This window comes from Astatotilapia calliptera, chromosome 7, assembly GCF_900246225.1.
Source record: "Astatotilapia calliptera chromosome 7, fAstCal1.2, whole genome shotgun sequence".
In the NCBI taxonomy this organism is placed as follows: domain Eukaryota; kingdom Metazoa; phylum Chordata; class Actinopteri; order Cichliformes; family Cichlidae; genus Astatotilapia; species Astatotilapia calliptera.
In genome coordinates, this window is record NC_039308.1 from 23,452,955 (window position 1) to 23,571,248 (window position 118,294).

At 40.1% G+C, this 118,294-nt stretch overlaps 8 protein-coding genes across 11 annotated transcripts; 3 read left to right on the top strand and 5 right to left on the bottom strand.

The window, feature by feature from the left end:
- The first annotated feature begins 2,176 nt into the window (after positions 1-2,176).
- On the top strand, positions 2,177-8,061 carry LOC113025785 (sterile alpha motif domain-containing protein 3-like). Of its 2 annotated transcripts, XM_026173943.1 has the most exons (8): positions 2,177-2,470; positions 4,800-4,995; positions 5,165-5,323; positions 5,482-5,569; positions 6,383-6,589; positions 6,854-7,025; positions 7,149-7,228; positions 7,333-8,061. In XM_026173943.1, exons 1-8 carry the CDS (start codon positions 2,191-2,193, stop codon positions 7,627-7,629), a joined length of 1,479 nt encoding a protein of 492 aa, XP_026029728.1. In that variant the 5' UTR covers positions 2,177-2,190; the 3' UTR covers positions 7,630-8,061. The 2 variants fall into 2 exon arrangements, with proteins under 2 accessions (XP_026029728.1, XP_026029730.1); XM_026173945.1 differs by lacking the exon at positions 2,177-2,470 and having other exon boundaries at positions 4,676-4,995.
- Positions 8,062-19,963: 11,902 nt separating this feature from the next.
- On the bottom strand, positions 19,964-30,055 carry anxa4 (annexin A4). The gene is made up of 13 exons (XM_026173946.1): positions 29,910-30,055; positions 28,820-28,869; positions 28,078-28,165; positions 27,286-27,380; positions 25,241-25,354; positions 24,690-24,780; positions 23,790-23,869; positions 22,954-23,010; positions 22,761-22,854; positions 22,466-22,561; positions 22,042-22,100; positions 20,404-20,526; positions 19,964-20,183 (listed from the first exon to the last, which is right to left on the bottom strand). The coding sequence occupies exons 2-13, from the start codon at positions 28,826-28,828 to the stop codon at positions 20,127-20,129; spliced, it is 963 nt and encodes a 320-aa protein (XP_026029731.1). The 5' UTR covers positions 28,829-28,869; positions 29,910-30,055; the 3' UTR covers positions 19,964-20,126.
- A 414-nt stretch (positions 30,056-30,469) lies between these two features.
- LOC113025787 (AP2-associated protein kinase 1-like) lies at positions 30,470-57,374 on the top strand. 2 transcript variants are annotated; one of them, XM_026173947.1, is made up of 20 exons: positions 30,470-31,518; positions 32,768-32,886; positions 34,096-34,204; positions 34,455-34,597; positions 35,694-35,815; positions 36,122-36,203; positions 37,455-37,587; positions 37,690-37,793; positions 38,099-38,181; positions 38,335-38,495; positions 38,986-39,107; positions 39,222-39,560; positions 39,831-39,976; positions 40,073-40,248; positions 40,331-40,420; positions 42,273-42,368; positions 49,164-49,271; positions 49,636-49,806; positions 50,942-51,049; positions 55,578-57,374. In XM_026173947.1, the coding sequence occupies exons 1-20, from the start codon at positions 31,356-31,358 to the stop codon at positions 56,255-56,257; spliced, it is 3,255 nt and encodes a 1,084-aa protein (XP_026029732.1). In that variant the 5' UTR covers positions 30,470-31,355; the 3' UTR covers positions 56,258-57,374. The 2 variants fall into 2 exon arrangements, with proteins under 2 accessions (XP_026029732.1, XP_026029733.1); XM_026173948.1 differs by lacking the exon at positions 55,578-57,374 and adding an exon at positions 51,370-54,541.
- Positions 57,375-59,989: 2,615 nt separating this feature from the next.
- antxr1b (ANTXR cell adhesion molecule 1b) lies at positions 59,990-85,496 on the bottom strand. Its single transcript, XM_026173950.1, has 18 exons — positions 85,354-85,496; positions 74,571-74,642; positions 74,402-74,473; positions 74,214-74,295; positions 74,062-74,095; positions 73,743-73,822; positions 71,678-71,746; positions 70,632-70,712; positions 70,489-70,549; positions 70,032-70,130; positions 67,783-67,852; positions 67,519-67,597; positions 67,161-67,256; positions 66,996-67,037; positions 66,807-66,899; positions 62,823-62,987; positions 62,015-62,095; positions 59,990-61,307 (listed from the first exon to the last, which is right to left on the bottom strand). The coding sequence occupies exons 1-18, from the start codon at positions 85,368-85,370 to the stop codon at positions 60,930-60,932; spliced, it is 1,671 nt and encodes a 556-aa protein (XP_026029735.1). The 5' UTR covers positions 85,371-85,496; the 3' UTR covers positions 59,990-60,929.
- Positions 78,556-81,311, bottom strand: LOC113025788 (uncharacterized). The gene is made up of 2 exons (XM_026173949.1): positions 78,781-81,311; positions 78,556-78,663 (listed from the first exon to the last, which is right to left on the bottom strand). Exon 1 carries the CDS (start codon positions 81,120-81,122, stop codon positions 79,155-79,157), a length of 1,968 nt encoding a protein of 655 aa, XP_026029734.1. The 5' UTR covers positions 81,123-81,311; the 3' UTR covers positions 78,556-78,663; positions 78,781-79,154.
- On the bottom strand, positions 81,400-85,366 carry LOC113025790 (uncharacterized). Its single transcript, XM_026173951.1, has 2 exons — positions 84,015-85,366; positions 81,400-83,935 (listed from the first exon to the last, which is right to left on the bottom strand). Exons 1-2 carry the CDS (start codon positions 85,017-85,019, stop codon positions 83,915-83,917), a joined length of 1,026 nt encoding a protein of 341 aa, XP_026029736.1. The 5' UTR covers positions 85,020-85,366; the 3' UTR covers positions 81,400-83,914.
- A 1,471-nt stretch (positions 85,497-86,967) lies between the features above and the next one.
- Positions 86,968-106,246, top strand: LOC113025792 (bone morphogenetic protein 1-like). Of its 2 annotated transcripts, none has more exons than XM_026173952.1 (20): positions 86,968-87,255; positions 91,201-91,302; positions 91,415-91,564; positions 91,889-92,006; positions 92,341-92,519; positions 92,632-92,737; positions 93,630-93,754; positions 95,482-95,597; positions 98,163-98,265; positions 98,345-98,461; positions 98,581-98,726; positions 99,113-99,308; positions 99,411-99,536; positions 101,680-101,843; positions 102,028-102,208; positions 103,800-103,925; positions 104,308-104,435; positions 104,512-104,725; positions 105,502-105,752; positions 105,843-106,246. In XM_026173952.1, the coding sequence occupies exons 1-20, from the start codon at positions 87,129-87,131 to the stop codon at positions 105,975-105,977; spliced, it is 2,910 nt and encodes a 969-aa protein (XP_026029737.1). In that variant the 5' UTR covers positions 86,968-87,128; the 3' UTR covers positions 105,978-106,246. The 2 variants fall into 2 exon arrangements, with proteins under 2 accessions (XP_026029737.1, XP_026029738.1); XM_026173953.1 differs by having other exon boundaries at positions 101,683-101,843.
- A 1,631-nt stretch (positions 106,247-107,877) lies between these two features.
- On the bottom strand, positions 107,878-112,117 carry trim69 (tripartite motif containing 69). The gene is made up of 6 exons (XM_026173954.1): positions 111,284-112,117; positions 110,553-110,648; positions 110,116-110,349; positions 109,408-109,430; positions 109,201-109,316; positions 107,878-109,073 (listed from the first exon to the last, which is right to left on the bottom strand). Exons 1-6 carry the CDS (start codon positions 111,917-111,919, stop codon positions 108,529-108,531), a joined length of 1,650 nt encoding a protein of 549 aa, XP_026029739.1. The 5' UTR covers positions 111,920-112,117; the 3' UTR covers positions 107,878-108,528.
- Positions 112,118-118,294: the final 6,177 nt, after the last annotated feature.

Consider the following 118,294-nt stretch of genomic DNA (forward strand, 5'->3'; position numbering starts at 1 on the left):
CCTAAACTTGGAAAAACACATTAAGACAATAACAAAATCAGCTTCCTATCACCTCAAGAATATTTCATGGATAAAAGATCTGATGTCTCAACAGGACCTGGAAAAACTAGTCCATGCATTCATCTTTAGTAGGCTTGATTACTGTAGCATCTTTACAAGTCTACCTAAAACATCAGTCAGACAACTACAGCTCATTCAGAACTCTGCTGCTCGAGTCCTCACTAAGACCAAAAAAGTTGACCACATCAGTCCAGCTCTGAGGTCTTTACACTGGCTGCCTGTCTGTCAGAGGATAGACTTTAAAGTTCTGATGCTGGTCTATAAAGCTCTGAATGGTTTAGGACCAAAACACATCAGTGACCTCCTGAACCTTCCAGATCCCTCAGGTCATCTGGATCCGTTTTTTTTTATCAGTTCCCAGAGTCAGAACCAGACATGGAGAAGCTGCATTCAGCTTTTATGCTCCTTATATCTGGAACAAACTTCCAGAAAGCCTCAGATCAGCTGAAACACTCAGTTTATTTAAATCCAGGCTGAAGACTCACCTATTCTCAGCTGCATTTGAATAAAGCACCAAATCCACACTTTTAAGCTTAAATTTCAAAACGTACATTTTAACTACTGATTTTATCTATTGTTCTGATTTTATCTGTTTTGATTTTATATACTGTTTTGTTTGTTTGTTAATTAGTTTGTTTGTTTGTTTGTTTTAATCAATTTTAAATCATGCTTTTTATTTGTTTTTGTTTCTAATGTCTCTGTAAAGCACTTTGAATCACCTTGTTGTTGAATTGTGCTATATAAATAAACTTGCCTTGCCTTGCCTTACCTTTGTGTATGAGGCAGAAATTTGCTCCAAATTTCAGAGGAAGCCACATATGAAAGCATGAATCTTTGTAAAAGACATAAACAAGGCTAGCAAGACACAGTGTCTTGTGCCATTTCTCATTAAAAAAAAGAAAAAGAAAATAAATACATAAACTGTATATCACACTGCATATACACATAATAATGATATTACTGGCATAGACAGAAAAAACAAAAATAAACTGAATTAGTTTGATCCCCAGATGCTAGAAGTCTATCTTTTCATGTCATTTTCGCAGATTTAGAGGTCTAGTACTGTAGGAAGGAATTTTTACCTGGTGTTGTAAGGACTCACAGGAAAGGGCGGGCCTGTGGCTGCAAAGTTCATAACATATGCAAATCATGTTTATTCTGTATAAGCAGAAGCATTTTTTTAAAGAAAAGATGAAAGTGCCCATTTAATGATGCAAAAATGTGTTGCTGTGATGTTGATGCAAATGAATCCCGTGCGAATCGATGAACCATCTGGTGTCAGGTCCCCCAACAAGGTTCCTTTATTATAAATAATATTAAAATATTTTCAAAAATGCTCAATATATCTCTCAGAGTGATTTCACAAAACAGATTACGATTAATTGTGTGACCTTTAGTGTTTTCCTGTAATCGTCTTGAACTTAACTTAGTAGAAGAGCTCTTGTCCCTTTAGCAGGAAGGAAATTACATATTTAGAGAGTGCAACTAATCGAATGTGCAGCTCATTAAATTTGAGTTCAAGTCTGCTGACAGATGTTTCCACAGGAACTTTGTTCAAACACTGTTATGGCTGATACATAAGCGGCAGTTAATTAAGGCTTCATTAGAGTATTGGATTTATCACTCATACACCTTTAAAAGTTGCACGTTTTGGGTTTCTTACACAGTCAGAAATAGTGGTACGGAAGGGGTACATTACTGTGCCCCAAGGTACAAAAATGACATTAATACAGTCTAAGGACAAATATTGGACCTCGGGGTAACTATCTGTACCTTTTTTAGCGTCTGAAAGGTACATACATGTTCCTTAATTGTGAAAAGTACTTATTTGTACCAATTCTTTCAAAAGATAAAGTACAGGTTGATTAAGCTCTTTTTGATTAGAGGTTTTTTGTTTTTTATTCTTTTTGACAGTAATTTATTTGCAACTGTATTGATATAAGCATATATTTTAGTGTTTTTATTTTTTATTATTTTCATTGCTGTTGTTGTTTTTGTATTCCCTGACCCCCCCCCCCCCTTATTTTTAAGCTGCTTTAAGAACAATGAATTTATTTGAAAGAAAAAAAAGTAAAAATGCATTTAAAATTTTTTTTAAGAGAGTGTTTTTTTTAAAGTATAACTATTTGGATGAATTGCAAAAAAGCACCCTTATTGAACTCGGAGTGCGAGTTGAGCCCATCCTCACAACATCAAACAAAAAGTAGAAGAAGAAACTCAACGAATAGCTGGTGGATTCTAGAATTTTCTGTAAATGCAGCAGGTGCCATTTTGTTTTATCAACGGAGGGAGATGGATTATGAACTTGCAAGTCCTGGTGTGCTCTGTTCACTTTCAACCCAGGAACTCTTAACAAAAATACAAGAGTGGGGCTTAGATGTCACCGAAGCTGAAGCTCAGCATTTCAGAGGTAAGTTTTATTTAAAGAAAAATGTAGCGTAATTACTAATTATTGGTTTAGCCTAGCTTAACGTATATTAGCAATTTAGCTAGTTTCGGCATTCTCTTAGCTCAAATTATGTCTTTTTACAAACGTTTTTACAAACGTTTCATGTGTAAAGTTGAGGTCACAGTTCTGAAAAATGAAAAATGTGTACACATAGTATTTGTATAAGTTTGAACTTATATATGTGGTTCGGCCACAGTCTATGGGTTCGGTAACCCCTGCGCAGCGGAATGGCGCGAAATTTGATTCCCTGGTAGCTGAATGCAGTTTACCGTTAGTGTATTAATGGTAGAGCTGGGCGATATGAGATTTTTTCATATCACGATATGTTTTTTTCATTTCAGGCGATAACGATATCTATCACGATATAAGCCAAATAACTATATTTGTAAGATTTAAATGTGCCGTTGCTCACAAGTAAAATGTGAAATAATCAGCAGCTTGTTTTTATTTAAATATTTATTTCCCATAATAAGTTCAACAGGGTAGATGTACTTAAGGAACATGAGACTTTTTCAGATAAATAAAGGCAAATATTGCAAACTACACAAAAGGCAGCCGCTAAAGCGTTTAAGTTTCAAAATAGAACAAACGAAACAGACTACTAAATTGTCAATTCCACTTAGAAACAAAATATTAATTCTAAAAATAAATCTTAGTTTGTTTTACAGAAGAACAGACAAAACTGACTAACTTTTGTCAATATCAAATAAACTGAGAACTAAAAGGAAATTCTCAATCTCTCCTTGTTGTATAGCTGAGCTTTTCAAACAGTTTTAACAGTTACTTTAGTCTAACAAAAGCCGAATGACGAATTAGCGCTTCCAGTCAGAGACTGAGGCTACGTCCACACGTACACGGGTATTTTTGAAAACGGAGATTTTCCGTTTTCGTTTTAAAAAATAATCCCGTCCACACATAAAGGCAGAAATAAAGGAAAACGCTGCTATGAACATGCCAAAGCAGCAGGTGGCGCTAGATTCCTAACCGTCCAGAAATATTGGCCAATCAGAAGTCTAGAAGCCTCGGTGGGAAAAAGTAAACAAAGCTGGGGCATAGAAGCAGAACCGAGTCGTATGTGTGGAGGGACAGTAACTGTGTGTATATGTAAGCATTTAAACACTGCAGAGAGTAGAATTAACAGTAACAGTATTGTAGAAATTCATTTCACCGAAACAATAACGTGGCGCACAGTGTGACGCATGCACCAGTTCATTGTATTTCCAGACTTGCTTTCGGCACAATTTACAGTGCACGCTACTCTGTTTTTTGTCAGACTTGAAATAGCCGAAATACCTTCACACTACGGAACTTCTATGGCTCTTCCGTTCGACAATCTCTTCGGCATTGGAACCATCATCTGTTTTCTCTTCGGTCACGCTCGGTTGATTTTTCTAGTCGGCACACTCATTTCCTCCATTACCCGCTGGCTGCTTCCCAAACAAACACACGTGCTTGGCACTTGTGCTGTACGTTACAAGTCACGCGACGTGACGCTGCGGCTGTGATTGGTTCGGCTCTGCGCTACTTAATTTGGATTGGCTGATCTTTTTTTTTTTTTTTTAAGAGGACAAGAGCGGCGAGGTCTATCGCGATAGCTTAATTTCTCTATCGAGTAAAAGTTATATCGCGATACATATCGTTATCGTTCTATCGCCCAGCTCTAATTAATGGTTTAATAAAATCACGTTTTTACATCCATTCCAAGGCCATCAACACACATGGGCGGCTGAATATAACGTCTAAAGGAAATATCTTAACACCGCACTTGTTTAAAATATAACAAGGGTGTCGCAGCTGGGGTTTGATAGTCGCGTTTTAAGCAATGTGGGAACTTTTTCAGCATGTAATCTGAGCTTGTAATACGGTCCTGCGGGTGTTATCGCTATAAGTAATCGGTCTGAAAGAACAGACGGCAGAAACTGTCGGAAATCTGGAGAAAGGAGTCACCTTAGTAGTGAATATTAACAAATTACAGCATTCTAGTCTTTTTTTTTCTTCCAAACTTGAAAGGGCACAAAAGCATGCTCAGACTCTGCTCTCCTGTGTCCAGTAGTCCCAAACAAACATCTAAATTTAAAAATGAAAACTTTGCATATCAAGAGGATTCACTCTAAAGATTTGCTTTATTTTATTTAATTTACTGATTTTTTTAAATGAATATTTCTTTGAACTGAAAGAAGTTGTACAAAAGGTTTTAATGTGTGTGATATACGGTTTTTACCCATGTAAAAATGTGGTGATAAATATTCTTACATGGAATTTAGAGTTTGTACTACCATTTATCTTGCAGACAATGAGGTTGATGGTGACACAGTTGACTGCGGTCTTACTGAGACTATGGTTGCATACCTTTTCCAAGGATCCTTCAAAAAGCAGGTTAAATTCAACCAATTTGTGTCAAGGATGAAGGAATCTTCAGTGACGCTGACTCTACAGACTGTCTCTCCAGAAGACTGGCAACCATCTACTTCGTCAACTTCAATAAGGTATTTTCTTATTTATAATGAAGTTAGTATGTCTGAAACATACATGTTGGCCGTTATGCACTTTTAGGATTTAGTTAATATGATCATTGTTTCTACCATATGTATTGTTACTGTAGTGTTTTATACTTCAATTCATGCAATAAAAACAAACGCTTAACTGTTTTCACAGCAATGAAAATACTTTGAGACTACCAGCCTCTTTTGAAATTCCAAGATTTCCCAAAAATCTCCAACTAAAACTGGACAACAAAGAACCGTGCCATAAAAATCCAAGGGACAGACACACAATAATCAGAGTTCTATATGAAGCTGTGGCACAGTATACTATGTAAGTTAATCAGGGTAATGTTAGCTTGTTGCTTTAGAAAAAGCTGAATCTGTCATATTGAAAATAAACGCTACATTACTAAGAAACAATAACTGACACTTGATAAAGTTTGTTTGTCAGCAGTTGCTCTAACACTTGTGTTTCTTCTGATATTACAGGTATCCCACAAATTCTGAATATGTGCAAGCTGTGAAGACGCTGGTAATGAAGTATCCTTTCCTCAAGGATCGTGAGGGAAATGGTTATGTAAGTTAAATTTAAAATTTGCATAAGGTTCCTTCAAGATTACAAAGTAAAAGTGAAGCTTTTTTCAATCTTGTTTTGTTAGTAAGACAATCTGTAGCCTCTCAGTAGGTTTGTATGAAGTATGTTTACTGATTCTTTGTTGGGTGTATTTTGTGTAGATTGTTTTTACAGTAACTTATGTTTCTGTTCAACAAGCACACATGGCATATGTCTTTGAGACGTAAATTCAAATCAGAGCGGGCACCACTAGTCGACAGTGAGGCAGTGAGGCGTTGTAAGGAGAAGTTTGGTTCTACGAGGAGAGGGCAGCCTAATAAATGTCAATGAACAAGTCAGAGAAATGTTTGTCAGGTTGGTGTGAGGGACATCTTGAGCTATAAAATGTTCTTGCCTCTGTTATTACATCTAAAACTAAGGATTAGGGATGCAACTGTACCCCTTTTTTTTCAAACCGAAACAATACCAATACTTGGATTAGAGCACTTGCTAATACAAAGTACCAATGCTAATACTTCTACCTCACAAAATATTATTAATTAGAAGGCGCTAAAAGAGGGTGAACTAGATTAAAAAAAAAAAAAAATTTTTTAAATATGACTCCAAAACTAAAATTTCAAGTTAACAATTAAGATTTTATGTGAAATTATTTCAGAGTTTCCATATTTTAAATATTGGTTCATGGTATCGGTTAACTTTAACCGATACGAGTTCTTTGTGATGCACAGATCGTGTCAGCTCTAATTGTATATTTAGTCTTATGTTGGGTTTCTAATCTGTTTTGACTTTCTCTTCTCACTCTTGCTTTCTTTCAAGGGACCATGCGTCCAAGGAGAGGATTTATTATCCATAGACGCCCACTTAAAGGTCTTACAGTGCCAATATCAGAAGATGCAACCAGATACCATGGTGGTTCATAACCGTGTGCAGCAAACGTTTGCTTGGCGGCAGAAAGAAATTGCAAATGGTATGCCTGTGGAGGATGTGTTGAAGAAGTACCCCTTCTTAGGGATGCCTACTGGTGTAAGTCAGAAAGCTGAATTGAACTTGGAAATAGCTGTCACATTTAACATGTTTATAGTAGTAAATTTTATTTGCCCTTGACCTTGTTTTCTTCATCTGTCCCTCTTTCCTTTTTTTGTATGTTCATGTAACTTCTTACAGTATTGTTGTTAAATTCTATAAAAAAAAAAATTATGCAGCACCATACATAATTAATATCAACTTTAGATTATTTCATTTTCATACACTGTTATTTTGTACTGAAAATGAATTTTTTACTTGTAGCTGTGCAACGAACTCGGGTGGATCCAACCAACAACGGGTAATGTAAGCCAGCGATTTCGTGAAGGGCTCTCATGTGTTGCAGCAAAGGTGATTGACCTTACACGAGGGAAAACCCCACTCTACCAGCTCTACCTTGATGCAAGAGAGGAGGCTCTCACTGATGACCTACCGGGTATTTGCTTTTTTTTTTTTTTTTTTTTAACTTCAAGGCTTCCATTTTATATAATTTTTATAGGTAACTGGAAATGCCAGATAAAATGCATGGGTGATCTTGTGTTTTGTTGTTTTTTGGCAGATCTTGACACAAGGGCTGCACTTTTATTCCTGCCATACGTCTTCAAGGAGAAACTGGATCTCTTTGTCATACTTGGAGAGGTGTGTGTATTAAAATATTTAGTCTATATAAAAGGAAAACAAATGTATCTTTTGTTAAGAGACTAATATATTGCTTTCCTCTACCTTCTTTTTTGACTTCAAAGGTTCATCCTAAAACCCCCTATCCAACTGTTCAGCTACTTCATGAAGACTGGAAACCAGTGTTCTCCAGAAGCGCTCCAAACATTGTGAAGTTGGATGGCAGTGAAGTGTGCAGAAGCTCGTGTATTTTTGAAGGAATCATCTCTTCTTTCTGCTTGTATTTTGTCTTCAACCTTGCTTATCCAAAACATCTGAAGAACACCCTGATTTTTCTCCAAAAGTACATTGTGAAAATAGATGAGGGTGAGGACCAGCCTCTGCCAATCACAGTCACCAGACAAATAAATCTTCTGTATTGACCACCATGCCTCAGCCATATCAGTGCTCCAAATGTGGCAGAAGAACCTTTAGTTTGACAAAGCTTATGCAGCACACAGGACTTATTCATTCCCATGATGCCAATTTTGATATAACCTGTGGACTCAGTGACTGCTGTTCTTCCTTCAAAAAATATGAATCTTTCAGACGACATGTGTATAGGAAACACAGAGAACAGGTGTTGTGTTAATATTGACACAATGTGGGTCTTTTGTGGAAAAATTCTCATTCCTCTGTTATATGACAACCATTTTCATTCATACAGTGTTAGAGTTGATAGTGAATGGACGTTGCTAAAACCTGGACAGGAAATTGATGTTGCAGCTTATGACACATACTCTGTTGATAACAGTTTGTATGTAACAGTTAAGCAATGTATTTAAGAAGGTAATAAATGTGACAAGTATTTTTGACTTTGTATCTTCAATTTTTCAAATCTTGAGAGGAAAAATATAGGAAATCTGTGTGTAGATACTGAACCTTTAGAAAGACATTTTTGTACTCCTTTTAAGGGTTCTTTTTTGTACTTTATACTAAGGGTACAATTTTGCCTTTTAAAGTACAGGTTTGACGTGTAAAAGGTACAAATTACAAGGGTACAATCAGTACCCACAGTTTAGGGTACAGAACGGTACCTTAGAGGGTACCACCCCAGTGACAAGCCATTGTACCCCTATAGGTACATTTCTGTACTTTAATTTCTGAGTGTAGTTTTGAAAAGTCTCTTTTGCTGGAGTCAGTCCAACCACATGATTACTTTTTTCTTCATTTGAAAAAAGCTCCAATGGAGCATTTAAGCCCTGACTTTCTTGGAAACAGCTGCAGAGCTGAATCCAAATTTTATTAAAGCAGCTATAATCAATATTTTTATATAGCAAGAGACCCACTCAGTGTTGTCAGTGACAAACCGACAGACCATCATTATCTGAGTCTGCTGCTCCCTCCTGCAACGAACTTTCACAATTCAGCTCATTGTTCAGATGTCTGGCCCACAACTTTACTGTAATGGTCTCCCACCAGCGATACAGTGCATCGTTTACAGCCTCTGCTTTTCTAAACACACAGAACATAAAGCACCTAAAGGGCAAGACATTTTCTCTCAGGAATTATAGACTGCAAGCAGTGTTCACACCATTTGGAAACACAAAAGGGACAAAACAATGCCAATGCATTTATTTTGACCTCAAGTGACTATAATGAGGTTGCAGTTTGTAATCCTACACCTACGTGGCCGAAATTAGTTGTTACAGGTTTATTAAGAAATTATAAACATTAATAAATTAGTATTGCTTGCGTGTTGTTAATGTTAACTTAGGTTTTAGCTGCAAGTTTTGTTGCTTAAATGTAGGAAAGTTGTGACCCACCGGCAGCCCATGGATGGGCTTTCCTTGCAGCTTCAGTCAAAGATTGAATGGCCCTCCAGCAGCTCCTGTAATGTTCAACTTTGCAAAATGAGCATCCTGCAAAGCTTCTGCATCCTCCTTCTCTTGGCTCACAGAAAGTCCTCCTGTCCCTGTTCCTACACTTTTCCTGCAGGTCTTGGTACCTTGTGCGTTTTCTTCTCAAGGTCTTGTTTGAAATACTCTTTCCAAGGCACCGTGAGTTCCATTGTGATCAAATGTTTTGAAACTTCAGAGGTAATTATCAAGTATGGTCTGACTGAAGTTTTAACAGTGAGCTCTGGGAACTGCTTTTCACGATATACTTCCAACTGCCAGTCCAAGGCTGTGTGAAATGGCCTATATTTGTTTGTTGGTTTCTCTGAGGCTTTGACAGTTGATATTGTCTTCTTTGAATCATGATGCTGTTTGCTGCTATTAATAGATAAGTCTAGCCACTGCCATAAGAACCTGGTCATGGCGCCACAGTGGCTGTCTGCCAACGTAGACATTGTCAAGCCCACCTGATGAAGTTCAAACTGAGCATCAAAATGGGGAAGGAAAAACAATTTAAGTGACTTTGAATGCTGTTGGTACCACACAGGTTTACGTTCAGTATTTCACAGCATTTCAGAAACTCTGGGAGAAGATACCTTGTTGATGCCAAATGTCAGATTAGAGTGACCAAATCAATTCAAGTCAGATTTATTTAATGATCCCCAAATTACAATAGCAGTCATCTCAAGGTTCTTTATATTGCAATTAGGGCTGAGCCATATTATAACGTTCACGGTAATACCGGTATAATGTTAGGCAACGATAGGAAAATGAAATATCGGGATGAGTAAAACGCGCATGCGCAGTGCCTTTGTTTTCGTACGCACATGGCCGATTGTTGAGTGAAACAGATGAACCAGAATTGGTTTGTAAAAATGGTGCAACTTCCGTGATGTGGAACTGCTTTGGTGTTTGTCCGTCAGATACACGACAAAGCACATTTTTTTGCAGAACATGCAAGCGGCCGTCGGACTAAGATGCCCTTAAATCTGGGAGTAATCTGGGTCCTAAACTCCGTAAGCTTCAGGTCAAACGAACACTGCAGCATCACTGAGACTTAAAAACTGTCTAAATTCTTTCATCTTTAATAAAACGATCAGCATTGCTGCTTTACCAGGTGTAACTATGAAGTTTAACTTCCAGGCATCCATGAAAATAAAATGTATTACATTTAACGGAGTTAGAAGTTAGCAGGAAGCTAGCGGAAGTTAGCTCGCTAGTTTTGCTAGTTACCCAAGCATGCTATTGCATGTTCTGACTGAGAGAGTTCTGAAAAAAATCAAACGTACAGCTCTGCTATCACTTCCAACATAAATGAAGACAGGAAACTAAACAGCAGTGACGTTTGTAGGGTTACTGAAGTTGGGCTAGCTGGTATATAATGATGTGCTACGTGATCGCTAGCGGCACAGCTATGTTAGCATAACATAAACAGTGAAGCTGGAGGACGAACACTAACACTTTTCCACTTATAAAAGTTAACGTGAAGGTTCTTCATGGTTAGAAACAAATGCAATCGCATGGCAGGATGCTGTAAACGGACCAAACTTCAGTCAGGAGAACAACTGAGATAATCCATCCACAATACGAGGTTAGTCATTACTATACTGCAACAACATGGGAATAGAGCAGCTGCCAGAGAATTCAACATTAATGAATCAATGGTACAGAAGTGGAGGAAGCAAGAAGAATGAGTTTAATAAAGTTTGATTTATCTGACTGCTTTGTTTCGCTTAATGTGCCTTATAATCCCGTGCATTTTATGGTCCGAAAAATGCGTACTGCACACTGCAGTTTAATGTTGCAAAGCACCTCTTTTTAACTTCAGTGGATATTATACATGGTTATGCTCAGGATATGTCAGCCCATTTCTACTGGAAATGCCTTTTGGTTAAACTTTCAGCAAGGAATTTGCATTTGCACTGTTACATTTTTATAAAGCTTTAATGTACATAAAAACCAGCTTCTTGTTTAAGTGAAAATAAATGATAGGTTGTCTTTTTGCGCTAGTAATGTTGTGGAGTTGTATTTTGTCTCGCATCAATTATATCGTCAGTTATATCGTTATCGCAAATTTTCAAATATATATCATGATAAATATTTTTGGCCATATCGCCCTGCTCTAATTGCAATGTAACACTCTACAATAATATGGACACTAACCCCAACAATCAGACAACCCCATATGACCAATCCCTTGGTGAAAGTGGGAAGGAAAACAGGAAGAATCTGGAAACTCACCAGCCACTCTATTAGGGACTCTTTAGCACTGTCAAACCCAGTGCTAAAGAGTCCCTAATAGAGTGGCTGGTGAGTTTCCAGATTGTTGGATTTTGAACATACCTGCATGTGTGATGAGGTTTATATAGAGACATTTAAAATGTGTGTTTTATTTTATTTTATACAAATGAAAAAGAAACAGCCCTTAAAGAATCATAATCTATATATTTTCTAAAGTATCTCTCTACAATGTGTGACTGCAAAATGAGAAAAAGAGACCTATAGAAACATTTTAAAAGGAATTTAAAATATAAGTACAAGGGGACATATGTACTTCAGAAGAACTGAGAACAAGTGTGAAACTCACAGGAGGAAAACTAAGGGCTTTGCTGACACCCAGCTCACGTCGGTTCTGATGTGAAGTGACTCATATGATTGCTGAGGTCATCATCATTGATCTTACAGAAGGTGAAGTATCACAGCACTCGTGACTTGTTATGTTCTCAGTTGATGGGGTCTCAAAACACCTTTATCTGACTCATAAGACGCACAGACTCTGTGTTCACTTCATCAGGATAAAAATCACTTCAAATGCTGCATCACACCCTGATGTAAACAACCCGCACAGTTTGTGAGGGACATGTGGAAGAATACTGGTGTAGTAAAGAAGAAAATATTAAATGAGAGGTTTATTTCTTTTATTTGAAGGATTTTATCACCACATTTTCTTTCTTTGCCTTCCATGGAATCTGCTCAATGTTAAAGGGGCGATGCACTTTTTTAAGACATGATCGTACTGTGGCTCTTGAAGGAGCTCTCATAGCTTCGACAAAATAACCATAATGATCTCTTCAGGGTAGCTCAGCTTCAGCTGGTGACTTAAAGCAACGGTGATCAATAATTTCATTCTGACAATGGAGCACATGCCTACTTGGATGAGAAAGGGTTCACTCAAAGTGATTTTTCATCCCTCTCATCAAACTTATGCCTTTTTGGCAATAGGAGGCAGCTGTTTGAGGTTTTAAAAAGGGGGGGAGAGAAAAGGGTTTAAAAAGCCGTTTCTTGCCCATCACCAAATGACAGATAAACGACAGCTGGTGAATGTAGAATAATCATAGCAGGGGCTTAAATCACAGCAGCAGCAGCTAGCTGCGGCACCACTGGCTCCCTCCAGAAGCCAGAGCATTACAGAGGCGAGTGCTGCTGTTTTGGAGTGACGCCTCAACCTAATGTAGCTGTTTGGCACCGCCAGGGGTTGATGCCACTTCTTACCATAGTTGTTGCTGCTTAATTTTGTAGACTATATCTAAATTATATTAATTTTTACCATCTGTGGCATGGAAAGCTTTTTGTATGGACCCTTAGACTGCTACAGTACTTCAGTCTTCTCTCTGCCCTTTCAAAATAGGCAGCATTATCTTTGAATTTTCTCTGAAACCATTAATTTTTATGAACATACTGATTAATAGGACTGTAAAATACCATACAGTACTGTATGATTTAGTTATTGTGCCTCCCAGCAACAGATGTGTTCAACTAATTAGCAAGTATAATAAATGTGAAATGCCTAATAAACATCTGGTTTTCAACTCAATTAATGCCAGAAAGTATCATACTAAGTGAAACATGTAAAGATCATAATTAATATACAACTTACTATCAAAACACAGTTTTTAGGGAGGCTAATGATGCAAAACCTACTCATGGCTGCAGTTCTAGGACTTGTATAATAAATAATGATGCAGAGTAAAACATTAATCTGTGCTTTAACTTGTCCAAATAAAGGACCACAAGTCGCTCTAAGTTTCAGCTGGTCCCGCAGAGACATGGGTGCTGTGTTGATGATATTTTAGTTCCTTCCAGGACCAGAGTTGAACATTATTGTTCTCATTGTTAGAGCAGTATTTGCAATTAGGCAACATTAAACCATTTTGAATTCTGGATAGACATGGGAACACAAAGTTAATGAAAATTAAAGTGAACACAGATTTATAACATTGAGAGAAGCTAAATTAAAGCCTTTAATTATGCTATAATTTAAAAAAAAAAAAAGAAAGAAAAGTTTTTTGGCGATGATTTTTAGCACTCATTAAAAAATCCCAACAAATGTTCCTGCTTCTGATTAAAAAGGCTCATATTAAAGATTTTGTGTCCAAATATGCAGAAGATAAGTAGCCAGTTGGTTATTAGGTACACGTGTTGAAGTCATCCCATCACATTTCAGCAGCTCAGTGCATTTAGGCATGTAGACGTCATCAAGACCACCTGCTAAAGTTCAAACTGAGCATCAGAATGGGAAAGGTGATAAGTTGTTTTTGTCAGATGGATTGCTGATGTACTGGGATTTCCACGCCACTGTTTGTATCATGGATGTAAAGATACATTTTTAAGACAGTTTGGGCCATAAATCAAAAATGCTGAATGTGAGAGACCTCCATATTTAGTCAGAATGTTAGCATGTAGTTGTACAAATATCAGATTATTGCCTGATACAAAATAGATCCAATATAGAGTTCAAGCCTATCCCCACTGTCATAGGATGAAAGGAGGGTTACATTATGGACAGGTCACCAGTCTATTGCAGTGCAAAATCAAACCCATGAGCCTGAAATCCAATTTAAGGCCAAGACCATAAGCAGCACGACAGAAAGTATAGAACAAAAGGATATGACATACGCAACAAAGCAGAGCAGGAATATGTCTGTGTAGGTTCTCAGTCATCCAGGTCATGGTAATCTAAGGAGCTTGGAAAGAAACTGGATGACTGGATTTAAGTTTCTTGAGGATGTTTCACCTCTCATCTGAGACGCTTCTTCAGTTCTAAGACCAATGGTGGAGAGTCAGGTGTATTTAAGTGGGAGTTAAGAGGGTTGTTGACCCACCATTGATCATGTGCCTTATCACATGAGCCAAGGTGTGAAAAAGGGTGTGGGTCATTAGTCATCAGTAAACAAACAAAAGACAGTGAAGCACAAAGGGCACAAGTACATGAACGTGACATTAACCCTCTCCAGGCAGACGTTGCAGATTTGCAACAGTTAAGAACTAACAACATGATTACCCCACATACATATTTTATGAGTTGTTTTTTTTTACTCAGAAGTACCACTGCAGGACTTGGTTGTGCATTAGCAACAAAAAACTTAATTTGGGCCTGAGTGTGTTAAGAGCGCAGACAGCGAGGCCCCAACGAGGCTGGAATAACAAAATGAATAGAAACCAGAAATCAATTTCACAAGAACAAAGACTCAGAATCACAAAAAATAAAACTAGCACTACAGTGGCAAGTAAATCAAAATACGAATGAGAACTGAACCAAAGAACTGAAGCGTAACATGACTGGAATAATAATGAAATCAAAGTAGGAATCCAAGACGTCAATCCAAATAATACCCTGGGAATTTTTTTAACAAGCAGATTGAATCTTTTATCTTTATCTTTATATATTTACTATTTAATTAACAGGGAACACACATAGTTGGTTTTTTTAAGTGGTGTTATACAGCACAAGTCTACAATCCAAGGATCCGAGGCTTAAAAGAAAAATAAGGAGAAAATTGTAGCTACTTGGCTGTCTGTGCGTTTGACTTTCTGGATAACACAGAGAGATCATTGTGACGGGTATCTGAAGCTTTCAGTAAAAACAACGAACAACAAAACACAAAAATCAGTGTAGGACAAAAGAACGTGTATGCAAATGTATAATGGCTTTCATGTGCCTTAGATTTGGTGCAGTCTCTAAAAAGATCTGTGTGGATTTGTCGGATTTTGAACAAATCTCCTTCATATTCTGGTTGTCTGGAAAAACCTAATATTTGATGTGTTAAATTCCAGTTCATTGCACCTGCAGCTACGTGTGCAAATAACACATTTGTTTTCAATGCATTCAACCACAACAACAGCTTAAGTCTTCCCCTGTGACTTTGCCAGAATTTAGTCCATATTAATGCTTGTGTGACTGTGTTTGTGACTGTGTGTGTGTGTGTGTGTGTGTGTGTGTGTGTGTGTGTGTGTGTGTGTGTGTGTGTGTGTGTGTGTGTGTGTGTGTGTGTGTGTGTGTGTATTATCAGAACTTTGGTGGTCCTCAGTCAGTCACGAGCAGAGCAGCTGTACATCAGTTTTCGTTTTATTCCCTGAAGGAAATGACCTTAATTAATTAAGATTTTCTGCATTGCCCATCTACTGCACTCACAGCCTTCACAATGGACCACCTAGAAAATGACTGTGCACTAAATTATCATCTGACTTATAAGAAGTAAATGTGAATAAATATTTTTAGCAATTTGCATTTTTTATGCACTCAGTATCGACAATCAGGCTGAAGATGATGTGAAATGTCCATTATTTTGCAAATGAGGATCAGATTTGATCCACAGACATGAACTTATTTACATAGAAAGAGAGAAAACGTCAAAGAAAACTTTCAACAAGACAGTTTGAACAGCGATTGAACAGTGAGTGAGTCAGTATCTGTTTTTAAAATCCCATGTGTCATCTCAGTTTTCTTTGCACAGAGAACCCCCACCCCCCACCTGCCTGCCACTTCCTGTCACTGATTTGTGTTATGCAAATTTCTTCCTAATCTCTCAGCGATTGAACACGGTGAGCATTTTGTTTGTTTGCTTGTGTAAATTGGGAGCTAAATTACGCTGCAAGCATTTGCATCTCGCCTGCTCCTCCGGCATTTGCTTTAATTTACACAACATGTTTGTGTATGCGAACACATTTGCGTAAAGTGTTTTTCCCTCATGAAGCAAGCAAATGTTTCAAGTAAAAGAGCACAAAGTTGGTCAGACTAAGTATATGTGCTCAGGATTTTCACCGAGGAATGGTAATATCCATCCATCCATCCATCTTCATCCGCTTTGTCCGGGGCCGGGTCGCGGGGGCAGCAGCCTAAGCAAAGAGGCCCAGACCTCCCTCTCCCCAGCCACCTCCTCCAGCTTATCCGGGGGAATACCAAGGCGTTCCCAGGCCAGCCGAGAGATATAATCTCTCCAGCGTGTCCTGGGTCTGCCCCGGGGCCTCCTCCCGGTGGGACATGCCTGGAACACCTCACCCAGGAGGCGCCCAGGGGGCATCCTTGTCAGATGCCCGAACTACCTCAGCTGGCTCCTTTCGATGGTAATAAATTACTTTAATCCCACTAGATGAGAATGAAGTAATGGATCAATACTGAGCAGGAAAGCAATGAATAATGATCATGTTATGGAGCAAATTTCAGATCACATAATACCCTCTATTTTTGCTTAATGAATTTCTGTGAAATTCATTAATGGGCCCATTTGCTCAGCTTTCATGTCACTGAAAATATTTAAATCTGTATTTCTTTAAAGGTAATTAAGGTGTCCCTTTGAAGTAAAGCAAAAATGAGGGATGAATATCTGTTTAGCTTTATAAATAATAAATAAAAACCTAAACAAATAGCTTCAGATTTCAGCTGTGAACCTTAACTTTGAAAGTCAAAAAAATTCAGCTGACCCCAGCTTCTGCTGGTAATCAGAATCAGAATCAGAATACTTTATTCATCCCGAGGGAAATTATAATACTATACATAATAATAAGGAGTTCTCAGATCCACTGATATCTGGGCTGGTGCTCAAACAGAAACACAGAACTGGCTTTGCACTGGCACACTGCTGGAAAGAGGTATTTAGTGTCATTTCTTTGTCCCAGCAGGTGGCCATGTGTGAAAATCTTGTAAAAAAAATGCAGCTGCACATCAGCACCAAGCAACATATAACATATTTCCTGCATAATTTTGCCCTGCCATTTTTGAAGTACAATTTTGTTAGAAGCAGAAGAAGGTGGGTAATGTGGCCTTCGGGAAACTAAGCCAAATTAAAAGTTAAACAGAAATAGATTATATATGTAAAAAATATATTAACAACACTCTCTCTATTGTATACACCCACCATTGGGCGGCTCAGGTGTTTGACCCTCACTCTGCAGCCCACTCTGCAGCCCACCTGTGGCTGATGTGAGTTTCTGCAGTCACTTCTGTTTTATCTTTGTACAACAATGATGCTGTAAGCACTTGGTGAGGGTCAGTACATTTTTGCTTGGCTATTTTGAAAGGCCATGAAAAAAATCATGGAAAGGATTTCCATGTTATTAAATTGCTTTATTTTAGCATTAGGCAATTCTGTTATTTCAACTTCACTTATTTGAGTTGGACCAACGTAATTAATGACTAATCAACTTGATTTAATTGAGTTAATCCAACCCACGCAAATTACGTTAGTATAACAAAGTATTTAATGCTAATATAAAGTCATTTATTATATTTTGTTTGGTAAAACATTATAACACGACTAGCAAATAAGGCGCAAGTACCCTGTACTTATGTGCATTTTGCAGGCCACAGATCAGGTTTTCTGGAATGCGAGCCATATTATAGAGTCACATGCAAGACCCTCAAAACAATGAAACAATTACACTGTAAGTACCCTGTACTTCTGTGCATTTTCCGAGCAACTAGTCAGGTTTTTTCAGGAAACAATGAAACAAGTACACTGCAAAAACCTGACTTGTTGCCTCAGTTAATCATCAGTTAATTGGATTGTGGGAGGAAGGCTGAGGACCCAGAGAGAACAACACAGAAAAGGCCCCAGGCAGTTAGTAGATTTGAAATCAGGACCTTCTTGCTGTGAGGTAACAGGGCTAACCACCGTGCCACTGAACTGTCATGCCACAGCAGGAATCAAGGAGAACATTATGCATATTTGTTTACTCATCCACTTCTTTCATTCAGCATGTTGTTGACTGCAGTGGCATGTTGGTAGTTTAAGCTCATGTACATGTAAGTCAAGTCCTCTTTAAACCAGTGCTGTCTTTTACTTCCTGCATGTGTACTGAATGAGGCTTGAATCACAAACAAAGCAAATCTAAAACTGAATGTAAAGAAAAAAAGAAAAAAAAAGTTGTGGTTTGTGATGCCAATTCACCTTAAGAAACACACATATACATTCATTTTCCCAGTCTTGCATAAGTTACTGTGAACTTGAAACACTTTTCTATATTTCCACCTTTTACGGTAACATGACAGCCACATTGGTCCTGAAGCCAAAGCACCATACCTTTTTACTTGTTGGCAAATCCATATTGTTGATAATGATCTTCTGTCTCAGCTTACCGCCCACTTATGTCAGCAGAGGGCTGAGTGCACAGTATGCATTACATACGGTTTGCTGGAGGTTTTCTTGCTTTGCTGCTATTTCTCTTGTGCTGTCTGGTACATCTGCAGTGCTGTGTTCATTCACCTTACACAGGACTATTTAAGGATAATTCTTAATGTGTTGAAGTAAATATAAAGAAATGACCTCCGTGTGTGACCTTGCTATCGGTGCATTCCTCGAGATATAAAATGTCGTCGCTTGTGTTTGCTGTATCGACTTATTGTCACCTTGTCTAGTTGTTTTTTGCTGTAGTAACATATGTCCTGTCGAGTCATTCTTTCTAAGAGGTCTTTTATAATGTTTACCTTGATTAGCTCATATATTACAGTACACAGTGAAATACCAAATCCTCTTTCTGTCTTGTGAATAGAATTTACCAAAGGTGCTTGTAAAAAGGATTAAACTGAACGCAATAAAACAAAATGATTTCTTTGAAAGCTTTTGCATCACAATATATATATAACAATGCGATAAGGCAGAAAATGACATTACAAATTTAAAATGTTTTAAAGAATTTACACACCTGTAATAAGACCGAGATCAATAAAGGGGCACAAACTCGATAACTGCACGATACCTATGCAGGGCTAAACAACACAGCAGCCTTTTGGGGCCTCTAAAACTTCAAGACAGCCTTGAAAACGCCTTGTTTATTCCTTCTTAAATGGTTTCAAGCTATAAAAACAGGCCAGATAAAATAGCAAGGAGCCCACTTATACGGTTGAACATGCCACCAGATTGTCCAGGGAGCAAACAAACATTACAGAAAATATGGATGTCAGGATGTCATGGATCTGGAGACCAGTGCATTCTCGTTTTGTACACTGATCACTCACTAGGACCGCCATAAAGCATACTCTGCTTTTTCATCCATTTTGCATTAGAAGTGACCAAAATGTAAGAAAATGAACGTCTTGCTTCACTGAAGAAGAACTGAAACTAGTGACTGAGACCATGAGGTCATAAATGAAGTAAGCAATGGGGCATTTTTCAGGCATTTTTCTTTTTGCAGCTGAGAATGGAAGTTTAAAGAGGCCTCTTCATTGGCTTGACTTTTATGGGCCCACAGCTCCTATTTGGAGTTGTTTTGGTTCCACCTAGTGTTCACCTTGACCACTGCACACTACAGCATTACCTGGGCCTATTGTTCAGACACTGAGCTGTAAGTTTATACTTTATGTGACATTCCCGATAACCTGATTAGAGCATGTACTGCCTCCCAAATCAAGATAGCATCTTGTTAAGTAATTGAATCAAATGATAAAGGGCTGACTTAGCAAATGAGGAACTGCTACCAATTAAACAAATGGACTTCATTGACTAGATGGTAATGAAAATGCTGCACTGTAAAAACAGCTAGATGCCAACAACATCCATCTTTGTGTTGCTTTTATGTGGAAAGCATATAAATTTCACCCTCTATAATGCAATTAATAAATCCTTAACACAGCATCAACAACAAGGAAAAGAAAAAACAGAAATCTCTGCACAGGTCACTGATCTTTGGTTTAATTGTTTTTAGAAAGCGTCAAATAAGGCACAGTGAAATGTAAAAAGCACAGATGAACAAACTGTAATAAAAAAAAAGCCAATATTGTAGATTCCAGAGTAAACGCATGGCTGAATGTTGGAGTGAGATTTTCTTTACTCGCCTCCACAGAGCTCGAGCAGGATTTTGCGGTAGTCACCAGATGTGTCTCCCTACGGGGGGGGGGGTAAAAAGGAAAAATTAGAACATATTTTTACAACTTCAAGGCTTCTGAACCCCCCCAAAATTATCTTAAATATTGTCTTGCAACATTTCAAAACAACATAAGGACATTACATAAAGTCAGAAGTGCATATATTACACCCCAGCTGATGTATTGCAAAGCTTTTGCTGACGAAAGGGCGTTACCGTCTCCTTTCTTCGGTGCCTCACCTTGATGAAGGAGTGTAGAGTTTTTCCATACATCTTCAGGAACTGTGCTTTAATGTCCAACATGTCAATCTCAGCCCTGGCTACCATTATCCGGATAAGGACACTGTCTGTAGTGCCCAGGCCCTGGAAAGAGAGAAACAAAAACTGTATTTGTACTGCACTGGACTCTGCCGCAGACTATAACAGCCTCGGACTGATTTCTTTTTGGCCTAATTCATAATATATTATGGCATACAGTGCTGTGCAACAATCTTGAGCCACTTTTATTTTTATATCTACCTACAAGAAGCCTGACTTCCTTGTACAAAGTAGTTTTGAGCAATCATTATTCAGGCTCTCTGAAGGTCTTTCAGATTTTTTCCTTTGGACAATGGTTGATTTTTCCACTCATTTCCACTTTCACAGGGATGTTTTTTGTTTGCTTGTTTGTTCAAACCATTTAACACTAAATTATGAATTATAGAAGCATAAAAAAAAAAATCTAAGGGAAGCTTAGCAAAGAACCAAGTTTAAATTGTTGTCTTTAGGCATTTTGTGACAGGCTACAGTAACAGCCTGTCACAAAAAATGTGTTTGTTCCAAAAAACACAATTTGCTCCTTTTCTTTTATTTGAACCTACAAAAACATAATAATAATAGTAATGTCAAAAATAACAACGTTTGACAGGCGTGAAATTGTATTTTTGTACCAACAAGGTGCTATTAGCTGAAACCTGGGCAAATCTCAGCATGCCGTGCAGCGTGTCCTTAAAAATTTGGAAGAAACTGTGAGAACAAAAGAAAAAGTGGCAGGCTTAAGAAACCATCTACATCAGATCAACAGTATCTGAAAGTCATGTCCTTAAGAAATTAAAAAAAAAAAAATCCAACAAAGACCTGATGCAAGGCTGGCTGCATCTCAGGAAGTAGAGGGTGTCGTCTACCAACTGAGTGGTCGGTGGTTTGATGCATGTCTGTATGGCTAAATATTTTTGGGAAAGATATTGAACTCCAAGTTTCCCCTGATGCATTCTTTAGAGTGTGTGAATGTTAGACAAGTGCTGTTTGAAGAAGGAAAAACATAGGTACATAGGTAAACAAAAGTGTTTTATATACCATAGTGGGCCATGTGCCACAGGACCTGAAAGATACATCCCGCCCTTCAGCTGATCAATCTATTGTCTGCCATACCCTCATCAGAAATGAGCTCAATAGCTGTCAAGAAGCCATTAATGGTGAGGTCCAACTTCAACATTAATGAAGCAGAGAACAGGAAAAAAGACAGCCAACATCCAGAGTTGAACTATACTTGCAGACTTTTTAAAGAAATTACAAGAAAAACTGTCTGAGAGAGTTCAGGCTGTGTTGAAGCATAAAGGTTGTCATACCAAATATTGAATTTGCAGGCTCATTATAATTGCACAAGCTCTGTTTTTGCCTTATATGCTGTATTTCCATGTATGTTTGAACACATTTGAATAAATCTCTGAATCCATTTCCCATTTTCCTAGCAAAATATACAGAAATGAGGGGTGACAGGAGGCTTTTGCATACAGTAGCACTTAATGGAAGTAATTCTTTATATTTGTGGTTGTTTTATGATAGAACTGGAAGTGGAAGAAAGAAAAGTAGCTATGTATTACTGCATGAAATATTTACCTTCATTGATTTGTATAATCGCTCAGCAAAAAAAGCCGGCTTGTTCCTGATGCATTTCACTGCAAAGTAGAAAACAAATCACTGCACATGAGATGCAAATCGTAGTGTATGATGCAGAAAAACAATTTATTCTACTTGGTTAATATATTAAAAAAAATATTGTGAACAGCAGCATTTATTTGATCTCTTGTGACTGAAGAGTAGGCCTTAAGTCGACCTGCAATTCCTCATTTTGTGCATTTTTAAATATTTAGTGTCAACTGATCAGTGTATTTTTGTGTTTCTGCAATAAACTTTATACAGACCACCTGGTAAATCAGCAGCAAATATTGTAAGCTTGCTTATTTATTTATTTTCTGTGCTAATTTGAACCCACGTGTATCTTAGACTTCATCTGAAGGATCACGTAACTGAAAAGACACACCTATAGCCAGAAAGACGTCTTCCAGGCAGCCAGACATCTCCCTCTTGATGCTCTCCTCAATGTCTCTCCCAGAAATCTTCTGATACTCCTGAAACACTGGAGTGGGACATAACGTGATTCATAAGGAAGTTGCCAATAGTGACCTGATGACTCACTAATTAAAAGATTATGTGATTTAACAAGTGATTTTGGTCATAAATTTGATATAATCATTAACTGAAATTCCTTTGGTGGCCAATTTAAGGAAGTAAGGCAATGCAAAGTATTTTCACATGACACCAAGCACTTATAGTACCTCGCAGCAGATGGTTTCGGTTCCTCACACAAAGCACTGTGAGGAATTTAACCTCATCTGTGCCCCATCGAGCCTCACCAGCCTCATAGATTTCCTATAATCACAGACATAAAATTGTTTATCAACCAGTCTCTACGCCTGTGTAACAGGCGAGTTAAATACACCACTTTTCCCTTATGACCTGAACCTTTACCTTGGCATCTTGAATAGCCTGGGCCTCGTCCACATTGGTGCTTTCATCCCGTCCAGCCTGCAAAACAGGAGATGCGTCAGCTCAAGAGAACGTGCGTACAAGATTAAGCAACAGAAAAAAGTAATATTAACTGGTTATTTTATTATGCAGAAGTGGCTCATTCTTCCTCTTCCCTGAAGAATAGATATTCGATAAAGGTCCAACTGACATTTTACAAGTACGGCTGAACCTGCTAGTAAATACCAGGAGGTTAATACTTCATACTTATAATCTACACAGCTTGACTTTGTTCCATTTGACAATGGTAGTATTTGCGATGCTGCATGCAAATATCACACTAAAGTCCAAAATGTTTGGGTTTCCTTACTTTTTTGATTGCTAAGATGCTAAAGGTTCTAAATTTTAAAACAAGCCGAATTTATTTTTCTGTTGTTTATTTTCTATGAATTTTAACTTAAAGCTGTCAAACAGTGTCCGTTCTTTGGATTAACACAGTTTAATAAAAATGCAAAATAGATAAATATTCACTTATGTCAGCTTTGTAAATGATCAGACGTCTGATTAAAGCTTTGTAAACAAACTGGAATAGAACAGCGGTTTGCTGGATGAGGATTTAGGGCACTTACATCAGAAAATGTTCAACAAATGACTTTTTTTTTGTTTTGTTTTTTTGTAACACGGTTTGGAGATACAGTGAAGTTCAGATAAGCATTAGAAATATTAGAAACTTCAGTTGGTCTGGACGGTATAATTGCTTGTCTACTTTTGCGTCTCTGGCCAGTGTTTCGCACACTGAATAACACTATAAAAAAGGTTGTGGGTCAAAGTTTGCTCACCGTGAGTAAAGAGACCAAAACCCTTTGAAACATTCCAGATGTATCCCCAGTTACAGCATCTTCCAGTTTCTTCTCATATTCTGCCATTAATAAAAAAAAAGACATAAAATCATGTGACATTGTACTCTTTTAGTTTTTATTTTAAAATTACACTTACCACTAAACATGCAGTTCACTAAATGTACATTAGGCTCTGTTGGTTGTTAGTACTCGTAGGAAAGATGCTGTTAAGTTGCTACTTGCTCAACTAGTTCAGTCAGTCATTAAATGTGTCAAACTACCGTCAGCACTAATAACAGCTTCTCATGTAAATATTAGCCATACAGTAGATCAAGACTGAGCACTCTGGAGGATTCTTGTCGATAGCTTATACCGCAGGAGGCGTGTTAGACATAAGTAATATAGTAGATTCTCAGATTTCTACATTATGAACAACAGCTCGTGGGAAGAATAATATTTACTGCAGGCTTAAAAGGGAGCCATAATCCAGATTTCTATGAGATTCAAACAAAACAAAACTAAAAAAACAGATTCGGAAGCCAAATATTGACATTCACGTTCAGTTAATATTCATTCTTTTTAATCTAAAATTTCCAACTGTTATGCTCTATAGAAAAACACAACAAAGCAGACAAATCACTCAAGGCAAGGTTACTGAAAACCACTTTATAAATACTTTCCAGCTACTCTCATTTCACCCACAGAGGAACAATTCAGCAACAATAAACCGCCACACAGAGAGCAGCAGTGGCTTTTATGAATAATTTACAGCATCCAGTGTTTTCTAATAAAGGAGGTCATTGCAACTCCTAACAAAACACAGAGTTTTGTTGGTGCTACATAATATCATATATCATTGGTACCAGCTGGTAGGGAGACCTGACGAGGTGACACTGTTACCTTTCTTGTAGACGTCGTTGATGACTTTTACTTCCTCGTTTGACCTTGAGGCGAGGATATCGATGAGACAAGCCTCTTCGGTTCCAGCCCCCTGTAATAAATCAGTATTCCGTAAGCTGCACATTGGGAATTAAAGGAAAAGGCTGGCGGTATTCAATATATTTGTTATTGTCAGATAATACCACTTCCTGAGGTTGCCAGTCCCAAGCAAATTTCTTCAATATTTTCCCCAAATCACTTCACACTGTTATAAACAGTGCAACTGTTTAAGTATACATGTATATAAGTTGAGCTACGGATTAATACATATTTGTAAAACAGCAGAGGGCTGATACTGTGTGCAGGATTAGCTCAAAATAAACTACAGTATGTAAATAACAGCAACCGAGGTGTGTCATTCAAAGACTGTGAACATAAATGATAATTTGTGTGACATAAAAATAACAGACTTGGCATACACAGATAATACATGTTGACCTTGGGGACAATAGGAAAATATACAGGCGCATTACTAAAAGACTAGCAGCTCTATCAAAAACCTCTTCAATCACCTTCATTGCATTTCTCAGCTCGTAGGCATCGTATACAGGCGCCAGCATCAGCAGACCCAGGACAACACTCCTGAAGTTCCCACTCAGCTCTGAGGACAGATCATCAGCCAGGTCCTGAAGGGGGATGGAAACAGATGAATGTTCTTATTGTTTTAAAGTTAGTCCTGCATTTATTACTTCTAGCCTGGACTACTGTAATTCAGTATTGTCATGATGTCCTAAAAACCCTCTGAAAAGCCTTCAAATGATTGAAAATGCTGCAGCAAGAATACTGACAGTCTACAAAGAGAGCACATTTCTCCCATATTGGCTCCTTGTCATTGGCTCCCTGTTAAATCCAGAATCAACTTTAAAATCCTTCTCCTCACATACAATGTGTTGAATAATTAGAGTCTAGCTTATGTACTGTATCATCCCGATAGAGCACTTCACTCTCAGGATATTTAAAGTAAACCGGGAGGCAGAGCTTTAAGCTTTCAGGTCTTGCTTCTGTGGAACCAGCTTCCAGTTTGGATGCAGGTCTCTACAGCGTCTCTACTTTTAAGATTAGGTTAAAAACCTCCTTTTTGATAAAGCATGTAGTTATGTTGGAACAGGTGAATCTAATCCTTCCTTAGTTATCCTGCAATAGGACTAGGCTGCTGGACAGCTTTACACACCTCTTTTCACTCTCTGTTTAATCATTAGGTATTATTAATCTCTTGCCCTCCACAGTGTGTTTTTGTCTTTTTGTCCCTCCCCTCACCCCAAACCGGTCATGGCAGATGGCTGCCCCTCCCTAAACCTGGTTCTGCCCGAGGTTTCTTCCTGTTAAAAGGGAGTTTTCCCTTCCCACTGTTGCCAAGTGGTTGCTCATAGGGGGTCGCCTAATTGCTCAGGTTTTCTCCATATTATTATAGGGGCTTTGACTATGGAAGTAGAATATAAATCACCTTGAGATGACTGTTGTTGTGATTTGTCGTGATATAAAAAAACTCAAGTTGAATATTTGGGGTGGCTGTAGCTCGGGTGGCAGAGCAGGTCAGCCACTAATCAGAAGGTCGGTGGTTCGATCCCAGGCTGCATCCTGGCTGCATGCCAAATATCCTTGGGCAAGATACTAAGCCTATGTTTGCCTACTGGTGGTGGTCAGAGGGCCCGGTGGCGCCTGTATCTGGCAGCCTCACCTCTGTCAGCGCAGAGGGCAGGGCAGCTGTGGCTACAATGTAGCTTGCTATCGCCAGTGTGTGAATGTGTAAATGTAGTGTATGGACTAGAAAAGCGCTATACAAATGCAGGCCATTTAAGTGAATTTATTAGGCTGTGTCAGTGTAACAAACACAGACTCTCTACAACATTCACTTGAGTGAAATGGATTTATGTTGACCATGACTTCACTCATTCCAACAGCATTTGGGTCTCCGCTAGAGGGTGTGGTTCTTGGAAAGAGTTTTGGTGAAAAGAGGAGCTTGTTCCACTCAGCCCCACCCCCTCCCCGTGTGGGTGTCCGCGTGTGCAACATGACTCACTTTTCCTGACTGCAACAACTCTGCTCACTCTGCTGTTCCCATAGCTCCCCTCAGTGAACTTTCAGTTGCTTTTAATGACTTTGTACCAGATGTGCAGTGTGTACAGTGTGCAGGGAGATAAATATTATCTTAATATGTCAATACAATAAAGATCTCAAGCTTCCCGTTTTGTTAATATATTGAGCCCCATAATCAGGAAACAACCGAAGTGACAGTGGGTAACACACCTATGTGGGTTCAGTCTGTGTTTTTTATTGACTCAGACCTTCCTCTTCTAGAAAACTCACAAGCCCCTCTCCGTATTAGCCTTTATTTGCAAGTGTTATTCATTTCTGCTTTGCAGTTAAAGGTTAACTTGCACCTTATCACTTTACCCCACCTAAAATAAGGACAGTGAGAGTACACAGCGGAGTAAGAGGCAACACATCTGCTGTTATTGCCAACAGCATTCATCAAACTCATTTATATATTATTACTGTATTTAAGATGCAAAGGCACATCTTCAGTTATGAATGGACTACTTTTGCTGCATCTCACCTTCCCCACTGTTTGTTTGTAGGCAATTTTGATGCGCTGCCTCTGGGCAATAGTACGGTGGGCCAGGATCTCAGTGATAGCTGCCTCATTAGTGCCTGAAAGAAATTTCATAGACTCAGGTTATGTAATCTTAAATGCTGTCAATCTTGAAATAAAAGGACCATATTTATTTCTTTTGCTGGAAATGCATTTAAAAGCATAGGTTTGGTCATTTTATGTAGGCCGTAGAGTCGGGCGACACTGCTGCAGGCCTGGAGATTATCCTAACACAAGGTTGTTTGTTCCCATGGCCATAGAAACCATCTGTTTCCAATGGAGCTCAAACAAGAGTCAGGAGAAGATTATTAGAGTATCAAACCCGAACAGCTTGAACATTCCTCTCCATGAATTTGCTGAATTTGTTAACACTACCAAATGCTGAATGTTAGAGGGGATCTACATAGCACCTACACAGTATCTCCCTGCTTGGCTTTAAAACAGCATAATCCATGACAAAGCTAGTCTACTACTACAACCTGCATGATAAGCAGGTCCTTATCAGGAGTGAAAATGTTGCAAAACACAAAGGTTAAAGATTAGTCACTGTCAGAGTAAAAGATTACCAATCAAATGGACTATAAAGGAAACACTATGATACCCCATGACTGCGTGAGCACTGCGCAATGTTGAAATTCGTTTTCAAACTTTCCTTCAGAAGAAGGGCGAGACCAAGGAGAATTTATTTTCTCCATAGAGGGCTAAGGATATCTTTAGCTGATGGTCAGTGGGTGACAATGGTGTTGGATCACTCACCAGCTCCTTTCATGGATTCTCTAAGCTTCTGGGCATCTGCATCGGGATTAAAATTAGCAGCTTCAGTCACGGTTCCACGGTTTCCGATCTGATTACAAATGACAAAAATACAATTATTAATCTATTAAACAGAAATTAAATAAGTAAACACAAAGCTTAAAGTACAACTCAATCATTTTTCCCATTCATGCCATTTTTAAATAATCTCACTATGTACACGTGAAGGGTTTGACATCAATTTGTTTGAACTAGTTTAACACATCTGTGTAAGAGCCAATTTTAAAGCCAGTATCCATTTCTCAGAAGCTTATCTGCCTATCGCAAATTTTATCTTTTTCAATAAGTAGAAAAATAAAGATATGCAGATGAGCATTTGTAAACATTTTACAGAATTAATTAAAAATATGTGTAATAAAGTATGTCTGATTATTGATCATTTATGCTAAAGTCAAAGGCATATGTGCTACAATGCATAATTATTCTTCTATTCATGAGTGTTAGATTATTTTACAGTTTTAAAAAGCAGGATTGAATTGTAAGGGCTCTATAATCTTGTTTAGGGGACTTGCATTGAACATAAAAACAAAAAAATTAAGCAAAACAAAACTATTTAATAAACTACCTTTATCACGGGTTGCTGAACCTTTAACTTGTCTTTAATTTGAATGCTGTGTCGAAAGTGCAGTGACTCCCTACCGGTGATGCAAATTCACACATGAACGTGCAGCTGAGAGAGACTTACTGCTGCCATTGTAGGAAGAGTGTAGATTTTCAAACTGGAAGTCCTGAAAGCTACAAAAGAACAGATTTAAAAAATGCACAATGAGTACTTTATTACGTTGCAGGGGCAGGAAGATGTTACAGGTTTGAATGTGGCCTTCGTTAACCTTTGATCAATATTGTATACAGGTCATCATCTCACAGAGGGTTTCCACCACACGACGTTTCGTCACAGGTTCTCATGTGTCCTACATCTGTGGTGGTTTCCCGGGAGCTTATCTCATTAAACGTGTTTGTTTGGATACACCTGTAATTACTTCACTGAGAGGAAACCTAGTACACTCCCACCTGGTTTTATCCCTGTGGAGATCAACTTACCCTGTTCACTTCCATCCACTTATGATCCGGCACATTAAATGTTTTTACCATAAATTATACATAACATGACTAATCTCCCAGTATTTGTCTGTGGAGATATTTGATATTCAAACACGGGAGCCTAAACTCTGCACTTAGGGTTAGGGCCACACCTTAGCGGTGTGTAATGTAAATATGAGGCATGCGATTCTTGCTGTTGCCAAAGCGCAATAGTGCAACCTAATGTAGAAATCCTCATTTGCGTGAACAAACCAATGCCTTGCTTTTCAGGGTAAACTCTTGCACTTGATCGTGCATGGAGGGGAAAAGTTCTAACAACTGCTGGATTATAGTTTTCCTGTTAGTAAACCTGTTTGGGCTGCTCACGCTCATTCTGATTCTCCGAAAGCGAGCAAGCGAATTGTCAGTGAATTCACATACAAGGATAAACTAAAAGCTGAAGCTCAAAAACGAAATCGACTCATAGTGCCAAAGACATTCTTGAAACTGAAACTTATTGATCGATGCCTTATAGATCTATGGTTCAGACGTGGTTAGATACGAAATATAAAGAGTACATCGCGTCGATTAAAAAGTCAGGAAACAGAAGACTTTACAGTTAACTTGTCTTAAACTCAGTGGGCACACCCTACAGACAGATAGACAGAGGAGCTCCCGCCTAATCTCCACGCTGACAAAGTCACACCGCAAAACAGCGTAAATAAATGACTGACCGGTGCTAAAGTATAGCTTACCTGTCCCGGAGACAAAACTACTGAGCCTGAAGTCAGACACGAAGGTAGATCGTCACAGTACAGCGAACTCTACAGCTTATAACTACCAGCTGTTTTTCTTGCGCCTCCCACGGACGTCAGTTTTTTGCAGGGTCGTTCGCGTTTTGAGGTGCGTTCGCGGAATGTCGGCCAAGGCATTGCTTTGTTCCACTGCAGAAAAAAAAAATTACCTTATAACTCAGAGTCAAAATTTTGAGATATGCAGGTACATTTTATGTCTTGTAAAATCTATTGTAAATTATAAATATATTCTAATGTTTTTTTTTATTTTCAATCACTTTATTCCATGAAATTGAACATACACAACGTAAATTGTAACATAAAATGACATTATTTTTGTCTCCATTGTTTTTTAATTAAACCTATAAAATCGAAAGTAAAACATAAATGCAGAATATGTCTTTATATAATTGAATTTTATTTTATCATTTGGATGCACGCGTGCGAGCGACGTGACGTAATCGCGTCACATGATCACATAAGCTAGGGGGAGGCTGCAGCTGCTCTCTGAACTACAATACCCATAATTCCGTCCGCTCGTCAACAGCAACAGCTAGGATGTTGCGATAACGGTGGAAGCCAAAGATTGCTGTGGTTGCAGAGATTATACCGCTGGGCTGAAACCTCTGTCTACTGTTTTGGTAGATGTCAGAGTCTGTGATTACATATTCGCAGCTATAACTGCGACAGGCGGAGTCTTCAGTCTACTGTCGATTCGACGCTTGTTTGTGTTGATGAGAGGCTTCATCGCGCTAATGCGTTAGCCAACTAAAATCATAGTTTTTATTTATTTATTTATTGTAAATGGAAGCAATTAAATAGCGACACGGTCAGCTAGCTATGTGGCAACAAACGGTCGCTCCACTTGGCTGAGGATGGAAATATTTTTGCTGGCAACGCTGTCAGACAAGTTACACGTCGGTTACATCGCACCCGAAGACATTATCTTCAGAGGATAACCTGGATAACCTTAACGTACACGAAATGTCATAGCGCGTAAGTAGCTAGCATTGAGCTAGCCTAAAAATGGCTGGACGAGATGGAGATGGACCGAATGTTATCGCCGTCAGCAGCAGCCGACCGTGAACAGCTGGATTGATAGCTAAAGAAATACTTTCTCCGGAGATGCTTTAGCCTCCTGGGTGGTGTAATTCACTTACATAACAGTTAGTCGCAACGGCTCTAGCTATCACCAACTGTCTTGATCTGGCAAGCAAATGGGAAATTTTCCACCAGAAACCTGAGTTCTCACAATATTATATATCATAAAGGCATCACTACAGGCTCCACATAGACTCGTTAGGGTTACAGTCTGAGCTGCTTTATTATCTATATCACTGCAATAATTGTGCATACAAGGACCTACAGCTCATCTGAAGCCGCAAATACCCCTGTCATTTTGACACTATGAGGAAGTTCTTTGATTCCCGTCGGGAGTTAGTCAGCTCCGGGCCTGGTTCTGGAGGAGGAGGGAGCAGCTCGGGGTCCAGCCACGCAGGCGGCAATTTCATTGGACGAGCCTTTACTGTCGGGCGACACCAAGTCACTGTTGAAGAGATAATTGCTGAAGGTAAGAAAGAGTTGCAAAGACCAGATGATGCCATTTGTTTGTTTGTTTTTGCCCGTTCTCTTGTCTCCTGATATATGATATGTGTCCTGCATGCCCAGTGCATGGGTCGCATAACAGAGATGCAACCTTGTATCATTCCCACAGGGATAATGGAGCTGTGAATCTATGTATTTCAGGTACATAAATGCTAAACATAGGCAAGCTACTTCATCCAAACTGTACTCTGACTAACACACATGCATACAATTTTCTTTTAGCTCTTGTGAATCAGATGAGTGATTCAAGCAGGTGGAGATGTACCTGATGTCAGGCATATGTGTGATTTCTTTGAAATGAAAGGTTTACTGTCAAAGAGATTCTGTATTCAAGGTTTTTGTAAGAACAGCCATTGGCAGGAAAACGTGGAACATCAGGATAATATAATGGGTGCTGTATAAGAAGCCTGAAACCTGACCACTAAAAAGTAGTTTTAACAGTTATGTTAAACCAATACATTTAGTCTGAGTGTGCATTTCTAATGTCCAGTAGCAAGTGAATAGGCTTGTGTGAACATTAGCTGTGTATATTCTGTTGTAATGCTTGCATTAATCTATTCTTAAAGTCTCTTGTCTAACTTAGACACCCCTTTATTCTACCAGGAGCTCTCTGAACCAAAGACTGCACAGTATCTATGCTTTTAATCAGTTCTGTTAGGCTGCCAGCTACACGGCGAGTGCCCAGTCTGCATATAATACAAGAAAACAGTGCAGGACAGCTCATCGCGATGTCAGCTTTTACTGTAGTCACATAGACGCTCCAGACGTGGCTCTAAACCCTCAAACTAGACTGATGCTCTTGCAGATGTATAGTACCATACTGCCATTACACATGATGAGCGAAGGATGCAATGTAAGCTGTGATGTCTGCCTGAAATTGATGACTCCACAGCTAAACTCTGCACAGCAAATTTGTGGTCTGAGCTATACCAGATGGTTAGGCCTCAATGTAGGCCTCTACGTAAACCCCGCAGCAATGACATGACTAATAGATATTATGCTATAAGGCGGTGCCATTTGGTGCTGATTGTGCTTTTTGATGTGAGAATATACATGGATAGAAAGCTCGACAGTTGCTGAAGAATTGAGGCTTAAAAATGAGCACGTCTGCTAAATGTTCAAAATCATGGTATCCTGATAAGGTTCATAAGATTGATGTTTTGATTTTATTTTGAATGCACATTTTAAATGTGTCGTTTCTCTGCATCATGCAGGTGGCTTTGCAATCGTGTTCCTCGTGAAGACAAACCAAGGGGTTCGTTGTGCTCTGAAGAGGATGTACGTCAACAACGAACACGATCTCCAGGTCTGCAAGCGTGAGATTCAAATAATGGTGAGTGACTGAGACTAAACATTTCTCCACAGACTTTCCCTTTAAGCTGTCATGGTTTGGCATGCTGGGTAAAATCACGTAAGGCAAGCACAAAAAAGTCCTTCAGAAGAAATCCACAGATGCCTCATTCTGTCCAGAATAAGTAAGAGCAATGCACACCCTGCAGCAGGCTTGTTTGGATTGTTCTACCACATTTGCCATCCTAGTACTTAGTGTGCTGTTTTTCATTTGCCTTTCATGGTTTGATATAAATAACCAGATTAATGGGCTGTTTATTCCTTAATGAATTGTTATTTTCTAAGCATTTATTATTGGTAAGGTATATTAAAAAAAGGATGGGTGATTGACACATCTCTGATCACATGAAATAACATTGATCTGCATATATCTGCTATAAATATGTTATACATAAAGATGTTTACATTACTCTAAAGTAAAGATTTCTAGGGAATATATATATTTAGTATATAAACAGATATTAATGCCATGGTAGCCTACCACAAAATATGAATAGTCTATTATGGGTCTTGGAAAGTTTGACAGCATTTTTGATGGCTATCCTGTATTTGTCTTTGATGTTAGAGTCTGTATAGTTTTCCGTTCAAGGCAGCACTCCAGAAAGAACCAAGGAAGAAATATATGGCAACAGGTGTTCAAATTATTAAAACATGGCAGATTGTATAATTAAACAAACACTTCATAGAATTATTTTCATCGTTGGCTTTATTTTGCTTCTGAAGCCAACTGACCTGTCTTCCCCATGTGATGTTTGTGTAATGCATGTATGGTCGGAAGGGTAAGACGGCGCTGGCACGGCTGGCAGCCTTAATCCAATTTCCTTCGGGATGATTAAAGTATGATCGATCAATCAATTAATCAATTAACTGACTCCAGTATTCGCTGTGAAGATGGGGCTTCCCCAGCATTCAGGGATTTCGTCACATCTCAGTCTTTCTCGCTTTGTGTCTCGCACACTCTCATTGAGACACACAAACACACTCATACACAAGCAGATGGTGCTTCACCTGGGCTGTACTACTTGACTTTTTTTTTTATTACATAATAGAGTTTAGATTTCAGCTCTCCATTGACACTGCCCCTGCAGATGAACGTCTCATACTACATCTCAAAACGCTGACCTTATCGAATGAATGGGTTACTTTCTTTTATAGAAAGAAATGGAAACATTTTGTGTTTGTGTTCTTGCAGAAAGATCTAGTTGGTCACAAGAATATTGTTGGTTATCTGGACTCCAGTATCACAGCTATGGGATCGAGGGACGTATGGGAGGTGCTTATACTAATGGATTACTGCAAGGGTGAGTGCTGAAAGCGAAGTGAAACCTCATGCCTTGATTATTGAAAGAATTTAAATTTCTGTTGGCCTTTCAATTTCAGGATGGATTTGTTAAAGTGCAGTTGTGCTATTAAATGAATCAAAACACGATTACACGATAAGTCTGAAAAAAATTGTGATAGAACATGCAGAAGTTAAGGTAAAATCAAATACTTCTTTAGTTAATTTCCTCTGTTTTTCAATGTGCTGCCTAATTGGATGGTATTTTGCAGGAGGTCAGGTGGTCAATTTGATGAATCAGAGGCTGCAGACTGGTTTCACTGAAGCTGAGGTGCTGCAGATCTTCTGTGACACCTGTGACGCTGTTTCTCGTTTGCACCAACGCAAGACACCTATCATCCACAGAGACCTTAAGGTGACACATTTTGCCACTGACACTCACTCTAAAACTGCAGCAGTTATCTTTTTCTCTGGTTTGTTTGATATTTTTTTTCCACAAATTAACAACTTCCAGTCTCAACTGGAGTCAGGATAACTGCTACTGGCTTTTGCATAAAGTTTTATGCAGTTTTTTTAACCTTTAAGTTTTTGAACCTTTAAAGCTCAGGGTTGAGTGCACAGAAGCAAAGTCAGTTTAGGCTCTGTCCCAGCTTTTTGAAGTCATATGTGAACAGCCAGTAATTCACTGCTATGTACCCTCTGCTTTAAGAAAGAACAGTTGGCCAACACCTACTGTCAAGATACTCCCATCCTGGCACCGTCCTTATATAAACCACACTAGTGCAGGCAGATTATTTTGTGGAGTGTGCGACATGTCAGAGGAAAATGTGGAAAATGTTCCCTGACTCAAAAGAATTTGGCATTAATGTGAGAAAATGGCCTAGAACAAAGTATAAAAGATTTCAAAGTGGCTGTTTGTTTTAATACAAATATTGATTGATTCAATCATTGGTACACAAGAGAACATGCACAAATATATAGAGCTATTAATATTTTACTCCGTTTTTAAGCACTATGCTGTGAGTTGATTGATAAAGAGAAGAAAAAGGTAGTTTTAAAAATACTTCAAATAACTTCCACTCAGTCAGCAGCTGTCTCATTAGTCTCTGGTTACTGTCACTCAGTAATTATATAGAATTATATGGACTTCAGTGTATTACAGATTTGCTTTTGATTTATTTTTTTTGTTGTTGTTGTTGTTGTTTTTTAGTGATAAAACCTCAAAAATAATGTGTGACAGAGTCTTTAGAGCATATCGAGAGGAACGTGCAAGTTTTGAATGTGGCTACAATCTGAAAGTCATAATGTGAAGGTGTAGATTATAGATGCAGTGCACCTTTATTATTATTTCAATCTCAGATCTTGCAAGAAACAAAGGCCGTTATTTGACTTGGCAGTGTGGCTCATCGCTTACTGCCAAAATTATTCCTTTCACGATAAAAACCCTGTATTGTCCTCAAAGCAAGCAGCCCTGCACGTCACTGTGTGAGTTACGTCTTGTATGTCTGCAGGTGGAGAACATCCTCCTGCACGATAAGGGTCATTATGTGCTGTGCGACTTTGGTAGCGCCACTGACAAGTTCCAGAGCCCTCAGACTGAAGGAGTGGCTGCTGTGGAGGAAGAGATCAAAAAGTTTGTGCCTCTTTTCATCCTCAACTTTCATTCATTTGCACATTTTCTAGGTAATGTGGCACAGAAACTGACTGCATTTTTAAATTCCTAAGCAGCTTCATTGTTTTGTTTTTTTCTTTATTTTATTATGTTTTTGAACTTTCTCAATATTTCACCGTTGTGTGGAATTGAAAGGTTCTGTTTTTAGGTTTAATTTGTGATATCTGAAAGCAAAACTCATTTGTTTGCATTTATAAGCACATTGTGCTAAGCAAGTTATCTTTTTTCAATACCTCACTAAAAATCTGTAGCTGTCCCTTATTGCAGGTATACCACCTTATCATATCGTGCTCCAGAAATGGTGAACCTCTACAACAATAAGATCATCACCACGAAGGCAGACATCTGGGTGAGTGAAGATTGCAGACTGCTGTGATATTCATGATGCATGGTAGTCGTGATGAGTTAATACATGCAGCATATACTGGTACCTGGTATAAATCTCAACTTAAATGTAATGTTTGGCTTAAACTACAATATTGTGCAAAACTCTTGAGCCAACCTCTCATTTATTTCTATTTTGCTTCCAAGGAGCCAGACTTTTTTCTTTGTGTGTGAATCATTTAATCGTTTTTTTACTAGCAGCCTGTCACAGAAAACACGTTTGTTTGCAAAACTACCGAAAATAACGCAGTTTCACAGGCATAAAAGAGTAGTTTATGATTCCTGCAGGTCTAAAAAAACTAACTAGAGAAGAGGAACAGTATCTGAAAGACGTGTTCTTAAGAAATAGGGAAAAAAGTTTTAGTTGAAATTATTTACAAAAAGTATGGAAGAGGTCAAGAGAGAGGTACAACAGTGAATGTCTACAGCCATCCGTAAAGCACAGTGGAGAATGTGTTTGGGGTTGAATTTCTGCCAGTGGTGATGGAGATCTTGTCAAAATTGATGGAATTGTAAAATGCAGAAAAATACCATCATATTTTCAATACCATCTGAGTTTAGTCCAATTTCAACTGCTTAAGTTTCTCAGCATGACAGTGATTCCAACCTCACTGCCAACGTAGTAAAAGCATATCTGGTTAAAAACACAATGCAACACTATCAGTCATGGATTGGCCTCCCCAGATCACAGACCTCAACATAATTGAAGCAATGTGAGATCTATCTGACAGAGAACAAAAAAAAGGCAGCCAGCATCCAAAGAAGAGCTTTGAATGTCCTTCAAGAAGCCTGGAGGACTGTTCCTGAAGATTACTTAAAGAACTTGACTTCAGACTGTGTAAAGCTGGTCATACCAAATATGACCACCTTTGGTTTGAGGCTTGTGTTTTTTCCTTATATACTATATTTCTGTGTATGTTTGCAGTTTCAATAAAGCATCGCACATATTTCTCATTTTCCTAGCAAAATTTTAAAGAAATAAAGGGGTGCTCAAGACCTTTGCACAGTACTGCAAGTTTGACATTATAGCCAAAGATTAAACACGTCTTAAAAACAAAAATATAAAATCTCTAGGTTTGTGAAATAGCTATGATGTTAATACACAAATTTATAGTGCTATCTCAACTGGTGTTTGGATGGGAAATACTTTCTTATCACCATATTTGATGAATTATCCTCCTCTCTTCTCGGGCATGCATGTGGTTGTCTTCTCCAGGCACTGGGCTGTTTGCTGTACAAGCTGTGCTTCTTCACTTTGCCCTTTGGTGAAAGCCAGGTGGCCATCTGTGATGGCAGTTTCACTATTCCAGATAATTCCCGTTACTCTTATGATCTTCACTGCCTCATTCGTTAGTACCGCTTACATTTCAGAAGCATAAATTTCATATCTACTAACAGACTGGTGTCTACCTTGTTGAGACTTTCATTTTTATGTACACGGTATGTTTCAGGGTACACGCTGGAGCCAGATCCAGACAAGAGACCAGATATCTACCAGGTGTCCTATTTTGCTTTCAAACTAGCTCAGCGGACGTGCCCTGTTCAAAATGTGAAGGTCAGTGCCTCTTGGCACCAGAAGTAGTCAAAATATTTGGATTTGCTTGACTTTGTCTCATCGAGACTCTGCTATGGGTTCTCTGCCTGACCTACATATGGATACAGGCCAGTTGTCACGCTGTGGGAGGAAGATAAGCTTGGATTCTTTATTTTCATAGAGTGTAAAATACTTGTTAGTCCTGATGATATTTTAGTTAAAAAAAACTTTTTTGTGTGTGAAACATTGATTTTCTCATTGCAGATCTCTTTGTAAAATCTGTGCAGACTTCATTGTAAAGCCTTTCCTTTTTTTTCATAAACAAGAATTCTCCGATTCCTTCCAAACTTCCTGAGCCAGTCAAAGCTAGCGAGGCTGCGGCAGCAAAGAAGAGCCAGGCTAAGCCCAGGCAAGCATGACCTGCTTTCACTGTGTTACCATTAAAGCTGTAGTAATGTAGAAGTAATTAGGTATCATCTGTATTCTGATACTCATTAAATAATTATGTTAACACTGTTTGCCATGATTAACAAGAAGGCCAACATCCTCCCTTTGTTGCCAGACTGACAGATCCAATTCCCACCACTGAAACCTCCATCACCCCTCGCCAGAGGCCCAAAGCAGTCCACACCCAGCCTGCTGCTGGCATCTTACCCATCCAGCCTGCTGCTCTGACCCCTCGCAAGCGGGCTAATCTCCCTGTTGGTGCAGCACAGCCTGTGGGTACGTACAGCACTCTGTCCTTATTTTCCTGTCTGTCACAGGAAAAGAAAACCAGTCTTTTGAATAAGGATGAGAATAAATACAGGGATGTCTCTAATCCTTTGTGTGCACGTTGAATACCTCAATTCTCAACAAGAACAGCTCAAATAAACAGGTGAAGACTCATGCAAATTAAAGTTATCTAACCAAAACCCCAAAGTGATTATGAAATGAATTTCTCTGCTTTCACTTATAACAATGCTTCAGGTACTGTAGGTTCTTTTTTGTGTGATGAATCACTTTGATGTGTTTGCGTTTAATAGACTGTTTAATTCACTTTAATGCATTTTGATGAGCGTTATATCGTTTTTTTGTTGTTGTTGTTTTTAAATTCAAATAAACTTGTTTGTGTTGCTTCACATTAGGTCTTTTGAGCATCTGTGCAAGTATTCAGATCAAATTGTCTCCACTGACTGTAGAGTAATGCGCTCTTTTGTGTTTTTGTCTGCAGGAGTCAGTTTAGATCTCTCTCAGCCAGCTGCAGCTCTTCAGTCACAGAAGGCTCAGGCTTCAGCTCTGCCTCTCATTCAGTCACAAAATAATTCAAATCAGACTGCAGCTCTACAGAAGCAGGTTCACTGACCATTGTGTCTTCTTTAACAAAACAGATTATAAGTTGCTTTTATTTGCAGATCTACTGTTTTTGAGTGACAGTTCCTTTCAAATGTTAAAATCTTTGCATGTTAGGCTGTGCAGCCAGCTCCAGCTGCAGAGACAGCAGCACCAGCAGCAGTGGCATCACCGGTGACCAAAGCTGACATCCAACCACAAGCACAGCCAACAGTACAGCAACAGACTACACCCACCTCTGTTGTGAGCTCAGCCTCCCAACAAGGAGCACAGACCCCATCCAGCCCAGCCCCGCCTCAGCGCCCAGCTCGTCGTAAGCAGGCCAGCCTGGCTCAACAGCCAGAGGCGCAGCCTTCCCCCAGCAAGCCTGCAGTATCTCAGCAGCAGATAACTCAACCGTCAGCTACCCAGGCTCAGCCTGGCGCTACTGAGAGCAGCCAAAAACCAGCTGAGACAGTAAGTGGCTTGCTGGCAAACATCTAGCTTCAAACAATGCCTAAATACCAGCACTGCAGAGCTGTCAACGTCATCCTTTTCCCCTTAATCTACGTGTGGCATGTCCTGATCTAAAGTGTTTCTCTGTCTCATCAACCAGAGTCAGTTCAAAATGTGAACAAATGTGTTGTTTTTTTATATTCTTCCTCCTGTGAACACAATTAGCTGTCTTTCTAAATTAAATAGTTGTTGATTTTTGATATTTTGGCTTCCTTTGCCTCTTTTGATCAGACCCCACCTGCTACTCCAAAGACAACTGAAGAACTAAACCACCAACGCACACCGAGTGACGCCACAGCTCCTGCTGTTTCTGCAATTCCAGAGAGCGACTCCTCACAGCAGCCACAGGGAGCTAATGAAGAAGCGGCTCTCAATCAGTAAGTGTCACATTTTCTTCAATAATATTCAACTACAGCTTCTCCTATTTGGTTTATTTATGAGGTTTTGCTGCTGTTGTTGATGTTTACTTTCAGATCACTTCCGTCTCAGCCAAATCTTAGTGATGCAGTACAGGACCAAAGTAAAAATGTTCCTGCTTCTGGTGCCACCACAAACACCCCTACACAGCCAGCGTGGAACCCCTTTGATGATGACAACTTCTCCAATCTCACTGCTGAGGAGTTTACAAGTGATGCCAAAAAGGCTAATGGTAACATCTGCATGCTAATGTTCATGTGCAGTATTTTTAAAATAGGATAAACAGTGAATGACAGAGACTCTCCTTTTATCAGACCTAACCCCAGATACTGAAACAACTGCTTCAGAAGAGTTGATACCAGGCCTTCAGGCCTCAGCTGTTGATACCACCCCACAGGAAACTGGTATGTGAGTTTTTACACATAGGATAGGATAATTCACATAGTTTTTCTTCTGTGTGGTCTAAGTCAACGGTCCCCAACCTTTTTTGCGCCACTGACTGGTTTATGTCCGACAATATTTTCATGGACTGGTCTTTAAGGTGTCGCGGATAGATACAACAAAATAAAACCAATGCCGGTACCAAAAAAAAAGATTTATTCATAACACACGGGAAAAGACCCAGGGAAACCAAGTTAACGATAAAAACAATAAAAAAAAATTAACGCCTGAAAACCATGAATTTCATACCCGAGCCTCAACTCTCGCAGCCGGTACTGGTCCATGACCCGGGGGGTTGGGGACCGCTGGTCTAAGTGATCCTTGATTGATTACATTTACTATTATAATCGAAACTGTGATTATAAAAATGCAAAAAATATAAGCATGTAATAAACTAATGAAACAAGTAGATACAAAATATGAAGGTGATCTTGTCAAACTAAAATGATCTCATTGTACTTTAATGCTATCCTTAATAAATATAACAGTATCAGGAAGTTTAGGAACAAGAGACTCTACAATAATACAGAGAAAACCCCATATAAGCCTTAACTTAGAGACAGTGGGAAGGAAAAACTTCCTTTTAACAGGAAGAAACCTCCAGCAGAGCCAGCCTCAGGGAGAGGCAGCCATCTACTGCCACTCAGTAAGGGGTGAGGGGAGGGAGACAGGACAAAAGACACACTGTGGAGAAGAGCTAGTGTGAATAAATGAATCTTGATAATTAATCTTATGATTGTCATCATATCATCTAACACTAGCATGAGTTTATTAAGACCGCTGTAGATGATATTTACTGTTATCTATACTATGTTTTTTTCCCTCCTTTTGTTCCACATGAAGCTCTGCACTATAAAATCTGGAGGAGAAACTTTAAAAGTAAACCTCTTAATGCGCCTAATCCTATAATCTGATAGCTTTAATGAGCTTTGGAAAACAACAGGGCTGCACTGTAGTGTGTGTTAAACTGTTAACTAAGCTATGCTGGCTCTCTTTTAACTTGGCTCAATCACTGTAGTTAACTATCCTGCAAACCTGACCAGCTCCAGTGCAGAGTTTTGGTTTTAAAATCAGCTGTGCTCATTTTATTTCAACGTCTTCACTAAATCGTCCCTGGTGATATTCTTTTTTTTCTTTTATATAGATTTCCAGCTGATAGAATATGTTGTATATAAATACCTTGGCCGTTACAGTTACACGAACTGTGTAACTGTCACTTCGCTACGGGAAAGCGTTCAGCTGATGATGTGGAAAATGTATAAGTGTTGTTGTATTTTGTCTGAAAGTCTGTTGCAAACTATGTTTGAAAATAAACATCACAGATTAGATAACTGATTAGTCAGGTGGTATTTATGAAAGAGAAATAGCTGTGAATTAATATCACCAACAACTGTCATGATTTCCACATGTCCTTCATTATGGGATAAACAACAAAATAACAGAATCAAAACGATGTAAAGACGACTCATTCATCGATGAGATGTTCAGACCTGACCTGAAACAAATATTTATTTTATTATGAAATAGTTTTCTAAAGCACCGCTGATCATCTAAAGGACACTTTTACTTCATGAGACAAGTCAATTGTTTTTTAATTGTGAAACGAATAAACAGGTATTGCACTTAGTGAGGTTAGGTAAGTTCATTAGCCTCAGTTTTAAAGCATGGTTGTTGGATCTGCTTTTGAATCAAATTTGCACTGGAGCATAATCAGGCTGTTTTCCTTTTGTATTTTTAGTGTAATTTTCCAACCTTATGTCATGGATTATAAATCTTTCCTTTATGACACCTCTCTACACCTCCTCTGCTTTCTAGTTGAAAGACCAACATCCATTCTTGATGTGGAATCAGGAGCCTCGCTGCTGGCTGTCCCTGATCCTTTCCATACCCTTGAGCTGTCAGATGCACCAGGTAAATGCCTGTCTTTGTGGATTAGTGTACTGCTTGCATATGTGTGAACTGTTATTTCTAAATTTCCTGATTTGTTTTAAGTAGCGAGCCCATTCTTCGCCACACATGCCGATGCCTTTTGCAATATTAAAGAAAATCAGATCAGCATCAGGCTTACCTGGTAGCGTACGTTCCAGCAATAGTTCTTGCTAGGCATGATGTTCTCAGGTTGTGTGTCCATCTATGCCCTTCTCCTGAACCCAGTAACAGGAAATGGTTTTTAATTTTTGCACAACAAAACACTTTAGCATTATATTATCCAAATATATTGTTTAAAATTATTAGACCACCACCACAGGAAAGGTTTATGCCCCAGCTGCCCTAAATTAGCAGTATTGGTAATTACCAAATCATCTTTTATGTTTCTGTAATAGTTACACCAGTATATATACAAGCTCACTAATATATGCCTAAATGTATTTATTGATGTTAGTATGAATTTACAAATTTATTGTTTTACACAAAAAGAGAAAAAAATAGTCCATTATTATTTTTTGATTAAGATGCCAAATTACAGTTATTTACTTAGGGCAGCGATTTCTAGCCTGCCTGCTTAGCCCTGTACTGGACTCCGACTGTTGTTAGCCCAACCTACTGCTTTTGAATGTAAGGACAGGGTAAGAAGGTTGCAGAACAGAGCTATACCCCCAGACAGAAATTACAAACTGGAACTGAATGGAATCCTTGAAAGTTTTAAGTTCGAGCAGGCTACTTGGTGAAGGTATGCAAGCTTCTTTTATCAGTAAATTCTTCAGTTTAGACAACATTGAACTCCGGTGTTATGGCCCGTCTAGGCGCGGCCAGACCACAACATAAAGGGTGATCCATCCCCGTCCAACCCCAAGCAGCACGTCACACACTTACTATTTTGTGACAGTGATTTATTTACAATAGGTGCGGTTAAACAAAGGAAGGGAGCATATCATAGCTTCAGGGTGAACCCAAGGCCAAAACAACAAACAAAAGTAGCCTATCTCAGGAATAAACGAAACTTACCTACTCAAAGGAACTAAACAAAACGACAATCACTTTCCTCCCTACCTAACAAAAACGGGAGAAAACTGATCAACCAAAAAGGCGGTCCACCCCTACATGCTCTTACATTACATAATACGTCGATACAGTGACCGGTCTGCCGGCTGGGTTGGGCCGAGGATGAATGACTGGGCAGTCCCTGGCGGGCTCTTCTTATCCGCTGTCTCCCAGTCCTCAGCCAATCGGTGGGAGCCATCCACCCTGGATGCACCAATCCCGGAGGAGCACCTGGACACTCAAATCCACACACAATTACGGTCACAGTCGTAACACCCCCTTACCCAAGAATTAACATTAACCCCAAAATGTTTAATTCAAGGAGACAGTGCTCTAGACAGGGTGTCAGCCAATACGTTATCCTTCCCTTTCTTGTAACTGATCTCCAAGTTAAAATCTTGCAATAACAAGGACCAGCGCATAAGTCTTTGATTGGAGTTGCGCATTTGGGAAAGGAACACCAGTGGGTTGTGATCGGTAAACACCTGCACAGGCAGCACACTTGACCCAGCATAGACCTCAAAATGCTGTAACGCAAGGAGTAAGGCAAGGGCCTCTTTTTCAATGGTGCTATAATGGGTCTGGTGTCTGTTAAACTTTCTTGAAAAGTAGCAGACGGGATGATCTACGCCGTGATCATCTTCCTGTAACAGAACAGCGCCTGCGCCACACGAGCTGGCGTCAACGTCTAGTTTAAAAGGGCGCTCAAAATTCGGCGCAGCTAGCACTGGTGCACTGCACAACAATGCTTTGGCAGATTCGAATGCCACCTGACATGCTGGAGACCAAATAAAAGGTTTTAAGGGGCTAACAAGATCAGTTAGGGGACTAACCACATCAGAAAAATTTCTGCAAAACCCTCGATAAAAACCGGCCATTCCTAAAAAACGACGCAGTGCTCTTTTTGTCTGCGGGACAGGAAAATCAACAATGGCCTGTACTTTCGCAGCAACAGGGCGCACTTGCCCCTGTCCGACCTGTTTCCCTAAATAAGTAATTGTGGCTTTACCAAACTCACACTTAGAGAGGTTTAGTGTGAGAGAAGATTCACAAAAACGTCTGAACACCTCAGAGAGCGTTTCCAGATGTTCTGACCATGTTGGAGAATAAATGACAATGTCATCCAAGTATGCCTCACAGTTTCTCACTCCAAACAATACCTTCTGCATTAGACGTTGAAATGTTGCGGGTGCGTTTCGCAACCCAAAGGGCATTACCGTGTATTGGAGGAAATGATCTGGAGTTACAAACGCGGAGACTTCAGAAGCTCTGGGGGTTAACGGGACTTGCCAATATCCTTTTAACAGGTCTAATTTAGTGACGTATGTAGCTGAGCCGACACGATCAATGCAGTCCTCCATTCTGGGGAGAGGGAAAGAATCCGGTTTTGTGACAGCATTAACCTTTCTGAAATCGGTACAGAAACGTGGGGTGTCATCTGGTTTAGGCACCAAAATACAGGGTGAACTCCACGCACTGTTACTGGGCTCAGCTAACCCATGTTTAACCAGGTATTCGACTTCCTGTTGCATTAAATTCCGCTTGGTTGGATTTACTCGATAAGCATGTTGCTTTATTGGCTTATCAACTTCCACAACGATATCATGAAAGAGCACAGACGTCTGCCGCGGATGGTCAGAGAAAAGCAGCAAATTAGCTTCAATCAGATCAAGGATATCTTTGCGGGCGGAATCTGACAGATGCGACAGGAAAGAGTCTAAGTTTTCTAACGCTTCTGAGTTTCGCAAACGGGCCAACGGCATACAACTGCTCTTGTCAGTCAAGTCATCATCTTGCAAAACATACAATGGGGGTGCCGAACACACAGAGACAGGCGTTATGGGTGTGGTTTTGTCAGCTGCCACGTCCTCTCTAGAAACATAGCGTTTAAGCATGTTAACGTGGCAAACCCTCAGTTTTCTCTTTCGATCAGGGGTTTTTACTGCATAGCTAGTGTCACTTATCCTTTTGTCCACCTCATAGGGACCAGAAAACCGCGCATGGAGGCTAGACCCAACTAAAGGAAGCAACACTAGAACCTTTTCACCAGGAGCGAAATGTCGGACCACTGTCTTTTTGTCATACCGGGCTTTCATGTTGCCTTGTGTTTGCTCCAAATTGTCACGGGCCAACTGACATGCCCGGAAAAGACGCTCTCTAAAACTGCAAACATAATCTAACACGTTATGCTCGGCTCGCTGCGACTCAGATAACCACTTTTCTTTAAGCAGTCGCAGGGGACCGCGTACAGTGTGTCCAAAAACCAGGTCAGCCGGACTAAATCCAAGGGATTCCTGGGTGGTTTCTCTAACAGCAAAAAGCAAAAGCGGAAGTCCCTCATCCCAGTCTTTACCTGATTCAAGGCAGTATTTGCGCAACATGGTCTTTAGGGTTTGATGAAATCGTTCCAGTGCACCTTGACTCTCTGGGTGATAAGGGCTGGACGTTTGATGTTTAACTTTTAACTCCTTTAAAACCTGGGCAAACACTTTTGACATAAAGTTTGTTCCCTGATCAGTTTGAACAACCCTGGGTAACCCAAAAGTCGAAAAGAACTTCGTGAGGGCTTTCACAACGTTCTTTGCCTTTAAGGTACGTAATGGAATTGCCTCCGGAAAACGAGTGGCAGCGCACATTACCGTTAACATGTACTGGTGGCCTGATTTTGTTCTTGGCAACGGGCCCACACAGTCCAATAGAACTCTCTCAAACGGCTCACCCAGCGCTGGAATCGGGTGAAGAGGCGCTGGCGGAATCGGTTTATTTGGCTTTCCCACCACTTGGCATGTATGACACGAACGACAATATTTCACCACATCTGATTTTAAACCAGGCCAAAAGAAGTTACGTAATACACGATGATACGTCTTTTTGACCCCAAGATGTCCAGCTAAGCAGGCATCATGCGCGAGACTGAGAATCTGGGGTCTATATTCCTTTGGCACCAAAACCTGGTTTACCCGATGCAAATCAGTTGAATCAGGAGACCAAGATCGCAACAGTACACCATTCTCAATGAAATATTTTACGGGAGCTTTAGATCCCTCTCTGTCCACAACAGAGGAAAAACAAGGCACCAGTGAAGGATCACCCTGCTGTGCTTTGATCAACAGCTCTCTGGTAATATTCAAGCTCTGATTAATGTCCTCAGGTATCATTTCAGGGACGTCACATGTGGAGAGTTTCACAGAATCAATGGGTGACACGAAAGAGTCGTCTTCATCAAGCGTAGCCATAAACGACCCCGACAAATCCACAATCTCACCCATTTTACGAGCCTGAGCACGAGTAATTGCACACGCAGGAAACACCTCTGAAGCAGTGGAGCTTGAGTCAGCAGCAAGGGCAGGAATATCAACAACTTCTGGCGGGGGAAAAACATGCCCACCAGCTAGATCATTACCAAGAATGAAGGAAACTCCTTCGATTGGTAATCGCTGGCGCACGGCGACTTTAACGTAGCCCGACACTAACGGCGAGTGCAGGTGCACCATATGCAGAGGGGCTTTGGTGACGCTCATTTTTATTCCCCATACTAGTATGTCGGAACCACAGGATGTTTTTTCAGACAAAGGCAGCACAGACTCTAGTAGAAACGAGTGGTACGCACCCGTATCTCTAAGAATCGTGACTGGCACTTTATCATGTTCTTCACCTGTCAACGAAACAAAGCCACATGACACAAATGGTAGAAACTGCGGATCAACGTCAGTTTTCGGGTTTTGTTCAGCCTCCACGTGCACTTTTGGCGAGCAAGCGGTTTTAATCAAACCCACGCCTGCGGGAAATTTAGTGCCCCTCGCTTCTTTTCTTTTTAATACTGGACACGCAGCAATCAGATGCCCTGAATCGTGACAATAAAAACATTCCCGACCGTTTGATTTAGCACTAAACTGTGGTACGTTTTTACGCACTGCACTTGGTGACCATTTTCGTTCAGATAAATTTTCCTGAAACGAATTCTGTGCACGGAACACACTTTTGTGTGTTAAAACAAACTCGTCAGCCAGGAGAGCCGCGTTAGTGAGAGACGACACCTTTTGTTCGTTTAAATAAGTCACGATGCGTTCCGGCAGACACTTTTTAAACTCCTCCAGCAAAATAAGAGTTTTCAACTCTTCCACGGTTTTAACTTTACATGAACAACACCATTTCTCAAACAACACATTCTTTTCTCGCGCAAACTCAACAAAAGTCTGGTTAGCAGCTTTATTAAGAATCCTAAATTTCTGGCGATATGCTTCAGGGACAAGTTCATACGCCTGCAGCACAGTTTTCTTAAGAGTTTCATAGTCTAAACTCTGCTCCATAGACAGGCTTGAACACACCTCTTGGGCTTTCCCCACAAGCTTACATTGGAGTAGGAGGGACCAAAACTCTTTCGGCCACTTCAAAGCAGCAGCTATGCGCTCAAATGCACTAAAATAGGAGTCCACCTCAGACTCGCGAAACGGGGGAACCAACTTGATGTGTTTACTTATGTCAAAACCAGCAGAAGAAGCACTTGTGCTTGATAACGTTGGGGAAACACCCGCTGAGCCCTTTTCAAGCTCAAGAGCCCTGATACGGAGATGCATAGCCTGCACTTCCAGCTGCCTGTTGCGGGTCTCCACCTCCTTTATGCGGAGCGTGAGGCGCAGATCCTCAGTGGACGTACCTTCACCGGATTCAAAAATCCGATCAGCCTCCGTGCCAGCAGCAGACGCATCAACTGCGTCAGCAGCCGCTTCAAATGCAGTGTCATCTGTGCCTGTCACTGGCTTGTTTTCCGCATCAACTCCCCGTGGTAGAAGCACACCTTTTTCCACTAGCTTTTCAGCCAGGGCATCCTTCAACTCTGCCTTGCGAGCACTGTAAGACACTACCACATCGTAAGAGTTAGCCACAATGAGCAGGTCCGCTTTCTTACACTCGTCAATTTTTTCCCATGAAGGTGCTCTCACAAAACCGTCCAGCGAAAACTCCATACTCACACACACACACCCCCACACAAAAAACAAAACCGCCAACCAGAAAAAAACACGCCAACCCCACAAACCAACAAGCGAGAAAAGAAACGGAACGAGCCCCCAATTATGTTATGGCCCGTCTAGGCGCGGCCAGACCACAACATAAAGGGTGATCCATCCCCGTCCAACCCCAAGCAGCACGTCACACACTTACTATTTTGTGACAGTGATTTATTTACAATAGGTGCGGTTAAACAAAGGAAGGGAGCATATCATAGCTTCAGGGTGAACCCAAGGCCAAAACAACAAACAAAAGTAGCCTATCTCAGGAATAAACGAAACTTACCTACTCAAAGGAACTAAACAAAACGACAATCACTTTCCTCCCTACCTAACAAAAACAGGAGAAAACTGATCAACCAAAAAGGCGGTCCACCCCTACATGCTCTTACATTACATAATACGTCGATACAGTGACCGGTCTGCCGGCTGGGTTGGGCCGAGGATGAATGACTGGGCAGTCCCTGGCAGGCTCTTCTTATCCGCCGTCTCCCAGTCCTCAGCCAATCGGTGTGAGCCATCCACCCTGGATGCACCAATCCCGGAGGAGCACCTGGATACTCAAATCCACACACAATTACGGTCACAGTCGTAACACCGGGCAATGTTTTGAGCTTTGTGTGAATGCCTGTGACTTAACATCTTTACATTTTTGACACAGTTGTGCTTAAATATGTCTCATTTGTCTCCCTCTTATCTTTCCACTGGGTTTTAGAGAAACTGATTGAAGGACTCAAATCTCCAGACACATCTTCACTCATGCTTCCTGACCTCCTGTCATTATCCGATCCTTTTGGTGGGAATGTGGAAGAGTCTGCAAAAGGTGTGTGTGTGTGTGTGTGTGTGTGTGTGTGTGTGTGTGTGTATTCAAGTTTCTGTGTTTAAAAATGCATCAAATACATGGAAAGGTTTAAAAAAAAAAAAAGCAATTAAGGCGTTTCAGATATTATAGTGTAACGCTATTTATAGTTTTCCTTTCCATTATTTAAAAAACCCTATAAATAAGAAGAGAGAAGTTTATTTATATTTACCTTTGTGTATAACTTCACACTTGGCTCTTTTAATGTTTGAAAGTAGTAGAAGAAACCTCACTGACAGGCTGTGCATTCATCTGTTTACTTGTTGTCAGTGAAAATTCAACCATAAGAAGACCTCTTCCTTTGTCCACCTGTCCTGACTTGTCTCAGATCCTCTCACGGCAGACGACTCTCTCCTGGGCTGCTCTCTGATCTCTGGTCCATCTGCCCCCCTGGCAGCAAGCAGTGCAACTTCCTCTGTGTCTTCTGCTCCCACTTCTGCTGCCTCTGCTTTGGATGATTTCAGCCTGTTGTCTGGAGACTCCACACAGCCTAAAGCAGGTAAGGAACTCTGCCAGGGCTGAACTGAAAGCAGCATTACCTATGACCTGCCTACCGTGATCTTTGACAGAAACTTTCCTGTATTGTGGGTAGCGGTGTTTTCCTTAGAGACATAGCACCAACGATGTTCTTTACCATCTCAGTCATGCAGCAGACTGAGCTCTGCTGTCGAACACTAGCTGGGGAGCAGAAACCGACATCTGTTGTCAGCTACAGTTTTGAAGACTGAAGACAATATCAGCACCTAACCAGTGAAAGTGAGATGTGCAGTTGTAGTTCAGTGCTGCAGCCTCTTCAGTTAATTATCCTGCAAGCTTTGGAATTACCACAAAGGTGCATGTTTGGTCTTATTTTTGTTGGCTAATTAAGAATGACACTTTAGCAGAAAAGCTAATGTGGATGTTGCAGCAGGCTGTTGTCTGGCTCCATGTAGCCTTCTGCTGTGCCTCTGTGTGGAAAAAGGGGAGGCATTGAAACCAAATGATCAAAGAAATCCTCACCAAGTGGAGTTGGTTTTCTGATTCACCATTCAGAAAAAAGACATTTTCACCACTGAGTGGCATCAGAAGCACGGCTTAACAAAACCATTTTCATTCAAAATGTTCTCGACTGGCCTCATGTGTTTTTTGTTTTGTTTAGTTTTTTTCCTGTTTGTGTGTCTTGTGTTTCACTTAATCTTTAAAAGTTAAAAATGAAGGCAAAGTAATTAATCTGTGGAAGTGTTCTCTATGTCACAAAGTGAGAGCTGTACAGCTGTGGTTTAGTTTTTCGCTTCTCGGCTGGTGAACAAAAGCCTTTGACTGTCGTTGACAGTGCCAGCTTCAAATCACAGCCTGACTGTGCACCAGCTGCATGAAAACAATAACTACAGGCCTCTCCTCATAGCATCTTATCAAACAGGCTTTGTGCAGCAGATACGTTTTTGGAGTAATGGCTGGGTTTTTTTGTCTTTTTTAGAACATTTTTATTGTAATGAGGAACAATAATGGCTCGTATTATCACTAATGTCTTAAATTATATGTGGAAGAAGCAGCTACACTATAAAGCCCTTATAAAATTGTTTTCCTTAGAGCTACCTCTAGTTTCACTTCAAAGGTTTTCTTTTTTGGGATTATTTGGCTTTTATTTTGTGCAGACTCGTCTCTCCTGATCTCAGACTTTGAGTCCCAGCAACCCAGCGCAGAGGCTGGTACAGAGGATGAGTTTGACCCTATTCCCGTCACAGGCCGAAAGAATTCCCAAGGTATGTCTTTACACTCTCCTCTAGGAAGCACTGGATGGGAAAGATGGTTCCAGAAAAAAATGAATCGCAGTGATATTTACTGAGACGCAGACCAGCTAGCTGTATTATTCTACATGCTCAGTCAAAGTAATGTTTGAAAACCTGTAGAAGGAAATGGGTAAATTCAGCCCTCTCTTTCTCTTTTCTCTTTCTTGACCTCTCTCCCCCTTGCTTTGATTGCTTTATGTGACTCCCGCTCCTGCGCCCCTCCTCACCTCTGTTTGCTTGTATCCGTCTCGACCCCTTTGCCTCCCTCCCCTCCTTTTTTGTCTCTCGGCCAGTTTCAGGAGGCCACTCGCGCAGTAACAGTGGCGGCTCTGAATCCAGCCTTCCCAGCTTGGCCCGCTCCCTGCTGCTGGTGGACCAGCTCATCGACTTGTAGGCACTCTCCCCCCCCATAGAAGCTGTAACACTGGATTATAGACTGGCATAGCATAACAGCGATCAACACTGTTGTCATAGCTAGCTTCCTGCACCCCTTGGCTGTCATCAGCATTGTAGTTGCTGCAGTAGAAATCACCTTTCAGTGCTTTTTTCCATTCCTGTCCTTTCCACCATATCGATCCAATCATCTGGCCTATCTTGACTTCTCATCTCTCACCTTCACCGTCATGTTTTATCTCCTTGCATCATGTATTGTGCATTCTGGAAGAGTGGCCAATACGCAAACGTATCATCATCATACTTTCTAAAGATGAACCATTACACCATTTCTGTCAATCAGGATATAATACAGCTGTCCAGTTTGTCTGAAAAACACTGCATTATTCCTTATAGCAAACTATAGAAGATCATTGTTGTAATGTATAATAAGCATAGTTCTAAGTGGTTGTAGTTATAATCGTGCGCAAGTGAATTTGTCGTCGTTTGCCTTTTTAAATTCTCCTCCCCAGATTTATTTGCACATTTTAATGAAAAAAAACATGCAGAAAAAAAATTGAGTGACCATTTATTCAAATGAGGTTTATTCCTGTAAAAGCCAAACTTCTTTGAAACTTAGTCATGTAGCCTGATTTGCACAGTTGCAGAAACGTTACCTCTGTCAGAGCTGTAGGAAGGAATAGCTTAAAAATTTAAAGCTGCTATAGATTAGGCTGAGAAACATTAAACGGTGTTACAATCTGGAAACCAGACAGCCATAACCTCAGTGAAGTGCCATAAAATAATAATAATAATAATAATAATAAAAGAAGCAAACTGCTGGATTTCTGAAAGCAAAATGACAACGTCACCACAAAACTGAACTACTAGCAAAATACAGTATGTCCAACCACGCAGTGAGAGCCAGCACGCTTTCTTTTATGCTCTTATTTTGAGCTTCTTCGTATTTCTTTTTTTTTTTTACTTTCGTCCTCAAGGCAGGCAATAGATAGGGTTGGAATTAAAAATGATGAAACGGGGTCATTTATCTGTGTTAATAGCAGCGTGCCATATCGATAGTAATGCATGACAATAATTTGAAAAATCAGCAGTAATAGGATATAAAGTAGCAGTTATATATAGGCAGAGCATACATGACTATTCATATCATTTCTTGGCACTAACGCATCATTTCACAAATTATTTTCACATTAGCATATTCATTCCACATTGTGCAATTCCTTCTGCATTCCTTATGTTTGTTTACTCCTAATTTGTGTAAATAGATATCTGCAACTCCCTGCAGGCTCCTATCCAGACCGTATATTATATGAAGTCATTGTCATAAAGCTTTACTTGTGGAAAACATATTGCTTTACTTGTGAAATCTCTCTCTCCCTGTTAATACATGTTAATATTATAGCGTGTTAGAGAATGAATGTAAGAAATAAATATTAGTCTATAATACAAAATATATCTATGATTCTTAACACCATAATCATTCAATAATATTGAAGAATATATATAAATATCTCATTCCTCTTTGTGGAATTATGTGTTAAGGAAGTTTTTTTCTTTCTTTCTTGGTTCTATCTACTCAATAATTGTCAGTACATTGAAAATGTATAGATGATAACCCTAGTCTGTTCAGTCTGAAAGGCCAGACTGAATCCTATGTCTTATTCTATCTTCGTGAAATGAAAGTGAGCCTGTGTTCTGTTTGTTTACATGAACTGATGAAGGATTATATTTTTATTCAGAACAGTCTTCTTCAGAGCGGGAGTTGATGCGCTTCATTTGAAATTGTGCTTTTAAAGTCGTTTCTTTTTCTTTTCTTTTTTTCTTTTTGTTTTTGTTGCTTAGCCGGTTTTAGTGGTCACAGGATTCATATCAAAAAGCATGGCAGTGTTGTTGAATGTTACGTTCATGTGTGTTGGTATACAGTGTTATGACGTGTGTGTGTGCGTGGAGTCCAAATTGTTGGCTGTGTTTTTTCCAGTAGCCTGTTTGTGTTGATGTTTGCTGCAAATATGACGACGGTCACGTCTCCTCTGAAAGCACAGGCCCCGACCCTCCTCCCATTCTAAATTCTCTCAGGTAGTCAGAGCTACATTGCTCTCTCCGAGAGCTGGAAATGTACAGTATTGGCTTACTGCTCCCTGTCTCGTTGTCCTCTCGAGGTCTGCTCTCCGTATTGCAGTTATTGAATTACAGATGTGAAACGTGTGAGGGGCTCTGTGAAGTGTGGAGAGGTCTAGTCTGCCAGTCTTTCAGTGAACATACTGCACTCCTGCTGTAGCTGTGGTTCAATTATCAGACAGCATCGCTGTCATGAGTTAGAAAGGATCAGCTCTGTAGTCAGCAATATTGATGTGTCCGTAGGATCCGATGAAGATACTTGCTTCCGTGTACCTTTTACTCGTTAAAAAGTTATTTTGTAAAGGACACTCTAAATGTCCTGATATGTTTGTGCAAGATCTAATAAGAAGACCAGAAGTTTCATGCTAGCAGGTTTAATTACGTACACTATATCGGCTCCTGTGTTATTTCAGTTTATCTGTCTCTGCCCCCAAAATTGGAAGTGTTTTGAGTACATCAAATTTTTGGTCCTCATAAATCTGCAGGAAAAAAGAGGTGGAGGAAGCTGTTTTAAAAGCAGGCGTAATGACTGCAGGTCAGCTTGTGTTTTTGAGCATCCTCTTTACAATCCTTCCACTGAACAGCTCAGTCTTTTGCAGTCACTGTTTGAACCTATGCAACTCCCGAGCTTTCTCCCTGTAGCTGCCAGTGTGCCGTTGAAATCAGTGGGAAGACACAAAAAAAAAGCCAATCGAGACGATTCCTTGATGTGAAACAGAAGCCCCTCTTTTATTTTGTTCTTCTTTTTTTGGTCATTTGTTTGTTTTCTCCTCTCTTGTTTTTGCCAAAAGTGGCCACTGCCCATTACCTGATATTACTGAGTGTTTTGAGACGCCTCCTGTCATTAGGGCCCAATCCTGCGTCAGAGCTGTGATATTGTGTGCTCCTTCTATTTTTGTGAGATAACTAAAGAATTATAAAGGGATGGCAAATAAAGTACAAATGTGAATGTCAGCTTGTCGAGTATTGATTCTATGCTAATTGTGTAAGTGGTTTATAAAGACTACATTGTTTATTTATCCTGATATTTCTATTTTTGCTCAACTTTTTTTTGTTTGCTATAATGATATCTACCTGAAGTAAAGGCTTCGAATAGGATTTTGTATGTAAATAATCTATTAAATGTGATGTTATTATGTAGGAGGATAGGTTTAAAGCATTAATAAGAATCTCCCTGGGAAACACCTTACCTCTACTCAGGTAAGACGAAACAGCAGCTTCATGCTCGATTTAATTCTAATTTAATTTAATTTGTCTATTTTTTTGAATTTTTTTTTTCTTACGCCACGTTTTCTGTGTTGGTATTGAGGCAGTTTAATAGCTCCATTATTTGTTTTTTCAGTTAATATTTTTATATGCATGCTTTTAAAGGAAACTTTTTTTTTTTTTTTTTTAGTCTAACATCATCATGGAGGTTTTCAATTACATAATTATTAATGTAATCATCCATCTTTAATCAATAATGAATTTTAAAGGAGCAATTAAACAGCAACAGTTACTCCTTCATACACTGTATTACATAATTCCAGTTATTCGTGATACAGGTCTGACAGATCACGCTGGCATAGCTGAACATTTTTGTGCCCCAGCACATTTTCCTAACAAGTTTTTGACTTTTAACATGCATCAGATAACTCAGTGTACATTCATTTAATAAAAAAAACTTTGAATTAGAATTCATTTTATGAATGCCTGGCCACTGTGATTAGCACCAAAGCAGGTGAAAAGATATCCTTGAAGTTTAACTAAAGTTTGTGTTAAACTAATGATCAACCGTTTCCTTGATTTTTTTTTTTTTCTCAGTGTATGTTGCACCATTTTGACAATACTATGATTTTTGTCACAAGGAGCAGTTTACTTGATTCTTTTTAAATTAAGCATCAATTTCTTTTCAATATAAAAATAATAAGAAAAGAAATGTCACTGTGTTGAAAAGCTCTCGTGCATCATTCTCCCTAGGTGACCTTTCTCGTGTCTCTTCCTCATACAGACCTGCAGAGGGAGCCGAACAGCAATGAGCTGCGAGCCGCCTGGACAGCAGCTTCTGTGCAGCTCGCAGAGGAAAAACAAAAGCTGAGAGTCCAGCAGAGGACTGCATCATGTGTCTATGATAAACACATGTTGCTGACAGATGAATGGTACAGTCAACACCATACCAGACAAACTCCTCGCACCAGTCTTCATTTCACACTATTAGACCAAGAATCCCAATTCCAGCCTCCAGACAGCCAGTTTACCTCTGATGTCTTCCAGCTGGCCCCTTTTAAGACTCCAGCAAAAGAAACTAAGGTGGCGTCTCATAAACCTGTTGAGGTGTCTGATGTTTTCCTCCAGGCCCCGTTTGGAAAGAGGCAGGAAACCACCAAAGAAGTTCCTATCAACACTTGTGTATTTAAGTCTGGTGCACAGCAAATCCAAGCCAGCAAACCGCGTCATTCAGCTAGAACGCCATTTTCTCACGTTTTTCAGAGTAGACGAGCGGCTCCAGAGACGCCTTTGCTTCAGCAGCCGGTGGCCGTGCACCGGGTCGTCTCCAGGATCGGTCAGCAAGCCGCCGTAGGCTCAGTAGCTGTGGGGCCGTTACATTCCTGGACCATAGGGGGTAGAGCTCTCGATGACCCGTTTACCGCTGCACCATTTCAACCAAGATGTTCTCAGGAGAAACCCTGATTATATACATCTTTAAAAAAAACAAAAAAAACAATTAGGAGCTTTTTTTTTTTTTTTTTTTTGCAAGTAATGAAGAAGCCAACATATAGTTCAGTGGCAGTATTACTTAAATCTCTGGTGTAATTTTACTTTTGAGATTATTGTTGGCTATTTAAAATAACTGAAGTAATCCTTAAACCAGTTCATGTTAAAACTTGATGTTCTACCTCAGCCATGAGATCCGTCTTCAGTCTGAGAACCGCAGTGCATCACATCAGCACTTTACAAATAGTTTGAGCTTTGGCTAAAATGGTCATCGTTCATGGATCTGTCACTGACAAAAGTTAATTTAAGTTTTTTAAGGAAATCCCTCCATGTGTCACATTTTGAAAGGAAAGAAAATCATGAGCATTCTAGCATTATAGAAAACACAAACAACTTCGATCTAATACAGTAGGTGCTGTAATTGTGAGTAGTTGTGTTTATAATGTTGTTGCGGTTTCCTCCTTAGTTCACATTTAGAATACAGATTGTGCCTTTGTTTTCCAAAATGACTCAAAGCTGGTCGACAAACTGACTTAGTGTTCCCACTGACACCAAATCTTTTGCTATAAACCAAAGAAATTCTACAAAACTAAATGTTTCTTCATATTTGCTGCTTTCAAATGAACCGAGTTAAAGCATTGTAGATTTACTAAACCTGCAGCTGTACGTTATTCAGAATAAAGTTCCCAAAGAATGAATTGATTACTCACAAGCTACCCCTGTTGTTCCCAGTTAGTTCCCACTAACTGCTGTCATTATAGCACAGCCAATTTTACAAGCTCCTTATAATGATCTTTAAAGAAGTTATATATCATATCTGTTAGTTTAAATCATTGGCGTTTTATGTGTTTGTAGAAACTCTTAGAAAAACCAAGTTCATTTCCAATAAACTGCTACTTCAGTGAGTTTTTTTTTATGGTTTACAAGAATTTGTTTCCAGTTTTGCTTCACACTTTGGCAAAGATGTGGACTTTTTTATAAACCATACTGCCTTTGCTGGAAAAGTATTTTGTTCATGCGTAGTATTTTTTTTTAATCTATACTATCTGATTATTAATACTGGACTTTAGGAAATATCACCAGTGAAAATAAATGAATTATGAACACAATGGAGATCTTTTTATTCACTGCTTTGACAAACAATGGTCACATTTCTATTCTGAATGTGTTGTAAGAGACATAAGCTGAAACTATTAAGTTTTTTGTCTGACTCTGTTTGGATCGTCCAGATTTTGAAGATTAACCTCTAAAGATTTATATAGCTGAAGGGAAATAGATAAGCACGAGAGATTTATTATAAATTAGCTCAAGGCTGTGTGTAAGCTGCACCGTGGCTCATAAATCTGCATGACTGGGGGTGATTAAGCTGCCTGAAGACACTCACTGCCATTGTTTGTGCAGCCAAGGTAAACAGTAGCACTAGCAAACCTCAGCAAAAGCATAGTACTCCATTTATTTTGACTGTTTTTAAAGGTATGGGGGAGAAAGAGCTGCACAAACACTGCTGCTCCTTCTCGCATTGATGGCGTAGGTTAATAAAAGAAGACAAACACTCTCCCCTGTATAGCTGCAAACTGAATGAATCTTTTTCTTGCTTTCATGTGAATTCTTTGCCAGCATTAGGATACATAAACACCTTCTTCCACATCTCCAGGTCATAATGGTTATATTTTGCTTTCACTTCGGCAGTTTGCTGCCTTTAATCCCACTGCTGCCTCTGCTTCTGGAAGTTTTCTTTGACACGCCTCCATGAGCTCACCGCTCACAGGACTGCAAGTCCGCCTGCGCGTGTCTGCGAAAGCATTTCCTACTGGTGAAAAAAACTGAACAAAAACACATGGAAAAGTTACAAAGTTAGGATTTATTTTAGGAGATCTGAGTTTAATGAAAATCAGCTGACCGGCTGCTCTGGATTGTTACATAATGCATTTTCCCCTGTCTTTTGTTATAGAGAGCCACATCTCACCCGAAAAGCATATCGCTGAAAATGTGTTGTAATATGGTTTAACCTATCGCAACGATATACATGAACTTGCCATTTTATTAGGCACACTGAATAAACGGCTTGTTAGCACAAAAGTCAGCCAATCACGTGGCAGCAGCCCAACGCATTTAGGCACGTAGACATGATTAAGATGATCTGCTGATGTTCAAAGTGAGCAGAGCAGAGTGATGTAAGTGACTTTGAACGTGGCATGGTTGTTGGTTCCAGACAGGCTGGTCTGAGTATTTCAGAAAGTGCTGATCTGCTGGGATTTTCCCACACAACCATCTCTAGGGTTTACAGAGAACAGTCCAAAAAAGACTAAATATCTAGCAGTTCCCCGCCACTATAACTCAAATAATCACTTTAGAATCAAGGTATGCAGAAGAGCACCTCTGAACACACTGCGTGCCACTCCTGTCAACTAAGAACAGGAAACTGAGGCTATACAGTTCACACTAACCACAAAAATTCACCAAAATTGGACAGCAAAATGTTGCCACCCTGACGAGTCTTCATTTCTTCTGCAACATTCATATGGTAGGGTTAGAGGTTTATGTAAATAACATGAACGCGTGCATCAATGCATCCGTGCATCCTGCCTGTATCATTAATTCAAGCTGGTGGTGGTGATGTGATGGTGTTGGTAATATTTTCTTGGACCACGTTGGGCACCGTAGTAAAAATCAGGCATATTTAAAAAACACCACAGCCTTTTTGAGTAATGCTGCTGACTCCATCCCTTTATGATCACAGTATATCCATCTTCTGATGGCTTCTTCCAATAGGGTGGATGTGCAGTCAACAAGCCGTGTGATGCTATCGTGTCAGTATGGACCAAAATCATGAGGAGTGTTTCCAGCAGCTTGTGAATCTATGCCAGAAAGAATTAATGGGGGTCCAACCCAGTACTAGCAAGCTGTACCCTAATAAAGTGGTTGTGATTATATGTTCTGGTTTTGTAGTTTATTATAAATCCTTTCAGTAACTTATATATGCATGTATGTATATGTCCACATTTCAGCTGTAGGTGTTTTCCCACTGAAGCACAGCAGTAAAGTCCATCTGCCTCTTTTACTTCCCCATTCCCACTGACTTCCATACATGGAAAAATTGGGCATTTTCTTTTTTTTTCTTTCTTTATTTCTTTTTTCTTTTTTTTTTACAAGGATTAAGAATCACTTCAGGCAGCTCACTTCCTCCGCTTCAAAGCTCATGGAGCCACTCAGAAAAGAAACCTTATTTTGATCTTTTCCACTTTTTCAGTCTTGCAGTCCTGAGCAAATGAGTATAGTTTTGTCCTCTGAAGTGACAGTAGATAAAAGATAATTGATATTTTTAATTCATTTTTGTTTTTTATTCGAGTGTCCCTAATAAAATTGCATGTAATATACAGGTAGTTTTGAAGGCACATATTTCAGGTGTGGATTTGGGGATCTCGCTGAGTCATAACAAGCGATTCATAAGATGACTTTCTTTTAATATATATATGCTATGATACTAGTAGCTGTCTTCTCTCCACTGTGACAAGCCAAAATCTGTTTAGGCTTAACAAGTGCACACATTTATCGGGTTACGTGGTGATACTGAACATTACACACATCTACTACACACTTGAGAGGAGTTTATTCATTCAAAATGAACGGAAACATTTGCAGAGGTGCCTGTAGTGTACAAATTTCTGATAAAAATCTCTGACACGGGGCAAAAGAAGGAAAGGAAAGTTATCTTTAAAATGATTTATTGCACATCATAGTGGTGTGAACAAATCAGACGTAACATAAATCTGAGTCTGCCGTTCTGCCAGCTGAATCAGTCGCACAGTGACTTTCCAGAGGTCACATTTGTGACAGAACTTAAACAGCGTCACACGCTGCCAAACTCAGTGTCTGAATACTCGAACATCTCCGGTCTGCGAAAGAATTTATTTCCACACTGATGAGGCGAGTGGACCAGTTTCTCTGCAGCAAACAATGTTTGTGTCAGCAATGTGTAAATCTTAACTGTGGTAAATATGCTTATTTGTTTTCTTGCCAAAAGCTAGGTGAGGATATCAAAGCCACTCTCGTGCCTGTACGATGAATGTGAAGCTAGGGTGCAGTTAGCTTAGCTTAGCATAAACACTTGTAGCAAAACAGCTTGCCCAGCTCTGCTTACTTTAAAAAAAATTAACCCAAAAAACCTCAAAAATACTCATAGTATTAAAAACAATCAACTTCCATTAAATACAATGTGTGTACATGTATGTTTTTGTGATTCAAAGAACATTCATTCACAAAATATTGCTTCCTGGACCAACTCTCATGTATAAAACACATGATACCTTTGATGAAGCACTGGGTTTTCTGCTGTTCAAACTCGTGACAGTTTAAAGACAAAGGTTACAATTTTCATTGGTAATTTGAAATGTTTGACCAAATTATCTGATTTGAAGAGCAAAACTTCTTTAAAAAAAAGAAATGAATGCTAACTCCATTAGCCAAAGCTGTGCTCATTTACACCAAAAAATTTCACTTTTTAAACTTAAAAAAACAAAGTCACAGTTCATATCATGGCAGGTGTGGGCCACGAGTGGGTGATCACCAGGTGAAAAGACACAGTGAAAAGCCCTTTTTTAGGTTCCCGTTTGGAGCTGGGATCCTCCAGTATTTCAGTTTTTAGTTATCAGTGGTTGTCATGATTGGGGCGTGGAGGGGGCCGCGATGGAGGTGGTGCTCTACACGGAGGTGGACCCTGAGGTGGAGGCGGCAGAGAGCCGGTAGGAGACGGAGGAGCAGAGAGAGAGCTGTTGCTGGTTGAGGGCAGGGCTCTGTTTGGAGGTGGCGTGTACATGGGCGAGCTGGAGGAGGATGGCGGAGGAGTGGATGGCAGAGGAGGAAGGGTTGAAGTTGGAGAGGGGGGCAAGTGGGAGAGCTCGTTGCCCTCCGACAGACGGCGCTGGTAGCTGTGGGGCAAAGTGTAGACAGGTGTGGCGGGGTGTTTGTAGATGGGGTAGCGAGGAGCAGGATAGGATTTACTCCGGGTGAAGTTTATGCACCTGCCCTGTAATTAGAGCACAGGAAGTGTTCACGGCTCAATACAGAAGTTTGCTTTTGTTAAGTACTTCAACTGTACAGTGAGAGACATGAAGAAAAAGGGCAATTAAGACAAGAAAAGTCCAACATCTCCTGTGGCACAGCAGTTAGCAGGTTTGGAGAGATACAGCTCTCAGATGGAAAGAGAAAATTCCACCATTACTTTGTGCTGTGGAAGAAAACAGCATTCCTGACAGGCCAGCCGTGCTGATGCTGGGAGTTTAGGAAGGCAGGCAACATCTACTCTTAATGATTTCTGCAGATGATGAAAGCAATGCTCCAGACAATGCTGCAGTTGTTTTCACTTTTGTCTACTCGCTGTGCCACTTGAGGGTTTCCTTGAAGTAAATACTCCTGGGATTTGAAGCGGCTTTGACTTAAAAATGTTTAGTTTATTGGATAAGTGAAGTTAATGTCATGCAGATAAGATTCAAGGTTATTTTCCATCCACTCCACTTTTCTTTTTTTCCTTGTTTGATCCTGAACTTCAAACATTCCTATTTTCCAAAGATAATAAATTCAGACTCTTAAATGTCTTCCTGCCACAAGCTGAAATAGCTGGTTCGCAATCCTTTTATTATTTCAACGTGTGCTCATCTTACAAGCGTGAAATATCCAGTTGTGTTACCTTGCAGAGGAGGTTAAAATGTTACCTTTTATTTTCTCATGCCTCACCTTGTCTCCGGGATAAGGTCGCATTACAGACACTCTGTCGTAGCCTTTTCTCAGAAATACACACAGAGCATCCAGTTTGCCCTAAAGGAGGACGAATAAAAAAAACAAAACAGCATAAATAAATAAAAATACCAACAATCCCTTATCCACAGTTAATTGCCAGCCTGGCTCTGGAGCACTTTTGCTCCAGATGTATCTCAGGAGGCTTTAATATGACAAAGAGACAGATAAACAAAGAATGTATTTTGTTTGAAATAACACCCGCGCAACAAATTCCATATTCAGGGGTTAGCTCAGTGCATGTCTGGTTCCTATTACCATCCATCCAGCTGACTAATATGTGAGGAAACCAATTGTATTAACTGTTTCCTGGTCATACATAAAGTCTTTTTTTCTGTGTTGGAAGACATATGTAAGGAAGGGTCCTACATGTCAAAGAAGAGCATCTGGAAACACTATTATCTATATATTACATATGTGATCCATGCCTTAGAATACATTTTATGGCAGTAATACATTTCTGTGTCATGGCCATGAGATTTAAAACTCTAGGAAAAGCCAGCAAGTAGAGCTGAGATGAAATTTTTTTTCAAAACAGGAAAGCTACAGTAATACTTTGGATTTATTTAACCCTTATTTAACCAGAAAGTGTAACTCTTGATATTAAGAATCTCTGTCGGGAGAGTGTATTAGACCAAAATAGCACGTTTTATTTATGGCAAGCAAGTCTACTGTAGAACACAGTGCACAGAAGGGCCATGAACAAACTGCCAAACAGATGGACATGAAAAGTGAAATACTGGAGCACCTTGATGGGCGAGTACCACTTGTGGGGTTGGGAAGATTTGTGTGAGTTGTAGTAATGCCGCAGTGGAGCAGGATCGTACTCCTGCGCGGGCATCACAACGCGAGCGTTTTTAGCCTTTTCCAGTTTGGCTCCTTCTTCAGTCGATCCTTTATCTCCCCATCGAACCTGAAAAGAAAGAAAAGCTTTGTGTTTCAGACAGCCACGTTAGTATGGAGCCTCCAGTGGTCTCCAACGGTGGTAAAAAAGCTCCACAACTCAGACAGAGAATGGATGAAGGGGTGATAGAAGATAAATAAGGATTTTGTCATGCAAAGCTTCTCTAGTAGAGTCCAAGAGGAAAAATATGAAGCCAGAAAAAAGTGAAAAGTTGGACCAAAGTTGTGATTCTGGAGAACTGACAAGATCTGAGCCAATAAAATCACATCCAGTGGGTTCTAGTTTTACCACTGCCTCTGCACGTGTGTCAGGGTGCCTGAATGTGACTGCTGTAAATGAGGTTTGTGTTTGACACAATGTGCCGCATTTCCTTTTACTCAAAGAAACAAAAAAATCTCTTTCCTTGTACGTTAACATGTTTTGAAGCATTCCTGTGTGGGTTTTAATTAAAGCCAGTCCACTGAAGTCCACAAGATCTCAAAACACACACACACAAAAGTAGCTCCTTTGGCTCTGACTTGAATTGTTTCAATTTGCGTTTTACATTTAGGTTTTATTTCTAAACCTTCAAGAGGATATAGAGCATTAAGTCTCAAACCATATTCACTAAGAAATCTTAAGATTCAACAAGAGCCCGACTGGGTTTTTCTCTAACGCAAATATCTCGATTCTCAGAGTCACCAATAAAGCTAAAAAAGGAACCCGGCACAGTAAGAGTGAAAGCATTTCTGTCAAAGCAGCCTTGAAAGTTCATTACTCAAATTCACTCCCTTTCAGCTGCACCAGACAAGCCACCAAGGCTTTAACTTGGCAGAAAAGGCACATAAATGAAGCTGTGCATACTTTCCGTAGCTGGTTTTGGAAGTGTTCACAGCAAAGACTCTTCAGACTTCACAACCAGTCTGTTAAAAAAAAAACCCAAAACGTCACACTGACTGGGTGACAACTGTCTCCTTGACCTTATCCTCCCAAACCACGCACACATCTGGTCCTCTCTGGTCTGAAGATTCTGTTGCCTTCCTCCTCCTCCTCTCGCATTTCAGCGTACACTGGGAACAGCTTGCTTGCTCTTATCTCAACACCATGAACCAAACTGCTCCACTCTTTGGAGCACTTATGCCGACTTCGCAGTTTATTGTGCACAGGGCCTCATCTTAACTCTTTCTGTTTCTCAGAGCTAATTATGACAACAAAGTGACTCAGTGCCGTCCAGCACAGAGTCGCATACTCATCTCTTTCAAAGGCTGACTTGCTTCCTGTTTTCTTGTGTATGCTTGCTGTACTACTGTTTGATCTCATTCCCGTCTTTGAGCATTTACTTTCAGCTGAATGCCAGAGTGAAGCTTGCCACGTGTATATCAGTGAGGCTGAAACCAGTCAGCAGTAGAGGAGGGTGATATGACCAAAAATATTTATCACGATATACATTTGAAAATTTGCAATAACGATATAACTGACGATATAATTGAAAGTAGACAAAATACTTTACAACTCCCCAACGTGCAAAAAACAAACAAACATCAATGTATTTTCACTTAAACAAGCAGCTGTTTTTTGTGTGCATTAAAGTTATATAAAAATTTTACAGTGCAAATGCAAATTCCTTGCTGACAGTTAAACCAAAAGGCATTTCCAGTGGAAATTGGCCGACATATCCTCAGCATAACCATGTATAATATCCACAAAACTTAAAAAGAGGTTATACACACACAATACGGTAACATTATGTTGAAGCACAGTATGTATCACTCCGTGAGGCTCCTGCCTACGATGCTCCGACAATCCATCAAGCGGTGCGGCTTCGTAGCTTAGCAAAGTCATACTAAAACATTTGACAAATTTTCGAGCGCCGTGTACGACATAAAATCGTTTCGAGGTCAGTAAACACAACCAGAATTCAAACATAAGGCACACAGGATTATAAGGGGCACTGTCGATTTTCAGAAAAATCAAAGGATTGATTTTAAGTGTGCCGTATTTTCCAAAAAACACGGTAATAACGACGGCCCACTAGCATGCGCTACCAAAAATAGTGCTTTGTTGTGTATCTGACGGATGAAAGCTAAACCAGTGCCACACCACTGAAGTTGCAGCATTTTTACAAACCAATTCTGGTTCATCGGTTTCATTCAACGATCCACTTTCGCTCTTCTCATTCTGCGTCGCCGCCATGTGCGTATGTAAACAAAGGCACTGCGCATGCGCGTTTTACCCATATTCTATAGCGATATTTCATTTTCTTATCGTTGCCCAACATTACACCGGTATTACCGTGAACGGTATTATATGGCCCAGCCCTAGTCAGCAGCACCAAATAAAATGTACAATCACATTAGAACATTTTAATTTCATTTTCACTTGTGTAAGATTCAACAAGAGCCCGATGTTTTTAGGTTGCCAAGCAACTTAAAAACTCAAATAGCATGCAATCTAGCACACAAGCAGACTGGTAACTATATAAGTATATAGTCACAGGGTTTTTGACCGACATAGTAGTATTAGTTGTAATAGTCGCCCGAGTGCTTTCATATTTTCATGTTCTCATGCCCCTCTGTGTTGCCTTGTTAAGTCTTAGTATTCTTGTCTGGGTTTTTTTTGGTCCTGTTTTACTTTCAACGTGAGTTTTTTTTGTTTTCTGTGTTAATTTTGCTTCCTGTATGACTTCCTGTTTCCCTCTTTGTTTCCACCTCATTCTCCTCCTGCGTCTAAACCCCAGTCAGCCCTTCGTTTATGTGTGCATCTACATATTGCCCTCATACTGTGAAGAAACAATATCTTTCCATCATCTTCCGTTTGCTTACCCTAATGTCGGCACTCAGGATGAGCGGTCACAGGAAGCTGATTATCAGCTTGTTAATTTAACCAAATGGTACACATTAAAGGAGCATCTGACTAATCACAAACAGTGTAGTGTACAGCGTGACAAGCAGCTGATTTTACCAGTGAAAATGAAACTATAATATTAGAAAAATATGACGATGTTAAACATACAATACAGACAGTTCAAGTTTCAATTCTTTCAGCTGCAGCCCCGTTTATGCTAAATGATGACAGTTTGACTTAAAATCCACAAATGCAAACAGATGTCCTGTATTATATAATAATGCTTATAAACAGAAACAATTCTTTGCAACCAACAAGGAAAGTCAATGAGTCAGATTTGAAACTTTAAATGCTACTGAAAAACAGAGGGTGTGAGGGCTCTTCCAGGAATACTGATGCTATTTTCCAGAGAACTGATTGGTCAGTAGGTCGTGACTTCATGGTGCTTCTACAGTAGAAGTTACCATGGTGATACAACCCAATAAAGAAGTGATCTGTATTTGTAGTCCAGAAAACCCAGGGTTAACAATTACAGAGATAAGCCCAGATCCTGCTCCGCAGTACAGACCTCTGGCTGCACTCCTTAGATTCTTTAGTATTCCTCATATTCCTCTTTGTATCCTCCTTTTGGACTGTTTATTTTGGATTCTGGAATAAGCTACAATGAAACGGATCACCCCTCGTTAAACATTCGTTCTTCTGCTTCCCACACTTTTGGATCCTAAATCTCCTCTCAACAATCCCCATTAGGACATAGCTCCATGATAGAGTTTAATCGCATTAAATAAATAGAGTTTAATCCTGGAGATAATTCAGTTAAATAAAAGAAAACAAAGAAAATCACATTTTTTGGCTGGTTGATTAATTTAAACTGTACAGCCAAGAATTTGATTTCTATTAGCCAGCATGAGCAACTGGTCGATACTTGTTGTTAATGGGAAATATGCACGATAGTTATTATACATATGCAGTACTGATCTATTTACAGTTTGCTTTCTGGATTACCTCCATTCTCTTGATACCCCCGACTCCACGGCCTCCGTAGTATGACGCATCTACCGTGGGCCACCTCTTCTTTGGAAAACCATCTTCATCATCCTAAAGAAAAAAATAAGCATACGTTATTTCTAAGAAAGGGAAATTTAGGAAGGAACTTTAAAAAAAAAGAATAGAAAAAAGAAACACTCCACTTACAGAAATGTCCTCTATTACTGGTGGAGGTGCCTCATGGATGACCTGCAAACCAAAAAGACAGTGCCTGATTTTTGTTATCGCACCAAAGAGCAACAACCGGAATCATGTAATTGTGAAAATAAGCATCGCTAATTTAGTTGGGATGTAAGTTTTTCATGATCATACCACGGTGCAGCAGAGAGGCCAAAACCACCACAGCAGAGCGATGGTCAACAGGAGCAGCAGGATCAGAAGCGCGATGGCCACAAAGGTCCCGTTAGACTACAAACAAAAGGACATATTGAGGATATGTTGCTCATAGATACACTATTTATATGCATCCACTAATGAACTGCAGAACACTGTGGCAGTGGGTCGAGCGGTTTAACCTGCATAATGTGCGTGCGAGATGACAAATTTCTGTGACGTTATGTCATTATGTGCAAATTCTCCTTCTAAGTCAATAAAGTTCCTCACATACTTTTAGCCATGAGGTAATGTGTGGGGATTGTTTTTGTCCCCTCCTGGTTTCCATTATACTTACACAAGCTACTGCAGTGATTGTGACAGAGCTTGATATGAAGCTCAGGCCATTATTCATGCTGACGTGGAGAGTGGCAGACCTGTAGAAAAGGTAAGAGCGTAACTAGGACTCGGTTTGCATACTTAGTGCTCATAGATGTTTACTGCAATTATAAATAGCGATACAGATGAAAACACTTTCATGCTGTCAAGCTGTGTATACTGCTTACACTTTGATAAGAAGTAATGAAGCTCATTAAAGTTTCCTGCAGCAGCAATTACTTACGTTCCCTGTTTTTCCAGAACAGGAGCTGGGCACAAAAGGTAGGTATCTCTCACCACCAAAGGTCTTTTCACTGTGCAAAATGAAATAATGTGAAAATTTATATTTAGCACTGCACACAGCAAAGTAAACTACACATTACGTGAGTATCCATGATGAAAGAGAAAGCTGTGAGTGATGCAAAGGAAAAATTTACTTCACTTTCCTCTTGCAGTCCTGTAACTTTAGGAGATTCAAACCTCAAAATATCTTCTTTTTTTTTGAATTCCTGGACTTCCTGCTCTTATGGAAAATGAAGCAAATGAGAGAGGGCTGTGGTTTATTTACCCTGGCTGAGCGAGTGTCTGGAGTGTGCAAAGACAGTGCTCGTCTCTAGATCCACATTCCCCTTTAGACATCTGAGATGCGTAAAGCGCTATACCAGCTGATTAAAAGGAGAGGAAGAGTGCGCTGATGGCTTTTCATGAGGGCGAGGATTTACATCGCCAACAAAGAGCTGCTGTCCCCCACCCATCGTACTCCCACGCTGGCCAAAGTAAATTTAGCACAATGAAGAAAATGCTGAGGGCAATCCCTAAATAATACATTCTGCTGATCATTTAAAGGATAATTGTTGGCTGAACCGATTCACACATTTTTCTTTCTGCAAACACCAACCACAAACTGTATATAAAAGATGGCTGTTACTCCCAGCTCTGGAAAGTGAAGTATTTGCAGAAGGTCCTTGACTCTGTATTAATCCTAATAACCAGACCCCTCTGGGTATCAGAGACCACTCTGACAACTCTCGACAGGTAAATGATTGTATTGCTCATTTGCCCCAGTAAACATTTTCCTAATAATTTTATCTCCTCAATCATCAATCACTAGTTTCAAAACATGCTAAATAAAAAATTAAGATAAAAAATGGTTCCAGTTTCCAATTTCTTCCCCCTGACTATTCAGCTGTAAGTGGTGGTGTAAAATTACAGAGCAGGGTCCCTGAGTGCTGAGGGGCAAAAAGCAGAAACATGCTATCCTGCAATAAAAGTATTTTACCTGCAAACTTTAAACAAACTCATTTTCTTCCTCTGTTTCCAATCTATATAAAGAGCAAAGCTAACTCCACTCTACGTTAAGAAGCTTATGTTTTAGTTCAATAAGGAGAATCTCTAATCCCTCATCTAGCTGCTTTCCTGGGTGCTTGACTGCTCGGCTATTCTTTACGTCAATTCCACTTTCTCACACTGTCAAACTCCATGCTGACATCATTGCTGTAGTCCAATCATTTTCTTTATATCTCGGTGCTCTTCTGTCCTTCTGCCTTTTGGATCTCATTTGTGCATCTGCCTTCTCTCCATAACCACTTCAGCCTGGTCACTCAGACCTCCACCCAAGCCTCTGTCTTCATCACACCAGCATCTCAACTTCAGGAAATCCTGTTCTAATTGCAATGGATTCGGTTTATTGACTTCAATAAGCATGCTTAATACTGCCAAATGATCTCTCCTGATTGAAATAGTTAAATACATCAGAGTGTCTGACTTTCTGCAACAAAGTGTGTCTTTGAAAGAATATTTCAAAGTGAGAAACTATTCATTTAGGTATAGTTATAACCCAAAAAAGTGGATTTCTGAAAACATAGCATTGCTACATCCAGATGCAAGCATCAAGATATAGTTATAACCCTCATCACTTGTGTTTTTACAGCATTAATAAAGAAGTTATAGAAGGCATCTGTTTGAGTTTGTGCACACTGACTGGGTGGAGGTGGATTTCATTGTCCAAAGCAATGACTGAATATAAACAGAAGAGTTTTAGTCTTGTTGGGGCAGAGCTCCATAATTAGCTCACACGTGTAAGATATTATACACTTCAAAATATGATTTCGCAAAAGTTTTAGCAAATAGTTACAGGCACAAAGTAAGATCAGTAAGCCTATATTCACTCTAGTTTTGCTTTGTGTTTTGGTCTTTAGCAACTACTCATAGAAGTATTTGGCTCTGTAGCCTCATCACATTCACCAACTGGTTGCCAGTCTTGCCAGTCTGCTGTTTAGCCCTCAGCATGTATCACTGCCTCAGTAACATTAGTAATTAGTCAAAACAAATCAATGAGAGAGAAAGCTGCAATGAAGCTCTATGAAAAATGAGAGGGCTGGAGAGCTGGGTAACATAATGGTGTGATGGTTTAAATAAATAAAGTCTGCATGGGAGAGGTGAAATTACAGCTAAGAATGAATTAAAATGAAAAACTTTGCAAGTGGTACTTACTCAAAGTAACAGTGTCGTTGATCCAGAAGCTGCAGAGAACTTTCTGTACATCTCGGGCATGAAGGAAACCATTTCCACTCACCACCACCTGGAAGGATTCTGAAGTGGGATTAAATTGATCATTTAATCAACTTTTGTCTTTGTGGTAAATTTGGAATACTATAGAGTGAGTTTTAGGGAGGGAAGTGCTCTCAGTAGGACTACTGGTCCATACCGATGCTACAGTACTGTTATGTCATAGTATAATGTCATAATATCTGATATAGATGATGAAAACTTTTATGGGCCTAAGATGTACCTGTGTGCCAAGTTTGGTTGCTAAACTGTGATTTTAGTAATTGTCTGTGTATAATTTGGAGTATATATCAAAAGTAACGATCAAGTGTAAGTAGAAAGGTGTATGTATACATTAAGCTTTTGCATTTTGAGACAGTATTTTGAGTTCAAGTTTCTTCACCTCCTTCACAGATGCTGGAGGGCTCGACAGCTAGGATTTCAATACATGATCTCTTTAGGATCTGAAAGAGAAAATAATATCAGAAGCTTAACTTAGTGCAGGACCTTCCACTGATATAATGCGATCTTATTGTGTTTTAGTACCGAGTCTATGACGCCTTGCAGTGCTTGAAATCCATCATTCACAGGGAAGACGTGATCCTTGCTGTCAGCTATCGTTGAAAGCTGTGGAGAAAAATGTCTACATGGTTAAATTGTTCTTTAGCTGACTGATTAATTGATCTTCTAACTGTTAACCCTTTAAGACCTACCATAGAACCAAGTCCGCCAGTGCTTATATCATATCATAGTTGATATACATCAATACAACCATTATAGCCCAAATTTTAATAATATGTATGCAGTACATTTATAGTAATTACATAAATTGCAAAAAAAGTGCAATAAACTACAAAACAATTGAAGATCGTTTTTGTTTTTTTTAACATATATTTCTAGTTTGAGAAATTTAAGAGGCTTATCCCTCAAAACTGTAAATACAAAAAAGTTGCACAAAATAGTTTCTCACCACAGGAAATTTATTTTGAGTGTCTTCATAGTTTTATTTTTGAAATACACCAATTTTTATATAATGCAGGAAAAACTAAAATAAATATTATACTGCAAATTTGCAAAAAAACAGCACATGCATCAAAGTAAACTATTTCCAGCAGTGCAATATGAGTCCTAAGCATCCCAGAAATGACACAGAAAGTCATAAAGTCAAACATAACTTTTAAAAACACCAGTACAGGCTCGCTAGGCCCTGATGGTAAAAAACTACATTTCCGCAAAATGGCGTCACTTCCAGCTTCGGGCAGGTCATGGTGGACATGCGATAGTTCGTGCTGATGGACGTAGGAAGTGTTACAAACAGCTGATTGGATCAGCAAAGCGTGTTTCTGGAATATTGTGTTTTTGTTCCTGCAAGTGCTTTTTATGAAGTTTTTGCAAAGCTATATGTGGAAGGAAACTGTGACCGAGGACAAGCTGATGGCATAAGATGTAAGTACAACTCCTCCGGTTTCATATGCAAAAAAAATTATTGCGCTAGCTCACGTGGTTGCAGTGCTACTGGGATTTAAAAATAGTTAAGCAAAACAGAGCGCGCCCGCTCCGACCGGCTTTAAAGGGTTAACTGTTAGATTTACCTGGGTTTCATTAAAGTCTTTTACTCCCACACAGTACACAGTGGCACCCAGTTGCCGTGCTCTGCCAGCCTGAGAGAAAGTGAGACATTAAACAGAATAAACAAGCTACAGTGAAATGGTGAACGCTCACTGAATCACATTAGAATTTGGTTGGGCTGAAACTTAAAAGCTCCATCAGCTATATTGTAGTTATTCTCATGTCACTGACAACTGCTGGGAACATCTGGAAGTAATGCACAAGAGGTTTCTGTTATCGACAGTATATGAAAGATGTACATAGCCACTGTGACATCACCCGTGGCTATTGCTGCAGGGAGTGCAGAATTATTAGGCAAATGAGTATTTTGTCCACATCAACCTCTTCATGCATGTTGTCTTACTCCAAGCTGTATAGGCTCGAAAGCCTACTAACAATTAAGCATATTAGGTGATGTGCATCTCTGTAATGAGAAGGGGTGTGGTCTAATGACATCAACACCCTATATCAGGTGTGCATAATTATTAGGCAACGTCCTTTCCTTTGGCAAAATGGGTCAAAAGAAGGACTTGACAGGCTCAGAAAAGTCAAAAATAGTGAGATATCTTGCAGAGGGATGCAGCAGTCTCAAAATTGCAAAGCTTCTGAAGCGTGATCATCGAACAATCAAGCGTTTCATTCAAAATAGTCAACAGGGTCGCAAGAAGCGTGTGGAAAAACCAAGGCGCAAAATAACTGCCCATGAACTGAGAAAAGTCAAGCGTGCAGCTGCCAAGATGCCACTTGCCACCAGTTTGGCCATATTTCAGAGCTGCAACATCACTGGAGTGCCCAAAAGTACAAGGTGTGCAATACTCAGAGACATGGCCAAGGTAAGAAAGGCTGAAAGACGACCACCACTGAACAAGACACACAAGCTGAAACGTCAAGACTGGGCCAAGAAATATCTCAAGACTGGTTTTTCTAAGGTTTTATGGACTGATGAAATGAGAGTGAGTCTTGATGGGCCAGATGGATGGGCCCGTGGCTGGATTGGTAAAGGGCAGAGAGCTCCAGTCCGACTCAGACGCGAGCAAGGTGGAGGTGGAGTACTGGTTTGGGCTGGTATCATCAAAGATGAGCTTGTGGGGCCTTTTCGGGTTGAGGATGGAGTCAAGCTCAACTCCCAGTCCTACTGCCAGTTTCTGGAAGACACCTTCTTCAAGCAGTGGTACAGGAAGAAGTCTGCATCCTTCAAGAAAAACATGATTTTCATGCAGGACAATGCTCCATCACACGCGTCCAAGTACTCCACAGCGTGGCTGGCAAGAAAGGGTATAAAAGAAGAAAAACTAATGACATGGCCTCCTTGTTCACCTGATCTGAACCCCATTGAGAACCTGTGGTCCATCATCAAATGTGAGATTTACAAGGAGGGAAAACAGTACACCTCTCTGAACAGTGTCTGGGAGGCTGTGGTTGCTGCTGCACGCAATGTTGATGGTGAACAGATCAAGACACTGACAGAATTCATGGATGGCAGGCTTTTGAGTGTTCTTGCAAAGAAAGGTGGCTATATTGGTCGCTGATTTGTTTTTGTTTTGTTTTTGAATGTCAGAAATGTATATTTGTGAATGTGGAGATGTTATATTGGTTTCACTGGTAAAAATAAATAATTGAAATGGGTATATATTTGTTTTTTGTTAAGTTGCCTAATAATTCTGCACAGTAATAGTCACCTGCACACACAGATATCCCCCTAAAATAGCTAAAACTACAAACTACTTCCAAAAACATTCAGCTTTGATATTAATGAGTTTTTTGGGTTCATTGAGAACATGGTTGTTGTTCAATAATAAAATTATTCCTCAAAAATACAACTTGCCTAATAATTCTGCACTCCCTGTACAGTAGTTCAGCATGCATTCACACTTTAGGTTCTCTAATGTTCTAATAGTGTTTTGAGCAATATAGTGAGAAGAAAATACGCAGTACGCTGTATTTACATTATCTTATGCTTTGTACTAAAACAGGCTTTAAATTTCTATTTAAGTTAATAAACTTCTTAATTAAGTGTTAGTAAGTTTCTTTTCACACGGATTCTTCTACCTCTCTTTGAGCCAGGTCAAACTGATTTTCTCTCAGTTCACCGTCCGTCAGGGCAATGATGACACTGGCTGTCCGGTAACCTACAGCACAGAAGGAAGCGCTGTTAAAACGCTAAAAGGAAAAAAAAATCTTTGAGAGCACAATCTCTAAGTATTTTGAACATATTTGTGATGTGAAGAGCAGCTGTGTTTCTATTGTTTCCTTATAGAGTGATTCTAACGTGTCTGAATTAGGAGTGAAATTCATTTTAATGTTTGGGTCAAAGACTTTACTATGATTAAGTGTTAAAAAAAAGAAAAGAAAGAAAAAATCTACTTACCATCTCCAGTCCCGTAGTATATTTGCTCGCTGGCCTGAGAGGGAAGTTTTGAGGCGTCAGTGGCTATAAACTTTAAAAAGGCCTCATTTAAAGGCTCAGATGCCATACTGTTGGGTAGGGTCAGTTTTTCATTGACTTTACAGATGACTTACCCTTTGAAATCCTCTGTGCATGAAGGTGTCTCCGCCTGGCTGCACCATACGTAACTCCTCCAGTCCCGCCCGAATCTGATCTCTTATTATTGACACGTGAAAAAGGACAAAAACTACTGATCAGAAGGGGATGATACAACAAAAATAAAAAGAATTATTAAATTTAGGTGTGTTAGTATATGTGCCACCTGTCTTCTGTTAGAGGCATGAGAATCCTTCCTTCTGTTGAAAATACAATAAAAGACATCCGCAGCTGAGGACTGGGAAAACAAAAACACCGGAGATGATTGTTACATGTTTTTATGTTCTCTTCCCCCCCTTTACTCTTATAGTGCCACGGCTTGTGCGTAACTGTACCTGATAAACTTGTGAGCCAGATGATCGACAAAGTAATAGATCTCATTCCAGTAATGCTGCACACTGCCAGACCTGAAACAAAGATTCAGCGGTTTCAGTGACACACAGGAGCTTTGGCACAAAAAAGTCAATTCACAATTGACTGAAAAAGACATGCAACACAATTGACTAAGAAAGAACTTAGAAATACTCTAATAGTGAACAACTTAATGCTGTTATACTGTTGTTTAGCTTCTTCGCTTCCAGAATTAGGAAGAATAAAAAGGGAGTCATCAAAACAGACAAGAAAAGCGTGACATTAAAAGCTGAAAGACAGAAACACTGAATATCTGTGAAATTGTGGAAACTGCCTTTAAAGTCTAGATCTCCTTATAACCCTGTAATGTGATGTAATTAAAGATTGTTTTTGCACTGCATACAATATAATGGCAGAAAGAAGGACTGGAGTCTATTCTCACTGACAGTGAGCAGCAGTGATGGAGAACACTGTGGACACTTATTAAAGGAGTTTTAGTTAAAGAGTATTCTTATTGTGATTATCGGCTATCACCTGAATCTTTTTGTGTAAAAATATTTTAGAAAAAAGAGGAAATTACTGGTGTTGAGTGCTTTAAAAGAAGGTGACTGGACTTCTTTTTGGCTCGTGAAGATGTTTTTAACTTTTCATCCACAAGGCTTCTTCAGTTCTAAAACAGCTGTCTAAGAGTCCAGGTATTTAACCTGTAGTGGGGACAGTCCGTTGTCCGCTTGTCCCCTGTCCACTCAACTGAGCTTTAGCTGTTGTGGACACCAAATTATGGAATCAGTGTGAACAACTGATATTTTTAAACAGCTTCTAGAATCATAAATATTCTCCAAGACATTTTAAGTTTAGTACCAGAGGTCTTGCCAGTTTCAATCATTTTTTAACCTCCTTATTTTTTTATTCATTTTTTTTCCATTTTATTTCTTATACATTTTATTGTCTATTTATTTCCATTTTGTATGTCTTGCTGTTATTTATTTTCCTTTTAGTATATGTTTGTTTTAGTTTTTTATTGCTTTTTTTTTTTTTTTTTTTTAACTAGAAAGCACTTTGTTCAGCTATGTTGTTATGCTAAATAAGGTTGGATGGGACTGGTATGCTATTCTTGGTATATTATTCATAAAAAAAATCTCACTCTTTTATGTGACTTTATTGCCCACTTTTACTCCAAGCCAAAGTTATAGTTCCACTTGATCCTTACATGGCTTCCTCCTGGGTCCAGGTTTTGCAACAGGTGCAGACCAACACAAACAACCAGCTGATTTCTCTAAGTGGAAGGCTGTAATTAAAGAGACTCGTGGAGCAAATATGCACAACTTCTTGTGGCCCCTTTCTCTCTCTGCACTCTCCCTTCACCTCCTCCCTTATGTTTTCATTTATCCTGTGATGTGAGTCGCAGTGCAGAGACAGCCAAACACTCGGGATCTTTGGAACATCTGGCTCTAATGGAGAAAGGGTTCTGCAGACCGAAGCGCAGAGAGATGAAATTGGGTCTGGATGTGGGCAGCGCCTGTCAGCGAAGAGCGGCCGCTTTTGGAAAACAGGAATCCCTGCAGGGCAGTTTATCATCCGCTGATGAATGCATGAAGATGTCACCGTGTAAACATACTTCATGTCAGTTCTTACAACTTTGAGGTGATTTGCAAAAAGAAAACGATATGCGTGTTTTTGATTTATGTATGCACGGCTCTTTTAAGAGAGAATTTATGAAACAGCACACTGATGTGACTTGACCTGTTCAACAGTGTCATGTTAGCCTCATGACATTTAATTGAACCCTTATGTGAGCTTATGGCATTTGAGTCTCTTATAACCCGCGACTGTTTCCTTGAATAAAATGGGACGATACCGCAATAGCAGCTGAGAACAATAAGTATTCTAAGATAAGTACTATAATATCACTTAAGCCATTTAAGACAAAAAACAACATTTTTTATATGAATAGAAATATTTTGGGGTTTCACATTGTACAAAATAACACATTTAAAGGCTTTATTTTAGACTCCAAAACTCCAATTGGTGTTTTTCACCATGTTGGCCTTTATATACAGCATTTCTAATCTTATTAACCACTGAATGCTCTTTACCCTGCAACCCACACTCATTCATTCACAGATATTCATATAGTGCTTTTTCTTCAATGCATACGTCAAACATACTGACACAGATTGTGGCAACAGGGGCCACTTTACCTCCTAAGCTGTTTGCACAGTGATTCAAAGCTACTGATCACCTAGAAAATCAGTTGATAACTCATTCAGTTTTAAGTTGATGGTGTAGGTCACAGCAGCAATGAGTTTGTATCTCACAATGCAAATGCAATATCATGACTTGGAGTTTTGAACTGTTGTGGCAGGTACATCGTTAGGAAATTAGCAAATCTGATGACTGAGTCTGTTCTTTTTAAATCAGGCTTCTACTGGTGTGATCAGAAATTCTCAAGCTGGTGACATTTCAAAATTAAAAATGCATTATATGCATGTCACTTACGGTCACATTCGATTCAGTTTCTATTTGGAATCCAGACCCTACCTTCAGCTTTATAAAGGCCTTAATATTTCAGTAGGCTAAAACATGCTAGTTACATCATATTAGCATATTTTTGTCAGGCAATTAGCAGCCCATCATTGCCACTGGATGACAGCTTGAATGATGCGTGCACCTGTGCCTTCAAAAAGCACCGATGAGTCACACAGATCTCTTCTGTGATCAAGTAAAAATAAAAGCACTCACTTGTCCAAAACAAAGTAGAGGTCAAATCCTCCATAGCACGATGACCCGGCTTGTCTCCTCTCAAATAGCTGAGCTGTGCTGCCAGCCGCCAGGACTGCCACCAGTACACCCAGTTCCACACAAAGCACGACCCGCCTGCACCAGCACTGGGGCATCACTCCAAATTTAGGAGAGCAATCAGCCTGGGAGATGGTAAACATAAATATTGTCTCAGGATGAAGGATTTTTCTTTTCCTGGTGGCTCCTCTCCTTACAGTGCTCTGGAGGTTTCAGCCATACAGACTGAGGGATGAAGAGAGCTCTCCTCCTGATCAGGGTCCCATCTCCTCAGGAGCAGATGTGTGGTGGCAGAGGAGGAGTGAGGCTTGTGGGACTGAGTCTTTGACTCCCACTCACATCACACTTGTAGAAAACTTTGCTAAGAGTTTGCACAACAAAACAAAACTCTCACGCATAGGTGCTTCCTCTCTTCTCAGAGTGTTTCTCTGAATGACTCCACAGCTTTGTCCAGGTATTTGTTTTCACTCATACTTTTCCTTGTTTTGTTTTTTCTTCTTTTTTTCCTTGACTTCTTTTGGTAGTTCACTTGAATCTACAACTTACCCATCAGTGCCACTCAGTGGTAAACATATGCACTGTGCAAAGCTGTTACTGCAAATAAACATTAAACACTTTTTTTCCACACTGCTTTTAATATTTTAGTGGAACTGAATGCCAGATGATTCACAAGATAAATACTATACAGGGTTAATATAAAGTGTCCACATGAAGGATTTTCTCTTTGAGGCTGAACCATTTCTTGGTTATGCTGCTATAGGCTGAGACTGCTGCAGGGAACCCTGCAATACACTGTGATGCACTGAGCACTCCTCCACTCACCTCTTTTCATTACTCATTTCCTTGCTCGAGGCTTCTTCCTGGTAAAAGGGAGTTTTTCCTTCCCACTGTCACAAACTGCTTGCTCACTAAGTGCCGCTTGTATAGTGTTGCTTTGATTTGGTCTATATAAATAAACCTCAGTGGAACTGAACTGAACTGAACTCTTTTAGCTGATTAACAATCAGTAAACCAAATGGTTAAAGAATAACACAGGATGAGTCACATGCTGTCTGATACTGTATGTTCCACTTCAGAAGCCAAATCAATTTAATGCTCCACACTCAACAATTAGCAGTCATTAACAATAAAAAACGAATTTTATATTTCTGTTATGTAGGTGTAGCAGTCCCTCGGACCAAGGAAGAAATAGAGAGAGCCTCGACGGGTGCAGTAATTTTTACTTTGAGATTCATTCAGAATCTAACAGTGCTGAGGTGCACCAATGCACCGTGAAAACTAAACAGAAACACAAAATACATTTTCTTAGACGCTTATTACAAATATGAACTCAAATAATGCAGAAAATACAACAAAATATCAGTTAAGCAAACAAATACAACTTAAAACATGTACCTCGCTCCGCATTCCAAGGGCTGCAAATTGTTAATTTTGCTAGAGTCCGGTATCACGCTGCTTCACGCTTCATTGAGAGCTGCCTACTGGGACATGTGCGCCACAAAAAACGGTCTGAGCTGGAAGTGCAGCTTGCCGCTAACTAAACAACAGAGCCCTCTACTGGACACTACGCGTCGCTGTTCAGGCTTAGATCAATAAACAAAACTGGACATTTACACTCCCACCAAATCATGTATAACAAACAACATTCTTTACATGATTTCCAGCTTTAACATATGGACATTACTACAAGAACAAACACAATTTCAAATACATCATCAATAAACTTTCGCAAAATACGCCTGATGTGAAAGTATTGATTGAAACATCAATTAGTTATTTTCTAATAGAACTACAAGCTTTTGAACAGGTCGCTCAACTACGTGAGGTTTGTGTGCTGTTCCCTGCTTCTTTATTAAGCCTCGATCGCCAACTTGAAGCTTGACTCTGCGGACCAAACCGTCATCTTCTTCTGGTGCTTCAACCACTCGAGCCAGTTGCCACTGATTTCTGGGAAGCATGTCTTCTTTGATAATGACTATGTCATTGACTTTAAGATTTCGACGTGGTAGGTGCCATTTCTGTCTCATAGATATGTTCAGAAGGTACTCTCTTTTCCATCTACTCCAAAACTGCTCAGTGAGATACTGGACTCTGCGCCAACGTTTCCTTGCATATAAGTCCTCTTTCACAAACTTTCCTGGTGGAGGCAGTGCAACCTTTGATTTCATCAATATGAGGTGATTTGGAGTTAGAGGTTCAGGAGATTTAGGATCATTGATTCCATCGACGCTCAGTGGTCGACCATTAACTATAAACATCGCCTCATAGAATAGAGTTCTTAGAGAGCTGTCATCCAGCCTACCTTGGCATTGAGCAATGGTGGCATTGAGAACATTGCGGATGGTTCGAATCTGTCGTTCCCACACACCTCCGGCATGGCTAGCAGATGGGGCATTGAAGACGAACTCACACTGTTTATTGGCAAGGAATGCTTCTAAGGCATCCATGTCACATTGTTTAAGAGACTCTCTTAGCTCATTTTTGGCTCCAATAAAGTTTGTACCCTGGTCACTGTACAACTTACAAACAGCTCCTCTTAAGCTGATGAAACATCTCAGAGCGTTGATGAAAGAGTCAGTAGAAAGATCCTCAAGCATCTCAATGTGGACTGCACGTGAGGAAAGACACGTAAAGAGGAGTCCGTATCCTTTATGCTCTTTGCGACCTTGTTTTGTGACAAATGGTCCGAAACAGTCCATTCCACAATACATGAAAGGATCTGAGATTTCAACTCGTTCCTTTGGAAGTTCAGACACGCGTTGTTCTTCCGGCGAACGTCTTAGTTTTCGACATTGAACACATTTACTTATTAGTTTTGCAACTTCCTTGCTCCCACCAATCACCCAAAATCCGTTCGATCTGATTTCCATGAGAGTTTGGCTTCTACCTTGATGACAAATCTGTGCATGAAAATGAGCAATGATCAACTTTGTAATGTGATGGTCTTTTGGGAGGATGATGGGGTGCTTAAGTCCCTGACAGAGTGTTGACTTCTTCAGTCTTCCTCCAACACGGAGAAGTCCTTGATCTAGTACTGGATCTACTCTAAACAGGGGACTTGAACTCGGAAGGTTATCTCCCACCTTCAACACTTCCATCTCTTGAGAAAAGGCCTGCTGCTGAAGGAGCTTTATTACTGTGTCAGCAGCTGTTTTCCGTTCATCTACTGTTACAAAGTTTCCATACTGGGCTTTGTTGGATCTCAATCTTTTTATCCTTGCAACCACTTTAAGGAGCATTGACCAGCTTGAAAACCTTGACAAACGGCTGAGGATATTGTCTTGTTCATTTGTTTGAGTTGTGAGAGCTTTGACTGCTTTGACTTCTGGATCCCCTACTAACAACACAGCTGAGGGGCTGGGTGCATATGAAATGTCATGTTCCCACAGAAACTTTGGACCAGACAACCAACATGTTGACATGATTTCTGATGCACTGAGCCCTCTAGAGGCGTAATCTGCAGGATTCTGAGCTGTGTCAATGTAGTGCCACTGTCTGGGATCTGTAGTTTGCCTAATTAACTGAACACGGTTGGCAACGAAGACGTGGAACCGTCGTGCCTCATTGTTAATATAGGCTAAGACTACTTGGGAGTCAGTCCAAAAGAACTCTTCATTAATGCACATCTGAAGCTCTGCTTTTAGCATGCTGCTCATTCTGGCTGATGTGACTGCGGCTGAGAGTTCTAATCGTGGGATACTTGTCACCTTGGTAGGTGCGACTCTTGCCTTAGCCATAACAAGACTACAGTGGACCTTCTCGTTGCTGAGGTACCTAATATAGGAGCATGCACCATATCCTAAATCACTAGCATCACAAAAGTGGTGCAGTTCCACCTTTACAATGTCTGTTAGTTCTGGTGGGTGGTAACATCTAGGCACTGCAACCGATTTTAGTCTTTCCAACCCATCTTTCCAGTCCTCCCACCGTGAACGTAAGTTGTCAGGAAGGGGGTCATCCCATTCAATGCCTCTGCGACACAGTTCCTGTAGGATATCTTTGCCTCTTAAGGTGAAGGGAGCTACGAACCCTAGTGGGTCGTACAGGGATGAGATCACTGACAGTATGCTCCGGCGAGTAGGAGGTTGGTCCTTAGTGTTTATTTTGAAACTGAAAGTGTCATTTTTGATTGACCACTGGATGCCGAGCACATGGCCTTCAGCTGTTGTGTCAGGTTTGAAATCGAGCGGTTCTGTGGTGTCTGCTCTGTCTGAGGGTTCCAGCTGGGAAAGCGCATCACTTTGGTTTGAGTTGAACTTGTGCAGATGTAGACCGCCAAGTCTACAAAGTGCTTGTGTTTCGGTGATGAGTTCTTGTGCCTCTTTAACTGATGGGACACTAGTTAGACCATCGTCTACATAAAAGTTCTGTTCAACAAACTCTGAGGCCTTAGGATAGTCTGCTCTGTACTGTTGTGCCAAATATTTCAGGCCGAAATTAGCACATCCAGGGGATGAACTGGCACCGAATAGATGTACAGCCATTCTGTATTCTCTGGGTTCTTTGTCTAATTGTCCATCCTGCCACCACAGAAATCTCAGATAGTTGCGCATGTCTGGACAAACAGAGAACTGGTGGAACATTCTCTCGATATCACAGATTATGGCTACATTTTCCTTTCTGAAACGACAGAGTACCCCCACCAATGAGTTGATCATATCTGGACCTGTGAGAAGAGTGTCGTTTAATGAGACACCGAGAAATTTTGCTGAACAGTCAAAGACGACTCTTAGCTTGGCTGGTTTTTTCGGGTGATATACCCCATGGTGTGGGATGTACCATGCAGTCTTGCCTTCAGACAAAGGGGGGGCTAATTCTGCATCACCACTGCTGATAATGTCTCTCATAAAGGAACAGTAATGTTCATGATACTGTTTATCAGCCTTTAGCCTTTTCTTCAGGTGTTGCAGTCGGACTGTGGCTAACTTCTTATTGTTGGGAAGCGCTGGTGGATCATTGCCCTTGAAGGGAAGCGGCATCTCATAGTGCCCATCTGGTCTTTGTTTTATTGTATCACTGAGGATTTGTATGAAGCGAACATCATCCTGTGATACATACTTATCCTCATAGTTTCTCTCATTAAAGTCAGTCTCTAGGACTTTGAGTACTTCTATGGCTGATGGTATGGGCATTTCTTTGACTGTGATCCTGTGCACATAACTCTGGTTACCTTCTCTGTCTAGGTGAGGATTACCAGAACCAATAATACTCCATCCTAGTAGGGTTCTTTGTGCGAAAGGTTCGTTTATTTTGCCTGTGACGATCTCTAGGGGGGCTAGTGCTGATGGGCAGTCATAACCAATCAATAGACCTACTTCACAGTTCTGTAATGGCTGTAACTTGTTAGCTAAGCCTTCAAGGTGTGGCCACTGAAGTGCCGTTTCCTTGGTAGGGATATGAGACTTGTCAACTGGGATAAAGTCACGAGAGTAGGCTTGTTCTATTTGGACACGAGTCTCAGAATCAAACCCACGCACCTGTAAGTTGTTGGCAAGTTTACTTGCAACGACTGTGTCGACGGAAGTCATGGTGCTAAGCTTTAACTGCACTGGTTGGGCGTCTACATTTAGTTCTGAGGCCAAATCCTCTAAAATAAAGGATGAGTCACTCTGGGTGTCAAGCAGGGCATATGTAAGTATTTCTTTCTCAGGCTCAGATGCAACTGACACAAATACTGGTACTATGCTGGATGTGGAAGATGGTTTCCTTGTTAGTACATGAGTCATAACATTATGCACTTCCTTGTTTGCACCTTCATCTGGGGATTTAGAATCCTCAGTTTTCCTTTCTTTAGGTTCATTCACTCTTTCTGTGTGTAGACAGGTGGGGTGACGCCGACCACACTTACTACAGGAGTGACGTCCTCTGCATTCTTTGGTTACATGACCCCTTCTCAAACACCCGAAGCAGAGACGATTTTCTTGAATGAAAACTTTCTTGTCATCACTAGTTTTCGCTGCAAAAGCAGGACACTTAGCTATGCCGTGCGATTCTTCTTTGCAAAACAAACATGGGGGTTTAGGTCTAGAAGTAGATACTGGGATTGGTGGAGACTTTGGTTGGATGGTAGTACTGAGTGCCTTCGCTCTTTTAACGTGCCGCTCTTCTGATGCCCTTTCGTTTATTAGGAATGGTGAGGCAACAGGATTGCAAACTACTTTAGCTTCATTTTGTATGAACTTTGTAAAGCGAGCGAAGTTGGGGTAGTCTTGGCTTTTGTCTAGCTCCTCCACCACAATGCGGCTCCATCTCTGCACTATCCACTCAGGCAGTTTTCTTAGAAGCTTGTGATTTTCCTCACAATCATTAAGGATCTCTAGGCCTTTGACTTGAGGGATAGCCTCTGCACAGCTTTGGAGAAAATCTGCAAACTCCCTCAGTGCTTTAGGATCATTGGCAGCTATTCTAGGCCATTTTGTGAGTTTAGCCCTAAAGGCTCTTTGAATAACAAATGGGCTGCCATACCTTTCCTCTAAAACGCTCCAAATGCCTGCGTATGCCTGCTCACTGTTGCGGAAGAAATATCCCTCTACTGCCTTTCGTGCTTCACCTGCAAGATAGCTCTTTAGATACAACATTTTCTCACACACAGGTAAAGGTTTGTCACCAATTAGTGCCATAAAGGATACCTTCCAATCCATAAACTTTAGGGGGTCGCCACTAAAGATGGTGGGCTCAGGTACAGGAAGCCTGTTTAGGGTAAGAGAGCTGGCGAGGGCTTGAACTAAGCTAAGTTCTTCACGTTCTGGAGTAGTATTGTGAGGTCTAAGTGTTGGTGCTTGTGGATTTAAAGAGAGCCGTGGTGCGATGTTGGGGAGATTTGCGGAATTTTCTAAGTTGTAGCAGGACACTTGATCATGGCTTTCAATGTCATTTTGAGCGCTAAGGGCTCTTACTCGTGCAGCTGCTACTTTCACTTCGCTGTCTGCCTTTAACTGTTGAAGTTTAGTCTTTTCCTCCTCCAACTTTGCCTTTGTTTCCACTTCCTTTATTTTCCACTCATTTTCCATTTGGCTGATCTTGGTTTCCTGTGCCAATATTTCTTGTGTGGCCTTTGCTTGTTCCACTTTGGCTGCAAGTTCAGCTTCTGCTTCCACCTCACGACTGCCAGTAGAATCTGCCTTTGAGCGTGCAACTGAACCCTCTGGGAACGACGTTTCAGTTTTTGTATCACCAAACACAGAACCATAGTCCCTTTTGTTTAACATCACTCGTACTCTTTCCTTTTCAAGGCGATCGTTAAAGAGCTGATCGATATTTTCCTGTCGTTTAGCAACAACTTCACAAATGTCAGTTGTAAGCACTGCACAAGCATCCATTCGCTTAACAATGTCGGGCGTCATGGATTGGCTGCGGCGAATGGGTTCATAATGCTGTTGTACTACAGCGTGCTTGTCTCTTATGTCATGACTGGCATTGTTTAGCTCTTCAGGTGAGCAGAAAGTTTTCAGCTTTGTTCTGATTTCTTTAGCTGCCTTCTTCCAAGTGTCATAAGCTTTGTTAAATGCCTTCTCATTTTTCTTTGCCTCATATTTCTGCATTTCTTTACCCTTTTCAGTTAAATGCCTTTCACGATTGCTGGATCTTACTCCTTGTTGCTCTGAGTCGTCGGCTTCTTCAGCAGCGTTCAACATTTTGTTACTGTAATGTGTATGTTGCTCTATGCGATAACGTCTGGACTTAAACTTACGTGAGTGTTACTTTTGGAAACAATGCTCACATCAGACGTTTACATCACATAAATAAACAGATTAGCACCCACATATTAGACAAAATGTAACTGTAAATACCGCTGATATACGTTACTTTCAAGAAGAATAAACCCATACAATTTAAAGATTGTAATTACTCAGTGCAATGCAGTATACCTTTAACCACAAAAATATTTAAGGCAAGTAACTCTGAATTAGTGTGCAGACATTTTAACTTTGTTATCAGCAAAGTCCTTAATGGGCATAATACCTGCACCTTCGTAAAGTAACCATCAGAGTTCAAAGGGGAGGTAGGCGACGAAGCAAAGATGATCTTGACTGGTGTAGAAATATCTCACAGCTGACACACGGACCCACCTCGTGGCACGGGCTGCACTCATCTGGCATGGGAGCTAGCAAGTAGCCTTCGCTCAGCGACCGAGTTTTCACTGTAGCAGTCCCTCGGACCAAGGAAGAAAGAGAGAGAGCCTCGACGGGTGCAGTAATTTTTACTTTGAGATTCATTCAGAATCTAACAGTGCTGAGGTGCACCAATGCACCGTGAAAACTAAACAGAAACACAAAATACATTTTCTTAGACGCTTATTACAAATATGAACTCAAATAATGCAGAAAATACAACAAAATATCAGTTAAGCAAACAAATACAACTTAAAACATGTACCTCGCTCCGCATTCCAAGGGCTGCAAATTGTTAATTTTGCTAGAGTCCGGTATCACGCTGCTTCACGCTTCATTGAGAGCTGCCTACTGGGACATGTGCGCCACAAAAAACGGTCTGAGCTGGAAGTGCAGCTTGCCGCTAACTAAACAACAGAGCCCTCTACTGGACACTACGCGTCGCTGTTCAGGCTTAGATCAATAAACAAAACTGGACATTTACAGTAGGAATTTCAAAAACATGATTGCTGGATTTTATTATATTTAGTAAGCTCTGGTTTATATCATTTCACATGCTTTCTTGAGTGTATTTCATCTCCCACCTTTCCACCAGGTGCCCTTGGTCTGATTTCCAGTCTCATCCCTCAGTCTTCTGGAGCAGGTGGATGCCTTTTCCAGCTGCTCCTAAGTGTCTTACAGGATTAATGTGCCAGATTATTATTATTATTACTATTACTATTATTATTATTATTATTATTATTATTATTATTATTATTATTATTTTATGTTAAATCACTCACGATAGAAGTCCCCTTCTATCAGTATCACTACAGTAAACCTTTCAGAAAGTTTCAAAACCTCATCACACATTACTTTCATAATTTCTTTTGATGGGAAATCTTACTGTACGTTATGTAAATAAATATAGATAAATAAACAGTTCTTTCGTTTGTTTTTGGAAATTAGATAAGACGGATAGTAAGTCTTTTGGCAAAAAATAATTAAATAAACGTTTTTTTCTTTTTTCTTTCTTTCTTTCTTTCTTTTTTTTTAATTTCCCTTAGCTTCAGTTATGAGTCAGCTCCTCTCTTAACTGCTGAGTCAGTATTCCCGCATTTCAGAGCTAACGTGTGAGTGGACCTTGTAGCCTGCAGGTGGTGTAGCGGGTCAGGAATCAGCACCCTGTGATAGTCTCTGAGGCATAAACAGTATCGGGATTCTGTTACACAAACAAGACCCAGTCTCTCTTATTTAACAGATGTAGGTTGTCGAGAAACAGTTGTAGTGCACAAATACAGGATGGGCTACATGTCAGCTTTGTGTTCCTGCTATAGGTGTTTTTGCCCTTTAATTTTAAATCTTTCTAACATGTTTATTAACACAGAAAGAAATGACACGGATTTTACCCGCGCTTACGTCCGATGTAAAGCCCCCTAAGTCACCTGACAGCAGGTGAAGCACCTCTCTGGCTTCAGAGGCATGGGTGTGTGCGTTGCTGTGCGCTCGGGGCTGGATGCCAGCGAAATCACTGCAGCAGCATGGAGACGTGAGGAAACAGCGCCGCTGGGCAGGAGAGTCTTTTCAGCGCCTTTTTCTCTTACTGCAGCACAATTACAAACTTTACCTCCTCTGCATATTTGATCAAAAGCAATGGAAGTCGTCCCTAGATTTTTGTTTGTTTGTCTTTGCGTTCCTCTGGCGGCTGATTGGGAGACTGTGGACGCAACTTTTACTGACCTCGGGGACGAAATCGACTACAAGGATCCATGTAAAGCAGGTACTGTCCATATTACTGTACATGATACCTCCTTCTCTTGTTGTGTGTTATTGGTGTATTTTTGGCTAACAGCTCGAAGTCTTGAAGGCTCCAATCCCTGTGAGAAGAGCTAGATGTTTATTAAAGGATAACCCTTTAAAAGAAGAAAAAATGATGCTCTCAGCTTAATAGGTGTGAAGACTGGATGTAAATAAACTTTAAACCAGGGAAAATATTTTCAGTCCAAAAATAATATTTACATATTTTTATTTTTTACATTTTATTGTTGTTTGAAAATATGTAGAATAGCAGCTAATCGATTGTGAGGATGTTACACAATATGTTTAAATACAAAAAGTGTAAATGTTTCACATCCTCTGGAACTAAAAGTGATTTTTTTTAACCTAAAGCTATTAAATCAAGTTTAATAAGAAGAAAAAAAACTGTTAAACGACATGAAAATGGTGTAAATGCAGTTTTAAAAGACAAACAAAACGATTGTGCCATTGCAAACTGCAGTGGTATTTACAAAAAGGACTACTTTTAAAGTCAAATGTAGACTTTCTGTACTGAAAAAGTTCAACCAATTATTTTTTTGTTTACACTTATTAATATGTGGGGGGTTTTCAAAGTAAAGCAAGCATGTTTTTATCTTTACTCAGTTGTAAGAAAGAGATGTAGAGGTGACAGTGATGCTATAGACACAGCACAGTATGTACCCCAAATTAATTTATTTAGTGAAATAATTGTTCTTTTAGTCATGTTATACTTTTAAAAAAAACTATTACTGTATTTTCAATTTTTTCAATTTTAGTGTTTAACAGTGTAAATTTTGTTACACTTCAAAGGTCTGTCATGTAAAATAACAGTAATATTAACATTAGCACTCTGGTAGAGTTAAAATAAATACATGCTCCAAAATAAAGTAATGTCATATTTCCTTAATATAATGACAGAGTATTGTGAGCAAGATGCAAGAAACTGCATCTGTTGAAATTAATGTGTTAAAGTACAGTAGTTGTTTTTTAAATGCAATGAAGAGTAACTTTAAATACCTGCAGTCAAGACAATACCATAACTTTCAATTAACATAAGTGCAGTGGTACATGGTACATGTCTGTGTTTTTAATATAAATAGGTTGTACTGTCATAACTAAAAGTTTAGGCAATGGCACAGATTTTGCGTTTCAGTTTTTTTTGTTACATTTTTACTTCTTTTGATGATGAAGAACAATCATAAGCATTTTATGAATTTCAAAGACTTTTATTGTTAAACAAAATACATTTTTACAAAGAGTCTGTATTTACAATGCTGACCCTTCTTCATAACTTCTGCAATTCTCCACGACGTGTTGGATATCAGCCTCAAAATCCTGTTTGATGGTGATCCAAACTCCACGATGTCCCCAGTATATGAGCTTCTGCTTGTCCATCCACTTTTTTAAGGTCTCGCTAAGGCATAAACTCTTGGTCTGGAGAGTTTCCTGGTATTGGATCGAAAATGTTAATTTGATGATTATCGAGGCACTTTCGACTCGCTTTTGGCTTGTGACATGGCGCTCCATCATGCATGAATGTGATTATGATCATCGTTGTGATCAACTTGGTGCACTGACAAGCCAGGAATGGTTGGTCATCAATCAGGATTTACCACAGAAGCCGACATCCAGGCAGTGTATATATATATATATATATATATATATATATATATATAAAACAAACAGTTCACTGCGGTTATCCTGGGCCTCCAGCAGGTTGGGGTTCCTTTTTCACTTGTGACTTCTGAAGCTTTCAAAACAGACCACTCTTCCACTCTGAGGGAGTTGCCTGGAGACTTGAGGTCACTGAGGCCGTGCCAGCACAACCCTCAGCTGGACTGTGGTGAAATCCCTCAAGCTCCAGAGCATGGGGTGCGCACTGCAGCGGTGACAGTCATTTACAGTCACCCTTTGCTTGAGTGAGTTTACTTCAAAGGCTGACACAGGGCCCACTACCTCTTTTCGTTTGTACTTTCAACGGTTGTTACACACACTGTTAAATGAGGTATTTAGAGGGAAAGACTCAAGTGAGCAGCTCTGCTTGGCCAATATGACGGATATTATTTTTCAAAGAGCGTTTCATGTCATCCTTGAGTTTTGAAAGTTATCTACAACCCTTAATTGTGTTCCTCACTCTCACCTTTGTTGGCCACTGGAAGATGTTGTGTAGCTAATCTTGTAGTTCAGCATAGAAGTTTATGGTTTCTTTGTTCACTTCCCCACGGCCTATTAGAGCCCAGTTTTCTGTCAGACTCTTCTTTAACAGTTCTCTGCAGCTGACACTGAGCTATGCCATATCTTGAAGCTGTTTCACCACTTTTGTCTTCTACTGTGTTTGCTGCACTGCTGACTTTGTAAGAAATCCTGTAGTGACGCAACTTGTTTTTTTCTTTTTTGTTTTTTTTTTAAGGTATTGCAGAAAAGTTGATGAGACCTTTACAAATCTACCTCTGGGGCATTTACCTCTGTGAATTTGTGGAGTTTACTCGTTTTCTGTGTCAAAGTGCAAATTCAGTCCATTTTATCTGCTGTTAGCATTTTATATACAGACCTGGATGAAAGAGCCAATGCTCATTTCTTTATGTTGTGGTATAGAAAATATGTGTAGTGGTTTATTGAAGCAAGAATACATGGAGAGCCAGTATATAAGGTAAAAAAAAAATGAGTGCAATTTTAATAAGTTTGAATTTCAATATTTGCTCTGACCATCTTTATTCTTTAACACAGTCTGAGTCTGAGTCAGGTTTTTTGTAATGTCTTTATGTAGTCTTCAGGAATAGTTCTAGAGGCTTCTTGAAGGACATTCAAAGCTCTTCTATGGCTGCTCTTTGTTCTGTTCTATCAAATATGATCCCACACTGCATCAGTAATGTTGAGGTCCAGGCTTTGGGGAGACCAATCCATGAGACTCGTGGATTGGTCTCCTTAATAAAAATTTATCAAACACTTTACAGGTGATACTGCATAGCGGATCAGAATCTAGTGGTATTTTTCTATGTTCATAATTCCACAAATTTTGACAAGATCTCCATCACCACTGACTAAAATGCAACTCCAAACCATGACAGAGCGTCCACTGTGTTTTACAGACAGCTGTGGACACACCGTTCCCTCGCCTTCTGACCTCCTCCATATATCTTGATAATGATTTAAATCAACAATTTGGATTCATCACTCCATCAGTCTAGTTCTTGTGTAATTTGGTATACCTCAGTTTTTCCTTTCTGTTTCTCTTTCCTAATAATGGCTTATTGACAGCCGTCCTTCCACTGAGACCATTTCTGATGAAGCTTGAGTGAACAGTAGATGAGCCAGATGCGTCTCTCAGATCCTCTGTCAGGGCCTTTCTAGACGTTTTTTCCTATTTCTTAAGGACATGACTTTCAGTTGCTGTTCATCTGTTGTAGATAGGTTTTTGGCCTTCCACTCTTTGTTTTTCTTCCACTTGTGCAGTTTACTTAGTTTAGTTAGACATGGTGCATCAGCACGGTCACAGTCCTGTAATGTATTCAGTTCACATCTTCCTTCCTTCCTTTAAAAGGACACAAACAGTCCTCAGATATGTTTTAGTTTGTGAGCCAAGGGCAGGTTGCAAAAAGAGATGACTTTAATAAGCTTGTTAAAGTAGATGAGACAATCCAATAAAAGTCCCACTGAAGGACAAACTAATAAGAAGAGTCAAAACATAAAAGACAAAATAAGGCAGCAGGAAGAGGTGAACATGAGCAAACCACAAGAAGAAATAGCAGCTCTAAAAAAACATGTAATCGAATGAGGACAAAAACACAGAGACTTTTGATATCAGCGACTTTATGCTCATGTTGTTGTGCGACTGCTCTTTAAGAGGTGCTTTCTAAAATTCTCCTCCCTGTCACTTTAACACAAAGTTATATATCTTCAATTTATCGGAGAACTTTTATCCTCATAGCTGCCTTTTTGGGAGACATCGCACTGGATGAAGACGACCTCCGCTTATTCAAAGGAGCTGATGATGCACAGCACGCTGTCCAGAGCAACCACACAAACTCAGGTGTCAAAACAGAGAAAACCCAACTAATATGTTAGGAATTCAAACTGAATGTGCAAATAAGGGGATCATAATCAAAACAAACTCCCCTGAACGTCCTATCTATCTTTTACAGCTAACAGTTCCACTTCCAGTGAAAACAGAAGGAGTGAGAGGGCTGCTGACAGACACAGCCTCCGTCGACAGAGGAGAGCAGCCACCGCCAGACCTGAGCGAGTATGGCCTGATGGTATCATCCCCTACGTGATCAGCGGAAATTTCAGTGGTGAGCTTTGGTGGACAACAATAAGTCTTACATCTGATTTCACCATGATAGGATGGTTGCAGGATATCAAAAAGCAAATGAATTTTAGGTGTAATGCTTAACAGTGCATCCACCTGACAATTCAACCAAAAAGAACTGACAACATACCAGACGGCATAGAGGTTATTTTCTGCAGACTTGCTGGGCCTCGAACTCTTCGGCTTGCCCTGTAGTGTGCATTGGGCACAAAAACATTTAAAAACCACTGCTTTAAGGAGTCTTTGTTGCCATGTGCAGCTTGGACATCCTGAAACTGTCAACGTCTAATTCAGAGTTTCCTTTCAGGCAGTCAGCGAGCCATTTTCCGTCAGGCGATGCGTCACTGGGAGAAACACATTTGTGTAACGTTCACAGAGAGGGCGACTGAAGAAAGCTACATTGTTTTCACTTACAGACCTTGTGGGTAAGTTGGGAGCATGTCAACATTTTTATGATGTCATCGGTTTTTTAACAGAAGTGTTTGTCTCAGCTTATTGGCTTAGAAAAAAAACCGCACAATGATCTAAACTAAAATTATTGGAGCTCTTATTCATTCATTTATTTATTTATTTGACCAGATTTATTGTTTCCACTGTTTTCTATTCAGAAACCATAGACTGTATATAAAAGATGGAAAGCTCAGACTGAATATTTTCTTTAAAAGTGGGCATATACCTCTCTTTATAGTTAACCTGTTAAAAACATGGGGGGGGGAATAAAAGCAGGATGTGGACCTGAATAGTGTCGCTGACCGGCAGGTGTTGCTCCTATGTGGGGAGGAGAGGTGGCGGCCCTCAGGCCATCTCTATAGGAAAAAACTGTGATAAGTTTGGCATCGTTGTGCATGAACTCGGCCACGTGATTGGCTTCTGGCATGAACACACACGTCCGGACCGTGATGAGCATGTAAGCATCATCAGAGACAACATTCAACAAGGTACTCTTACTGCATGCGTGCGTTGAGGATGAAATAAATATGTGGGAATGGATACTGATGCTGCAGATGTTTGTCTCTGCATTTAGTTCTTTGTCTGTTTGTCCATCAAAAGGGCAGGAGTATAACTTCCTGAAGATGGAACCAGGGGAGGTCGACTCACTGGGAGAGGTATACGACTTTGGCAGCATCATGCATTATGCAAGGAATACATTTTCCAGGTTGGCATCTTTTTTTGCTTCATGTTAGTATATTCTCAACAGAAATGTAAGGTTTTTTTCTTTTGTTTTTGTGTTTTTTTCTGAACATTTACACTTTTAGCTTTACCATATTTACATTAACAGGCAATTAAAAACCTTTCTTACGGCAGTTAAATATCTCTTAAATTCATGATTTTCTCTGCCTACCTCCAAACTGCGAACACACTAGCCTGACTAGCCCCACGTGTCATCGTTACCAAGCTTGTTTCTGATTATCTAACAGGGCTATACCCTGACCTGGTGTTTGTCCCTTGAGTCAGCTCTGCTTAGCATGCCTCACAGGAAACCTCTGGGGGATTTGTCCTGTATTGTTACAGAAGCGATTCCACACTAGTCTCCTTTTTTGTTTCTCTCCCATGCATGTCGTTGCCCCTTTCAGTTTCTCGGTGTTTTGGTTTTTTACCCCCATAACCACATTGCAGGTCTGGGTCATGGAGGCATGCCAAGCTAAAAAAAGGCCCGGCAGTTCAGTCTTTGTCAAACAATTTGGGGTGGAGTGGCCTTTTACTCTGGCATTCAGGAGCGGGCTCCACTGAGCCGGCTGGCACCGGCGAAAGGCCCCATTCAGAGCGCTCTGTTTGCACATGCTTGTCATTCATGGGTGCATCACCATGGGAACTGCAGGGTGGGAGCTCCGAACTCAGTGAAAGATTATCACAATCAATAAATCAAGGTCCTGAACAGGAGGTACATCAGAAAAATCATGTAGATTTCATCGATCCTTCAGTTTAAAACCTCTGAAACTCAGATCTTCTTGCACATCAGTAAAAGTTAGAAGTTAGAAGATGTTTTTTTTTCTCTTCAGGCTTTAAGTGTTGTCACTGGATTCTTTGCTGTGGTTTTGTTGAAACAGAGGCATCTTCTTAGACACAATCTTGCCCCGTTATGATGTCAATGGAGTCAGGCCGTCTATTGGGCAGAGGACCAAGCTCAGTAAAGGAGACATTGCACAGGCCTGCAAACTCTACAAATGCGCAAGTAAGCTACATTTGATGTAGAGAGGCTACTCACCAAACTATATAATGAAATCCCATGTGGCCTTTATACTTTTATTATTCATTAATTTAAAAGTAACTGGTCTAACTGAAGATAAAACTCCTCTACCCTTGTCAAACAAAACAAAGGGTTAACAAAAAAGGTTCAGGAATTCTTGCTTGATATTAAATAGAGCAGAAAACCATGGAACAAAAACCTCCATATTCAGGAGAAATAATAAAATTTTACTCTTTGATAAAATTCTTCTACGATCAAACACAACAACACAAACGGTTTAAGATGCCAAAATTAAATCCCCCGTTCGCTTCATGCTATTTGGACAGCTGTGCCGACTTCAATATCTAATATGAAATCTTGTCAAAATACAGCAACACCAAATGCTGTCAGTTTAAAGAAAGAATAAATAAATATTTCACTGCAGTACATTTCTAAGAAAACAGTCTTGATGCCGTATTTTATCTGCTTTCTTGCAGAGTGTCTTCTGGAGTGCGTCACACTCATTTACCCACATTTCCAGGCAGACGTCTGCCGTTGATCCATTTACTGAGATCAACAGCAGACCTTTGGAGTTCCTGCGTCAATGAATATGTGAAAATTACTCGGCTCACTAATATGTTTCACAGACTCGTGGGCCTCATGTTCTAGCCGAGAATGACGCAGTGAACGATGGTCAGGTTAAGGTTGATCTTTAGACACACAGGAGTGTCGCTCCTCGTCTCTATCGAACCAATTATAGCAGCTGCTACTTGCAAAGCCAACAGACTATCCACGTAGCTGGATAGTCTGGAGAGTAGCTTTTATGTTTTGTTTAGAGACGCTCTTCACACTGATGGTTTCTAACTGCAGGACAGTGCAGACAGCAACTGTGTTGCGTACTGTAACTGCAATCGAGAAATGAAAAGCTGCTCACTCTTTAGGCAATTCTGATATAGGTAAGGCATGTGGTTTAAGACTCCTAAAAACTCTAACACTCCTGGATCCTTTTCATTTCTGTTTTATTTAGTTAGTGGTAGTTTTCAAGTTGAAACAGCAGTTTCAACCTGATGGCAGCATAATGAAAAGTCTCATCTCTACTGTCACAGGTTAAAAGTAAAAGTGCTTTTATTATTATATGCACCATGGACTGTTTCATACAGAAGATGATTAGAGTCACTGGAACAAAAAGTGGGCACATCTTTTTTTTTTCTTTTCCAGAATTCAGACTTTAATCTCAGGAAAAAAAGTCAGAATTCCGACTTTTTTCCCCTGAAGAGTGAGCAGCTTTCCATTTCTCGATTGCAGTTACAGTCAGAATTCTGACTTTTTTTCTCAGAATTCTGGAAAAGAAAAAAAAAGGTGTGTCCACTTTTTTCATCAGTGGCCCTAATCGTCTTGCATAGATTCAAGATGTGTTAAAAATCAGAGGAGACTATATGTTTTTATCCCCATTGTACACCCTATTTGAAGCAAGACATGGAACTCACTTATCATTTCTACTAATTCTGTGCTTGTGAGGCACTCATGACTGAGAGTTAATCATCACTGGTTTAAATAAATTGATTAAAAAATGATATTATTTCTCCCTAAAATGAAGTCCTTTGTGAACTGTTTTTTTTTTACCTGAACACCAATCAGATGATCAGTCAAGGCTTTGCAATGTTTCTTTCCTCACATCTTTCTGTTTTCAGTTCTTAGTTAAATATATTTTAAATAATCTCCTATTGTGACAGAATGTGGGGAAAGTCTGCAGGACAGTTGTGGAAACTTCTCTTCCCCTGGTTTCCCTAACGGATACTCGGCATACACCCACTGTGTCTGGAGGATTTCTGTCACTCCTGGAGAAAAGGTACTCAATATGTGGATGCATTAGCTCCATAAGGGCATGATCAGCATGGTTACTCACCTAATGAATTTATAAAGTCTTTATCCATAGTGATCATGAGCTAAATCAAAAGATAAAGTGGTAGTGCAACAAGATAATGATCTTAAACACATCATAGAATCATAATTTATTTTTCAAACTGCCAATTCAAAGCCCTGATGTTAGCAGTTAATGTGAGGAAATCCACTAACATCTTTCCAGGGAATACAGACACAGATAGCTGCAGATACCACAAACGAGCAGTCATTCTTATTTATGCTTATTTATGCATAAGAGCCCATGAGTAGTTAGTGGATTGTTATGTAGTTTCTTCAAGTGACTCCTCAAGTCATAAGGAAAAACTTAGCGTGGGAAAACTTGGCAGGCATGCAGACATATGCGCGGAGCCTCGCCATCTGAAGAAGAAATTCATGCCACTTGAACTTCAGCAGATGCAGAAACTATAACGCACGCATTACAGTCGAAGCTGTTCTGCAAGGAGGACTTGAGTAAAGTTCAAATGAGGTCCATTAAGTGTTGTATTAATGCTCCATATTAGTTAGCAAGCATTCACAGCACATGGACTGCAACCATCATCTTTACTTCTTCTGCTAAGTTAACAAGTTTCCCAATCGCAGATGTATAATATTGAAAGAATTTTCTCAAATAAATTAGTGACCAAGACATATGTTTTTGTTTTTTTCTCATTTGTTTGGGCTGATTGGTGTTTCTAATTTAGCCACATGGATGCGGAGGTGAATATGGCTAAGTTAGTCTAGTTATTTCATTCATATAATAGCTACTTTTGGTTGCTCTTATTCACAAGGCGTCACCACAATGAGTCGTACTACGGTGGCCCTGAGAGGCCAAACGTACTGCAACTTAAGAAAACACCAGCAATAAGAAAAATGCTGCAAAAGCACACGAAACACAACGGAAATAGGAAAAACAACAACGGAAATAGGAAAAAACGAAACAGAAATAGGAAAAACAAAAACAGAAACAGGAAGAAACAGATTTCCAAAAGCACAAGGGAAGTGTTTCTGGGGGGACAATAACCCGACGGACCAGTTGCAACCAAAATATGCTAAGAATTTTGCTGGGAGACACTTAAAAGAAGTGGAGGATCTATCGGTTTTGTGAGAAAGGAAAAGATGAGAGTTAAGTGTGTTAGCCTAACTATTAGCCTGAAAATCCGTCATCAGTATTAAATGAATCATGATAAAATATGCCTACCATGTTTTGGGCTCCTGCAACTGGTCCGTCGGGTTATTGTCTCCCCAGAAACACTTCCCTTGTGCTTTTGGAAATCTGTTTTTCTCCATTTCTGTTTTGTTTTTTCCTATTTCTGTTGTCATTTTTCATATATACGTTGTGTTTTGTGTACTTTTGCAGCGTTTTTCTTATTGCTGGTGTTTTCTTAAGCTGCAGTCCGTTTGGCCTCTCAGGGCCAACACCAGTGTTAGTCAAGTTACTTGAAAAAAGTAATCAGTAATTAGTTACTGATTACTTCCCCCCAAAAGTAATCTTGCTAGTTTACTTTACTGGTTACTTATTTTCAAAAGTAATTAGTAACTTAGTTACTTTTTTAAAAGATGATTTACAACCTGAATAGGTGATAAAGCGAGAGATCTTTCAGCCCAGTTCTATTGTTTCTGCATAATCCATCATATAAAATGTAATCAAATGAAAAAGTCTCATTTTGAAAGTAGTTTTTTTAGTTTTAATATTTTAACTTTACGCATGAAGCAAAAATTAAATTATATGCAACATTCTCTGACTGGAAGAAAATTGTTTAACATTTAAACCTATTTTCTGCACATTCCAGCACATAAATTAGAAGTTTGTTGTGTTTACACTCAGTCTTTCAAATAGATGCACGTATAAGACAGCAGAAAATAAATAAAATCAAAGACTCAGCGGTCCTGTTGCTCTATTTTCACCGTAAAGCAGGAGTGGGGCAGGCGGAGGTTTGCCCTGGTGCAGGTGTGTCGTAGCGGTCAGTGGAAGGATCTGGGAGTTTCACATTCCCGTCGTAGCGCACTCGGTGCTTACTCTGAAGTTTAAGGGTTTTTTTGCTCTAAAAATAAGTTTTCTTCCCATGTAGTGCGCAGCAGACGCTAATGTTTTTGTCACTTTTTACGGAATCAAACTCAAAGTAAGGTCAGTACTTCCACGCTTTAAACCCTACACGCTCATACTCTCTCCCGCACTCGATATATTATCCATTGTTGATCTGCACTCACTTACATCATTGTCATGAGACACTCTCGCAAAAAAATCACGGTTTTAGTAACACAGTAATGCAGCGTGCTTTAGTAACAGTAATCTAATGACCTTTTTGCAATAGTAATCCTTTACTTTACTTGTTACCTGAAAAAAGTAATCGGATTACACATTTTGATTTGGCAGATTTTTTCTAGCACAACCCAAATGAATTTGTATCACCTTCCACCTTTTTTACCTCTTTTGGGACGACACAGATGTCGAATCTTGATGCCAGATCATTTGCTAACACCCTGGTGTCCTTCTGTCTCCTCTGCATCTTAGATTGTTCTCAATTTTACGTCCATGGACCTCTTCAGGAGTCACTTGTGCTGGTACGACCATGTCGAAGTCCGGGACGGCTTCTGGAGGAAGGCTCCTCTAAAAGGTCTGTTTTACTTGCGTCTCTAATGTGAAGTTCTTACCGAGAAGAAATGACAGTTTGGGGTTTTTTTGCACTTTTGCAGGGCGCTTTTGTGGAGACACACTTCCAGCTCAGATTATCTCGACCGACAGCCGACTGTGGATTGAATTCAGGAGCAGCAGCAGCTGGGTGGGCAAAGGATTTTCAGCTGTTTATGAAGGTACAATGCTCAGTTTTCCCATGCATCTCCTTTTGGTACAGATGTGAATTTGGCCATATGAAAGCAAGTCTGTGACTGTAATCAACTGGTGCTTATGTCACTTCTCACCTCCTGTGCAGCCATCTGTGGAGGAGAGGTGAAGCGGGAGAGCGGCCAGATCCAGTCGCCTAATTATCCTGATGAATACCAGTCCAACAAAGAGTGTGTGTGGAAAATCACAGTGGCAGAGGGGTTTAATGTTGGCCTCTCCTTTCAGTCATTTGAGGTAAAATTACCTCTTTTGTTGTTATTCCTGCATTCTGGCAACGTGCTAGCAAATAAAATTAAAAGGTGGTCCCTGCAGTGAATGGTGCAGTTGGCATATAGAGAGGAATGGCCAACCTGGAAAGATTTAAAACAGTCTTAGCTAATTTGCAAAGATTTTAATGTGCTGCTATGTTGGAACTTGTTTTATTAAACTTGTTAAATAATTACCTACTATACTATAGTACTATAGCAACTTTTTTAAACTTTGAAAAGTCTACAGAGTGTCAGCAGAAAAAAAACATCTCACTTTTATTGTTTGTGGATGGCGAGGATGACGCTTTGGACAGACTTCACAATCCTCTGCTGTAATGTCTATTAGCAGACTTTTGTGTCCGCGCTGTGCAGATTGAGAAACACGACAGTTGTACCTACGACTACGTGGAAGTGAGAGACGGCGCTTCAGAGAGCAGCCCGCTGCTCGGACGTTTCTGCGGGTACGACAAACCAGACGACATCAAAAGCACCTCCAACCAGCTCTGGCTCAAGTTTGCATCTGACGGATCGGTCAACAAAGCTGGGTTTGCGGCCAACTTTTTTAAAGGTCAGAAGGTCATTTTAGCAGCAAACAATCTGGCGGCAGTGAGACCTGTTTGATGCATTTGTCTGGCACAGAAAACTAGTAATTGCCATTTCCTTTTGTTAGAGATGGATGAGTGCTCCAGACCTGACAATGGTAATTGCAAGCAGCGCTGTCTGAACACACTGGGTAGCTACAGATGTGCTTGTGACCCGGGGTATGAGCTGGCAGCTGACAAACACACCTGTGAGAGTGAGTTTACAGCCTGACTGCTCATATTAAATTACTGTCAACTTCAGAATGCCACTGCTTCACGATATGAAGTACACTCTGACGAGTATATTCCCTCTACATGATATATACTCACTATGTACACCTTTAACTGCTCATTAACCAAATATCAAATCATCGAAACATGTCAGCAAGACAGTATATTTAGGCATGAAGAAATGGTCAAATGATCTGCTGAAGTTCAAACTTGAGCATCAGAATTGGGAAGAAATGTGACGCTGAACTTATCAGACGGACTGTTCCTAGTGATTTTCTGTGATTTTCCCACACATCCATCTTTAGTATTTACAGAGAATGGTCCAAATAAGTAAAAATAACCAGCAAGCAGCAAGCATTTAACATTTAAGCATGACCACTCTCGGTTTATCAGAATTTACCAGATATTTAATGTTAGCTTTGGCTTGGATGAATAGTGGGTCTTATCTGAGTCGTGTAGCCTTGAAGATGGTAGCAGATGTGCATGGCCGTGTAGTTGCCCGACACTTGTCGAAGAAATAAGAATTTACTCTTGACTAACTTGACTCTCAGTTTCTAAGCTTTTAAAATACACCAACTTCTTTAAATCCTTAAACTATAGAAAAAACAAAAACTTTGCAGATTCCTCTGCCTCCATCAGTGACTCTGCTGAAGTGTTGTTGCTGTATGTCTCTGCAGGTCACCATGGAAACACTTCATGCAAGTTTCATGTTGTAAACTAAACACTATTTATTTATTTTACACTACACTATTCTATACTTTATTTATTATTATAGTGTAGTATATTAATATGTATATAAATATACTAGGCTATAGCTTCCCTAGTTCACTGCTGTGAAAAATTAATACAAATGGTGACTGATGATTCAGAAAAGAAAGATGGAAATTCCAACCTGCACTGATGAGGTTGATGAGGTGTCTTAGGGGTTAAAACACTGGGTCGTTAGCTTTGGAGGGGAATGATGCATAAATTTGAAGCCTGACAGCATCTCTTGTATATGTAGCTCTGGTCTTTTGGATAAAGTGGCCCTTTAAAGAGCTCAGCGGCTGAGACCTTTTTGTATTTTGTAAAACCTAAAGCCCCACAGCATAATAATAATAATTCTAATAGTTTATATGAGAAATTCATTATTTATGAAGCTACCTCATGTCATATTTTCTTGGATACTGATGTTTAGAGAGGCCCCACTCACTATGGGAAACACACATGTGCACAATAATAATTCCATAATCCCTGCAGGTACTGACTTTAGAGGGAGAATCAAGACACATAATAAAGTTGAGTTTAGGTAAGGTTTCAGATTTTCAAAATAAAAGATATTTTAACCACCTCGTAAAACAGTCTCTGGTTAACAAATGAGTCCAGTGTGTGATGACTGCTTCCAACAGTATAATGTCACAAAGCTCAGATGATCTCAGAACGGCTTCTTGGCCAGGACAGTGTCCAATACACCACCTTTCAGATGTGGTGAAACGGCAGATTCACATTGTTATTGTGCAGCTGACAAATCTGTTTGTAAATTCTGTAGTTTAGAATTTCTGCCATGTCATGCTTAATTTTACAGTAGTGCGCCTAAGCTGTCAGCTCTATTATGCCTACAGTTAAATCCCACAGCTTTTTCCCTGTGCTATAAATAGATAGATGTAAACCTAAAGTTCTATAGGCCATATATATATGATTTCTGATAATAATCCTGAGTATTTGGGACTCGCAGGTGTTACTAGAATGAGATTTTTACCTTGTTGAGTCTTGATTCCAAGGAAGCTTCCTGTTTCTACCACATGAGGGCAGCGCTCCCCTGTTGTATCTTCACAAAGAACTTAGATCTTGATTCATCGTTTTAAAAGTGTTTGCAGACACAAATAGCAGTAGGAGCTGCCGTTTACTCTCATTTTAAAAAAATAACAAATAATCTAACTAATGGTGTTAAATTTAAGGATGTCTTTTTCTATTTCCAGTACCACAATTTCAAATCCATCAGTTTAATTATTTAGATTATTTTTAAAATAACATTCAGTTTCAAATTTTGTTTTTGTTTTCTTTTGTTGTTTCTGGGAATTTGGGGTTTTGTTTTGTTTTTTGTTTTTTTTACTTTTACCACTTAAATCTGTGTTTTTGCCCCACCAGCAGCTGCCTGTGGTGGATTCATCACCATGCTGAATGGCTCCATCATCACCCCCGGCTGGCCCAAAGAATACCCACCCAACAAGAACTGTGTCTGGCAGCTAGTGGCACCCATTCAGTATCGCATCACCCTGGTGTTTGATGTGTTTGAAACCGAAGGAAATGATGTTAGTGGGGGTTTTTGTGATTTGCTAGGAAAGTGCTTGTACACATGGTTAAAGAGCATTCAGCAGGAATAAATACCTGATAAAAATCTCTCGTGCTAAAATATATCTGTAAAAAATACATCAAGTGAATGATGTACATCAATACATTTATTAACAGGGATCATTTCTGTGTGTTTCCCATCAGGTGTGTAAATATGACTTTGTGGAAGTGCGCAGTGGGTTGAGCTCAGACTCAAAGCTTCACGGCAAATTCTGTGGAGCAGAGAAACCAGAGGTCATCACCTCCCAGCAGAACAACATGAGAATTGAGTTTAAGTCTGATAACACCGTCTCCAAGAGAGGCTTCAAGGCTCATTTCTTCTCTGGTGAGTTGACTGATGATTTAGGAAGCATAGAAGGAACTGCAGAGTAAATGTATCTGTTATGGTAACTGGAGGGACTCAAACACAGGACTCCTCTGCTCAAAGGAAGAACAGAGGCTTGATTCACCAACACCAGGTGAAATGTGCGACAGTGACAAAGTGCTATATACAAGAGTGCGGCGATCAGGGCTCCAGGGAGTCCACAGGGAAAAGCAGGGGAACACTCTCACTCCTCTTCAGTCTCTCTTGGTGTCTCACCAGTCTCTCACTCCTCTCTCGCACCAGAATCTCTGTAGGCAACAAGGGCAGGTCCACGGTGTCTGTACACAGGAAACAATGCGTTAATGCAAGAAGCAAAACCACAGGAACTAGACTGCAGTGTCCTAGCCAGGATTTCACTAACACAGGTCAAGCATCGAGCCAGCGAAGAGCAGTCTTGCTTCTTCCCTTTAGTAGAGGCCAGTTAATGAGACGCAGGTGTTCATCTCACAGGTATGTAGGCCAAAGGCGGGAGCCCACAATGAACTCCGCCCAGGCGACAGAGGGAGAGAGAAAAAAGAGAAAACAACACAGAATTTCTCAGGCGGATCTGCTGGACGGTGACAATAACAGTATGGTGCAGGGAAAACGGCAAAACCAGAAAGATGCAGTCCGCTGACTTCACAATGAGATATAATGTATCACAGAGATATAATCTTACACAACCTTACCCAGAATGCTTAGTCTTCGTGTGTAAACACATTCTTCCTCTTGTGTATTTTTATTATTCACATCAAAATCTGAGGATTTTCTCTTCTTTTACAGTTCTTTATTTTTGCCCCTTTAATCAAGCTAGTCAAATAATATAACAATAAAATCAAAGCACAAAATTTCAATAGAACAGAATAGAATAGCTACTTTATTGTGATTCAGAACACAGACAAGTTTGTGCACATTAGAAAAAAACATTTGGTGCATTTACTCACCATTGGACTGTACGGCTTAAATCATAATACAATCAAAATCTAAAGATTTTCCAGAATATGGAACTGAAAATGATCATAATAGTTCCCCTTTTAAAGTCTGGCTAATGATCAGATTACATGTTTTTATGCAATATCATCAGATAAACAGCTACCTGAAGTTATTTACTTTTCCTCAGCAACACTAAAAAGCACGTTAAAACTCTGTACAGTACGACAATGTATGATTTCTAGCAGCCATGTAATCCTAAAATCCTGTGCCTAATGTAGCAGACATTTCCTTCTTGAGGAAAGGCTTAATCTCAGTCTGACCCAATAAGTTCTGATGCCTGCTTTCACACATTAGAGTGTGGGAAAAATTCTATTCTGATTATTTCAGATTATTCTGAAATGTATTATGTAAACTGCCTAGAGTACCAGGATCAGCAAGCTCTATATAACTTTTGGGAATTATTTTTACATCAGTCAAATCCTTATAAATGATATATACTATGTGTAGTAGTGTCAAAATAAAAAGCAAAATTACAAATTACTTCTACAATATCTCAATGTTACTGTTTGTCACTGGAATTTGTTGCTAGTGACAATAAAGTTTCTATTGTATTCTATTCTACTCTATTCTATGTCCGCAGATATAGATGAGTGCTCCAAAGGTAATGGAGGCTGCCAGCATGAATGTGTAAACACCTTCGGGAGCTACAGCTGTCAGTGCCGCAGGGGCTTCATGCTGCACGACAACAGGCATGACTGCAAGGAAGGTGCAGTATGTCCACTCTTCACTCACCAGTGTGATGTATGGCCTTATATATCCTTACTTTTCTCTAGTGGACACATGAAGCTATCGTTTGTGATTCACTTACTATCTAAAGATGAAGTAGTCTCCTAGAGGGAACACACCCTTTACCAGCTGCTGCATATTTACAGACAAAAGTTTGACCTTAGGACTATTTATTAATAGCCTGAGTGGGAAAGTAGGATTGCTTAAGGGCAGCTTTAGTTTTGCTTTCATTTTGACAGTTAATATGTTCGGCCTGTTTTCCACAGCATGACCTCAGAGGATGCTTGTGCTGGAGAAAAGGAAATGATGTGCAGCTGTCATTGTTTTGCATCCTGCTTTGTTTTTGTTTATTTTTTTTACAGCGGGATGTGATCATGTGATAAACAGTGTGTCCGGCACCATCGCCAGCCCCAACTGGCCTGACAAATATCCCAGCAAGAAGGCTTGCACCTGGTCTCTTTCTACAACCCCGGGCCATCGAATCAAACTCGTATGTCACGATGCCAAAATTAAAACTGTTCAAAACCATTTATATCGTTTTAAGTTTAACTCGAAACAATTTCCAGATTTTTAATGAGGTCGACATGGAGGCTCATCTGGAGTGCGCTTATGATCATCTGGAGATTTATGACGGAAGAGACAATCGCGCCGCGACTCTGGGACGCTTTTGTGGCACCAAAAAACCTTCTCCGGTCATCTCCAGCGCCAACAAAATGTTCCTGCGTTTCTTCTCCGACAACTCTGTGCAGAAGAGAGGGTTTGAGGCTTCGTACAGAGCAGGTGAGCAAACTACAGTGGCACAAAACGCAAATAGAAAAATGCTACAAAAGCACTGAAAACACAACAAAGGTTAAATAAAGGACAACAGAAAAAACACGATAACAAACACAAACGCGTTTTTGGAAAAACACCAATGTGAGTGAACAGCTGCAGAAGTGACAAGCTAACAGTTGCTTTGCTAACAGCAAACATGTGTGTACGGTGTTATATGAATCATAACACTCCATGAATCCTTTGAACACGTCTCAGTGAAAGCCTTCCCATGTTTTGGTCTCCATCAGCTCCACAGCTGTTAATGTCTCCTCAAAAACACTTGAATCTTTGAATCCTTTGTGTTGGATTCAGTTTCCATTTCCAACTTCCATTGTGTTTTGAGAGATTTTGTTTTTTTCAGTTGTCTTTGTGTTCTAGTCAACTTCTATTGTGTTTTATTCAGCTTCTATTTTGCTTTGTTCAGTTTCCTTTGTATTTTATTCAATTCACCTTATGTTTTGTAAGATTTTCTTCAACTTATTTTGTGTTTTGATTGCTTTTACAGTGTTTTCTGTTTGTCTGTGTTTTCTTAAGTTGTTTTGCATCTCAGGGCCACTGTAGTAAACAGACTATAAAATACTGCTCTGCTGAAAAAGAAGAAAAAACCCCAAGCAAAAATAGAGTAAAATGGTGTTTTGAAGACAGAATAAAAGCTCAAAAATGTCACAATTCAGCTGCATTCCTTCCTAACTTTTATGAGTTCCTCTTTTTGACCCTCTAATTTTGTGGTTGTGGATTCTCAGAATGTGGAGGAAGCTTTAAAGCAGAGGTCAAGACAAAAGATCTGTACTCCCATGCCCAGTTTGGAGATAACAACTACCCTGGAGGCTCTGACTGTTTGTGGGTGGTAACTGCTGAGAAGGGTTACGGTGTCGAGATCATCTTCCAAGTGTTTGAAATTGAAGAGGAGGCTGACTGCGGGTACGATTATGTGGAGCTATATGACGGCGCTGACACCAAGTCTCCCAGGCTGGGACGATACTGCGGATCTGGGGTAGGGCTGAATAAAATCAGTCTCGCTCACTAATTTCTATTTTTTATTTATTTGTTTATTTACTTGTCTGTATCGGTTGCTTTTCCTCAGGCCCCAGAGGACGTGTACTCAGCTGGAGACTCCATTGTTCTAAAATTTCACTCGGATGACAGCATCAATAAAAAAGGCTTTCATGTACGCTACATAAGCACAAAGTTCCAGGACACATTACACGTAAGCAAGTGACTTTCCAAACCTTCCCCAAACCTAAATGGAGACTTCACCCCTAGCATTTGGTTGGTCACACCCATTTCCTGGCGAGGAGTGAATGCACGGGTTGATACCACAAACAACAGCCCAAACGCTTTACATTGACTTCTGTTAGACAGACTGAAGCCATGCAGAGACATTACATCTTCACTCTTCATCATCATATAGCCCTGTACCGTAACAGTTTGAATGATTTCATATATAAATATACAATCGCACCACTTGTAATGAGCTGATTGGAGCGCTGTTTTAAAATGTAAAATGTATATATTGTGATAATAGTTTGCCTTTTTATTTTAATCATAATTTCCACTGTGTCACTTTTTTCTCTCTGAGGTTGAAACCTTCATCACTTCTGTTGGATGTAGTGCAGTTTCGTGTATTATATTACTTGATAAATTAACTTAATATGTATGGAAATCAGCAAAACTGTATTCTTGAATCATACCTAATCTCTTATTTAAGATTATATTCTTATCTGGCTTTGCTTTAAATTAGTTTAGTTTTTGAGTTTGTATGTCAGCCATCCTCTACAGCTTCTTGTTGTTGCTTCACAGCAGTTAAGGTTTTTTTCACCCGATCAAAAACGATTCCTTAAACTCCTGGACTACTTGTTAATCGGGAAGTTTTTCCTTTGCTGAACTTGGCATAAATGCATGCAAATTATCACCTGCTGCGTGTGGTTACAGCTGCATCATCACTGATGCTGAGCGTGCGGAGAGGACGCTAATGTCTTGGACAAATGTTTGATTTTTGTTGTGAACAAAGTTCCGTTTATGAAAGCTGATGGTGAATCAACCAACTAACTTTCTTTCCCAATTTCAAATTACTGAGAGATGTGTGTACGTCTGCACCTTGATGAGCCTTTTCATGGTTTCCCATCTATGACTGCAAAGATGTTTTCACAAGTAGCATCCAGCTTTGTTTGTAGTTTAGTACGAAAAACCCTCTGCACACCTGTGCCATGCCTGACATCTTTTAAATCAAAATCGATTTCACATATTTTTCTCTTGGCTACAATCTTTCTCTGCTTTGCTCTGATTATTTGGGACTTAATGCCCCCCTTTTGTTTTCTGAGCCAGATCTAATCTCACTAATTGGGTGAACTGAGTGTATTGCGGAGACACACAGTCACATAAAATTAAACCTACTTGAAAGAGCAAGACACTGCAGTTCTTCGACCAGCCACTTGAAGCTGCATCCAAAAGCAAGAATCATGTTTACAGCACAGAGGCCAAATTGGTTTTGGCCTCTGTGCACGGTTTCCCCCTTCAGCATCACTGCAGGTGGGTGAATCTTTTTTTATAGCTAACTCATCTATCTGGATACTGGAGTTAGGGAACCTCTAGCTGCTGTGTTATTACTGTTGGAACCTGTTACAAATAGAACTAGCATGCCTCGATGTGTGGTTCAGGCCACCCAAGAAGTGCTGAAGTTACTTAGAACTAATTAGCAAATATATGTGTGGATTGCACATGTACAATCTATGAATCCAGTTTGTTAACCAAGCATCCACCTACTAATCCAAATATGACATTCTTGCTCCAAAACAGCAACATGGCCATTAACATAATGCTAACATCAAAATGAAGCCTAAAGCAAATGGGTAACCTGGCAGTGACAATGGCCATGTTTTAGTTATTTGTTTATTTATTTATTTATTTATTTTCATTTTGTCCCCCCTGCACAATCAATCATCATTAAAGGGACAGTTTTTTGTTCCAGGCTGCAAACGTGTTCATTTCAGTTCTTTGCTTGTGACCCCCTAGTGTAAAACATTTATTCATAGCGCTGCAAGTGGTTGAATAAATTAATTAATGAACTCTTAAGGGTACCATAAGGTAGTCATAGAAAGCAGAATTAAGGAGTTTGATCATGGAGGTGTTCTGTTCATTTTAATACTGGAAATAACACACTTGTGCATATAATTACGGACATCTTTTTACGTCTTTGGTACCACACATTTAGTGTAGCAGGCTTTTGATCAATATGTGCAAAGATTTCTCAGTTACAAAAATGTGCACACATACAAAAAGGCGATTTAAATTGATTTTTATTTAAGTATGTGCAAACCTAATGTTTGCTATGATGAAATAAAAAGTTTCTCCATGGTCCTTGAATGCATCACATCATCAAGTCTTGTGACTCCAGTATAATTCAGGATGTCAGTTATTTACAGAGTAAAAAACAAAGTACTGAATGAATTAATGAATCATGCATAAAGAAGATTACATAACAGCACATTACAATAATGTCACTACAGTCAGATAACCAGACAGTTTCACATTCTTCACCGAAGCACAGCTTCTCTGAAATGAAATGGTTGACAGTAGATTCATAGTCTGCAAACTCAGCAAAGCTTAGATGCACGTGTTTCTGATTTCTGATGAGATAAACTGCACAGTGCATTTGCACAGTTTCAAATCTGTACAGTAGGAACCTTTTTTATTCACATGTGTTTTTTTTTGCATATCTAGTCATTTTCGGTAACTGTTTGACCCTTTGTCTTCTTTTTTTTTCACAGCAGTTAAATCTTTGGCAAGAAAACTTTGAGAGGCTCATTTTCATGCACTTTGTCCAGGAAGCCCAAGTTGAAATAAGGATACAGTGTTTCAGTGAAGGTCTCCCTGAAGGTGTACAGGTGTGTCATGCTCTCTGCATTGTAGAAGGACACCAGGCCCCTCTTGTAGTCCACGTACACACCGATCCTGGCCAGTGGCTCCTCCAGTGACAGGACAGTTGGAGGGGACGTACCTGCCATGTACTGAATCCCATAAGAGAGAGAGATAGTCCAGAAGCCGTTAGCTGGAAGGGCTTTGATGACTCCCTTTCTGGGTACCGACTCCCGGGCTACCCCCACAGTCCAGACTGTGCTGCTGTAGACCTCAATCTCCCAGTAGTGACGCCCATGGGTGAAGCCCTGGCTACCCAGCAGTGACAGGGCGGCATTAAACCTGTTGGGATTGTCCTCCACAGTGTGGTTAAAGTTCTGGTATCGAACGCAGGTGAGGGAGGAAGTCAGACTGAGCCAGGGGTTGGCCGTGCTGGAGTTAAATGTAATGGAAGCTGGAACTAAAAAGAGGAGAAAGCAAAGGCAAGAGAGGAAGTTTAAGGCTAAAGATGTTTCTTTGCTGGATATTTTGATGATGGTTTCTGAGCAGTGCAGTGATTCAGGAGTCTGAGTGTCACTTTTAAGTACCTGGATAGATGCTTCCTTTCATAGATTTCCACACTCTGTACTGTAGGGGCCCTGCAAACCGGCCCTCACACAGACTGGGCGGTGTAAACACGGGTTTCTCAAACTTAAGTGGAGGCCTGTCAACGAAAGCAAAGTCAAACAATGAAACCAAAGAACAAAAACAGAGCCTTTCAAGGACAAAATATTCGGCCTCTTTCCCACGCTCACCTCTGGAGAAGTGCTTTGATGCTCTGAAATGAGACATGGGAATAAACACAGGAAAAGAGACAAAAAGACTGTAATTAGTTTTGCTGTATTTGAAAGAAGAGAGAGCTTTTTCCACATTACATCAGTGTCTGACCTCACATTATCCCACCCTGCGGGATCTCCCTGTGGCCGGGGGAAATTCCCACTGCCTTGGCCTGAGTATGGCCCGGTGCCTGAACTGAACTCATTTTTCTAGAGCTCAGCGACTGAGGTCGTTGGCATGAATCCTGTCTAAGTTCATAAATATTTGTTTGGGCAAAAAACTACAACAGTGTTGTTGTTATTTATCACGCTTTACCCTTGAAGTTTTTTCATAATGATGTAATCAAATCGACCGTCTTGCTAAGACCACTCTGCAGACTTAACAGGAAAGCCGAGGCGGTCACACCCAGCTCAGTTATATCTTGAATGTTGACGTTGGACCCTGTTTAACCTGTTGGCACAAAAATGTATGTCTGCTACATAATAGATTGAAAAACACCTCATTTTCTTCCCAAATATTGTGCTTCTGATTCCATTTCTTTTAAAACAGTGATACAAATGTTTTGAAAACATATTTAAAATCAAGAGTTCAGCATTTTTTGGCTTAATCATCCCCAGAGCTGACTCATCATCCTGGTAATAACTTCCAGATGAACTGTGCTGTATGTACAAACAGGCTAAGCGTACCCGGAGCAGAGTGAATGGGTCCTGCTCTTTTAGTTTGTCCTCTATCTCATGGACGGCCCTCTGCAGACGCGAGATCTCCACGCACAGCAGGGCCTTGTGCTCGTCCAGGCGAATCAGCTCTCTTCGCTCCTCCGTCTTCAGCTTCACCTGCAGCAGTTTCTCCTCCTGGTAGAGGAACTGGTGCAGGTCGCTGAACTGGGCTTCGATGCGCTGCTTCAGATCAGCGGTGTGCTCCTGAGTGGGAGATGCACATTGTTACTGGGAGCGACGGTCTATTTCAAAAAGCACAACAGTCTGTGCGCACATACACAAAAGCAGTAGAAATCCATGAGGGGAATGAGACAGGAAACTGTGGGTCGAGTGGGTCAGTCTGGATATTTATAGTGATTGTAGCATGCGCAGTGGCGAGGTTTTGATTCCGATGTGTTTCCTCTCACCTTCAGCTTCTTGACCTCGTCTTCAGCTTCTCTGTCACACTGCAGCGCTATGTTGAGCTCAGCTTTTAAAGAGTCCATTGAGCTGTGCAGAGATGCCTGTCAGGGCAGAAACACAAAATCAAAGCATTTTGTTTAACCATCCATTCTCTTCTGCTTAGCCAATTCAGGGTCACAGGGGGCTTTAGCCTATCCCAGCTGCGAGAGGCGGGGTACACCCTGGACAGATGGCCAATCTGCTGCAGAGCTAACACAGAGACAACCATTCACACTCACATTCACACCTGTCTATGTCTTTGGACTGTGGCAGGAAGGCAGTACTTTGAGAGAATTCACGCATTCAAAGGGAGAACGTGCAAACGATGGTGGATTCAAACCCCAGACCTTCTCACTCTGAGGCACCAGTGCTAACCGCCTCACCACTGTGCAGCCCGTCAAAACATACTGACTCCCTCAAAGTCAATGTCTTGTCCAGGGTGATTTGTTGAAAACACAATGGGAAGCGTGATAAATTTGAGCTTACTTTTGCTTTAAGCCTAACCTGGGAGACTCCACACTGATGAACAACACAAGAGGATCCATGTTTGCAATACCAGAAGAAGTTGTTTTTGGAAAATATGCAGCCAAGTCTAAAACTATAAAAGCAAAAACAGTTTAAACCCCATTAACAGTGATATTGACTTCCCTGCTGAACGTTTAACTGCTGACAGGCACTTCATTAAAGCTTAACTCACCCTATACTTCTGTTCTGCCTCCTGGACACACACCATGGTGTGACTTCTGTGCTCCTGGGAGATGCCACACACCAGACACACCAGCTCCTGGTCCTCCTCACAGTACAGTTTCAGCTCCTCCCTGTGTCGGCTACAGCGTGCAACCGGTGCAGGAGCCCTCTCTGGCACCCCGGCATCTGGCAGGCAGGGTCCAGTCCCGCTCTCCTCCAGACCCTGACAGTAACTCTCCACTATGTTGGCCACTATACGGTTGGGTCTGTAGCTCGGTCCGGGATACACCTTCCTGCACTGAGGGCAGGAGCCGGCTCCACCTTGCCCGGTGCCCCGTGGCCCTGCCCAGTAACCCTCAATGCAACCCTGGCAAAAGGTGTGATCACAGGGCAAGGATACCGGCTGCTTGAAAAGATCCAAACAGATGGAGCAAGTCAGGTCTCTGCTGATTCTGTGAGCCGAGCTTTTAGCCACTTTTCCAGCTATGGGAGGCTGCCGCGGCTTTTCCATTGCTGTTTGCACAGCAAAGTCTCCTTCTTTAGGTTTCCAACTTTTTTTGTCCGGCTTTATCCCCTGGTTCACTTTCTCCAGGTTCTGCAGATAGACTGACTGGATTTTCTTCACTTCTTTCTGATTCTTGCTCATTCCTTTGCCTTTAGTGTCCTTCTTTGTTCTTACTGTACTGCTGGACTTCTGAGCCCTTCCTCTCCTACAGAGTGTGGCCGCTCTCTTTGGCCTCCAGCTTTCCTGTTGCTGTGGGGAAAACAAGGGGGTGGTGCAGAGGCAGCATGAGCCTCTCACATGCAGATCAGATAGTGAGGGGATCTCAGAGGCCCCCCTTTCCCCCTTAGACTGACGTCAGTCAGGAAATTGAGGCGGACCATGGATATTCTTTCCTTTGCATGTTTGTTTAGTAAAGTCTGCGCAAGTAAAGTCCGACTTCACTAAACTCTTAATCTGCTCTAAGAATAATTAAAGAAAAATGTAAATCCAGTGGATGTGACTGTGTGAGCTCTTGCCGTGAGTGTGTGTTAGAGGGAGAAAGCAGGAAAACATCTGTGAGTAGTAGATAGCGATTTCATCATTCTAATTATGGCCACGATCTCTGCCAAGTAAGTAAAAGGTAGAAGGGTATCATTCAAAACTGTATGCATAGAAAGCTCCACAACAGACAGAGTACTCTTTATCCAGACATAACGTCCAGTAAAGCTTATTTAAAAATCCAAGCTGAGTGAGAAATTTGTGTTTCGCTTGCCAAGACTATCAGCAGCACCACATGGGCCGACTAAATATTACAGGATGTTACATCAGGCTGATGACACTGTAAATGTAGGCATGCTGTGATTATTTAGTGCATAATCACAGGTCGGGTGAGTAAAAGCACAGCAGTACTGCATAAATGTTTATACTGAGTGAGAGGTTTTATTTGTTTGCCTGTTTGTTTGTTTTAATCAGCCTGTCTTGTGTGTGCCAATATTCTGATTGCTGCACTCTCTGTAAATAACACTTAGAACCGTGTTTTCCTATGATGAATGACATGAATATACCTGAAGACGTTCTTGTTTTCTTTTAGAAAACCTTTCAGTCAGTTTCTCTGCCTTTTCTCTGCCTGTACTCTGTGTTATGAGCAATAGGGACATCTGGTGTCCAAAGTGAAACTTTAACTAGAACTAAACTTATTACAGATCAATATGATGAACATCAAATTGATAATATAACTGGGTAAACAACAGCTATGATTAAGTAAACCCATTTTTTTAATGTAGTACCAGTTGAGGGTGGAAAGCAGGAACCAACACCTAAAGGATTTCAGAAAATTGTTTTGCATTGAATCAGAGTTTTACAGGTGAACAAAGTGCTTGCAAAGTAGGAATATTACAGTGTAAAATCAGTGTGCCGCAAATTAAAGGCATCGCAATACACTCATGGAAACTTATTAAGTACATCTATTTCACTGCTCGTATCAGCATCACATGCACTTAATCATGTAGACATCAAGAAAACCCGCTGGACTTCAAACTGACCATCAGAATGGAAAAGGGTGACTTAAGTGATATTCTGGGATTTTCCCACAAAGCCATCTGTAGGGTTTCCAGAGAATCATCCAAAAAAGAGAAAATACCCAGTGAGCTTCAGTTCTCTGGTGAAAACGCCTTGTTGAGAATGGCCAGGCTGCTTCGAGTTGATAGGAACAGTGACACAAATAACCACTAATTACAACCAAGGTGTGCAGAAGAGCATCTGTGAACACACTAGATTTTCAAGCAAATGTGCTAAAGCAGCAGAAGATGGGGGTGAAGTGATGGTGTGCAGGATATTTTCTTGGCACACTGGGCCCATTAGTAGCATCTGAACAGAAGTTAAAAGCTACAATCTACCTGAGTATTGTTGGTGTTGTTGCTGACCATGTCCATCCCTTTATGACTACTGGTGGAACCAGAGAGACTTCGTCTTTACCATAAAGAATTAAGGCAGCTCTGAAGCCAAAAAGAGTCCAGCCTAGTACGAGCAAGGTCATACTAGGCTACGAATATTTATTTATGAATTTGTTATATTTCATTTCCTTATGAATGTTGTCAGGTAATTGTCAGGAATCCCAATTAAAGTAAAATGATATCACATCTTTCTTCTCCTCTGTATTTTTACACCGGCTGTCCTTGCGCCTCTTATCTTCCTACAGGTTTGCCTCACTGCTGCAGACACTTAAGTTATTTTTAGCAGCACAAGTTCCAGAGAGCCTCCAGTTTCCCTGGTGCCTTACACATGAGCTCCGAGTTTAATTGAGGGTGTGTGCTCAGTGCGGACGTGCTTCATGTGTGCGTGTGGGAGTTTCTTTTATTTTCTATCTCGCCTCATGAATGTTGCATTTTTTGTCCCCTCTAAATTTGCCACAAACACTCACATGCATGGCTGCACGCATTTATGCACATATCCACCCTTTTGTTCTCAAGCTCTGCCACAAATATCTGCTGATACTCGTCTGTAAATATCATAAGAGGCAAGCCTACCTGTTTCTGCAATATTATTAAAATATATAATAATAATGGATTGCATTTATATAGCGCTTTTCGAGACCCTTATAGCGCTTTACAATTCCACTATTCATTCACTCTCACATTCACACACTGGTGGAGGCAAACTGCAGTTGTAGCCACAGCTGCCCTGGGGCAGACTGACAGAAGTGAGGCTGCCATCGGCCCCTCTGGCCAACACCATATATCCAAAGCTTTAGATGGACTATCAAAGGATAAACACGTGCACATGATGCGCATAAGGTTTACAGCCTCATAGGAATGAGCACATTCAAACACTCTCCCCAAAGGTTCAACAGGATGAAAATACAGAGGAACCAATATTAAAATCATCACAGCCTTTGAAAGAAAAATTATACTTGTCCTTTGAAGACTTGCTTTATACTGTCTTTTGCGCTAATACATATAATAAACAACTTATAAATCACAAGTATTCTGTTCAAAACAACCTGTAAAAGCTATTATTATCATTATTATTAAAAAGCTGCAGGCATGTTTTTCTTCAGTGTCTGTTTAGACACAGGATCTTGGCCATGTTGGACGCTGCACTGTGTTTTTTTGTTTTTTTTTAAGCAGCAGGAGGAACATTTCCAGGAATACAAAGATTTCTTCCACCACGATGTCTTTGTCCTCTTCCCCTCTGCCTTTTACTTCCACAGCCTCTCTGTTGATTTGTCTTTTATTAAGTGAAATACCAAAATTGCCGCTGGAGTTTTGCAGCATGGCTGTATGGCTTTTAACAAGTGCGACGTGTCAGACTAGAACTACGGTGGCCCCTAGAGACAAAGCACGTACAATCTCCAAAACACTTGCAAACTCCAAAACACATGCAAATTCCAAAACACATGCAAACTCCAAAACACTTGCAAACTAAAGAACACATGCAAACTCCAAAACACATGCAAAATCCAAAACACTTGCAAACTAAAAAAACACATGCAAACTCCAAAACACGTAAAAACTCCAAAACACGTACAAACTCCAAAACACGTACAAACTCCAAAACACGTACAAACTCCAAAACACGTACAAACTCCAAAACACTTGCAAAATCCAAAACACGTACAAACTCCAAAACACTTGCAAACTCAAAAACACATGCAAATTCCAAAACACAACGGAAGTGCTCCAGGACGCTAGGGGCAGTGTTGAGCTTTTGTTACCTAGTAACTACACAAGCCAGGAAGTACCAATGACCGGATTTGGGGTCTGCAGCCTTAAAGGCCGCATTTTAAGGCCGATTACGTCACAGCGACAAGAGAAGGCTTTCCCAATTCAAAGGCTGCTCGAAATGCGGCCCTCAAATGCGTCCATAATTTCCCTGAATTTTAAGGATGGGTCGGTGTAGCCTTCATGGCCCAACATATCCCAGACTTCATAGTGCGGTGGTGGTGTGGATAATTTTGCCGAAAAAAAACGGTGGAAGCGGAGCGGAGGAAGAGTAAACTTTCAGAAGTAAGTACTGAATATTATGTCACTTATTTATGCGCAAATATTTTTTTAATGAAGAACATTAAACCATTATTGTTGGCCACATGTCGGGAAAGTTATGTGACATTAGTCATGTCTGTACTTTCAGAATTAACTTGGTTTTAAAGCCTTTACTTTAATAAATATATATATAGTCGACCTTAATCTTACAGAGATTGTGATGATTTTGTGGATAATTAAAGTCAGTCATATATCCACAAACACAACAAGCTGAAAGTCAGTGATGCTGCTCGGTTTGCAGTCCTGAATATCACAGCACAAGCAGGATTCACTGCACTGTTAATGTTAGCTATGTTATATTGCTGCCTCTGTTCGGTGGTGTCGAGCCAAACGGACTTTAACGTGTGTTTGAACGAGCTGACGGTTCACTCGTGAAGCTGAAAGAAAGATGCTTTAATCGCAGGAGTCACACATGTGTCCACTGTACCATCTGGGAACTCCTCTTGTTTCGTAATAACACAAACACTAAAACCTCCTTCTTTTGTGCTGTTTTGTAGCAGTGTATACACCTGAGACTTTCACCTGTCTGTCTGTCCTGCACTCGCTCTCTGTTTCTTTCTCTCTGATTGTGGAATAAAAGTATGAACATGTGTTTATAAGTCACACTTGTGTTTGAATCCTGCAGCTTATCACACATTTGATTTCCATGTGTGACAACTGCAAGTGTCCAGAGTGAGGACAGACTGAGGGACCCACTGCTGCACATCATCTGATGATCCACCAGGACAAACTCAGCAGTGTGTGAGGAAGAGGAGGAGGAAGAGCCAGCAGCAGCTGACAGATGGAGAGAATAGACAGACCGTTCCCTGTTTGTGAAGGACTGCTAGAAAAGTTTAGAATAACGAATTGTCTGTCCTGAATCAGTCTTATTAGGTAATGTTCAAATAATTTTATCATTCCAGTGTTTTCAGTGTGGGAGAAAGTACTCAGGGCCTTCAAGTTACACACTATGAAAGGCAGCAACAAGTTTAATATTCAGAAACCTAAAGTATGTATCAGCAGCAGAATGGACCTAAAAATAAATGTTTGTTCCAGTTCTATGAAGCTTTGAGTATTTTGGATCAGTAGCACTGCTGTGTTTGTTGCATCATATTGCTGTAATTGTTTATATGCTTTATATATTCTGAGGTAAGTTGATCTATAGTGTTACATCATATTCTATAAGGATGTTATGTGTTTGTTTACTTTATGCCCAGTTTGACCCATTTAGTAGAAGCCAGCCTGTTTAAGGCTCTGATATCTATTCTGTATGACTGAAAGCAGTTATGACATGGTCTGATTTTCTCACCCAATAAAGGAATATTTCATATATCAGTCTACTCTTCATTTTATCAGAAACAGTTATCACAGCTTGTACATTTTCTTTTTATAAATATATGTAAGCAATGAGCCAAATTTAGTAATGCCAACATACTGAAGGAACAACATTTGTCTCTTATATATGATACACCTATATATGCACTGTCAAAGATACTTGTCTTTGAGTGAAGATTTAAGGTGATAAGACATATAAATAACTGAATCTGTACTGAAGCTCAGTATTTGACACAGAGTTCATGTTCACTGCTGTAATAGCTAATAATGATTAATATAATAACTATAATATTGGCCATATTATATTTACATTACCAAAGTGATATGACTTTAGTCTCATGAACAACATCAGCTAATTCTTATTTACTAACTAATCTTAAATGACTGTTCAGTACAGAAATGAAGCCCAAAAATCATGTTTTACTGTCCTGTGGCCTCAGCCTCAGATACTTATCAAATCACACAAAGCTCTTGTAGAAACAAACAAACAAATGAACAAAATATGTTCTCCCTCATTTCTGTCAAACCAAGTTGTATGACACGTTTCCAGCGGTTAGTATCATGGTTGCTAGGCAACCTGGGAAGGGCAACGGAGACTAGACCGTCCCATACAGACAAACTTGCCGTTTATTTTGCAAATCGAGCTCAACACTGCCCCTAGCGTCCGTTGTGTTTTGGAATTTGCATGTGTTTTGGATTTTGCAAGTGTTTTGGGTTTTGTACGTGTTTTGCAGTTTGTACGTGTTTTGGAATTTGCATGTGTTTTTTAGTTTGCAAGTGTTTTGGAGTTTGCACGTGTTTTGGAGTTTGCATGTGTTCTTTAGTTTGCAAGTGTTTTGGAATTTGTACGTGTTTTGGAATTTGCATGTGTTTTTTAGTTTGCAAGTGTTTTGGGTTTTGTACGTGTTTTGCAGTTTGTACGTGTTTTGGAATTTGCATGTGTTTTTTAGTTTGCAAGTGTTTTGGAGTTTGCACGTGTTTTGGAGTTTGCATGTGTTCTTTAGTTTGCAAGTGTTTTGGAGTTTGCATGTGTTTTGGAATTTGCATGTGTTTTGGAGTTTGCAAGTGTTTTGGAGTTTGTACGTGCTTTGTCTCTAGGGGCCACGGTATAGAACTTCTTCATTCACCCCACTCAAATTTTTTGACCCACGAGTCTTCCAGGAACCGTAACGTTGAGGCATTT

Bases quoted from the DNA above. Each gene is read 5' to 3' on its own strand.
- LOC113025785 (XM_026173943.1), top strand. From the start codon at position 2,191: ATGAATTGCAAAAAAGCACCCTTATTGAACTCGGAGTGCGAGTTGAGC. The intron at 5,324-5,481 runs GTAAGTTAATCA...CTGATATTACAG, and splicing joins GCTGTGGCACAGTATACTAT to GTATCCCACAAATTCTGAAT. The intron at 7,229-7,332 runs GTGTGTGTATTA...TTGACTTCAAAG, and splicing joins TCTTTGTCATACTTGGAGAG to GTTCATCCTAAAACCCCCTA.
- anxa4 (XM_026173946.1), bottom strand. The intron at 25,355-27,285 runs GTGAGATGCAGC...ATCCCCCTTCAG, and splicing joins ACAAACAAACAGTGGGGAAG to GACCTGGCTGATGATCTGTC. The intron at 22,855-22,953 runs GTAAAGGTTCAG...CTGTGATTATAG, and splicing joins AGGCTATTCAAGATGCCAAG to GAAATCTATGAGGCTGGTGA.
- LOC113025787 (XM_026173947.1), top strand. From the start codon at position 31,356: ATGAGGAAGTTCTTTGATTCCCGTCGGGAGTTAGTCAGCTCCGGGCCT. The intron at 34,598-35,693 runs GTGACACATTTT...GTATGTCTGCAG, and splicing joins TCATCCACAGAGACCTTAAG to GTGGAGAACATCCTCCTGCA. The intron at 38,182-38,334 runs GCAAGCATGACC...CTTTGTTGCCAG, and splicing joins AAGAGCCAGGCTAAGCCCAG to ACTGACAGATCCAATTCCCA.
- LOC113025788 (XM_026173949.1), bottom strand. From the start codon at position 81,122: ATGGCTAAGGCAAGAGTCGCACCTACCAAGGTGACAAGTATCCCACGA.
- LOC113025790 (XM_026173951.1), bottom strand. From the start codon at position 85,019: ATGTTGAACGCTGCTGAAGAAGCCGACGACTCAGAGCAACAAGGAGTA. The intron at 83,936-84,014 runs GTATCCTTTATG...GCTATCTTGCAG, and splicing joins TAAAGTTTATGGATTGGAAG to GTGAAGCACGAAAGGCAGTA.
- antxr1b (XM_026173950.1), bottom strand. The intron at 67,853-70,031 runs GTAAGTACCACT...CATTTTGCACAG, and splicing joins CAACGACACTGTTACTTTGA to TGAAAAGACCTTTGGTGGTG. The intron at 67,598-67,782 runs GTAAGTAATTGC...CCTTTTCTACAG, and splicing joins GTTCTGGAAAAACAGGGAAC to GTCTGCCACTCTCCACGTCA.
- LOC113025792 (XM_026173952.1), top strand. From the start codon at position 87,129: ATGGAAGTCGTCCCTAGATTTTTGTTTGTTTGTCTTTGCGTTCCTCTG. The intron at 87,256-91,200 runs GTACTGTCCATA...TTATCCTCATAG, and splicing joins CAAGGATCCATGTAAAGCAG to CTGCCTTTTTGGGAGACATC. The intron at 99,537-101,679 runs GTGAGTTTACAG...TTGCCCCACCAG, and splicing joins TGACAAACACACCTGTGAGA to CAGCTGCCTGTGGTGGATTC.
- trim69 (XM_026173954.1), bottom strand. From the start codon at position 111,919: ATGAGCAAGAATCAGAAAGAAGTGAAGAAAATCCAGTCAGTCTATCTG. The intron at 110,350-110,552 runs GTGAGAGGAAAC...TCTCCCACTCAG, and splicing joins ACGAGGTCAAGAAGCTGAAG to GAGCACACCGCTGATCTGAA. The intron at 109,431-110,115 runs GTACGCTTAGCC...GTCTCATTTCAG, and splicing joins ACCCATTCACTCTGCTCCGG to AGCATCAAAGCACTTCTCCA.